This window comes from Heptranchias perlo, chromosome 27 (assembly GCF_035084215.1).
Source record: "Heptranchias perlo isolate sHepPer1 chromosome 27, sHepPer1.hap1, whole genome shotgun sequence".
Lineage (NCBI taxonomy): Eukaryota > Metazoa > Chordata > Chondrichthyes > Hexanchiformes > Hexanchidae > Heptranchias > Heptranchias perlo.
Window position 1 is genome coordinate 5,175,909 of NC_090351.1, and position 144,179 is coordinate 5,320,087.

The 144,179-nt window shown below is 47.0% G+C and overlaps 4 protein-coding genes across 5 annotated transcripts in view; 2 read left to right on the top strand and 2 right to left on the bottom strand.

Moving 5' to 3' along the window:
- The window catches only part of LOC137344356 (adiponectin receptor protein 1-like), a 33,683-nt gene extending 22,060 nt beyond the window's left edge, over nucleotides 1–11,623 (top strand). The window contains exons 4-8 of the mRNA XM_068007241.1: nucleotides 1–122; nucleotides 2,609–2,795; nucleotides 3,516–3,703; nucleotides 4,293–4,486; nucleotides 10,698–11,623. The exon at nucleotides 1–122 is cut by the window's left edge and continues 50 nt beyond it. Of these exons, the coding sequence (XP_067863342.1) occupies nucleotides 1–122; nucleotides 2,609–2,795; nucleotides 3,516–3,703; nucleotides 4,293–4,486; nucleotides 10,698–10,826 (820 nt within the window). The 3' untranslated portion in view covers nucleotides 10,827–11,623. The remainder of the gene's footprint in view (nucleotides 123–2,608; nucleotides 2,796–3,515; nucleotides 3,704–4,292; nucleotides 4,487–10,697) is intronic.
- Nucleotides 11,624–19,645: 8,022 nt separating this feature from the next.
- On the top strand, nucleotides 19,646–82,629 carry klhl12 (kelch-like family member 12). 2 transcript variants are annotated; one of them, XM_068007242.1, is made up of 13 exons: nucleotides 19,646–19,782; nucleotides 23,432–23,610; nucleotides 27,862–28,096; nucleotides 33,734–33,887; nucleotides 38,736–38,953; nucleotides 40,375–40,524; nucleotides 46,540–46,654; nucleotides 59,996–60,102; nucleotides 61,989–62,184; nucleotides 71,764–71,922; nucleotides 74,031–74,129; nucleotides 77,224–77,410; nucleotides 81,728–82,629. In XM_068007242.1, the coding sequence occupies exons 3-13, from the start codon at nucleotides 27,914–27,916 to the stop codon at nucleotides 81,852–81,854; spliced, it is 1,695 nt and encodes a 564-aa protein (XP_067863343.1). In that variant the 5' UTR covers nucleotides 19,646–19,782; nucleotides 23,432–23,610; nucleotides 27,862–27,913; the 3' UTR covers nucleotides 81,855–82,629. The 2 variants fall into 2 exon arrangements, with proteins under 2 accessions (XP_067863343.1, XP_067863344.1); XM_068007243.1 differs by lacking the exon at nucleotides 19,646–19,782 and adding an exon at nucleotides 19,842–19,931.
- Nucleotides 82,630–83,418: 789 nt separating this feature from the next.
- Nucleotides 83,419–114,401, bottom strand: LOC137344358 (apoptosis regulator BAX-like). The gene is made up of 4 exons (XM_068007244.1): nucleotides 114,111–114,401; nucleotides 91,922–92,043; nucleotides 88,383–88,607; nucleotides 83,419–85,766 (listed from the first exon to the last, which is right to left on the bottom strand). The coding sequence occupies exons 1-4, from the start codon at nucleotides 114,205–114,207 to the stop codon at nucleotides 85,749–85,751; spliced, it is 462 nt and encodes a 153-aa protein (XP_067863345.1). The 5' UTR covers nucleotides 114,208–114,401; the 3' UTR covers nucleotides 83,419–85,748.
- Nucleotides 114,402–128,704: 14,303 nt separating this feature from the next.
- Nucleotides 128,705–144,179, bottom strand: part of LOC137344667 (bcl-2-like protein 15) — a 15,730-nt gene continuing 255 nt past the window's right edge. The window contains exons 1-4 of the mRNA XM_068007789.1: nucleotides 144,135–144,179; nucleotides 135,730–135,854; nucleotides 133,220–133,435; nucleotides 128,705–130,762 (exon numbers count right to left, since the gene is read on the bottom strand). The exon at nucleotides 144,135–144,179 is cut by the window's right edge and continues 255 nt beyond it. Of these exons, the coding sequence (XP_067863890.1) occupies nucleotides 130,742–130,762; nucleotides 133,220–133,435; nucleotides 135,730–135,854; nucleotides 144,135–144,179 (407 nt within the window). The 3' untranslated portion in view covers nucleotides 128,705–130,741. The remainder of the gene's footprint in view (nucleotides 130,763–133,219; nucleotides 133,436–135,729; nucleotides 135,855–144,134) is intronic.

A 144,179-nucleotide genomic window follows, 5' to 3' on the forward strand; every position in this document is an offset into this window, starting at 1 on the left:
GCTGAAGGACAATGACTATCTGCTGTATGGTCACAGGCCGCCTATGCCGTCTTTCCGAGCCTGCTTCAAGAGCATCTTTAGGATCCACACAGAGACCGGGAACATTTGGACACACCTACTGGGTAAGGCAAAGAAGGAATTCACAATTGGATCATTACTCCCTCTTTGATATTACCTCTCCTGACCTCTCAGTCTGTCCATAAGCAGCAACTATATCTTTAAACCAGACTTCACACTGTTATAGACAAGAAGACTTCTGTGCCCTCTAGTTGGAGAGGACAGCTGAGGGGATGGGGGAGATGAGAAGCCCAGTGGAGGGAGGAGAGGGCTACCGAGGGGATGGGGGTTGGTGGTGTGTGGGGGAGGGTTTTTTAAAATTCGTTCATGGGATGTGGGTGTCGCTGGCAAGGCCAGCATTTATTGCCCATCCCTTATTGCCCTTGAGAAGGTGGTGGTGAGCTGCCTTCTTGAACCGCTGCAGTCCGTGTAGTGAAGGTTCTCCCACAGTGTTGTTAGGAAGGGAGTTCCAGGATTTTGAGCCAGCGACGATGAAGGAACGGCGATATATTTCCAAGTCAGAATGGTGTGTGACTTGGAGGGGAACGTGCAGGTGGTGTTGTTCCCATGTGCCTGCTGCCCTTGTCCTTCTAGGTGGTAGAGGTCGCGGGTTTGGGAGGTGCTGTCGAAGAAGCCTTGGCGAGTTGCTGCAGTGCATCCTGTGGATGGTACACACTGCAGCCACAGTGCGCCGGTGGTGAAGGGAGTGAATGTTTAGGGTGGTGGATGGGGTGCCAATCAAGTGGGCTGCTTTGTCCTGGATGGTGTAGAGCTTCTTGAGTGTTGTTGGAGCTGCACTCATCCAGGCAAGTGGAGAGTATTCCATCACACTCCTGACTTATGCCTTGTAGATGGTGGAAAGGCTTTGGGGAGTCAGGAGGTGAGTCACTCGCTGCAGAATACCCAGCCTCTGACCTGCCCTTGTAGCCACAGCATTTATGTGGCTGGTCCAGTTTGGTTTCTGGTCAACGGTGACCCCCCCAGGATGTTTATGGTGGGGGATTCGGCGATGGTAATGCCGTTGAATGTCATGGGGAGATGGTTAGACTCTCTCTTGTTGGAGATGATTATTGCCTGGCACTTGTCTGGCGCGAATGTTACTTGCCACTTATGAGCCCAAGCCTGGATGTTGTCCAGGTCTTGCTGCATGCGGGCTCGGACTGCTTCATTATCTGAGGGGTTGTGATGGTATGTGGGAAAGGGGTTCTCTGGGTGATGGAGTGTGGGGGAGGGGTTCTCTGGGCGCTGGTGTGCGGGTGAGGGGTTCTCTGGGCGCTGGTGTGCGGGGGAGGGGCTCTCTGGGCGGTGGTGTGCGGGGGAGGGGTTCCCTGGGCAGTGGTGTGCGGGGGAGGGGTTCTCTGGGCGGTGGTGTGCGGGGGAGGGGTTCTCTGGGCGGTGGTGTGCGGGGGAGGGGTTCTCTGGGCGGTGGTGTGCGGGGGAGGGGTTCTCTGGGCGCCGGTGTGCGGGGGAGGGGTTCTCTGGGCAGTGGTGTGCGGGGGAGGGGTTCTCTGGGCGGTGGTGTGCGGGGGAGGGGTTCTCTGGGCGGTGGTGTGGTTCCCTGGGCAGTGGTGTGCGGGGGAGGGGTTCTCTGGGCAGTGGTGTGCGGGGGAGGGGTTCTCTGGGCGGTGGTGTGCGGGGGAGGGGTTCCCTGGGCGGTGATGTGCGGGGGAGGGGTTCTCTGGGCGGTGGTGTGCGGGGGAGGGGTTCTCTGGGCGGTGGTGTGGTTCCCTGGGCAGTGGTGTGCGGGGGAGGGGTTCCCTGGGCGGTGATGTGCGGGGGAGGGGTTCTCTGGGCGGTGGTGTGGTTCCCTGGGCAGTGGTGTGCGGGGGAGGGGTTCTCTGGGCGGTGGTGTGCGGGGGAGGGGTTCCCTGGGCGGTGGTGTGCGGGGGAGGGGTTCCCTGGGCGGTGGTGTGCGGGGGAGGGGTTCCCTGGGCGGTGGTGTGCGGGGGAGGGGTTCTCTGGGCGGTGGTGTGCGGGGGAGGGGTTCCCTGGGCGGTGGTGTGCGGGGGAGGGGTTCCCTGGGCGGTGGTGTGCGGGGGAGGGGTTCTCTGGGCGGTGGTGTGCGGGGGAGGGGTTCTCTGGGCGCTGGTGTGCGGGGGAGGGGTTCTCTGGGCGGTGGTGTGCGGGGGAGGGGTTCTCTGGGCGGTGGTGTGCGGGGGAGGGGTTCTCTGGGCGGTGGTGTGCGGGGGAGGGGTTCTCTGGGCGGTGGTGTGCGGGGGAGGGGTTCTCTGGGCGGTGGTGTGCGGGGGAGGGGTTCTCTGGGCGGTGGTGTGCGGGGGAGGGGTTCTCTGGGCGGTGGTGTGCGGGGGAGGGGTTCTCTGGGCGGTGGTGTGCGGGGGAGGGGTTCTCTGGGCGGTGGTGTGCGGGGGAGGGGTTCTCTGGGCGGTGGTGTGCGGGGGAGGGGTTCTCTGGGCGGTGGTGTGCGGGGGAGGGGTTCTCTGGGCGGTGGTGTGCGGGGGAGGGGTTCTCTGGGCGGTGGTGTGCGGGGGAGGGGTTCTCTGGGCGGTTGTACCTGTCAATGAATCCTTCTCTAACTGAAGCTGTTTCACAGGTTTCGTCTTCTTCCTGGGTCTGGGAATCCTGACCCTGCTGAGACCGAATGTGTACTTCATGGCCCCCCTGCAGGAGAAGGTGGTTTTCGGCATGTTCTTCCTGGGAGCTGTACTCTGCCTCAGCTTCTCTTGGCTCTTCCACACGGTGTACTGCCATTCCGAGAAAGTCTCCAGAACATTCTCCAAGTGAGTACTGGGGACCCAGACCCTGCACGGGAGAGGCGGTGAGGACTGTATCGGGTAGTAACACCCGCAGTCCCTGAGTCTCCCACTCTAAAACGGTGCTTCTTGGGCAGGGGGTGAGTGTGCCGGTCGGGTCATCGCTCAGGAGAATCTACATCGTGTCACCAGCCCGGAGAGGCAGTGAGAGGTGATTGGGGGGGGCGCGGAGGTTCCCCGGGATGTGAGTGATGACTGATGGATTGGGAATGCATCGAGGTTCATGGGTGGATCAGCACAACACTGGGGGCAGGGCCTATAGCCACTGGGCCAATGGCTGAGCTGAGCGCACCGTCCTACACACTGATGTATCCTGCTATGTTCTATTACATGTGGTATATGTCTGTTCCCCACACACTGATGTATCCTACTATGTTCTATTACATGTGGTATATGTCTGTTCCCCACACACTGATGTATCCTACTATGTTCTATTACATGTGGTATATGTCTGTTCCCCACACACTGATGTATCCTACTATGTTCTATTACATGTGGTATATGTCTGTTCCCTACACACTGATGTATCCTACTATGTTCTATTACATGTGGTATATGTCTGTTCCCCACACACTGATGTATCCTACTATGTTCTATTACATGTGGTATATGTCTGTTCCCTACACACTGATGTATCTCTGCTATTACGTGTGCTCTGCCTCTCATGCGTTTGTTCTTTGTTTCCAGATTAGACTATTCCGGGATCGCCTTGCTTATCATGGGCAGCTTCGTGCCCTGGTTGTATTACTCCTTCTACTGCTCCCCCCAGCCCCGGCTCATCTACCTCGCTATCGTTTGTGTTCTGGGAATATCGGCCATCATTGTTGCTCAGTGGGACCGATTCGCGACACCCAAACATCGGCTAACGAGAGCAGGTGAGGGTCCTATCCCAGCATGAACTGGACTACAAATGTGATAGGTGATTGCAAAAGGAACCACGCATTCCTTATATAAAACCGGACACTATTTGCCAAATTCTTCATTTCTCCCAGTATTTTGTCATCTGGCATCTCTCCACGTGTTACTGTGCATCTGATGCTGACTCTTGACAGAGGTGCACACTCAGTGTGTGTGTGTTTGCAGGGTAGTGTGCACAGTCATCTTGTACACACTGGTTTGCAGAATCTGTGTAGTGTGCACTGTCATTGACTGCACAGTACATTAAACACACAACGTAATGTACAGTCATTTTGTATATAGTGCATAGTCAGTGCAGTGTGTACAGTCCCTGTGTAATTGCAGTGCAAAGTCTGTGTGTGCCGTGTACAAAATCCATGTGTGTTTGCAGTGTACAAGGTCCATTTGTGTTTGCAGTATGCACAGTCAATGTGCGTTTGTAGTGGGCATAGCCTAGTGTGCACAGTCTTTAGTGTGCAGAGTGTGTGTGTGTGGTATGCACAGTGTAGTTCACATCAATGTGTGCCACGTATTGTGTATTCACTCCTTTTCCATTTGTTCCTACAGGAGTATTTCTGGGACTTGGCCTGAGTGGTATTGTCCCCACTCTACATTTCACCATCGCTGAAGGTTTTGTAAAAGCGACGACAGTTGGACAGATGGGCTGGTTTTACCTGATGGCTGCAATGTACATCACCGGGGCCGGGTTATACGCTGCCCGCATTCCAGAACGTTTCTTCCCCGGCAAATGTGATATCTGGGTAATGTACAGCTCAACTCTTCAGCCAATTATTACCCTCTATCACTGGAGCTGACATATCCCAGTCGCACCGACCTGTCCCAGTCCCATTGACATATCCCAGTCGCACCGACCTGTCCCAGTCCCATTGACATATCCCAGTCGTACCGACCTGTCCCATTGACATATCCCAGTCGTACCGACCTGTCCCATTGACATATCCCAGTCGCACCGACCTGTCCCAGTCCCATTGACATATCCCAGTCGTACCGACCTGTCCCATTGACATATCCCAGTCACACCGACCTGTCCCATTGACATATCCCAGTCACACCGACCTGTCCCATTGACATATCCCAGTCACACCGACCTGTCCCAGTCCCATTGACATATCCCAGTCGTACCGACCTGTCCCAGTCCCATTGACATATCCCAGTCACACCGACCTGTCCCATTGACATATCCCAGTCGTTCCGACCTGTCCCTGTCCCATTGACATATCCCAGTCGTTCCGACCTGTCCCTGTCCCATTGACATATCCCAGTCGCACCGACCTGTCCCAGTCCCATTAACATATCCCAGTCGCACCGACCTGTCCCAGTCCCATTGACATATCCCAGTCGTTCCGACCTGTCCCTGTCCCAGTCCCATTGATATATCTCAGTCGCACCGACCTGTCCCAGTCCCATTGACATATCCCAGTCGCACCGACCTGTCCCAGTCCCATTGACATATCCCAGTCACACCGACCTGTCCCAGTCCCATTGACATATCCCAGTCACACCGACCTGTCCCAGTCCCTGTCCCTGTCCCATTAACATATCCCAGTCACACCGACCTGTCCCTGTCCCATTGACATATCCCAGTCGTACCGACCTGTCCCAGTCCCTGTCCCATTAACATATCCCAGTCACACCGACCTGTCCCTGTCCCATTGACATATCCCAGTCGCACCGACCTGTCCCTGTCCCATTGACATATCCCAGTCACACCGACCTGTCCCAGTCCCATTAACATATCCCAGTCACACCGACCTGTCCCAGTCCCAGTCCCATTGACATATCCCAGTCATACCGACCTGTCCCAGTCCCAGTCCCATTGACATATCCCAGTCGCACCGACCTGTCCCAGTCCCATTGACATATCCCAGTCCCATTGACATATCCCAGTCGCACCGACCTGTCCCAGTCCCATTGACATATCCCAGTCACACCGACCTGTCCCAGTCCCAGTCCCATTGACATATCCCAGTCACACCGACCTGTCCCAGTCCCATTGACATATCCCAGTCACACCGACCTGTCCCAGTCCCATTGACATATCCCAGTCACACCGACCTGTCCCAGTCCCAGTCCCATTGACATATCCCAGTCACACCGACCTGTCCCAGTCCCAGTCCCATTAACATATCCCAGTCACACCGACCTGTCCCAGTCCCATTGACATATCCCAGTCGCACCGACCTGTCCCAGTCCCATTGACATATCCCAGTCGTACCGACCTGTCCCAGTCCCATTGACATATCCCAGTCGTACCGACCTGTCCCTGTCCCATTGACATATCCCAGTCGCACCGACCTGTCCCTGTCCCATTGACATATCCCAGTCGTACCGACCTGTCCCAGTCCCTGTCCCATTAACATATCCCAGTCACACCGACCTGTCCCTGTCCCATTGACATATCCCAGTCGCACCGACCTGTCCCAGTCCCAGTCCCATTGACATATCCCAGTCGTACCGACCTGTCCCAGTCCCAGTCCCAGTCCCATTGACATATCCCAGTCGCACCGACCTGTCCCAGTCCCAGTCCCATTGACATATCCCAGTCGTACCGACCTGTCCCAGTCCCAGTCCCAGTCCCATTGACATATCCCAGTCGCACCGACCTGTCCCTGTCCCATTAACATATCCCAGTCACACCGACCTGTCCCTGTCCCATTGACATATCCCAGTCACACCGACCTGTCCCAGTCCCATTAACATATCCCAGTCACCCCGACCTGTCCCTGTCCCAGTCCCATTGATATATCCCAGTCGCACCGACCTGTCCCCTGCCATTAACCTGTTCCAGACGCACCAACTTGTCCCTGTCCCAGTCCCATTGACATGTCCTACTCACACTGACACATCCTGAGGCTGATCAAGTTCACCCCAGGTGAGAGGTGGGTTAAAAGCCTAGTTTCTGTGTTGACATTGGTACTGTGTGGCTGTAGGTATCGTGTTACCAAGACTTCTCTATAAATACATTTGCCTGGTATCGCGGAGCTTTCAGGTTCTGGGATGGTCTCAGAGGCTGCTGATGGTGTATCTGTGATGCAGTATTAAAGGAGAAGGAAAGTCTAGCGAGTACTTGATGTTCAAAATACCCACTATTGTCTATTCCAAAAAATTGAAGCTTTGGATGGAGTCTGCTGGTTGAGTATTGTCTGGGGTCAGGGTTCAAGGCCCCTATGACATCACAGGCCCAATTACAATCAATGGAGCTGCTTTATGATGAATGGAGATTCACCCATCTGTGACATGACGGGAGTGACCGAGAGCTAAAGGGACCCGACATAGTGGGTTTCCTCAGTTAGTTTTCGATCTATTTTTCCCCGTTCAATGCTACTCTTTATATCTGTGGCCAATTTTCTCTCCCCTTTCCTCCCTTCTATGTCAGGAAGGCGGCGACTCCTTTCTGGGTAGTGATCCCATGGCCACCAGCCAGAACCTTAGGAACACAGAAACAGGAGTAGGCCATTCAGCCCCTCGTGCTTGCTCCGCCATTTGATAAGATCATGGCTGATCTGTGATTTAACTCCATATACCTGCCTTTGGCCCATATCCCTTAATACCTTTGGTTGCCAAAAAGCTATCTATCTCAGATTTATATTTAGCAATTGAGCTATTATCAATTGCCATTTGCAGAAGAGAGTTCCAAACTTCTACCACCCTTTGTGTGTAGAAATGTTTTCTAATCTCACTCCTGAAAGGTCTGGCTCTAATTTTTAGACTGTGCCCCCTACTCCTAGAATCCCCAACCAGCGGAAATAGTCTCTCTCTATCCACCCTATCCATTCCCCTTAATATCTTATAAACTTCGATCAGATCACCTCTTAACCTTCTAAACTCGAGAGAATACAACTCCAATTTGTGTAATCTCTCCTCGTAACAATATTGGTAGGAGTGACCACCGCACAGTCCTCGTGGAGACGCAGTCCCGTCTTCGCACTGAGGCGAACATCCAACGTGTCGTGTGGCACTATCACCGTGCTAAATGGGATAGATTCAGAACAGATCTAGCAGCTCAAAACTGGGCATCCATGAGGCACTGTGGGCCATCAGCAGCAGCAGAATTGTATTCCTGCACAATCTGTAACCTCATGGCCCGGCATATTCCTCACTCTACCATTACCAAGCCAGGGGATCAACCCTGGTTCAATGAGGAGTGTAGAATAGCATGCCAGGAGCAGCACCAGGCGTACCTAAAAATGAGATGCCAACCTGGTGAAGCTACAACTCAGGACTACATGCATGCTAAACAGCAGAAGCAGCATGCTATAGACAGAGCTAAGCGATTCCAAAACCAACGGATCAGATCAAAGCTCTGCAGTCCTGCCACATCCAGTCGTGAATGGTGGTGGACAATTAAACAACTAACGGGAGGAGGAGGCTCTGCAAACATCCCCATCCTCAATGATGGTGGAGTCCAGCATGTGAGTGCAAAAGACAAGGCTGAAGCGTTTGCAACCACCTTCAGCCAGATGTGCCAAGTGGATGATCCATCTTGGCCTCCTCCCGATATCCCCACCATCACAGAAGCCAGTCTTCAGCCAATTCGATTCACTCCACGTGATATCAAGAAACGGCTTGTGCTCCAGAACTAGCTGCGCCTCTAGCCAAGCTGTTCCAGTACAGCTACAACACTGGCATCTACCCGACAATGTGGAAAATTGACCAGGTCTGTCCTGTCCACAAAAAGCAGGACAAATCCAAAACGGCCAATTACCACCCCATCAGTCTACTCTCAATCATCAGCAAAGTGATGGAAGGTGTCGTCGACAGTGCTATCAAGCGGCACTTACTCACCAATAACCTGCTCACCGATGCTCAGTTTGGGTTCCGCCAGGAACACTCGGGTCCAGACCTCATTACAGCCTTGGTCCAAACATGGACGAAAGAGCTGAATTCCAGAGGTGAGGTGAGAGTGACTGCCCTTGACATCAAGGCAGCATTTGACCGAGTGTGGCACCAAGGAGCCCTAGTAAAATTGAAGTCAATGGGAATCAGGGGGAAAACTCTCCAGTGGCTGGAGTCATACCTAGCACAAAGGAAGATGGTAGTGGTTGTTGGAGGCCAATCATCTCAGCCCCAGGACATTGCTGCAGGAGTTCCTCAGGGCAGTGTCCTAGGCCCAACCATTTTCAGCTGCTTCACCAATGACCTTCCCTCCATCATAAGGTCAGAAATGGGGATGTTCGCTGATGATTGCACAGTGTTCAGTTCCATTCGCAACCCCTCAAATAATGAAGCAGTCCGAGCCCGCGTGCAGCAAGACCTGGACAACATCCAGGCTTGGGCTCATAAGTGGCAAGTAACATTCGCGCCAGACAAGTGCCAGGCAATGACTATCTCCAACAAGAGAGAGTCTAACCACCTCCCCTTGACATTCAATGGCATTACCATCGCCGAATCCCCCACCATCAACATCCTCGGGGTCACCATTGACCAGAAACTTAACTGGACCAGCCATATTAATACTGTGGCTACAAGAGCAGGTCAGAGACTGGGTATTCTGTGGCGAGTGACTCACCTCATGTCTCCCCAAAGCCTTTCCACCATCTACAAGGCACAAGTCAGGAGTGTGATGGAATACTCTCCACTTGCCTGGATGAGTGCAGCTCCAACAACACTCAAGAAGCTCAACACCATCCAGGACAAAGCAGCCCACTTGATTGGCACCCCATCCACCACCCTAAACATTCACTCCCTTCACCACCGGCGCACAGTGGCTGCAGTGTGTACCATCCACAGGATGCACTGCAGCAACTCGCCAAGGCTTCTTTGACAGCACCTCCCAAACCCGCGACCTCTACCACCTAGAAAGAGAAGAGCAGCAGGAACATGGGAACAACACCACCTGCACGTTCCCCTCCAAGTCACACACCATCCCGACTTGGAAATATATCGCCGTTCCTTCATCGTCGCTGGGTCAAAATCCTGGAACTCCCTTCCTAACAGCACTGTGGGAGAACCTTCACCACACGGACTGCAGCGGTTCAAGAAGGCGGCTCACCACCACCTTCTCAAGGGCAATTAGGGATGTGCAATAAACGCTGGCCTTGCCAGTGACGCCAACATCCCATGAACGAATAAAAAAAAAGGCTGTTCAGCTTTATGGGGCATATGGCTGAATCCAATCCTGCCTTGCATCATCCCTATGTGCATCATTCCAGCAGAGGTTGCTGGATAATGATCAGGAGTGGGAACCCTAGCTAATTTGATCCTTCCCAAGACCTGGGATGTTAAAGTCAATTGTAATGTCGATCCGTCACCTCCGCACAGACCAGGAATCAAACCGTGGAATTCCCTGGTTGCCATGGCTCAGCTACTCGCTGGATAATCACACCGGGCCAATTGGAGAGCCCTACACCATGTTTTTAAGCAATATATTTTTTTTTAGCCGTGGCTCAGTGGCAGCACTCTTGCCTCTGAGTCAGAAGATTGTGGGTTCAAGCCCCACTCCAGAGACCTGAGCACAAAATCCAGGCTGACGTTCCAGTACAGTACTAAGGGAGTGCTGCACTGTCGGAGGTGCCATCTTTCAGGTGAGACATTAAACCGAGGCCCCATCTGCCCTCTCAGGTGGACGTAAAAGATCCCATGACATTATTTTGAAGAAGAGCAGGAGAGTTCTGTCTGTGTCCTGGCCAATATTTATCCCTCAACCAACATCAATAATAAACAGATTATCCGGTCGGTATCACAACATTGTGGGATCTTGCTGTGCGCAAATTGGCTGCCGTGTTTCCTACATTGCAACAGTGAGTGCACTTCAAAAGTATTTCATTCGCTGTGAAGCACTTTGGGACGTTCTGAGGTCATGAAAGGCGCTATATTGATGCAAGTTCATTCTTTTCTTTCTATATTGTTTTGAATAGTCAGCCTTGAACACTAAGTATAGCTGCTCGGCTTTCCTTCCCCTGGCTGAAGCTGGGTGTCACTAACCAATGCTTTTCTTTTCTCTTTGCCCAGTTCCAGTCACACCAGCTGTTTCACGTCCTGGTGGTAGTTGCGGCCTTTGTCCACTTCCACGGCGTTTCCAACCTGCAGGAATTCCGCTACGGGCTTGAGGGAGGGTGCACGGACGATTCGCTGCTCTGAAACCCTGGACCGTTGCAGAGAGTTCTCTATCGACGAGACCTAAAGTGCATTGAATCTTTTCTTTCTTCATTTTCTTTTCCAAAAACAAAAAAAAAACATTCCCTTCTCGCCCTCCTTCCCCATAGAAACAAAAAAAAAACTGGGCAGCCGCTTTTGTCAGTGAACACTTGAAATGGGCGAGGGGGGTAGGGGGCTGAGAGAGGCCGGGCGAATGTTAGCGAGACCCCCCGCCCCAGTCACAGCGCTTCTGTTGGAGAGTCCCCCAAAGAGGGGGCGACGCTAGGGACGTCGGGAGCTCCTGTCGGCCAGGTCTTCCACCCGAAGATTAAATTCAGCCTAGCGGCACCGTTGCCGGTTGGTGCTTCAGCCCATGCGAGGCACCTGGCCCCGGCTGTGGGCAGAGTAAGCCTTGGCACTATTCTAATAATGGGTCGCGTCCAGCGAACGCAGGCTTTACTGAGCACTTTCAGATCATGGTAATTTAACTCTTTCCGCTCAGCTGTTCTCCTTCAGAAGCCGAAATGTGTTAGCGAGGACTGTGATTGTAAGTGTGGGGGGAATAAAACCTAGCAGTATGGTAGCTCTGACGTGTGGGCACTTTATAGTCAGTGATGTACGTGGCACACAGTATTTATTTTCAGGGGTTTTCTGATTGCCTATATAGACATGTACATTTCTTCATGGGCATTGTAAGTTAAATCTTGGGGGGGGGCAGTACCGTTGTATGTAGGCAGTGCTGGAACTGAGGCACTGATGTAGATGAGTGATCTGTACCCTGCAATAAAAAGGTTGGTCTAGGTCTGACTGAACATTTCTTGCTTTGTTTGCGATCATGATTATTTCGAGATCCTCACTGACTTGTGCTCTCCTAAGGTGGGGTGGCACCGTACTCGTGTTGTACCTGAGTGGGGGATGTTCGATCCAGAGATAAAAGTACCCGAGCCCGGACAACTCTTATCTCGTAAACTGCAAATAGCAGCCCTATCTTCCCACATTCACTCCCTCCACCACCGGCGCACTGTGGCTGCAGTGTGTACTATCTATAGGATGCACTGCAGCAACTCGCCAAGGCTTCTTCGACAGCACCTCCCAAACCCGCGACTTCTACCACCTAGAAGGACAAGGGTAGCAAGCGCATGGGAACACCACCACCTCCAAGTCACACACCATCCCGATTTGGAAATATATCACCGTTCCTTCATCGTCGTTCGGTCAAAATCCTGGAACTCCCGACCGAACAGGGGTGTGGGAGAACCTTCACCGCACGGACTGTAGCTTGACGGCTCAAGAAGGCGGCTCACCACCACTTTCTCAAGGGACAACTAGGGATGGGCAATAAATGCTGGACTTGCCAGCCACACCCACATCCTGAGAATGAATTTTTAAAACACCACTGCCACTCCCTGTGCTGGAACTCCCAGCACTGCTCCCTCAGAGGCAGATCTTTAGTGCAGAGATAACCAACAGCTGCTGGGGTGCAGCTGGAGGCCTACACGTCAGATGATGGGAAATCCCTGACATTGGCACCCACAGCTCTCCGCAATCAGCAGGCTCAGATGTTCAAACATCTGCCCTTGACACAGTTGGCTCTGGCCCAACATTTATTGTCACCTACTCACACCATCCCTAATCTGTTTGGTTCCCAAATGAACAATGCTGGTGGTTCAGTACCAATAAGCACAGTAGTAAACGGCATTTATTTTTGGTTAGCTGGTTGTCAACACACACACGGAAAACCATCACCATTCTTAAGAATCTCCTAACCAAGCTAGAGGGACAGCTTCCGTTCACCTGACGTGGAGACGTACACTTTCCCCAAAGAGGCATGCCCCACAACAAATTCTCAGACCACCTAGGCATAACTTGGCAAGAGCCAAGGCTTGTGGCCCCTAAATGTGCACAAGGTAGAGCTGGTGGTGGGCAAATTATTGGAATCGATTCTGAGGGACAGCATAAATCATCATTTAGAAAGGCACAGGTTAATCAAGGACAGTCAGCATGGATTTGTTAAGGGAAGGTCATGTCTGACTAACTTGATTGAATTTTTTGTGCAGGTAACAAGGAGGTTTGATGAGGGTAACGCCTTTGATGTAGTGTACATGGATTTTAGCAAGGCTTTTGACAAGTTCCCACATGGCAAAAAAGTAAAAGTCCATGGGATCCAAGGAAATGTGTTTAGTTGGATCTAAAATTGGCTCAATGGCAGGAAGCAAATGGTAATGGTTGACGGGTGTTTTTGCGACTGGAAGGCTGTTTCCAGTGGGGTTCCGCAAGGCTCAGTACTGGGTCCCTTGTTTTTTGTGGTATACATTAATGATTTGGACTTGAATGTGGGGGGCTTGATCAAGAAGTTTGCAGATGATACAAAAATTGGCCGTGTGGTTGATAGTGAGGAGGAAAGCTGTAGACTGCAGGAAGATATCAATGGACTGGTCAGGTGGGCAGAAAAGTGGCAAATGGAATTCAATGCAGTGTGAGGTAATGCATTTGGGGAAGGCAAACGGGACAAGGCAGTACACAATAAATGGGAGGATACTGAGAGGTGTAAAGGAACCTTGGAGTGCATGTCCACAGATCCCTGAAGGTAGCAGGATAGGTAGATAAAGTGGTTAAAAAGGCATATAGGATACTTTCCTTTATTAGCCAAGGCATTGAATATAAGAGCAGGGAGGTTATGCTAGAACTGTATAAAAGATTGGTTAGGCCACAGCTTGAGTTCTGCGTCCAGTTCTGGTCACCACATTACAGAAAAGATGTAATTGCGTTAGAGAGGGTACAGAGGAGATTTACGAGGATGTTGCCAGGACCGGAGAATTTTAGCTATGAGAAAAGATTGGATAGGCTGGGGTTGTTTTATTTGGAACAAAGGAGGCTGAGGGGAGATTTAATTGAGGTAAATAAAATAATGATGGGACTAGATAGAGTGGATAGGGAGGAAAGGGTGGGAGCGGCAGAAACCCTCAACTCATTTAAAAAGTACTTGGATGAGCAATTGAAATGCTGTAACCTACAGGGCTACGGACCAAGAGCTGGAAAGTGGGATTAAGCTGGATAGGTCTTTTTCGGCTGGCACGGACACGTTGGGCCGAATGGCCTCCTTCTGTGTCGTAACTTTCTATGATTCTATGAGCTGGAGTTTAACCAGTTCAAACTGCACAGCTTACTAGTACAATGCACTGGTAAACTTCTAGCTAGGAGGGTTAACTGGAGCTGAGTTTGATGAATCCAGGCTCCGAGTGACAGGTTTACTGCTCCAGGTCCTACTAATGAGCCTAGTTGGCTGGTCAATCATCACCAACACTGACTCCTGCTGGTTCAGGAATTCGATCACCGAGTCTGCCACAGAGGATCGACTGGTTTCCAATCTGACGTCTCCAGGCAAACCATCTCAGAGCCAAGGAGAATAGTTACTAGTTGGTGTTAGACAACTGCCAGTCATGGTTATGAGCTCTCACTCGAAGGGCAGCTGGTACCAGAAACTCCTCAAGGGTGATATGGCGAGCAGCACAACTCACCATTAGATGCGTGATTGCGTTGCCAATGTCCTGTTGTCCACAGGAAGGACGTGCACTAAACCCCACCTCTATTTGGTGGAATCACCATTGGACGTGGAGCATCAGCAGCAACTGTTTGCATCTCTGGAACTCAGTCAAGATTCGCACCAGCCCTCCATATACATGTGATTGTATGAACCATGTGTATGTTACTGTTAAACCATTTATCTTTCATATGATGTGATCTCTGCCTCAGCCTAGAACCGGTCCAGCTCCCTTTTGAAGACGTACAGAGAGTCAGCATCCACCACACCAGCCGGCAATGTATTCCAGAGGGTCACTACTCTCTGGGAAAAGAAGAACCTCCTAACATCCAGTTTATTCCCACTCTTACATAATTTAAGTCCAACAACAACTTGCATTATAGAGCGCCTTTAATGTAGTAAAACATTCCAAGGTGCTTCACAGGAGCGATTATCAAACAAAATCTGACACTGAGCCACATAAGGAGATATTAGAACAGGTGACCAAAAGCTTGGTCAAAGAGATAGGTAATAAAGAGCATCTTAAAGGAGGATAGAGAGGTAGAGAGGCGGAGAAGTTTAGGGAGGGAATTCCAGAGCTTAGGGCCTAGGCAGCTGAAGGCACAGCTGCCAATGGTGGAGCGATTAAAATTGGGGATACGCAAGAGGAGCTCAGAATTGGAGGAGCTCAGCGATCTCGGAGGGTTGTAGGGCTGGAGGAGGTTACAGACATAGGGAGGTGCTAGGCCATGGTGGGAATTGAAAACAAGGATGAGAATTTTAAAATCGAGGTGTTGCTGGACCATGAGCCAATGTAGGTCAGTGATGGGTGAACGGGACTTGGTGTGAGTTAGGGTATGGGCAGCAGAGTTTTGGATGAGCTCAAGTTTACATAGGTTGCAATGTTGGAAGACGGCCAGGAGAGCATTGGAATAGTCGAGTCTAAAGGTAACAAAGGCATGGATGAAGGCTTCAGCAGCAGATGGGCTGAGACAGGGGTGGAGATGGGCGATGTTACAGAGGTTGAAGTAGGTGGTCTTGACGATGGAGCGGATATGGGGTTGGAAGCTCATCTCAGGGTCAAATAGGACACCAAGGTTGCGAACAGTCTGGTTCAGCCTCGGATAGTGGCCAGGGAGAGGGATGGAGTCCATGGTTAGGGAATGGAGTTTGTAACTGGGACCAAAGACAATGGCTTCAGTTTTCCCAATATTTCGAGGACATTTCTGCTCATCAAATACTGGATGTCGGACAGCAGTGTGACAATTCAGAGGCAGTGGAGGGGTCGAGAGAGGAAACCTGGTCCTCCCCAATCTGTCATACTGGCATTCATAAAGTGCCTTTAGCTTAGTAAACATCAAAAATGGACCCTGAACAGTAATGGGAGGGGAGTAAAGGGAAGTGACCAAAGTCAAAGAGGTAAGTTTTGAGGAGGCTCTTAAAGGAGTGGACAGAAGTAAAAAGATAAAGGGGTTTTGGGAGGAAGTTCCAGAGAGTAGGGCCGAGACTTCCACCAAAGGTGGGGTGGATAGATGAACATCTTGAGATGCTTCACACAAATTACTTTTGACGTGCAGTCACGTCATTGTGTAGGCAAAAGCATGGAAGAGGTCTCACAGGCAGTGGGGAAGGGGTAAAGGTGCAGGTGGGTGATGTGGAGGTGGAAATTGGTGGTCTCGGTGATGGATAGAACATGAGATTTGAAGTTCAACTCAGTTCAACTGTACACCGAGGTTTTGCACTGTCAGGTTCAGCCTGATCAAGGACCCCGGGGAAGAGGATAGAATCGGTAGAGTAATGAGTTTTAGAGGGAATCGATCAGAATAACTGTCAAGTTGGAGAAAGTTCTTCCTGATCCATGACTTGATATCAGATAAGTGGCTGACAGCAAGTGATGGTAATGAAGTTGAGATGGTGGCAGAGAGGTAGAGCTGGGTGTGTTCAGTATTGGTTATGAAAGCTGACCCCATACTTATGGATAATGTTGTCAAGGAGAAACATGAAGAGGAGAAAAAGGAAAGGGCCAGCGATGGAATCTTGGAGTACTCTCAGTGTGATAGTATGGGGCGGGAGAAGCCATAGCAAGAGATGTGCTGATTACATTGGGACAGATAGAAATGGTACATACCAAGGGCAGTGGAGCAGGGTGGAGTGGTCAACCATAATCAAAAGTCACAAAGTGGACAAGGAGGGACTGCACACCAAGGTTTCTGCCACAGAGGAATATCGTTCGTGACTTTGACCAGTGTTGTCTTGGTGATGCGAGTAGGGTAGAAACTGGCCTGAAGGAATTTGAACAGGAAGTGTGGGAAGATGTGGGCACAGGACTGGTTGGCATAAATACAATTGAGGACTTACAAGAGGAAAGAGAGTTTAGGGAGCGGTTAGTGGTTTGAGAGGACAGAGATGTTGAAGGTTGGGCTGTTTGAGATGGAGACAATGATGGCAGTTTTGAAGGGTGGAGGGACAAAGCCTGAGGAAAGGGAACCACTGGTGATATCAGTGATCAGTGGACTAAGGAGAAGAAGTTGCATAGTAAGGAATTGGGCCAGGAGATGGCCCTCATGGAGGAATTGAGTTTGATAAGGGCAGGAGGTGAGGTGGGGAGCTACAGAGTGATAATGGTAAAGGTGGGGTTATGGAATGGCCGAGGGAGGTCAGGGGAGATGAAATAGTCCAAGGCAACTGAGCAGCTTGTCTCAATCTTCAAGATTAAAAAACCCATGAGCTCCTTACCCTTGATGTTACAAAAGATAAAAAAAAAGTAAAGACTTGCATTTATATAGCGCCTTTCATGACCTCAGGACGTCCCAACTTGCTTTAACCAATGAAGTACTTTTGAAGTGTAGTCACTGTTGTAACGTAGGATGGGGAGGTCAAAGGAGACTGCTTGTCATTGAGGAGTTGGGGGTTGTCCTTGCACCTGAGAATAACATGAGTTGTGGGAGGATTTGGCTGTGGGGAGAGAGACACTTTATTGCTTATGGCGTTTCAACCAGATCCGGTGGCAGAAGATTAGGCCAATTATGCACAAGGTCCACTAAAGCCTAAGGTTCTCAGATTCAAGGGGATAGAGGTGAATGTTGGTGATTGGAAAGAACAAGAGCATCAAAGGCAGAGGCAAGCTCAACAGCAGTAACAATGGCCTGATGGGTGTTAGACCAAAGTAGACACATTTGGGGGTATGAGAGGGGTTAAGCTGGAGCCATCTTGTCCTGCATCCATTTCTTCTTTTTGCCACTAATCTATCTCACAGTGTGGCCCTGAATCTTGCCAAAGTCCTTCTGTTGCATGCCTAGGAGCTCCAAACCATATAAGGTCCCATGGCACCATTTCAAAGCAGAGCAAGGAAGTTCTCCTGGTGTCCTGTCCAACATTTATTCCTTAACCATCACTAACAGATTATCTGGTCATTTTCACAGTTGTTTGTGAGACCTTCCTGCGTACAAATTGGCTGCCACATTTCCCTACAGTACATCAGTGATTACACTTCAAAAGTATTTAAATGGCTGTGACGCGCTTTGCAACATCCTGAGATCCTAAGTGGCGCTACATAAGTGTGGGTTCATTCTTTCTTCCAAATGCCTAGGCTTTGGCCTTCCATTTATCTTAATACCTCTGCAGCTTTTTAATTATTCATCCTCTTCTTCACCTCTGGTAGTTGAGGGACAAATTTTGACTGCTCATCAGAACTCTTTTTTGAATAGTGGCATGGAATATTTTACGACCAACTGAACAGAACATGCAACTGGAACTTCAATTCAATGCTTCATCCAAAGGATGGTCCCTCCAACACTGCACAACATTAGTGTCAGTCTAGACTATAATGTTAAACCCTGGTATTGGGCTTGAACATGCAATCTTGTAACTCAGAGGCAACTGTTCTCACCCCACGATCACCATATCAATGGCAAACCTCATAGACACCCACTTAGGAGTCGACATAGACCAATATAACTCCTGACCACCAACCAGCTACCAACCTGGGATAATTTTTTTTAAATAAACCTATCTTGCTTATGAAAGTAGTTTAGCTACACCAGTGGGGCGTTTAATACTGTACATAAGGTATCTCTGGCATTCATGTGCCCAATCTCCACAGAATTGGCAAACTCAAACTAATCAGTTTGACCACTGTACACAGGGCAGCTGAGGGGGGGGGGGGGCGCTAAGGCGAAGAGGAGGCTGAAGCGGGGGCAGGGGGTGCGTGGGAGCCGGAGCCCGGGGACTGACGGGGGGACAGGGCCGGGAGCCCGGGGACTGACGGGGGGACAGGGCCGGGAGCCCGGGGACTGACGGGGGGACAGGGCCGGGAGCCCGGGGACTGACGGGGGGGACAGGGCCGGGAGCCCGGGGACTGACGGGGGGGACAGGGCCGGGAGCCCGGGGACTGACGGGGGGGACAGGGCCGGGAGCCCGGGGACTGACGGGGGGGACAGGGCCGGGAGCCCGGGGACTGGGCCGGGAGCCCGGGGACTGACGGGGGGACAGGGCCGGGAGCCCGGGGACAGGGGACTGACGGACAGGGCCGGGAGCCCGGGGACTGACGGGGGGACAGGGCCGGGAGCCCGGGGACAGGGGACTGACGGACAGGGCCGGGAGCCCGGGGACTGACGGGGGGACAGGGCCGGGGACTGACGGGGGGACAGGGCCGGGAGCCCGGGGACTGACGGGGGGACTGGGCCGGGGGGACTGGGCCGGGGACTGACGGGGGGACTGGGCCGGGAGCCCGGGGACTGACGGGGGGGACAGGGCCGGGAGCCCGGGGACTGACGGGGGGACAGGGCCGGGAGCCCGGGGACTGACGGGGGGACAGGGCCGGGAGCCCGGGGACTGGGCCGGGGACTGACAGGGGGACTGGGCCGGGGGGCCGGGAGCCCGGGGACTGACGGGGGGACGGGCCAGGGGGACGGGGACTGGGCCGGGGACTGACGGGGGGCTGGGGACTGACGGGGGGACAGGGCCGGGAGCCCGGGGACTGACGGGGGGACAGGGCCGGGAGCCCGGGGACTGACGGGGGGACAGGGCCGGGAGCCCGGGGACTGACGGGGGGACAGGGCCGGGAGCCCGGGGACTGACGGGGGGACAGGGCCGGGGGGCCGGGAGCCCGGGGAACAGGGCCGGGAGCCCGGGGACTGACGGGGGGACAGGGCCGGGAGCCCGGGGACTGACGGGGGGACAGGGCCGGGGGGCCGGGAGCCCGGGGACTGACGGGGGGACAGGGCCGGGAGCCCGGGGACTGACGGGGGGCCGGGGACTGACGGGGGGACTGGGCCGGGACAATCCTAAATCTCTGGAAGCAGCAAGAACTGTTGTCATCACGTGACTCGGAGCGCCGCCTCGGACGCGGCTAACTGCGCATGCGTCAGGCCGCCGCCGTGCATTGTGGGATCTGTAGTCCGTTTTCTCGGCCACGGAGCTGGAGCCCGAGAGCCGACGGTAAGAGGCCCGCCTCGGCCTAAGCACCGGGGAGGGAGCCGTGGCCTTATTCCCCCCCCTCCTCCCATCGAGTGGAAGTGACGCAGGGAGGGCCTCCTCCGGCGGAGAAACGCGTCGTTTATACGGAGCAGGTTTCACAATGGCCGATGGTGAGGCCAGGCCCCGGGGTAAACAGCACCGCACAACCAGCGGTAGCTGGGGCCCCGCATCACCGGGGGAAAGGGGAATAAATATGGGGAAATAAACTGAAGGGATAGACAGCGGGGAGGGGAATAAACTAGGAAAAGGGAGAAATAAATCAGGGAGGGGGAATAGACCAAGGAGGGGGTTGAGTAAATGAGGGAGGTGGGAGAGAGGGGAAAATAATCGGGGGGGGGGAGAGAGGGGGAAATAAATTAGGGATCCGGGAGGGTGGGGGGAAATAAACTTGGAAAGGGAATAAATGGGGGGGATAAACTGAGGAGGGAAGAATGGAACAGAAGCAGGGAATAATAGAGCAAGGAGGGAAAATAAACAAAGCACATAACGGGGGGAAAGGAGCAGACACTTATGGAGCAAGAGTTAGGAGGGGGAAGTAAGAGTTTGGGTGAAAAGGTTTTGAAATGGAGATGTCGATGGCTTGGGGAGGGGGTTCCAGGGAGTTGGGCCCAAGCGGTTGACTGCTAAAAGGCCAGAGTCAGACCACACAACTGCTCACAATTTCTGTGTCGTCTTTAATGGAGAAAACACCCCAAGGAGTTTCACAGAAGGGAAACAGCTGCCGAGCGGGAGTAGAAGAGTCAGGACAGAAAATCATAATGTTTGGGGGAAAGGTTCTGAAGAAGATTTTAAAGAGAGAGGGAGTAAGATTTAGGGAGGGAGTTCCAGAGAGTGGTCCTGAACCCGCTGAAGGCTCTGATGCCGCTGGCGAGGGGGGAGTTAGGACAGAGGGCTGGAGAAGGTTGCAGAGGGAGGGTAGGATAAGGACTTGGAGGGATTTTAATCCTGGTTACGTGCACGTAACGGGGGAGTTAAACCTGCAGACTATTTCATGTGATTACAGACCCTTGGCCCACAACGTGCCATCAAATGATAAAATGGTGGGAGAGCTGGGCTTGTTGCACAAACATTGATGGTACTTGGGCAGCACAGGATTACATAGAATGTACAGCACAGAAATAGGCTATTCAGCCCAACAAGTCCATGCCAGTATTTATGCCCACATGAGCCTACTCCATCTAAACCTATCAGCATATCCTTCAATTCCTTTCTCCCTCATGTGTTTATTTAGCTTCCCCTTAAATGCATCTTTGCTAGTTGCCTCAACTGCTCCTTGTGGTAGCGAGTTCTATTCTAACCACTCTCTGGGTAAAGAAGTTTTTCCTGAATTGGATTTATTAGTGACTATTTTGATACACTTGTGGGATAGTGCCTATTGAATGAGTGCCTGTTTCAAGGTTTTACGTGGCTTGTCCACGTTGCAATATCCAGCTTCACCACAGCCAAGTTGGGCCGGCCGTTAGTGAATCGCAGGTACTTAAGGTGGGGAGGAGGGGTTGATCTGTGATTGGGAAAACAGACGTTACCGACAGGTTCACCGGGCATCGAATCCACCATAACGGAGAGACGTGACTGAGCTAGTGTCGTTTGGTTAGCGGCAATGCTTGCTGATTACCCATGATCATCATCTGATGGTTGCGCTTTATTACTAACTATCACACATCAGACAACGCACAATAACATAACATTACGGAGAGTCGGATTAGCGGCTCTTTAGTTGACCCATCAACTTTGTCATTTCAACGTCCATATTAGCGGCTCTTGTTTCGGGGACCCCCCGCGGGGTTGCTTCTATCCTGGTTTCCATACCCACTGAACTGGGGATTGATTGGTATCTCGGCTCTCCTCTTGGAACGCCTTCCTTGAGGTTCTGTGGCGCTCTCTTAGACATCACCGGCTGAGAACTGCTTCTGGTCTTCGGAATCGACTGACAGTCCATTCCAGTCCAGTCTTCCGTGATTTGGTTTAGAGCTGGGCACTTGTAGATCTTGCTGGGTTGCCATCCTCCATCTCGATAGAGGCTTGTGATGCTGGGACTGCAGGAGTCAGTCTAGCGGTGCAGCTTTTGTATTTTACGCCTTGGTTGGCTGCTACCAATCAGCAGGGAGGTTTTTTGCCCGGTACCAAACCCATCCAGCCGTGAGCGAGCTCACATATTTTTGTTTTCAAAGGATCCCTTCCTGAGGGAGTGTGATCTCCGTCAGATCACCCTTTGTGCATTCTTTGAGCAGTCACAACAGCCACGTATCGTAAGGAGGCTGGCGGGAACACGACTCACTGTGACCGAGAACACACAAGACAATCACAGTTACAGTAAGACGAAGACTTCACCAAATGAGTGCTAGTTGGGTCGTGATTTAACAGCAGAGCTGCACGACTACAGTTACCATCCTACTGTAACCGGACTTACTAAAACAAACAGCGGCTGAGGGCAAGTTGTTACCCCCAACTTTTTGTTCCACACCAGGCATCTGCCTGGGCTTTTGCCTGAACAGGTCAAGAGAGAAATCGCTTACCTCCGCGGGTCTACGCAGATCGCCTGTTAAGCAAGTTCTTTGAGCAGCCCATTCAGCCAACGATGTTATGTTTCCAGCAGGACCACGTGAAGGCACGGCTCACTGTGACCGAGAACTTACAAAACTGTCACAGCTACAGAGACCAGAGGGCAACACTCCGAGACCACCTATTAAAGCCTTAAGAGAGTCATAGTTATTCCTCTTATATTTATGGCCCCTAGTTCTGGTCTCTCCCGCAAGTGGAAACATCTTCTCTACATCCACCCTATCAAATCCTTTCATAATCTTAAAGACCTCTATCAGGTCACCCCTCAGTCTTCTCTTTTCTAGAGAAAAGAGCCCCAGCCTGCTCAATCTTTCCTGATAGGTATAACTTCACAGTTCTGGTATCATAGTAAATCTTTTTTGCACCTTCTCCTATGCCTCTATATCCTTTTTATAATATGGAGACTAGAACTGTGCACAGGACTCCAAGTGTGGTCTAACCAAGGTTATATACAAGTTTAAAATAACTTCTCTGCTTTTCATTTCTATCCCTCTAGCAATGAACCTCATTGCTTTTTATGGCGTTGCTACTTTTAGTGATTTGTGTATCTGTACCCCCAGATCCCTCTGCTCCTCTATGGGATGTGTTAAAAGGCCAGACAAAGCTGAACGAGACAGCATAGGCAACCTTCAAAAATGTGCACGTACTCTAGAGAGGAAGAAGTAGTTAATGAAAGAAAAACTGGGCCCCACTAATCGAGTTTGCACAGGCTATTTGACCACTCCGTGGCCAAGTCTATACAGGAATAATGCACAACTGTTTGCCTGCGCCCCATTTAAAATGAATGTTTGCACAATGCATAGCTGAATTTCTGATACAGGCTCCTGGTTGGTGAGGCTCCCTGCTAGTAGTGTGAAGTTGGAATATTTCCCCCTCCCCTGTAGAGTGGGAGCCAACAACAGGCTTGTCAGTTTGCCTTGAATTACGTTGCAAATATTGATGCAGTAAATTATATTCCGTGGGACTCCAGACGTGCAGATGTAGTGGAAATATACTTTCTGGTAAATGTATGAGTTTTACAGTATTGATCCTTTTATTAATATTCCAGGTGGTATGACTGGGTATGGCTGAAGGCGACTAAAATGACAGGCGTCCCGTGAAGTTAGCCTCACTTGGTTCTGGGAGAACGGAAAGGCTTGGAATAATTGTACGGAGCTGGCAGCTGGTAGACTGGAGCTCCCCCATGGCTTATCGCATGCTCTAGTAACCCTGGTTTAGCAAGCAAATGTAAGAATAAACCCTTGTGATGTAAGGACGAATATGAGTCCAATTCCTTTAAGTGTTTCTGTGAACATTTGCAAATCACATTATCAAACCTGCCTTTGCAATTCAGACTGTTTTCAGTGATAAGACTGTAGGCTGATTCGGTGCTGTTCAGCATTGCAAGGGTGCCCTCCGAGTTCACACTGCACTGTTTAATACTGCAGCACCACAGACAGCAAGATCTGAGATCCTGCCATTCTGTTTAATGCACTAACATTTATCTAATCTAGATTTGCCAGGCAGCAGAAGAGACCCATCTATCGTTCCTGGACTTAAGTCGATTACAAACCTCATTAAAACTATTGGACTGAATAGGCCTTCGGTCCATGCACAGAATTGGAGCGATATGCCTAATCTGTCACTCCTGTACAAATGTGAGAGTGGAGCCGAATCAAAAGATGGCAATTAAGCCACGTTTGTGCCAGGAAGGTGCTGGTTACAGCAGTCCCACCTCAGCGTTCTGTTTTAATCCAGAAAGGGTAGTGTAAACTACCCTTAACCAAAGCTTCATACATGACAGCACCCACCTAGTGCTGCGAGAAATATGCCACATTTATGCAAAATTGATGCGCTGTGTATGTTCTTGGAGATGTTTTCCAGAGCATGTTAAATCCATGTTCTCCGGACAGGGCCTGAATGTTTTAATTGGTTAACCCTGGGATCAGTACGTCGGCTCGTGATTACCTTAACTGCTGCTGCCTAAAAATCAGATGTGCCTGAAATATCCCCTCAGCTGGTCCTTCTGGTGGGGAGCCCCCAGATAGTTGGTCTCCAGCAGGCTGTTTCTGACTGGCTTTGGCAGGAGTTATTGAAACAAATTGTTGTACATTCTTGCTCGGGAAGTATTACAGATTTCAATTATTTTACATCCACATGATTGTTGCCATTTAGAGAAGTCCTAAAATTCAGAAGCAATTTTTAGAAAAAATATTTTTTTCCCCCTCTAACTTTGGTTTAAATGATATAACTTTCATGGAGTTACTTCAGCTTCCTGACTAGTCAGCATTGACTTTTTCCCTTTTATACAAATTCCATACAGTTCTTTGTTTGTTTGCTGCCTAACAATAGAAATGTTTTTCTAAGAGAAGCAAAAATGTTGTTAAAATTGAAAAACTTATCTGCAGAACCATCAGTAACTCGATTTCAAAAAGAATTTTGTGGGTGAGGTTTTATGAGACATTTCAATGTGATAAAGCACTATGTAAATAAAATGATTGAGAAAAGGCAGCCAGTTCCATTGTATTCTGTAGGGATGGTGGAGGAATGATTGTGACTTTTATACATAACAAGCGCAATAGGCGAAGAGGCATCTTGAAATGAAAATATGGGAGAAAGAAAGAACTTGCATTTAAATAGCACCTTTCATGAACTCAGGAAGTCCCAAAGTGCTTCGCAGCCAATGAAGTACTTTTGAAATGTAGTCACTGTTGTAATGTAGGGAACATGGCAGTCAATTTGCACAGATCCCACAAACAGCAATGAGATAAATGACCAGATAATCTGTTTTAGTGATGTTGGTTGAGGGACAAATATTGGCCAGCACACAGGGAGAACTCCCGTGCTTTTCTTCGAATAGTGCCACAGGATCTTTTACGTCCATTTGAGAGGACAGATGGGGCCTCAGTTTAATGTCTCATCCGAAAGGTGGCACCTCCGACGGTGCAGCACTCCCTCAGTACTGCACTGAAGTACCACCCTAAATTATGGGGTTTGAATGCACGACCTTCTGACTCAGGTGAGAGTGCTACCACTGAGCCATGGCTAACACCTTAGAGTCTTGGATAGGGAGGTGGTGAGGGACTGGGTGATCTTATGACTTGGTGCTTGGGTTAGAATTTTGATGACAATGGACAGAGGTGCAAAGGGGGTTTTGTTGTAGAAGGGAAGCCAGCAGACAGAACTGCTAGCTTGCATAGGTTTGTGTTAGGAATATAGGAACAGGAGTAGGCCATTCAGCCCCTTGAGCCTGTTCCGTCATTCGATGAGATCATGGCTGATCTGTATCCTAACTTCATTCACCTGCCTTGGTTCCATATCCCTTAATACTCTTGGCTAGCAAAAATCTTTCAATCTCAGATTTAAAATTATTAATTGAGCTAGCATCCTTTCTACGATGTGGTGCCCAGAACTGTACATAGTACTGTAGATGTGGTCTAACCAGGGCTTTGAATAGCTGTAGCAAAACTTCCTCCACTTTACATTCTAGCCCTCTAGATATAAAGGCTAATATTCCAATAGCCTTTTTGATTATTTTTTGTACAATTTAGTGATCTGTGTACACGGACCCCTAAATCTCTTTGGACTTCCACTGTTCCTAGATTTTCACCATTTAAAAAATACTCAGATCTATCCTTTTTTGGTCCAAAATGGATGACCCCACACTTACCTGTGTTGAAATCCATCTGCCACAGTTTTGCCCACTTATTTAATCTATCAATGTCTCTTTGTAATTTTATACTCCTGAGCCGTCAATCTTTGTGCCACCGGCAAACTTGGATATATGGCTCTCTATTGTGTTAACTAAATCATTAATAAATATAGTGAATAGTTGAGGCCCCAGCACAGATCCTTGAGGGACACCACTAGTCACTTCCTTTCAATTCGAGTACATACCCATTATCCCTACTCTCTGTCTTCTACCGCCTAGCCAGTCTCCTAACCAGGTCAATAATTTGCCTTCAATTCCATGAGCTTTAATTTTAGTCTGTTATGTGAAACCTTATCGAATGCCTTCTGGAAGTCCATATAAACTACATCCATAGACATTCCCCTGCCTACTACTTTAGTTACTTCCTCAAAAAATTCAATTATGTTCGTTAGACACGACCTACCCTTTACAAATCCATGTTGGCTCTCTCCAATCAGCTCGAATTTCTCTCAATGCTCACATTCTGTCCTTAATTATAGATTCCAATAACTTCCCCACAACAGATGTTAGACTAACAGGTCCATAACTTCCTGGTTTCTCTCTCACATCTTTCTTAAATAATGGAGTTAAATTTGCAATTTTCCAATCTAAGGGGCAATTCTTGAATCGAGAGCTTTGGAAGATTATGGCTAAAGCATCTGCAATTTCCTCACCTAATTCCTTTAGGTAGAAACCATCAGGTCCTGGGGATCTTCCTTTTTATATTCCCTTTTTGCAGCTCTTACTATCGTTTTTGTCTTCCTTTGCTGTTCTTTATATCTCTTCTAATCCCCTGGATCTACACTATTCTTTGCACTTTTGTATGCTCTTTCCTTTTGTTTTATGTTATATCTCACCTCTTTCGTCGACCATGGCTGTTTTATTTTGTAAGCAGAGCTCTTGCCCCTTAGCTCCTGGACCTGTATTAAGCTGAATTCTTTTTTGAACACCTCCCACTGTATATCTCTAGTTTTATCCGATAACAGTTTTGACCAGTTTGCTGTCATTAGTCTCTGTCTCATCCTGTTAAAGTTAGCCGTACCAAAATCTAGAATCTTACTAACTGTTATGTTTCTCCTTTTCAAACCTAATATTGAATTTGGTCATATAATGATCACTCTTAGATCAATGTTCCCTCACTGTTAGATTATTAACTAAGTCTAGCTCATTACTTATTACTAAATTTAATATGGCCTGCCCTCTTGTTACATCTTATCATCAAAAATAAAATCTGTGTCATAGAAACAAAATATATTTTAGCTGATATAAAAGAAAATGTACATATTCTATTTCTGATTCATATGTGAAAATAAACTTAATCTGAAATGTAAAAACTTGAAGAATGTGATTCTGATTTGAAGTGCAGCAGCTTTTAAGAAGGGCAGTGGGTGCTGTGGGTAGGGTTGCCTGCAGCCAATGAGTAGAATTGAATGCAGGTGAGGGGAGCGCCTTGGGATACCCGATGAATAGTCACAAACGGTCGGTGTGACGCAGTATCTTGGGAATGGAAAGAGGTTTGAGGTCAAAGGGTTGGCACAATGAAAAGAGTTGCAGTCAAACAATGTTAGCCTGATGGACAGGAATAACAGCGGAGAGCTGAGGTGAGGGGTAGGTATTCTGGACACATGTCGGCTGTCTCTTAGTTGGTGTCAGATGTACATGTGTTATATATTTTCTTCCATCAAAGGTGGTTTAAAAATATATATTAATCTTATGGCCTCATAAGTTTTGCATAGAAAGTATTACATTTTGGAGGTCGCATTCTCCTAGTCTTTTAATAATGTATTGTTGGTCTGATTTTAATCCAGCTGTAGGTGACTAGATCTCTTTTCACTGGCTTTACAAGTGGAAAGGCTCAACATGGCTCCTCGGGATATAATGACCAACTCACACGCCAAGTCCATTCTTAACACCATGAACTCTCTGAGGAAGAGTAACACCCTGTGCGATGTCACATTGCGAGTTGACAGCAAGGACTTTCCTGCTCATCGTATTGTGCTGGCAGCGTGCAGCGATTACTTCTGTGCCATGTTCACCAGTGAGGTAAGCTGGCAGGTTGCTGCTGCTGGATTTCTTTCTGTAAAAATCAGTCAGGAAACATGTTCACTGTCTCCTCACAGCAGTGCTAGATGTTTGTCAGTTTATTGGTTATGGCTCCTGAACTTAGGGCTGTTTATTCAGCATTAGCAATTAGACCCTAGGAAGAGAGTCACTCTCGGCCTGTCCATAACTTTTTCTTCCCCAAGCGAGAGAAGGCTAGGTGGACAGTCAACTTGTACTGCTACTAGTGACTGGCTTACAGCACAGAACCATCAGAATTCAGAAGGAGGCCATTTGGCCCATTGTTCCTGTGCTGGAGGAATCCAAAACTAATCCCACTGCCCTGCTCTCCCCCTGTAGCTCTGTATCTTCTGCCACTTCAAACATTTATCCAATTTTCCCTTAAAAAGTCTGACAGTCTCTGTTTCAACTACTCCCTGTGGCAAAACATTCCATGTTCCAACAGCTCTCTAACGAAAGTTTCCTGACATTGTCACTCTCCTTGATGATTTTAAAAGAGTGATCTGTTGCACTGACTCCCTAACCAGAGGAAATTGTCTTAGTCATCGTAACAATACCTTGTTAATTTTAAAAACCTGTATTAAATCTCCTTTTAACCTTCTCTGCCCCAGTGGAAATAGTCCCAGTTTCTCAAGTCTCTCTTCATTTTTAAAAAAGCTAATTCTCGGGATGTGGGCATTGCTGGCAAAGCTGGCATTTATTGTCCATCCCTAATTGCCTGTGAGTAGCGGCCTGAACCGCTGCAGTCTGTGTGGTGAAGGTTCTCCCACAGTGCTGTTAGGTAGGGAGTTCCAGGATTTTGACCCATAGTTTCCCATTCCTGGGGTCATCCTTGTGAATCTATGCTGTATGCTTTCCATGGCTTTAATGCCCATTCTATAATGGGGCAGCCAAAAGTGGATGCAGTAGCCGAACTGTCATCTAACCACTGTTTTACTTTACTTTTGTACTCTATGCTCCTATTTATAAAAACCCAAAATGGTGTTGGCCTTTTGTATGGCTTTATCCACCTCCACTTGCATTTTCAGGGCATTATGTATTTGAATGCCAAGGTGTCTCTGGTCATCCACACCTTTCAAAGCCTTTCCATTAAGTGTATGCTCCCATTCCTTGTTTTTCTCCCTAAAATGTATTACCTCATGCATATCCATAATAAATTGCGTCTGCCACCTGTCTGCCCATTCCACTATCTTGTCTGTCTACTCCTGAGGTCTTTGACAGCTGTTTGCCAAACTCCTACTTTTGTGTTGTTAGCAGATTTTGATAGTGTGTTTTTTATGCTGAAGTCCAGATATTTATATTAGAGAACTAAAGTGGACCTGGCACTGACCCCCGAGGTAAAGCATTTCCAACCCTTCTCCAATTTGAGCACTCATAGGAACAGGAGTAGGCCATTCAGCCCCTTGAGCTTGTTCCATCATTCAGTTAGATCATGGCTGATCTGTACCTCAACCCCATTTACCCACTGTTGCTCCTCGATACCCTTACCCAACAAAAATCTAACAATCTCAGTCTTGAAAATTTCAATTGACCCCCCCAGCCTCAACAGCCTTTTGGGGGAGAGTGAGTTCCAGATTTCCACTACCCTTGTGTGACAAAGTGCTTCCTGATTTCACTCCTGAATGGCCTAGCTCTAATCTTAAGTGGAAATCTGGAACTCTCTCTCTCTCAAAAGCTGCTGATGCTAGGTCAATTGAAAATTTCAAAACTGAGATTGATAGGTTTTTGTTAGGCAAGGGTATTAAAAGAGATGGAACCAAGGCAGGTAGATGGAGTTAAGATACACATCAGCCATGATCTAATTGAATGGCCTATCGTGTTCCTAATTTTAAGATTGCACCCCCTTTTTCTGGATTGCCCCACCAGAGGAAATAAGGTTCAGATAACTATGGTATCCAGGTATAAATATTAAGATGTTTCCATATTCTGATGTTAGGACGTGTAGTAAAGAAAGGGTGTAATTTAGCATTTTCATGATCTTGTAACTCAAGTTGTCTGCTCCGCACTAAACAAGTTATTTTTATTTGGGAAACTATAGTGAAGGGATGGGGCCTGCAGGAAATAGCAATTAGTTGATGACCAGCTTGTGTTTAAGAGCCTAAAGATCCCTCCGAGGAGGGAAAGATTGAAGGGTGTATGTAGACAACCACAAGTTTGAGCTCCTTGGTTTGAACGAGTGGGAGACTGTATGATGAGACTCTGTTTCAATGGGTAAGGAGGAACTCCCATCTGATTTTTGTACAGTATCCCCATGTTATATCTCAGAGGGGTAGAGATTAGTTACTCTTGGCCAGGAGACAGTGCCTCTCATAATAGGAGAATCACAATTGTCTGTCACTGAAATATCTCACTGAACTACTCTTGGGGATGTGCCCTCTCTGCAGGCCCTTGCAGTGAGAACTTTTCCTCCTGGTTGAGAAACAAAGTTTGCTTCCTGTTGAAAAACATTCTAAATTTGAGGCTATGCCTCAAAACGCTTTAATTAATGGTTCCAATTTAAGTTCTGTGTCTAATTATAGCCCTGTTATTACCCAGTTTAAAAACCAGTTACTAGTAGCAAAGTGTATTTAACCCTTTCCCTTGCTGATTTGCTGAATCCATCTCCGTGGGATTGCAATACACGTTTCCACACGCGGTGAGCCAGCTGCAGAGACAGGTGCATATATTTTCCTGACCCAGTTCTTTTTTGTTTCTCCAGGAAAACACCTCAGGGTTCTTCAGCCGCTGGTTAGAATTTGTTTTTCTGAGTGGCACTCTACCCTGTAATAATTTCTGCTGCTTCCTCATAATCTTCACTATAGTCAGTACTGTTTGCCAGGAGGGGACCGGGTAAAATGTATTCATCCTTTTGCGAGTGTACCTTTGGCTGCAGGCTCCTATTATGTGCCTAACTGAAAGGGACAGGAGACTTTGTGAGACGTGATGGCAGGTGCTAAGTGACCCTGTTCATTTAATGGTTCCCAGAGATAAAGCTTTGACAATGTAAAACTTCTCTGAAAATCAGCCTGGCACATGGTTGCTGTATATGCTAAACCATGTTTAAACATGGAAAACTACACTTAACTGAAGCAGATGATGATGTAGAGTACAGTAACGTAATGGATCTGTAACTGGACTAGTAAGCCAGAAGTGTGGACTAGTAATCCAGGGAACGCAAGCTCAAATCCCACCGGTTTGAGAATTTGAATTCAGTTTCAAACGAATTTAGAAGTAAAAAAGCCGGTATCAGTAAAAGTGACTGTGAAGCTGTCAGATTGTCGTAAAAACCCAACTGGTTCATTTGTGTCCTTTCGGGAAGGAAGCCTGCTGTCCTTACTCGGTCTGGTCTATATGTGACTCCAGTCCCACATTGTGGTTGACTCTTAACTGCCCTCTGAAGTGACCGAGCAGGCCACGCAGGTGTTTCAAAATCGCTGCCAGCGTTTCAAGGAAAAGGCCCATCACCACCTTCTCAGGGCAACTAGGGATGGGCAATAAATGCAGCTTAGCCAGTGACGTCTACATCTCAAGAATGAATTTTAAAAAAAGTTCCAGGATGAATCCATCTCCATGGGATTGCAATACATGTCTCCACAAGCAATGAGCCAGGTGTAGAGACAGGTGCATTTGATTTCCTGACCCAGTTCTTTTTGTTTCTCCAGGACAAATACTCTGGGTTCTTCAGCTGCATGTTAGAATATGTTTTTCTGAGCTGTACTCCACCCTGCAATGAAAATTTCTGCTGCTTCCTCATAGCCCTCACGTAGTCATTATTGTTTACCAGGAGGGGATTGGGAAAAATCTATTCATCCTTTCACGAGTGTGTCTGTAGCAAGTGCTAAGTGACCCTGTTCAGTTCACGGTTCCCAGAGGTAAAGATTTGACAATGTCTAGTATCATTGTTCTCGGCTGGGCGCATCAGCCTCGTGGTGTACTTCATTAATGTTCATGAGCATTTGTATGTAGGTGTGTCAGTGTGGGGATCATCTGGAGAGTGTCCCCACAGGGTGGGGCGAGTGTGTGGGGATTGAATGTCGCAGGGTGGGTGTGAGAATGAGGATTATTTGTTGCAGGACGGGTGTGAGTGTGTGGGGATTGTGTGGAGCAGAGAGGGGGGAGAGTGTGTGGGGATTGTGTGGAGCAGGGTGGGGGGAGAGTGTGGAGCAGAGAGGGGGAGAGTGTGTGGGGATTGTGTGGAGCAGGGTGGGGGGAGAGTGTGGGGATTGTGTGTCGCAGGGTGGAGGGAGAGTGTGTGGGGATTGTGTGGAGCAGGGTGGGGGGAGAGTGTGTGGGGATTGTGTGGAGCAGGGTGGGGGGAGAGTGTGGAGCAGGGTGGGGGGAGAGTGTGGAGCAGGGTGGGGGGAGAGTGTGGGGATTGTGTGTCGCAGGGTGGGGGGAGAGTGTGGGGATTGTGTGGAGCAGGGTGGGGGGAGAGTGTGGGGATTGTGTGGAGCAGAGAGGGGGGAGAGTGTGGGGATTGTGTGTCACAGGGTGGGGGGAGAGTGTGGGGATTGTGTGTCACAGGGTGGGGGGAGAGGGTGGGGATTGTGTGTCGCAGGGTGGGGGAGAGAGGGTGCGGATTGTGTGGAGCAGGGTGGGGGGAGAGAGGGTGGGGATTGTGTGGAGCAGGGTGGGGGGAGAGTGTGGGGATTGTGTGTCGCAGGGTGGGGGGAGAGTGTGGGGATTGTGTGGAGCAGGGTGGGGGGAGAGGGTGGGGATTTTGTGGAGCAGGGTGGGGGGAGAGAGGGTGGGGATTGTGTGTCACAGGGTGGGGGGAGAGGGTGGGGATTTTGTGGAGCAGGGTGGGGGGAGAGAGGGTGGGGATTGTGTGGAGCAGAGAGGGGGGAGAGTGTGGGGATTGTGTGTCACAGGGTGGGGGGAGAGGGTGGGGATTGTGTGTCACAGGGTGGGGGGAGAGGGTGGGGATTGTGTGTCACAGGGTGGGGAGAGAGGGTGGGGATTGTGTGTCACAGGGTAGGGGGAGAGTGTGGGGATTGTGTGGAGCAGAGAGGGGGGAGAGTGTGGGGATTGTGTGGAGCAGAGAGGGGGGAGAGTGTGGGGATTGTGTGTCACAGGGTGGGGGGAGAGGGTGGGGATTGTGTGGAGCAGGGTGGGGGGAGAGAGGGTGGGGATTGTGTGTCACAGGGTGGGGGGAGAGTGTGGGGATTGTGTGGAGCAGGGTGGGGGGAGAGTGTGGGGATTGTGTGGAGCAGGGTCGGGGGAGAGGGTGGGGATTGTGTGTCACAGGGTGGGGAGAGAGGGTGGGGATTGTGTGTCACAGGGTGGGGGGAGAGGGTTCGGATTGTGTGTCACAGGGTGGGGGGAGAGGGTGGGGATTGTGTGGAGCAGGGTCGGGGGAGAGAGTGGGGATTGTGTGGAGCAGGGTGGGGGGTGAGAGTGTGGGGATTGTGTGGAGCAGGGTCGGGGGAGAGAGTGGGGATTGTGTGGAGCAGGGTGGGGGGTGAGAGTGTGGGGATTGTGTGGAGCAGGGTGGGGGGTGAGAGTGTGGGGATTGTGTGGAGCAGGGTGGGGGTGAGTGTGCGGACTGTGTGTCGAAACGATTGGATAAAATAGTGGGAGCAGGAAATGTTTGTACTTTGTTCCTGGAGATTGTTTGATCTGCTGTTTCTTCCCTTGCAGCTTTCGGAGAAAGGTAAACCTGACGTTGATATCCAGGGTCTGACTGCCTCCACCATGGAGATCCTACTGGATTTTGTGTATACAGAAACAGTCCATGTCACTGTGGAGAATGTTCAGGAGCTGCTCCCCGCTGCCTGTCTCCTCCAGCTGAAAGGTGAGCTCTCCTCTCAGTCTCACTGTTCTTGGAACAGTCCGGAGCTGAGGATGTCATTGGGCCAAACATTCCTTGAACAATAACGACGAGTTCACGATGCACGCCGTTATTAATGTGCAAATCGGCCTGCAAGTTCAGGTGAAGAAGAGATATACCAGAACCAATCTCCAGAACTTGCTTGTCGATTTACACTGCTCCACCGTTTACTTCACACAAACGGCAACTCGCCCTTAGCACCCCGTTATTTTTAACAACTTGCTGGATTTGCACATTAATTGCCCATTAAACTCGCTGCATTAGTTTGGGGCTGATAATTAACAGCATAAGTATCCTTTTAATGTGATTGGCATTGCTTTATCAATAATCAGTCTCTCCGGCCCAGAAAGAACAATTTAAACTGTTGAGTCTCATTCCTGCATGTAGTAAATTGTTGTTAGAGATTTTAAAAATGTTAAATTTTAAACTTTCAAATCTTTTTCTTACTTTTCCTTTTTTGTTTCTTTTTTTCTCTCTTAATCCAGTCTTTCTTTTCCTCGCTTTATTTCTCTTTCTGTACCTGATTTGATCTTAATTCACCTTCCTTCTCTGTCGTTTCTCTGTTTATTTCTCAATCCTTAAATCTCATTGTTTAAGGAGATAGACTGTTTGTCCCGTCGTTCACCAAGGTCCAAGATGCCCCGTTGCCCTCGCTGTGCCATTATCAGCTCACACTTCCAGCAAGTTACGCTGCAAATTATATTCGAGCTGAAGGATGCAGGTAAAAGTCTAACTAACGGCATATGCCGTGCGATGCCCTGCTTCAGCGAGATTTGGACCTTTTTTTATTTTGGAAAGTAAAGTGTGAGTTCAAATGCCTTTAAAATCATTCTGGTCTCATGATAGTTGATGGTTAGTTAAGATATGGAGTTGAGGTACAGATCAGCCATGATCTAATTAAATAGCGGAGCAGGTTCAAGGGCTGAATAGCCTACTCCTGTTGCTATGATATGTGTTTAATCCCATGATGTTAAGACATCATTGCCTGGCCCTGAGTAATCGGTATTTATTTATGCCCCTTTATATCCAATGGAAGCAGTGTTGTAAAATAACCCAGTTCGTTGGTGCTGAATTTAACCTGTGGGGCAGATTCAACCACAATTGGACATATACTGTTCCACAAAAGTTACAAACGTAAGACTTTTTAAACCCAGAGCCCAGGTGACGGAGCAGTATGAGTACTGCCTTTAATGAACCCAATAGCCCTTCACCATCCATCTCCCTACTCTTTGGATATATGAGGGTCATGACTTCCCTGCATGCTTGACAATCCTCACATTTCTATAGAAATCTTTGTACTTACTCTGGTCGTCACCTGTCCTGTTTCCCACTGGATAATCAGGCTTTTGTCCGGAAGTTTCTAAAGTGGAAATCAAAAGTCTTTCTCTTTTGTTGAACATAGCCCATTTTCCCATTTATTTCTTGGTTTTTTTATGATCCGGAAGCATCTGTCCTTAAGATTATTTAGCAATTTTCATCAGCACAAAGAACTCGAACCACCCTCCCTTTCTTGCCCTGCTGCTATTTTGCTTTGTGCCTGGTTTTGACCTTGGCAAAAGGTAGCAAGCCTCGTACTCTGATCTCTCACCACCGAAATTTGGGACAGAGCTTTCAGCCTTGCTCGCTCAGAACAATGTAGGAAATGATTCCTATTGTGCAAAGATCCAAGGCAAATCGGTAACTAATCAATACACAGGCAAACGGGTGGTTTGAGTGCGTTCTGTACTGCTACCCATTTTGCAGTAGAAGAAGCCCTGATACATTCTGAGGCTGCTCCATTCTACAGCTGCTTCCTTAGTGGGTATGGAGTAATCCTGACATATTTAGCAATCATTGGTATCTAGGTGTAATTGCAGAATGCAATTGGCAAATTTGTCTTAACAGTTGGTGTAAAAGCCTTTCCCTTAAGTTTGTACTGCTTTGGTCTGCTGCTACAGCATGTGGAGGATGCAAAATGACGATAGATAGATTACATACGTAGCAAGGTCTCCTTCATTCTTTGAATCATTTGCATCATCCCAGACCACAATCCTACCCATCCATCCACACAGATCAGTTTTTCTTCACGTCAAAATGAACTGGCACAATGGAACGGTGCAGGTCCTGAGACCACGTTGTGCCAACTTTCTGCAAAGTCATAATGGCATTTTCACGAGTATGGTCCCCCTGACGCTGTTAAGCTAGTGCAGTACTGAGAGTGTGCTGCTTTGTTAGAGGTGCAGTCCTTTGAATGAGAGGTTAAAGGGAAGCCCTGTCTGCCTGTTCAGGTGCGTACAAAAGATTCCATGGCACTTCTTTGAAGACGAGCAGGCAGTTCTCCCAGTGTCGTGGCCAATATTCCTCCCTCAACTAACACCACCACAAAACAGATTAACTGGTCAGTCAGCTCATTGCTGTTTGTGGGACCATTCTGTGCACCAATTGGCAGCTGCAATTCCCAAAAAAGCAGTGACTACACTGTTTTGAAGTGCTGTCTGCAATAGATAGTCTTTTGGACTGGGCTTCATCAGTCACTCCCGTAAGTGAACCCTGTGTTCCCTATAACAGGAGTACTCCTTTACTGCTTAATATCTAGCCAAATGATGGTGTGATCCAATGATCATAATAATAGACCCCTCATTGTGTGTACTGGATACTATGATCTCGCATGCGATGCCCCACGCATTTTTCTGTATTTATAGAAGTTAGACTGAAACTCACTTTAGTGAGACCAGGTCAAATGTAAACTAACAAACTGGTTTATTTTATATAGAATGTGTGAATGAACAGAATACAGTTCTCCAATGAGACGTGTCAATTTCCCACTACCCCGATACCATAAAATAACAGACCACACATCTCTGCCATCGTTTTGGATGGAAACTCATTTACAAGTTAACTGTTCCTAAGCTAACTGGTACTAACTTTAGGTTACACGCAATATGGGTTCCCTCTGCCCTACTGGAACCTTATGTATGTTTCTATGGGTGGTGAGGATTGATCTGCTGAGCTGCCATTCAAAGTTACCGCATTGAATGAAAAGCTTCCCCCATGGTGTGGAAAGTTGAAAAACCTGAATATCTATTCAGCTAAGCCCCCTGCTTGGCATAATAAATGAAAACCATTCTATCATATTGGCAGGAGATATCTAGGACCAGGCCTTAATAGCCTTCAGTGTCTCACAGCTAATCTAACATGCAACAGTAAATAAACAGCTGACTATAATGGCTGAATCTATCTTCATAGCAGTGCCATCAAAACATAAATTAGAACATAATTCATTCCAGGCCACATAGGTAAAAGTACCAACATGTTACAATTGTTTTGGGACATTCTGAAGTCGTGAAAAGTGTTGTATAAATTTCTTCTTTCTTTCTATACTGCAGCAGTACGTAGAGGATTCATGGCATTGGAAGAGTACCACACATACAAATCACCCCCACGTAGAAATCCTGCCCAATATTGAGCACATTTCCACAGTGAAAGCAGCACCAGCCAGTCACACACGACATTAGCACAGCCTCTGTTATGGAATTCCTTGAATATCCTGTTACACCCATTCATTACTGGCCAGCTGGAAGTGGTTTTTAAAGTAAATTTAAGTTAAAGTCTCGACACTCCACCTAAAGAGACCGTACAGTGGATGAGTATGAGACAATATGTGTTAGCTGTGATGCGGCCCTGTCTTGTTGAGTTTAAATTACATTGCATAGGAACAGCCCCTCAGGCCTTTTCCACCATTCATTTAGATCATGGGTGATCTGTATCTTAATTCCATCTACCCACCTTGGTTCTGTAACCCTTATTATCCATACCTAACAAAAATCTATCAATCTCAGTTTTGAAATTTTCAATTGACTCATCAGCTTTTTGAGGGAGAGCATTCCAGATTTCCACTACCCTTTGTGTGAAGAAGTGCTTCCTGACATCACCCCTGAAAGGCCTAGCTCTAATTTTAAGATTATGCTTCTGTAATAGTCTCGGCTGCCAATGACATTGAATCAGCTCCATTTGTACCGGGCAGGGGATGGGAAGAGACTCCACAACACCAGACTGAGAACTTCTAGATGTTCAGTTGTTTGAAAATCACAACTTTCACTTCTGCCTGGGTCTTCCCCTGTGGTGTGAAAACTACTCGCCAAAACTGCATTGCTACGCTACAAAGGTTGAGTATTTACCCCTATCTCTGGCCTGTGAAGTGCCACAAATGGCAACTGTTTTCCTTGCTGCTCCAGCATTACTGCTTGTGGGGCACTCAAAAAACAGCTTTCCACATAGAGAGAAAGAGAGAAAGTGTCTTTCGTGACTCAGGACGACCCAAAGGGCTTCACAGCCAATGAAGTATTTTTGAAATACAGTCATTCTTGTAGTGTAGGAAACACAGCAGCCAATTTGTGCACAGCAAGGTCCCACATTCAGCAATTAGATAAAGGACCAATTAAGCAGTCTTAGCGATGTTGGTTAAGGGATAGATTTTGGCCAGGACACTGGGAGAGCTCCAGATGTTCTGGGATCTTATATATCCACCCGAGAAGATGGGCAGGATCTTAGTTTAACGTCTCACCAGAAAGATGGCACCTCCGACAGTGCAGCACTCCATTGGAATGTCTGCTTAGATTATGTGCTGAAGTCTCTGGAGTGGGACTTGAACCCACAACCTTCTGACTTTGAGGCGAGAATGCTACCAACTGAGCCAAGGCTGACACCGGGGGTGCTGTTTCTCTAGAGGTGATCATTTACCTGCTGCGGGTGCTGTCGATGATGTAAAATAGAAGCGCTAAACACATGGCCATTTCTGCGTGCAGACAATGTATTGTGTGTATTTTTCACTAGGTGTGAAGCAGGCTTGCTGTGAATTCTTGGAGAGCCAGTTAGACCCATCCAACTGCTTGGGAATCCAGGAGTTTGCAGAGACTCACAGTTGTGTGGATCTGATGCAAGCAGCAGAAGTTTTCAGCCAGAAGAACTTTCCGGAAGTTGTCCAACACGAGGAATTCATGCTGCTTAACAAGGAGGAAGTGGAAAAACTTATTAGGTGTGATGAAATTCAGGTGAGGCCTCAGCCACGTATGGAGAATGTACAAAGGCCATTTGTTACATCAAACATCCCATGATAAGGATGGGCAGGTGACATTTGGGATTGCAGATGCTACTTTTCAGGAGATTCTTTCTCTTGTAAAGTGCTTAGAGGATACAGTATGATACAATAATTATGCTCAAGGAATAAAGTCATTTAACATTTGCCAGGGTGTTCTAGCACTTCGAGGAATACAGGTTACTTTATCACTGAGTCAAGGGTCATGATCCATAATACATGATGTCACCGAGGTCAGAGAGAAGAGGTAAATTGAGAAGTAGTAAATAGGTCACGCCAAGCTTGAAGTCAGAGATTAAAGAGAGTGATTATAAGAATGGAACAGAAAGAGTAGGTAACAGAAAATGGAGAGATTTGTTTAAAGAACCCTGCAACTACTCTGGGACACCGTCCTAGAACTTAGCTGGTGATTGGTTCTCCTGCTTGGGGATCCTGAACCCAACCAGATCATCTCTGCCCTGCCCTGGCTGGCTAACTCAGCACAAACTCTTCCGAGTGCAGGTCTTGGCCAATAGAAGTTACTGAGGCCAACAGCCTGAGGGAGCTGAGTAAATCTCGGCACAGATAAACCAGATTGCTTCACTAGTGTCATTCCAACTACGTATGTCTTAATGCAGCTGTGTGTACAGTATTTTCCTTCAAAAATTAATAGAAACAGACATGAAAAATAGTGTTCAAAATTAATTAGATTTCCTCATAGCTGGGATTTAAAAAAAGACACCCCTCCCCCACCCCTTCAGATATACACGACATGGAATGGGTTAACCTGACCGCGAAGCAGTTCTTTCCGGCTATTTGTGGACGTAGCAATGTGTCACAGATACCAATGAGTCAGGAACCCAGTGTCCATCTTTAGATTCATGACACTATAGACAATCTATAATATATTAAATTTGCTATGTAAGTCATTCATTTCTTATTTGGGCATCAATATACCGTGAGAGACCTCAGCTGCAGACTTCTACCACTAGAAGCTGCAGGTCCCCATACCTATACCTACAGCATCACTGATGCACTCAGAGGAAAATTAACTTTGTACCGAATTTCTGTAGGGAAAACTATAGGAGATCCACCAGTAAAATTAAAATAATGCCCAAAATTACTATTGATTGCTGTATGGATTAAACAAAAAACTTCACTTCAATTTCATACAGTATGGGATGCACAAATGCAGTAATCAGGATATTCGAATATTTCTGTGTTGTGTTCTTGGGCACTAAGAGAAAAGTAACTGCAGCCCCAATTGTGATCTAATTGGTGTGGGCGATATGACTCACATTATCTGAGTTGGTAGTTGATATGTGTGGAGTAATAGAGCAAGTGCCCTATGGTACAGTGAATGGCTGTCTGATTTCTGATCAGCTGCTGCTGTTCTAGGTGGACTCGGAGGAACCTGTGTTTGAAGCTGTGTTAAACTGGGTAAAACACTCTAAGAAGGAACGAGAGCTATTTCTACCAGATCTGCTGCAGTATGTCCGGATGCCACTGCTCACTCCGAGATACATCACAGATGTAATTGATGCTGAGGTTTGTACTAATTGCAAATAGACTGCTACCACTTGTATCTCAAACGTTCCATGAGGCAACTACATGCTTTTTTTTTGGTTATAAACATAATTCCTGTCATTAACAACTATCCTCCTTGCTCCATTAATTTATTCATTTGTTTCTGTGTCCCCTGCTCCATTAGTTTATTGATATGCCGGTGTGCCCGCTGCTCCATTAATTGATTGATTCAGCGTGCCTTCTCCTGTGTTAATTCATTAGTGTGCCTGCTGGTCAATGAATTTATTAATTCACTCCACTTAATTTGCTGGTGCCTGCTGCTGTATTGATTAATTAATTGTTGCCCATTGCTGTATTAATTTGCTGCTGTCTGCTGCTGCATAAATGTATCAATTCACCGGTGCCTGCTTACTTGTGCTGCAGTGCTCGTTGGTATCCATTTGTTGTCAGTGAGCCTTGATCCATGTGGTTTGTGTTGGTTTCTATGGGTTCACTTTTCCTCTTGCGACTGTATGACATAAAAATAATTATTTTGTTCCAATTTAACTTCAGTTTATTCCATTATTTTTTAATCTCCCCGTTAGCACAGATGTTTCTGTTATCTGCTATTTCAGGGCCTATTGTTAAGTGTTTGGGAACATCAAGATAAAATATCTCAAGCCTGTACAACTCTTGACACCTTGTGTGTGACGTCATGGGCAATCAACTAGTAATATCATGGTGTGGTACAGCACAGAAGGAGGCCATTTGGCCCATCATGCCTGTGCCGGCTCTTTGAAAGAGCTATCCAATTAGTCTCACTCCCCTGCTCTTTCGCCATAGCCTTGTAAATTTTTTCCCTTCAAGTATTTATCCAATTCCCTTTTGAAAATTACTATTGAATCTGTTTCCACCACCCTTTCAGGCAGTGCATTCCAGATCATCATAACTCGCTGTATAAAAAAATGTTTCCTCAAGTCGCCTCTGGTTCTTTTGCCAATCACCTTAAATCTGTGTCCTCTGGTTATCGACCCTTCGGCCACTGGGAACAGTTTTTCTTTATTTACTCTTATCAAAACCATTCATGATTTTGAACACTGGTATCAAATCTTCTCTTAACCTACTCTGCTCTAAGAGAATAACACCAGCTTTTCCAGTCTCTCCACATAACTGAAGTCCCTCATCCCTGGTACCGTTCTAATAAATTTCTTCTGCACCCTCTCTAAGGCCTTGACATACTTCCTAAAGTGTGGTGCCCAGAATTAAACATAATACTCCAGCTGAGGCCTAATCAGTGTTTTATAAAAGTTTAGCATAACTTCCTTGCTCTTGTACTCTATGCCTCTATTAATAAAGCCCAGGTTCCCATATGCTTTTTTAACAACCTTCCTAACTTATCTTGCCACCTTCAAAGATTTGTGTACGTACACCCCAAGGTGTCTCTGTTCCTGCACTCCCTTTAAAATTGTACCATTTAGTTTATATTGCCTCCCTTCGCTCTTCCTACCAAAATGTATCACTTCACACTTCTCTGCGTTAAATTTCATCTGCCACATGTCTGCCCATTTCACCAGCCTGTCTATGTCCTCTTGAAGTCTGTTACTATCCTCCACATTGTTTACTACATTTCTGAGTTTCATGTCATTTGCAAACTTTGAAATTATACCCTCTATACCCAAGTCCAGTTCATTAATATATATCAAAAAGAAGTGGTCCTAATACTGATCCCTGGAGAACACCACTGTGTACTTCCCTCCAGTCTGAAAAACAACCGTTCACCACTATTCTCTGCTTCCTGTCCCTTAGCCAATTTTGTATCCATGCTGCCACTGTCCCTTTAATCCCTTTAATTTTGCTAACAAGTCTAATATAATATATTAAAAGTCTTGCACATGGTGTGCACTTCTTGTACAGTTTCTGTGATAGCTATCAGTTAACAGTAGGTGTACTGCTTGGGTTTTGCTTCTAACCTATAAGACATAATAGCTGTGTATTCTTACCATTGTACATACCTTTCAGTCTTCCTGCCCACTTCTCACTGCAAGGCTCCTTGGACCTTCCCGTCTGCTTACCTTTGCCGTCACCCCCACCCTGGTCCTACTCGATATTTGCCCCGCTACCCTTGCTGTCTTGCCCAGACTTGCTCACAGGGGCCTTGGGTGAGGATGGGAATGAAGGAGAAGGTGAACAGATGGGGGTGAGGAGGAGGTTAATGGTAATTGAGGAGCTAACTGTAGGAAGGCAGATGGGTGGGTTGGGGGAAGGGCAATTTGGTGACGGGTGGGGGGTGAGATAGGTGGGTGAGAGATGGGGAGTGTGATTAGGGACACAGGTGAGCAGATTGGGCTGAGAGTAGAGGAGATGGCAGAGCAAGGGGTGAGACAATGATTGGAAGTTGACAGGGAGGAAAGAAAGAGGACAATATTGTGTGGGGGCGTCAGAGAAAGAATAAGAGACACAAAAGAACAGGACATAGAAAAACTGTAAAAGACGACAAATAAAAAGAGAAACCACATGACACTGGCACAACCAGAAGAAACACAAGGATGTCAGAAGGTTGAGACACCGAGTGTATGCTTTGTTTTACTGTTAACAATGTAATCACTTATATTTTTTTAAAAATCACCTATTGCATCAATTAGTGTTCTTAAAAACAAGTCCTTCCCTTATCAACCGAACCCACCAGACTTCTAACTTCCGACATACTGTGAGCAATGCCACAGGAGATTCAGTAGGACTATGATTAATTCCTTAAACATAGGGCCTCTTTTTTTTTCTCACCTTTTATCTCACCAACTCCAGAAATTATCTGGGTTGGTTAACTCTCTGGAGGTTTGATATAGTTTGTCCAATAACTGTTTGAGGGTACTCATCACCCCACTTGTTTTTCCTATCTGAGTCTGTCTGGAGCTTTCAAAGAGATGAGAGCTTTTCTAAATTCTTCAGAGGCTCCAGATAGACTTTTGATTCTTTGAAAGCTCCAGATGAACTCACTGATTTTTTAAAAAATCAGGCTGATAAATACCCTCCAACAGTTAGTGAGGCCTCAAGAATTTAAATCAGTGTTTGTTAAATTCGAAAAGAGCTGCCAGTCGAACACATATTTGAACAAATCACATAGCATGTCTGTATTTGAATTGAATGGCTCGACCCCTCCCCTGGACTGGAATAATGATTACAACAAAATGAGCTGGAACATTCTTCAGTGAGTGAAGCTGATTTTTAAACTCCATGCGTTCAATGTCACAAGCAAATAAGCCAATACCAAGCGAAGTTAGAGAAAAGTGTTTCACTTTTGCCACAAGAAGTTGTACAGTCCTGGGAAGGAATGTGTTTAAGTAGGAGATGGCGAGATGAGCCTTGATTTAAAGTCATTGAAGGTGCAGGGAGTAGAAAGAGCTTGTAGGATGACATGCTATCATGCATTGGCAGTAAGACACTAGTCATGTAGGCATACACTGTGTCACACAGCTGATGCATTTTGGATTTATCACATCTTAGTGGGGTTCAAGTCCGTACACAAAGTATTAGAGAGCTTGTCGATCAAGTCATGTGCCTGAGACATAAGCCCCGATTTTAACTGAACCCACCTGGTGGGACCGGGGCAGGTTCGGGTCAGACACCCGTTTTACACCCTGCCTGATTTTACGCTCCGTTAACTTCACGGGTGGGTTAGGTTAAAATCGGGGCTATGAACAAACCAAATTTAGAGACTGAAGACTGAGGTGCTGAGTTTCTGCCGTAAGGGTGGGCGAAAGAGAAGTCCCATCAGGGAGAAAGGTGTTTGGTTGGTCAAATACCAGTTAAATAAGCCCCAGTCCTTGAGATACTGAAGTGTATAGCTCAGGCCAACAGAACCTTAGGTGCACAGTCTTAGAAGATGGGTGTGGATGTGCAGTGTCGAGTTACAGGGTGTGACTGCGGTCTACAGATTGGGGAACTGACGAACAACGAAAGTACGTTCCATTCCATCAGGAGTCTTTTGGTCAGCTAGGTATCTGACGTGTGCGGAAACCTGTCACTATGTATGAGTCTCCCAACCAACCATACTGTGAAATCTGTGCCTGGAGAATTACTGTTTGCTCAATACATAGTAAGATAGAAGAAATAACTTTCACTTATAAAGCAGCTGTTACATCCTCAAGACGTTCCAGGGAGAAATGGGAGAGGGACTGAGTGGGGGGGAAGGACCACAGATATTACTTGGAGAATAACAGGACTAAGTCTAAAATTCACAAGCTTTGAGCAAAATTAGTGATTAGTGAAAACTTTCTTAACGCCACAGGATTGTAAACAGGACGATCAACTCGTGATTTGGAGTCTAATCACGTCATGCCTTTTAAAAGGAACCTGGATCGGTATTTATTAAGAAGGGGGAATTGAGGGTTATATAGAGACAAAAACACTATAGTGTTTCTTAAAGTAGGAAATTAATTGCTGGTGGTGGGAGGGCGGGGACATGAATAAAAGGAGCCCATGATATAATATAATGATCATAGATGGACTCTGGGAGGAGCGGATTTGATGGGCCAAAAGGCGTTTTCATGCTCTGAAGTTTCTTGCGCTAAATGAATGGGACACTACTGGGCACAGGTAGCTTGGAACAAGTGGAGAGTTTGGGCTTCAGAATCGCTTCTCGATGTGGGATAGAGAGGCAGTTGAGTGGCTGTACACCAAACCTGCAATATCGATGGCTAGCACACTGAGGCACTTGAATCTTGAGAAAAGGAATTTCTATATGGTTGTGTCCTTTCAAAAGGAGCCATCAATTGGTTAGTATGACCTCTTGGGATTTTTTTGATTGAATGACCTGCTTCCTCTGGTATGTGGAGATGGGGTTCCAGTTGAATGACCTGCTTCTCCTGGAATGTGGAGTCTCATGGAACACCCAGCTCTACCTGACCGCCATCCCTCCGTTGCCTCTGATTTGTCATGCTGCTTTTCCGACATCCAGTATTGGATGAGCAGAAATTTCCTCAACTAAATATTAGGAAGCCATTGTCTTCGGTCCCTGCCACAAACTCCATTCCCTAACTGCCAACTCCATCCCTCTTCCTGGCCACTGTCTGAGACTGAACTAGACCATTTGCAAACTTGGCGTCCTATTTGACCCTGAGCTGAGTTTCCGACCCCATATCCTCTCCATCAGCAAGACCTCCTACTTCAACCTCCGTAACACTGCCCGTTTCCGCCCCTGCCTCAGCTCATCTGCTGCTGAAACCCTCATCCATGCCTTTGTTACCTCTAGACTCGATAATTCCAATGATCTCCTGGCCGGCCTCCCATCTTCCACCTTCCACAAACTTGAGCTCAACCAAAACTCTGCTGCCTATATCCTGATTTGTACCAAGTCCTGTTCTCCCATCACCCATGTGTTTGCTGACCTACATTGGCTCTCATTCTGGCAACGCTGCGATTTTAAAATTTTCAGCCTTGTTTTCAAATCTCTCCATGGCCTCACCCCTCCCTATCTCTGTAACCTCCTTCAGCCCTACAACCCTTCGAGATCTCTGCACTCCTCCAGTTCTGGCCTCTTGCGTATCCCCGATTTTCTTTGCTTCATCATTGGCGGCTCTGTCTTCAGCTGCCTAGGCCCTAAGCTCTGGAATTCCCTCCCGGCCTCTCGACTCTCTCTCCTCCTTTAAGATGCTCCTTAATACCTGCTTCTTTGACCAAACTTTTGGTCACCTGTCCTAATGTCTCCTTATGTACCTCGGTGTAAAATTTTGTTTGACTACACTCCTGTGAAGCACCTTGAGATGTTTTCCTATATAAAGGTGCTATATAAATGCAAATTGTTGTTTAGGGTTCAGTTGAATGACCTGCCTCACCTAGTGTTTCAGTTGAAGAATCAGTATTATCCCTAGAAATGAATAATCTGCCTTTTTTCCAGTACTGGTCTCAATTGGGTCAGGATTGGATTTTTCACATTAATTTGGTTTGTGCTCATCCCAGGTTTGCATTGCGGGTTGGTGGGGTCGAAGCCTTGCATAACCCACCATATAAAAGTGGAAATGTACTGTTGTTGTTGGCTGAGTGTTATCGCTGTTTCTCTAGCCCCTGATTCGATGCAGCCTTCAATGCCGAGATCTGGTAGATGAAGCCAAGAAATTTCACCTGAGACCAGAAATTCGTACACAGATGCAGGGCCCCAGGACCAGGCCAAGATTGGGTGAGTGTCGGTGAAAAGATAGGCACTTCTGCCATTTAGTGTTCATGTTGCAATCCATTTCATGTCTGCAGATCATTCTAGGAAGTGAGGGACAGTATGGATGACCTATACCTTCATTTGTACTCCATTAAACAGTGTGACACCTGTCTCAGACTGTTTTACGTGGAGGGTCCAACTATCTTAAGCTCACTCCTGTCTGATAAGGACTGTGTGGTTCACATTGCCCTTTTACCCGCAAGACGTGGTTCCAATTCAGTCCAGTCTGATGAGGTGACTGTCTCATCTCTTTTGGCTGTGAATGTCCTAAATCAAATGACTCTAGTTGCAACCCAGTTCCTAGTGGATGTAGCTGCCACTCAAACCTGCCTAAAATTCAGTACTCAACCCTAAATTGACAAGTGAGGCCTCAAGGGGGTTTGGCATGGAAAATAGAAATATCACATAGGTGCTTGCTTTGAGGTTGGGATTAATGCGTGATGTTGGGACAATGTAGAGGAAGCTTTACGCGATATCTAATTCATGCTGTACCTAAACAGTACTTGATCATGACGGGTGCAAAATATGGAAAGATATTCCATTCTTCTCTAGTCGTCACTGAGATCAGTCAAAACTACTGTGGCAGGGTGTTAACAAATGTTTTGACTTTGGCTGCACTGTCTGTTTACTTGTCTATAGAAGTAATAGTCTTGCATTTAGTGCACGTCCCCAGTCCTTTGTTTCTCAAAGGCGTCAGGACAGAAAATCATGGTTGGATGAAATAACCAGTTTTTGTTTATCATGTAGATTGGTTCACATTTAGTGGGATATTTGAGTCAATCAAAAACATTTCAGGTAGGAAAAGCTACCAATCAATAATGAACTTGCATCACAAAACAGTCCGTCAAATCGCCTGAGCTTTTTTCAGACTGCTTTCTGCTAAAATTCTCCTTCCTCTTTACATTATATTGCTTAAAAATAGAACTTATATAATAAACACACACAAAACTACACAATTCTTAAATAAATCACTAAACTTAAAAAATAAATCATTTTATGATGGTAGAAACGCCTGCAAGAAACTTCTCCACTGAGGTCTGTTTTTCGTCTCTCTGACTTGGGGCTTGCTATTCACCTCTTTAATCTGGGGTTCTGAGACTAATCTGAGCATCACCTATTACTGGTGTAAATGAGAACAGTCAGCTCAGCACAGACTGGGCATTGTACCCAGGAGCTTCACAGTCATGGCCTGGCTGCTCACTAGGTAAGTTTGCTGAGCCACTAGGGAAGGCCACCTGAGGCTTGAGTTCTGCTTCTGGCCCAGAGTTGGAAATTTCACCTGGGCCTTGTGTGCTAGAAAATTCCAGTTGCTCCAGTTGGCAAATTCTGAGTGTGAGAGAGATGCATCATAGGAGTTGGTAGAAAGTAAACATCAAAAATAGAAATGTTACATTTTTTATTGTCTTGGCATTAAATAAAAATTGAGTGAAAATGTGTGTGTGTGTGTGTGTGTGTGTCGCGCGCGTGTGTTTTTTGCGTTAAAGCACTTTGATGCTTAGCTAAGGTGAGTCAGGCCATGAGCAGGGTGAATGCTCATCTGTTCAAGGTGCTTGAAGACTGTACAGTGGGGCTAAAGTTCCTTGACTCAGCGCCATACACAAATGACAGCTGCAGCAAGAACTACAACTCCACCTGGCAAGTAAGGAGGTTAAATATCTTGTGGAGAGTGGAGTTGAAGGTTAAACAAAAAGATGTATTTGTATATTAAACAAATACTGCAAATTCAGTGTGGGAAGTGGAGCAAAAAATTTATCATGTAAATAGCAAAAAATAAGGGTTGTCTTATGAGGAGAAGTTGAGTAGAATGGGCCTATACTGTCTGGAGTTTAGAAGTATGAGAGGTGATCTCATTGAAACATATAAGATTCTGAGGGGGCTTGACACGGTAGATGCTGAGAGGTTGTTTCCCCTGGCTGGAGAGTCTAGAACTAGAGGACATAGTATCAGGATAAGGGGTCTGCCATTTAAGACTGAGATAAGGAGGAATTTCAGAGGGTTGTGAATCTTTGGAATTCTCTACCCCAGAGGGCTGTGGCTGCTGAGTCGTTGAGTATATTCAAGGCTCAGATAGATAGAGTTTTGGACTGTAGGGGAATCATGGGATATGGGGAACAGGCAGGAAAGTGGAGTTGAGGTCAAAGATCAGCCAGGATCTGATTGAATGGTGGAGCAGGCTCGAGGAGTAGTGTGGCCTACTCCTGCTCCTATTTCTTATGTTCTTATAAGAGGCTTTGGGAAGGAAAGAACAGTTGCATCTTCAGCAAGTTTGCAAAGTTGTGCAAATGGTATTATAAATGTTATATTTGTGAGAGCTATATCTTTCAGTTTCAATAAAGTGTGATGTATTGCTTCAGTAAATTTAATGTATTACAGCAATGGGAAAACCAGTTACGTGACCACTATAAAGATGAGAGCAGATCAGGGCCTATCTGAGCAGTGCCATGGCAGATCTACTGGTTTATATTATTTATCAATAATATGTTTGTTGCTGAGGTTTGGGACTGCCTTGTAATGGCCTTATTCAGTTAAGGTTCAGATCTCTTGCCTACATCACAGTTGTTGGGAGTGAGCGTTTAGCTTAGTGGTAGAATCCCTGTCTCTGAGCCAGAAGGTGTGGGGTTCAAACCCCGCTCCAGACAGTACTGGTGAGTAAAGATCGGAGCCAATTTTGGGTTAATGTCTAGCCGGATGCTCTTGGGTGTGGGTGCCCCCCCCCCCCCACCTCATTGTATGGGTTCTGGGATCCCATAAAACCCTCCCGCCATATAGGACTAACCACCATGGCTGCTGTAAAGATGATTACAGCCATGGAAGGAGACAGAGTAGGAATAATGGGCAGGTACTCAAATTGGCAGGATGTGACTAGTGGTAACCCACAGGAATCTGTGTTGGGGCCTCAACTATTCACTGTAATTTATTAATGAGTTAGATGACAGGATAGAGAGCCACTTATCCAAGTTTGCCGATGACACAAAGATAAGCAGCGTAGATGGAAGTACAAAATTACAGAGAGATATTAATAGATTGTGAATGGGCAAAACTGTGGCAAATGGATTTCAATGTAGGCAAATGTGAGGTCATCCACTTTGGACCTAAAAAGGATAGATCAGAGTACCTTTAAATGGTGAAAAGCTCAAAACAGTGGAAGGGGTCCATGTCATGTCATGGACAGGTACAGAAAATAATCAAAAAGGCTAATGGAATGCAGCCCTTTATATCGAGAGGACTAGAATACAAGGGGGTAGAAGTTATGCTACAGCTATACAAAACCCTGGTTAGACCACACCTGGAGTACTGTGTTCAGTTCTGGGCACCACACCTTAGGAAGGATATATTGGCCTTGGAGGGAGTGCAGTGCAGATTTACTAGAATGATAACTGGACTCCAAGGGTTAAATTACGAGGTGCGATTACACAAACTAGAACTGGAATTTAGAAGATTAAGGGGTGATTTGATTGACGTTTTCAAGATATTAAGGGGAACTGATAGGGTAGATAGAGAGAAACTATTTCCGCTGGTTGGGGAGTCCAGGACTGGGGACATAGCCTAAAAATTAGAACCAGGACTTTCAGGAGTGAAGTTAGGAAACACTTCTACATGCAAAGGGTGGTAGAAGTTTGGAACTCTGTCCTGCAAACGGCATTTGATGCTAGCTCAATTGTTAATTTTAAATCTGAGATTGATAGATTTTTGTTAACCAAAAGTATTAAGGGATATGGGACTAAGGATGTTATTTATATGGACTTCCAGAAGGCATTTGATAAGGTCCCACATAAGAGACTGTTAGCTAAGATGGAAGCCCATGGAATCGAGGGAAAAGTACGGACTTGGTTAGGAAGTTGGCTGAGCGAAAGGCGACAGAGAGCAGGGATAATCGGTAGGTACTCTCATTGGCAGGATGTGACTAGTGGAGTCCCGCAGGGATCTGTCTTGGGGCCTCAATTATTCACAATATTTATTAACGACTTAGATGAAGGCATAGAAAGTCTCATATCTAAGTTTGCCGATGACACAAAGATTGGTGGCATTGTAAGCAGTGTAGATGAAAACATAAAATTACAAAGGTATATTGATAGATTAGGTGAATGGGCAAAACTGTGGCAAATGGAATTCAATGTAGACAAATGTGAGGTCATCCACTTTGGATTAAAAAAGAATAGAACAGGGTACTTTCTAAATGGTTAAAAACAGTGGATGTCCAAAGGGACTTAAGGGTTCAGGTACATAGATCATTGAAGTGTCATGAAAAGATGCAGAAAATAATCAATAAGGCTAATGGAATGCTGGCCTTTATATCTAGAGGACTAGAGTACAAGGGGGCAGAAGTTATGCTGCAGCTATACAAAACCCTGGTTAGACCGCACCTGGAGTACTGTGAGCAGTTCTGGGCACCGCATCTTCGGAAGGACATATTGGCCTTGGAGGGAGTGCAGCGTAGGTTTACTAGAATGATACCCGGACTTCAAGGGTTAAGTTACGAGGAGAGATTACACAAATTGGGGTTGTATTCTCTGGAGTTTAGAAGGTTAAGGGGTGATCTGATCGAAGTTTATAAGATATTAAGGGGAACAGATAGGGTGGATAGAGAGAAACTATTTCCGCTGATTGGGGATTCTCAGAGTAGGGGGCACAGTCTAAAAATTAGAGCCAGACCTTTCAGGAGTGAGATTAGAAAACATTTCTACACACAAAGGGTGGTAGAAGTTTGGAACTCTCTTCTGCAAACGGCAATTGATGCTAGCTCAATTGCTAAATTTAAATCTGAGCTGGATAGCTTTTTGCCAACCAAAGGCATTAAGGGATATGGGCCAACAGCAGGTATATGGACTTAGATCACAGATCAGCCATGATCTTATCAAATGGCGGAGCAGGCACGAGGGGCTGAATGGCCTACTCCTGTTCCTATGCTCCTAAGGCGAGTATATGGAATTAGGTTGCAGATCAGCCATGATCTCATTGAATGGCGGAACAGGCTCGAGGGGCTAAATGGCTTACTCCTATGTTCCAATGGAAGGAGCGTTCTCCTCGCGGCTTGTCAGACTGTCCATCAGCCTGCCAATCTTTCCACCACTTCTCTCTCTTGTCCACGGGAAAAGTGTGAAGATACAAAAACAACAACTTCACAGCCGTGAAAATATTTTGAGGGATGGTATCGTCTACTCGGTGGAAGCGTTGAGACAGATATTTTGTAGTGTTAAAGGATATTGATATAGAAAATGAGCTTGGATTGCCTGTAGGAAGTGTGTCCCTGTTTCGAGTGTTTTGCGGAGACATTCACTGGAACAGAACTGAAAGAGCCCCTCAGCACTGGGAACTCTCCTGGTGCTATCTGTTCTACTAAATCATAAATAAATTAGAGGTACTGTTTACTCTTTATGGTCTGCTCTGTGACAAAAATAGAATTTGTTGTCTGTGATTTCTCACTTATGTATTTTCACTTAGTCCAGAGCAATTTGAAAACATCAGACTGAAAATGGAGATCACACTATTCCCCTCTCCTTCAACACCTGTTGTTATCACCCCCTCCTCAAAAGATCCACCCTCAACACTTCCTTCCTCATCTATCCTATCTCTAATCTTCCTTTCCTCTCAAAGGTCCTTGAACACCATGGATGAGATAAGGGTAAAATTGAAATTTAAAAAAAAAACTTACACTAATTACATAGACAACAAAGGAGAGAGTGACAAAAGGGAATACGAAGAGGAAAGTGGTCAAAAAAACAATTGGGAAAGCAAGGAGAAACTATAAAATTAGATTATCAAAGAAATAGTAAAGTATTCTACAAACACATAAATAACAAAAGAAAAATCAGGATAGCGATAGGGCCACTAAGGGATGCACAAGATAAACTCACAGGTGATGACAGCGAAATGGCAGAAACATTAAATAGTTACTTTGCCTCAGTATTTGCCAGGGAGAATAACAAGGTGGGTATGATTCGAAGAAGAGATCAAAAACTATATAAAGACATTTAAGATAGAAAGGTGGGAGATATTTGATAAACTAATCAAACTTAGAGAGGATAAAACCCTTCATCTGGATGGATTGCATGCGCATATATTAAAAGAAGTTAGGGAAGAGATAGCAGAGGCACTGTTACATATACATAAAAATTCAATAGGAAAGGGAATAGTGCCAGAGGACTGGTGGACAGCTAATGTGATTCCAGTATTTAAAAAATGAGATAGAACAAGTCCATGGAACTTTAGACCAGTTAACTTAATGTCGGTGGTAGGAAAGATAATGGAATCCTTACTCAAAGATGTAATAGATAAACATCTAGAAACTGAAAATATAATAAAGTAGTGAGCACGGATTTCAAAAGGGAAGGTCATGCTTGACCAACCTTATTGAATTCTTTGAAGAAGTAACAGAAAGGGTAGACAAGGGTAATGCAGTAAGTTTAATATATTTGGAATTTCAAAAGGCCTTTGATAAAGTACCACATAGTAGACTCATGACTAAGGTCAGAGCATGTGGAGTCAGGGGACAAGTAGCAGAATTGATAGCAAGCTGGCTACAAAACAGAAAACAGAGAGGAGGATTTAAAGGTAACTACTCAGACTGGCAAAAGGTGCTGGAACCACTGTTGTTCACAATTTACATTAATGATTTAGACTCAGGAATTGGAAGTACAATTTCAAAATTTGGGGGATGTAGGGACGAATGTGACAAAATGTAGTAAGACATTAATAAACTTGCAGAGTGGGCATGTAAATGGCAAATGAATTTCAATATAGATAAGTGTGAGGTGGTGCATTTTGGTAGTAAGAATAAGGAGGCCACATACTGCTTGAATAATAAGTCTGAAATGGGGTAGAGGAGCAAAGGGCTCTAGGGGTACAGAATCACAAATCGCTAAAAGTAGCGACGCAGGTTAATAAGGCCATTTTAAAACAAAAAGCAAACCAATTACAGGGGTTCACTTCTAGAGGGCCATAATCGAAAAGCAGAGAAGTTGTGTTAAACTTGTATAAAACCTTGGTTAGACCACACTTGGAGTACCGTACACAGTTCTGGTCTCTATATTATAGAAAGGATATCGAGGCATGGGAGAGGGTGCAAAAAAGATTCACAAGGATGACACTAGAACTGAGATTATATCTATCAGGAAAGGCTGAACAGGCTAGGTCTCTTTTCTCTAGAAAAGAGAAGGCTGAGGGGTGACCTGATAGAGGTCTTTAAGATAATGAAAGGGTTTGATAGGATAGATGTAGAGAAAATGTCTCCACTTGTGGGAGTGTCCAAAACTAGAGGTCATGAACATAAGATAGTCACTAATAAATCCCAATAGGGAATTCAGGAGAAACTTCTTTACCCAAAGAGTGGTAAGAATGTGGAATGCGCTACCACAAGGAGTAGTTGAGGCAAATAGCATGGATGCATTTAAAGGGAAGCTAGATAAGCACATGAGGGAGAAAGGAAGAGAAGGATATGTGGATAGGATTAGATGAAGAGGGGTGGAAAGGGGCTCGTGTGGAACATAAATGCCAGCATAGACATGTTGGGCCGGATGGCCTGTTTCTGTGATGTAACTCAATGTAACGCATCATCGCCTCCCAGCTCTGTGCTCATCTCTCCTGTAACTCCATTTGAATCCTTCCAGTCAGCTTCCACCCTTCACACAGTATTGAATGATATTCTCTGTGACTGACCGTGGTGCATTATCATTCCTCAACCATTCCATTGGCATCCAACATTGTCATCCTCTTCCAACACTTCTTCTCCATTGTCCAGTTCCATTAGTACTGGCCTCACTTGATTTCACTCCTACCAACTGAATGTAGCCAAAGCATCTCCAGCTTCTCTTTCCACCCCTGCATGGTCACCTCCAGCATCCCCCAAGGATCTGTCTTGGCCCCTTGCTCTTCATCACCTACATGTTGTCCCTTGGTAACATCATCTGCAGACAAGAGGTCAGCTTCCACATTTATGCAGATGACGTCCAGCTCTCACGCACTACCTTTCTCGACTGGCTCCATACTGCCCAGTCTTGGATGACAACCTTCAGTTCAACATTGGGAAGACTGAAACCATTAATTTTGGCCCCTGTCACAAACTCTGCTCCCTTCCACTGATTACAATCCCCACCTGGCCACTTTCTTTGTCTAAATCAGGACTGTTCATGACCTCAGCATCCTGTTTAACCCTGTGCTGAGCTTCAGACCCCATGTTTTGTCCATTGTAAAGACTGTATACTTTAACCTTAGCAACATTGTCCACCTCCACCCCATCCCCCACCAGAGCTCTTCGACTACTGAAACCCTTCTACATGCCTTTATCACCTCCAAATTCAACTATTCCAATGCTCCTTGCTTTCTTCCTCCTTGCTTTCTTCCTCCTATCCTCCTCTCTCCATAAACTCCAGCTTGTCCAAAACTCTCCTGCATGTATCCTGTCCCACTTGCCCTTTATCTCTGTCCTTGCTGACCTACATTGGTTCCCTGTCTCCCAGCGTCTCAGATTTTAAAATTCCTCATCTTCATCTTTAAATCCTTCCACGACCTTGCCCCTCCACAACCTCCTCCAGTTCTAAATCCCCTTTGCCTCTCAACAATCTGTTTCTCCAACTCTGACCTGTTGTATCTCCCCCCTACCACCACCACTTGGCAGCACATTCTTCAGCCCTTGGTTCCTACTCTCTGGAATTCTCTCCCTAAACCCCTCCAAAGTACCTTTGAAACCCATCTCTTCAAGATTTCGGTCACTCCCTTGGCTCTGTGTTCATTTTCCATACGCCTATGTATGAGGTCCTTTGGACGTTCTTCATATAAATAGTTGTTGATGTGGGATGTTCCTTATTATTAAACGTGATAATCCACTTGTCTTTGTGTTTACAGCTTGTAAATGTAATCAGCTGTCTGTCATACAGAGTCTGTATTCTGCTTTCACTGAATGAGATGTAGTGGGATGAAACATACTATGCAATAGCAAGTTTACAATGAGCAGGGGGATTGTTTGCTCTGCAGAATGCTATTTCCCAGATATTACAACCCATGTCAAGTCATTTTAAATTAACAGTCAGGAAATTGTGCGCAAGGAGCACCTAAATTTCTGAGGGGTGCTTTCAGCAGGCGAGTGTGAAAATGACCCCTAGCTGATTAGTTTCAGATCATGGGGAGCGCAGGCTCCCGTATGGAAGTTGCCTTTTCCAGTTTCCACATGCGAGACAAATATTGGGAGGAATGCCGAATCTAAACTCCCTCCTCACAAGGCTAGATTACTCCAGGTGAATGCTGCTATTGGATCTTTACTAATGGGCTCAGTGTGAGGATATTGATTTGACAGAATACGCTTCAGACACACTTTGATGTCTTCTCCTGTTGTTAGTTCTATATAATGTACGCATTTAGACTGATATTACACTTGGATTCCAATTCTCCCAACAGTTCTTTGAATTATAAATGTTCTGTTGGTTCCATGGATCTCTCTCGTTCTACATCATAGTATTGAAGCTTAGAATTTTACTTTTCTCACTGTTACACTTTGGGCCTTCTACCTTTCTTGCTCTAGATTCCAAACTTTAGATCACTCACTTAGGTGAGTACCAGCTCCCTATTCCTATTGCCTTCGTTAGCCTTGATGATTAGGTAAGCTTTCAGTAATGCAAACCCACGATAACAGAATAATCTTCTTGTTAATTTCTTTTAATTATCCAATGTCTACAAAGAATCTCTTCCCCCATTTTTGATAAGCAATAGAGTATTTCAACTTCAGGCCTTGTTTTAAGTTTTGAGCAAATTTATTTTACTGAACATGAACAAACGAATAGTACATGTTATATACTGTATGAGATGTGTGCTTGGTGTTACAAACCCCTCCCCATGCTGGCAACCTGCAGGATCTCATTGGTATTCCAAAATTCCAACATCTCGCCCCTCTTCGCAATACCACAGGAAGATTTGCTTGTAATAATTTAAAAATAGAACAGCTGCACCCATATTCTGATTTGCATGTTGTATTTGTATCGCACCCCAATATTCTGGTGTATAACCAAATTTCTCGCACCTGATTAGCTGATGTACAGATCCCCTCTCCTGCCCCCAGGGACTGCTTGCTCCTTAGTATTCCAAGACCCTGCCTCCCACCTCTCCCTGCCCTCTGCTACTGCCATAGCCCAGGATTCCTTCCCCATTACTATCAGACCCTGGGATTTTCCCTGCTGGTACATGCATGCCCCAGGAACTCGTACCCTCACCACCACTCCAAGACCACAGTGTCCCCCTTCCCTCAGTGTTACCACTGTTCACTGAGCCACCCATCTGAGATCCTCCCATCCTTCCCCTAGTTCTGACACACCCAGTACCCCTCTCTCAGTGTTCAAGACCCTAGCCACAGGAGATCTGTCTGTCTCTCTGTCTCTCTGTCTTCATCAACTGATCATGAGCAATATTATGGGCAATTTCCTCATATATTAAATTTCTTATGACTGTGTGCACCCTGTCCTCCCTTCCCTCTCCAAAGTCCTTGAACGTGTTGTTGCCTCCCAAATCCATGCCCATCGTTCCCGCAACTCCATGTTTGAATCCCTCCAATCAGGTTTCCACCCCTGCCACAGTACTGAAACGGCCCTTATCAAAGTCACAAATGACATCCTATGTGACTGTGACCGTGGTAAGCTATCCCTCCTCATCCTTCTCCACCTGTCTGCAGCCTTTGACACGGTTAACCACACATCCTCCCCCAATGCCTCTCCTCCGTTGTCCATCTGGGTGGGACTACACTCGCCTGGTTCCATTATTATCTATCCAGTCATAGCCAGAGAATCGCCTGCAATGGCTTCTCTTCCTGCTCCCGCACCATTATCTCTGGAGTCCCCCAAGGATCTATCCTTGGCCCCCTCCTATTTCTCACCTACATGCTGCCCCTTGGCTACATTATCCGAAAACACGTCAGATTCCACATGCATGCTGACGACACCCAGCTCTACCTCACCACCACCTCTCTTGACCCCTCCACTGTCTCATTTGTCGCACTGCTTGTCCGACCTGGATGAGTAAAAATTTCCTCCAACTAAATATTGGGAAGACCGAAGCCATCGTCTTTGATCCCCGCCGCAAACTCTGTTCCCTAGCCACCGACTCCTGGTCACTGTCTGAGGCTGAACCAGACCGTTCGCAACCTATTTGACCTTGAGATAAGCATCCAACCACATATCTGCTCCATCACCAAGACTGCCTACTTCCACCTCAGTAACATCACCCGTCTCCGCCCCTGCCTCAGCTCATCTGCTGCTGAAAGCCTCATCCATGTCTTTGTTACCTATAGATTCGACTATTCTAATGCCATCCTGCCTGGCCTCCTATCTTCCACCCTCCATAAAATTGAGCTCAACTAAAACTCTGCTGCCCGTATCCTGACTCGCACCACTCCCGTTCTCCCATCACCCCTGTGCTCGTTGACCTACATTGGCTCCTGGTCTAGGAACGCCTCGATTCTAAAATTCTCAGCCTTGTTTTCAAATCCCTCCATGGCCTCGCCACTCCCTACCTCTGTAACCTCCTCCAGCCCTACAACCCTCCGAGATCTCTGCGCTCCTCCAATTCTTGCCTCTTGCCCATCCCCGATTTTAATCGCACCACCATTGGTGACCGTGCCTCCAGCTGCCTAGGCCCTAAGCTCTGGAATTCCCTCCTTAAACCTCTCTCCCTCTCTCTCCTCCTTTAAGACGCTCCTTAAAACCTACCTCTTTGACCAAGCTTTTGGTCATCTCTCCTAATATTTCCTTATGTGGCTTGGTGTCAAATTTAGTCTGATAACGCTCCTGTGAAGCACCTTGGGACGTTTTACTACGTTAAAGGCGCTATATAAATGCAAGTTGTTGTTGCTGTTGGATATCCTTTGCTGAACTTTATTACTTCCTGTGTTGTGATTTATGTCCTACATTGTGACACTTGGTAATGCCTAAAAGTGATGTGAACTTACGTTACTTTTAATGGGCTGCACTGTCGTGCCTTCTTTCCGATACTTGTCCTTCAGCACTCTTGCTCCAGATGGCGCTGTCTTTCTTTCTTCTACAGCTGCCCCGAGCCTGTTTTCTCTGTACAGCCAGAGTTCAACATATTTTTAAAGCAACAATTGTGTAAATGATTTGATACATTTATGAAGTTTATTGTGCTCAGTTTTTACATTTTGGTGCCTTAAATGTAGCAAAGTTCAAGGCATCTTATTTTAAAACAAGCCACCTGTAAATGGTTTTAATACATTATGAAGTGCGGTGCCTTAAATGTACTCAGGGTTTTGCATTTTTTTGCATTTTGATAGATAAATAAATAGCTCGCTGCCGTTGTGATTGTTGACTATGTGAAGTGCATAAAAGAACTTGGAGCTGTACAGGAGCCTTTAAATTCATTTTCCCCTCATCTGAACAAGATGCTTTCTGACAACCACTCTTCCCTTCCCCACACCTGTCTCTTAATCTGTCAACTCTTCCCATTCCGTGCACTTCCTATTGTCACACTTTCCATGTCACACTGTTAATGCAACATCCCATTGCTATAAAAGAAAAAAAAATCCTGCATGTAGTGCATGTCCTTCACGCTTAAAGTATGAAAAGAGAAAGAAAGCCAGCTATTTCCTGCTGGGTTTTTTGACCTTAGTAACCTGGCCTATCCCTAAAGTGCAGATGCTAGCGATTTACTACAACCAATTGCCAATCTGTAGAAACTTCCCTCAGCAATTAGCCAATTGGCCTCAGGCTGTGTCTATTTAGGACACTTCCCCACCTGAGCAACGGTCTTAGAGCCAGGCCAAGTTAATGACAGCTCCATCCTAACACAGCTAAAGACCACAAGACCTCACTTCAGAGTCCAGACTAATCATGAACAATGCCACAGGAGATCAGTTTTTTTTAACAATTTGACATTAGGGATTTATAGTTTGGTCCCATGAGAGAGGGGAAGCAAATGCTTTTTGTAACAAAATATAGATGTTACTAAAATAAAAATATCAATCCGATTTTGCTGCTAAACATGGTGAGTTCCGTATATATAGTATAGTTCTGCAGAGAAGATCATCTATCCTTCAGGAAGAGATGGGAGCAGGCATCTTCTGTCTTACTAGCTCTGTCCTTGTGTTTTCGAATCTCCTCATTTCCCCCCCCCCCAAAAAAAATGTTTATGATCATTTTGAAATGGTTTCCTACATTTTAACAGTGATTACATTTCATAAGTATTTCATTGGCGCTTTGGGATGTCCTGAGGTCATGAAAGGTGCTATAGGAATGCAAGTCTTTTTTCTATTCATGGTGGTGAGGTAAGTGCTGACTTTGCAGATTCTGACTGTAGCCTAACTTATTCCTGTAGGAGCCAATGAAGTGTTGTTAGTGATAGGAGGGTTTGGAAGCCAGCAGTCCCCTATCGACATCGTGGAGAAGTACAATCCCAAGTCTCAGGAGTGGAGTTTCCTGCCTGTGAGTAGTCTTATCAACCTATGGCTGCTTCCATCCCAGAATCAGCTGTGAACTATTTTCCCTTGTATGACAAGGATTCGGTTTACATCACCAGGAATGTGTTGGGAAGGCTATAGGGTAAACACATCTACTGCTGATCCTCGTCCAATGCTGTTATGAGCTCATCATGAAAACTTTACAGGAGTAATCCCAAAATAATACATTTTAATAACTGTGCTGTTGATTGTCGTAAAAATCCAACTGGTTCATTAATGTCCTTTAGAGAAGGAAACCTGCTGTCCTTACCCAGCCTGGCCTATATCATGACTCCAGTAAACGTGGTTGACTCGTAACTGCCCTCTGAAGTGGCTTGGCCAAGCCACTCAGTTGTATCAAACCGCGCAAGAAGGCGGCCCATCACCGCACTCTCAGGGCAACTGGGGCTGAGCAATAAATGCTGGCCATGCCAACGACGCCCACATCCCAAAAATTAATCACGTATAAAAAAAATGTCAGCACAAGATGGCAGGAGGGCTTGTTTCCCTTAAGTGTTAGCCGTGGCTCAGTTGGGAGTACTGTCTCCTCTGAGTCAGAAGGTTGTAGGTTCAATTCCTACTCCAGAGACTTGAGCACAAAATCTAGGCAGACGCTTCAGGGCAGTACTGAGAGAGAGAACTGCACTGTCGGAGGTGCCGTCTTTCAGTTGAGACGTTAAACTGAAGCCCCATCTGCCCCCTCGGCTGGATATAAAAGATCCCATGGCACTATTCAAAGAAAAGCAGGGGAGTTCTCCCCTGTGTCCCGGCCAGTATTTATCCCTCACTATCAACATCACTAAAACAGATCACCTAGTCATTTATTTCATTGCTGTTTGTGGGACCTTGCTGCTGCATTTCCTACATTACAACAGTGACTACACTTCAAAAGTACTTCATTGGCTGTAAAGCGCTTTGGGACATCATGAGGTTGCGAAAGGCATGATATAGATGCAAGTTCTTTCTTTATGTCACGATGCTGGACTTTAACATCTGGAATTTCGGTTCAAATTCAGCTCAGATTGGTGGTATGAAAGTCTCCTCAGTCTGCTGGCGTGTAAGGGTCCTGTGTGGAATGAGTCTCAATCCAGTTCCAAGTGGGCATGTGCCTAAATTGGTGCTACTTGGCAATCTCCCTCAGAGAGGTGCTGATGTGGGCAATGGGCAATCTCCCTCAGAGAGGTGCTGATGTGGGCAATGGACAATCTCCCTCAGAGAGGTGCTGATGTGGGCAATGGGGAAAAAATGTCTTACTGGTGCCAATGGGAGTGCTGTTCTGAGGTTGGGGCAGAGTAGATGATAGCTTTACTCTGTATCTGGCTGTGCCATATCTGACTTAGGTGTGCTTGACGCTGATACCGGGTGACTGAAATGGGAAGAGTTCCATTCTCCACCCCTAAAATTCCTCCCCTTGATGTGTACAAAAAAAGTGTAAGCCAGTGAATTTTTATACCCCTTAGTTCACGACTGTCTATATTGCTGTCTTGTTCTCAGCCAACAGTACAAACAGAAAAAATATCCTTCCCCATTCAAGCCATAGTCTGTGCTTTGTGGTTTGCAATCCCCTCCCCTGGTCGCTGACTTTTTGAGTAGCTGAAATTCAAATCGGTCACATTTTCTGACCACACAAAATCTTTACATCTAAAGAGCAAGAAAAAACCTGGAGATGCTGGAAATCTGAAACAAACATGAAAAATGCTGGAAAAAAAACTAGCTGGTCAGCCAGCATCTGTGGAGATTGTGTTCTGAAGATGGGTTCTAGCCGGAAATGTCTGACCGTCCGTTCTTTCCACAAATACTGACCGACCTACTTACTGTCAGTTTCCAGTGATTTCTCTTCCTGCTTTACCTCACCCACTCCTTTTCCCACAGAGCATCACACGGAAACGCAGGTACGTGGCCACGGTGTCACTGAACGATCGGATTTACGTGATCGGAGGATATGACGGGCGCTCCCGACTCAGCTCGGTAGAATGCCTTGACTACACGTCTGATGAAGATGGCGTCTGGTACTCCGTGGCCCCGATGAACGTGCGCCGAGGCCTGGCTGGAGCCACGACACTCGGAGGTGAGGGGGCTGCTTCGTTGTTGCCGTGGAAACGTGTTACAATTGGCAATGATTCGCAAACTTCAGCCTCAATTAAAAGGCCTACAGCACTTGCGTGCGAGGTGACTGGGATCGAAGGGTCCACAATAACTGTGCGCACAATTTGGGGGGGAAGGGTTGGTGACAAGGATTAGCTGGAAGGTTAAAGGTCTATGATGGGATAAACCCCACCTGAGCTAGGTAGAAATTTGGCTCTGCTCCGGATGGTGAAACCAATGGGATAAATGAGATTCGATAAAATAGAGTGAGAAATGGAAAATAAATCATGCCTTTGAGGTTCTGGGGGGCTGATGACCTGCTAGCACCGAGTGCTAACGTGGATGGGAAGTCCATCTGTACTGACTGCTTCCTGTACTATACTGTATTCTCATGTCATCCGCTATACTGGAGCGGCATGGGCAACGGTTTCGAGCACCAGGCCATCTTAGTACAACTAAGAGAAAAAGAAGAGGCTGTTAAAGGGCTGTTACCTCAGATTCTTTCCTTGTCCTTATTGTCAAAGGTTACTCCCGTAAGTGAGCTCTTGTTACCAGTAAAATGGACGGTGCCTCTACCTGCACAACATCTAGGTAATTGTAGCGAGCCCAGGAATCGAGCAGGGATCTTATCACTGTAGTCTCTGACTGGATTAATCAAGTGCCCTTGCAGGATTTTCTTGACTTTGGTAAATCATAGAATCATTGAAAGTTACGGCACAGAAGGAGGCCGTTCGGCCCATCGTGTCTGTGCCGGCTGAAAAAGAGCTATCCAGCTTAATCCCACTTTCCAGCACTTGGCCCGTAGCCCTGTAGGTTACAGCATTTCAGGTGCTCATCCAAGTACTTTTTAAATGAGTTGAGGGTTTCTGCCTCTACTGCCCTTTCAGGCAGTGAGTTCCAGACCCCCACCACCCTCGGTGAAAACATTTCTCCTCAGCTCCCCTCTAATCCTTCTACCAATTACTTAAAATCTATGCCCCCTCGTCACTGACCCCTCTGCTAAGGGAAATTGGTCCTCCCTATCCACTCTATCTAGTCCAGTCATAATTTTATACACCTCAATTAAATCTCCCCTCAGCCTCGTTTGTTCCAAAGAAAACAACCCCAGCCTATCCAATCTTTCCTCATAGCTAAAATTTTCCAGCCCTGGCAACATCCTTGTAAATCTCCTCTGTACCCTCTCTAGTGCAATCACATCTTTCTTGCAATGTGGTGACCAGAACTGTACACAGTACTCAAGCTGTGGCCTAACCAGTGTTTTATACAGTTCTTGCATAACCTCCCTGCTCTTTTATTAGCCGAGGCATAGAATAAAGGAAAGTATCCCGTATGCAGCCTTAACCACTTTACCCACCTATCGTGCTACCTTCAGGGATCTGTGGACATGCACCCCTAGGTCCCTCTGTTCCTCTACACCTCTCAGTATCCTCCCATTTATTGTGTACTCCCTCGCCTTGTTTGCCCTCCCCAAATGCATTATCTCACACTTCTCTGGATTGAATTCCATTTGCCACTTTTCTGCCCACCTGACCAGTCCATTGATATCTTCCTGCAGTCTACAGCTTTCCTCCTCATGATCAACTACACAGCCAGTTTTTGTATCATCTGCAAACTTCTTGATCATGCCCCCTACAGTCAAGTCCAAATCGTTAATATATACCACAAAAAGTAAGGGACCTTGTACTGAGCCTTGGAAACAACCTTCTAGTCGCAAAAACACCCATCGACCATTACCCTTTGCTTCCTGCCACTGAGCCAATTTTGGATCCAACTTGCCACTTTCCGTTGGATCCCATGGGCTTTTACTTTTTTGACCAGTCTGCCATGTGGGACCTTTTCAAAAGCCTTGCTAAAATCCATGTACACTACATCAAACACGTTACCCTCATCGACCCTCCTTGTTACCTCCTCAAAAAATTCAATCAAGTTAGTCAGACATGACCTTAACAAATCCATGCTGACTGTCCTTGATTAACCCATGCTTTTCTAAATGACGATTTATGCTGTCTCTCAGAATCGATTCCAATAATTTGCCCACCACCGAGGTTAGACTGACTGGCCTGTAATTACTAGGTCTATCCTTTTCTCCCTTTTTAAACAACAGTACAACGTTAGCAGTTCTCCAATCCTCCGGCACCACGCCTGTAGCCAGGGAGGATTGGAAAATGATGGTCAGAGCCTCCGCTATTTCCTCCCTTGCTTCTCTTAACAGCCTGGGATACATTTCATCTGGGCTTGGCGATTTATCTACTTTCAAAGATGCTAAACCCCATAATACTTCCTCTCTCACTATGTTTATCCCATCCAGTATTTCACACTACTCCTCCTGAACTATAATCTCTGCATCACCCCCCTTTTTTTGTGAAGACAAACTCAAAGTATTCATTACGAACCGTACCCACCTCTTCCGCCTCCACACATAGGTTACCTTTTTGGTTTCTAATAGGCCCTACTTTTCCCTTAGTTATTCTCTTGCTCTTTATGTATTTATGTTTTCCTTGATTTTACTTGCCAGTATTTTTTTATGCCCTCTCTTTGCTTTCCTAATGTCCTTTTTAATTTCACCCTTGCACTTTTTATACTGCTCTAGGCTTTCTGCAGTATTGAGCTCTCGGTATCTGACATAAGCTTCCCTTTTTTGCTGTATCTTACCCTGTATGCTCCTTGTCATCCAGGGGTTCTAGATTTGGCAATGGTGCAATAAACACTCTCATCAGACTGGGGCTTAGGTTATGAACTGCCAGACAGATTTATTAACAATAAACAGATAAGTAAACAGTTGCAAACACAAACAGTGAATTGACAGTAATATACCGACTTAACTATTTCTCCTCATAATGTAGAAAATAACAAAGGTTGCGTGTCCTGCGCCAAAGTCAATGTAAAACTGGACCTAACAAATGATTCTCTGATCATAAGCTTATGTGGGGGGCTCTCGCGCGCTCGCTGAAAGCTGGCCTCGGACTCCCTAAGAAATACTTTCTAGATCCTTTTGAAGATTGACCGGAACAAAAGAAAGTAAAACTGCATCTCTCAAACTTAAATAGAGCTCCTGTTCAAACATAAAATACTTTAAAAACACACAAGATAATTTTGAATTGAATGGCCTGGTCCCTTCCTGGGTTCAAATTAATCAGTTTCAAACACTTTGGACAAACCATGAGATGTTCATTCATCTAAGAACAATGGGAGCTTCAGACTTTTGTATATAAGACCCTCCCCGATATACTAACAGACACTTCCTGTGATGTACATCAGCCAGACTAGATATTTCTGTACTTGAACTTGGTTTTAATTCCATGCACGCCATAGAAAAAAAGAAAGAAGCAAATAACATGATAAAGACAAGGATGCTTCCTGTTTGTCAGAGACTAAGAGTAGCTTTTTGTCTGAATGGGTGTGTCACATAGATCATAAAGCAGTGCAGAGAGTCCAGATCCAAGTGTGGATTCTGCCTCTCCATATAGCTTATCAGAATATCTAAAAATCAGCAGCTGATCTCCTGCATGACTAGAGTCTATAATTAAGGATAGAGTGACTGAGCACCTTGAAAATTTTCAGCTGATGAGAGAGAGCCAGCTTGGATTTGTAAAGGGTAGGTCATGCCTGATGAACCTGATTGAATTCTTTGAAAAGGTGACTAAAGTAGTGGACAAGGGAGTGTCTATGGATGTTGTTTATATGGACTTTCAGAAGGCATTCAATAAGAGACTGTTAGCTAAAGTTGAAGCTCATGGAATTGAGAAAAATTATTGACCTGATTAGGAAATTGGCTGAGCGGCAGGAGACAGAGAGTAGGGATAATGGACAGGTACTCAAATTGGCAGGATGTGTGACTAGTGGTGTCCCACAGGGATCTGTGTTGGGGCCTCAACTATTCACTTTTTATTAACAACTTAGAAGACGGGATAGTGAGCCACATATCCAAGTTTGCCGATGACACAAAGATAGACAGCATTATAAGCAGTGTAGATGGAAGCATAAAATTACAGAGATATTACTAGATTAAGTGAATGGGCAAAACTTTCAATGTAGGCAAGTGTGAGGTCATCAACTTTGGATCTAAAAAGGATCGATCAGAGTACTTTCTAAATGGTGAATAGCTCAAAACAGTAGAGGTCCATGTACATATATCATTAAAATGTTATGGAAAGGTACAGAAAATAATCTTTATATCTAGATGACTAGAATGTAAGGGGGTAGAAGTTATGCTACAGCTATACAAAAGTCTGGTTAGACCACACCTGGAGTACTGTGTTTAGTTCTGGGCACCGCACCTTAGGAAGGATATATTGGCCTTGGAGGGAGTGCAGTGTAGATTTACTAGAATGATACCTGGATTCCAAGGGTTAAATTACAAGGAGAGATTACACAAACTATGGTTGAATTCCCTGGAATTTAGAAGATTAAGGGGTGATTTGATCGAAGTTTTCAAGATATTAAGGGGAACTGATACGGTGGATAGAGAGAAACTATTTCCGCTGGTTGGGGAGTCTAGGACTAGGGGACATAGCCTAAAAATTAGAGCCAGGACTTTCAGGAATGAAGTTAGGAAACACTTCTGCAAGCAAAGGGTGGTAGAAGTTTGGAACTCTCTCCTGCAAACGGCAGTTGATTCTAGCTCAATTGTTAATTTTAAATCTGAGGTTGATAGATTTTGTTAACCAAAAGTATTAAGAGATATGGGGCTAAGGCAGATATATGGCGTTAGGTCACAGATCAGCCAGAAGTCTTCCACAGGCATGTAAACAGGTAGCAAGAGGAGGGGTGGGGCCGATTGGAACCATAAAGGAGATCTACTCATGGAGGCAGAGGGGATGGCCGAGGTACTAAATGAGTACTTTGCATCTGTCTTTACCAAGGAAGGAGATGCTGCCAGAGTCTCAGTAAAGGAAGATATAGTTGAGATACTGGATGGGCTAAAAATTGATAAAGAAGAGGTACTAGAAAGGCTAGCTGTATCCTAGGTTGCTGAGGGAAGTAAGGGTGGAAATTGCAGAGGTACTGGCCATAATCTTCCAAACATCCGTAGATATGGGGGTGGACATGGATACAGAATTGGTTAAGTGACGGGAAACAGAGAGTAGTGGTGAACGGTTGTTTTTTGGACTGGAGGGAGATGTACAGTGGTGTTCCCCAGGGGTTGGTGCTGGGACCACTGCTATTCTTGATATATATTAATGACGTGAACTTGGGTGTACAGGGCACAATTTCAAAATTTGCAGATGAAACAAAACTTGGAAGGGTAGTAAACAGTGAGGAGGATAGTGATAGACTTCACGAGGATATAGACAGGCTGGTGGTATGCGCGGACACGTGACAGATGAAATTTAACGCAGAAAAATGCGAGGTGATACATTTCGGTAGGAAGAACGAGGCGAGACAATATAAACTAGAGGGTACGATTCCAAAAGGGGTACAGGAACAGAGAGATCTGGGGGTATATGTGCACAAATCGTTGAAGGTAGCAGGGCAGGTTGAGAAAGCAGTTAAAAAAGCATACGGGATCCTGGGCTTTATAAATAGAGGCATAGAGTACAAAAGCAAGGAAGTCATGATGAACCTTTATAAAACACTGGTTCGACCACAACTGGAATATTGTGTCCAGTTCTGGCACCGCACTTTAGGAAAGACGTGAAGGCCTTAGAGAGGGTGCAGAAGAGATTTACTAGAATGATTCCAGGCTTTAGTTATGTGGATAGACTGGAGAAGCTGGGGTTGTTCTCCTTGGAACAGAGAAGATTGAGAGGAGATTTGATAGAGGTATTCAAAATCATGAAATGTCTAGACAGAGTAGATAGGGAGAAACTGTTCCCATTGGCGGAAGGGTCAAGAATCAGAGGACGTAGATTTAAGGTGATTGGCAAAAGAACCAAAGGTGACATGAGGAAAAACTTTTTTACACAGCGAGTGATTAGGATCTGGAATGAACTGCCCAAGGGGCTGGTGGAGGCAGATTCAATCATGGCCCTCAAAAGGGAACTGGATAAGTACTTGAAAGGAAAAAAAATGTGCAGGGCTACGGGGATAGGGCGGGGGAGTGGGACTAGCTGGATTGCTCTTGCATACAGCCGGTATGGACTTGATGGGCCGAATGGCCACCTTCCGTGCTGTAACCTTTCTACGATTCTGTCTCATTGAATGGCGGAACAGGCTCGAGAGCTAAATGGCCTACTCCTGTTCCTGTGTTCCTATGCATGAGACTAACATCAACCTTGTTTTCCAACCTAACGATAGCCAATTCAGTTGGGTCAAGGTCACTCCTGGAGAAGCAATGAATGGAATATGATGCATCTTAAAGCAGGTGCCCAGCACATTACATTACAGGGAGCAGGAGAGCATTGGACAGCAAACGACAGGACGGAATTATCAACGTGTAGCAGAGACCAAATATAAGGGATCCTGAGACAATTGACACAGATCCTTCACATCTAGCAGTGAAAGAAGATTGTTTTAAAAGGTGTGGTGCAAGAAGACAAGAAGGGTGCTATTGACAAAGTTTTAAGGTCTCATCATACCTTAATGATAAGAATAGGTAGCAGTGATAAAAATGCATCAGGACCACTCAAAATGCAGCTGGGCTGGGAAAGGTAGGATACCAGGTGGACAAGATGCGGTCCTCCCCCACGACTGTCTTCTCTAGACTGCAGAGATATGATTATTTATTTTTATGACTTTAGATAGACTATGTGAATATGAATTAAAAATTGGTGGCAGTTAGTTGTATTTTCAAAAGAGTTCCTTTGAGTCTGTGTCAGCAAAATGGTCAATACACAAAACTTCCCCCATCCATTCACACTTTCAATGAGAGACAAGCTATCTTTCTTTAAGATATTAGAAGAGACTGGAGTTCAGCTGTCTGTGAGCAGGCAGGCAAGTTTTTTAGATCTGCAAATTAGCCAGGATGCAGAAGCTTTGGCCGAAGTACTAATCCCATTATATGCGGTCAAAGCATTAATAGATATTGGGAGGCCTTGGGGAGGTGTGAGGATGCACAATTGTATTTTTGATGTGGAATTGCCAGTGATGGACTGGGGTGGAAAGCTTGTGATTTAAAATAAAACTGTTGGACTATAACCTGGTGTTGTGCAAGTCCTTACAATTGTATTTTTGCATTTGATTGATATTCACAGTTTTTTGGACCAAAAGATATAAGGTAGATTTTTCATCTTCAGCTCAGTTTTCATCTCAATTTCAGTTTCTGGAATTGACATTTGGACATTAAAAACATCACATCGGGAAGTCTACGAAAGTAGATGTTTCCACCAAACGACTTGCAGACTATCAGACTGTGTAAGAGAGAAGATATTTTAACCTATTTGACTTGTGGACTGATTTTGTCCTTGTTGTTTTTGAAATTTTTGTACTGTCAGATTGCTGTGTATTTCTGCTTCTGTGTAATTATCTTCCTTGTAACTAAATCTGATTTGTTTTAGCCTGAAAGTTACGGTCTGATATTGCAGAGTTCATTGCCTTATGGTGTAGACAGGAGATTGCACTGGGCATCCCACTTGCTCTCTGTTACATTATGCCATGATTGCTGGTCTCTGTGACAAGCTATCTTGCAGCACGGATAAAGGGTGAAAGTTTCGATTCATGGGAGACTGGCTATTTATAGGAATGATGTGGAGCGAATGATATAGGAACGATGTTTCACATCGTTCACCTGACGAAGGAGGAAGCCTCCGAAAGCTTGTGAATTTAAAATAAAATTGCTGGACTATAACTTGGTGTTGTAAAATCGTTTACAATATTTATAGGAACAGTCCTTTGGCTATCAGCATTAAGTAATTGTTGGAGAAACCGCAAACCTTAACTCTAACCAGGCCCCTGGTATTCTTCCCCTGTCACTTCAATAAGATTGTCACAACCATTTGTGCACCATGTAGAAATTTGATACCTCACTTTGAAATAAAAGGTTAAAATGGAGAATAGCGGGCAAGCATAATTAATGAACTTGAATCATCTACAAGGAGTGAATACAGAACCCCGAGGACTGTATTGGTAATACTGGCAGAATTCAATTGCAGCAACGACCAGTCTTCCATTGGTCTGAATCAGAGGACCCTGATTTCATTCAGCGTGCTTTCTGAAGCCTATGGTTCTATTGATAAACTCCTGTAACGCAGCAACATCTGCACACTGTTAATACATGTATTAATCCCCATTGCCTGAACCTCAGCAGAGCATTTCACATATGTTATTGTTATCAATTATGTAAATGATAATGGGTGTTGAAGGTTATTATTGAACCAGTAGTGGGTCCTGTTTTAGAACCCATTGTTAACATTTGCACTATATTAGTAAGAAGTACTGAATTCTTCCTCAGCCTTTAATGGTGGTTTCTCCATTAAAAGTACTTCTGGATGATACTTCATTCTTCTTAGTGTATAGAACAAAATTTGATAACACCAGGATTTTGGTCATGCTTGTCTTTCAGGAAATATTTGTCACAGTTTCTGAATCTGTAAATATGTGCAAGAACAGTTTGTCAAAGCAAATGGAAGCAGAAACCAATGAAAGGTCACATATGAAACATTGACCTGTTTTTCAGAGGCTGACCGATCTGTTGTTCAATTCCAGTATTTTTTTCTTTCTGTCCTTGTCACAGTGTGCCCACCAGAGTTCAGCATTGAGCATGTTAAGCTAGTAAGGATTGGATATCGTGTCAAAAGCAGAGGTTTCATCCTATGCCAAATAGGAAATGATTTCTGCATTATGTGATGAGATTTTTTTATGCAACAAGTTGTAATGATCTGGATTGCACGGCCTGAAAGGGTGATGGAAGCAGATTCAATAATAACTTTCAAAAGGGAATTGGATAAATACTTGAAGCAGAACAATTTGCAGGGTTATGGGGAAAGAGGAGGGGAGGGGGTCTGATTGGATAGCTCTTTCAAAGAGCCAGCACAGGCATGATGGGCCGAATGGCCTCCTTCTATGCTGTATCATTCTATGATTACAAAGGAAATAGTTGCTAACCATAAGGCCAGTAAATTACGTGGAACATAGTTTTAGCTGAGTTGTATTTGTTTGCTGGACTGGATATCTCCTCCAGTCCCCGCTCGGTCTCGCCTCCCACCGGCTCGGTCTCTCCTCCAGTCCCCGCTCGGTCTCTCCTCCAGTCCCCGCTCGGTCTCTCCTCCAGTCCCCGCTCGGTCTCTCCTCCCACCGGCTCGGTCTCGCCTCCCACCGGCTCGGTCTCGCCTCCCACCGGCTCGGTCTCGCCTCCCACCGGCTCGGTCTCGCCTCCCACCGGCTCGGTCTCGCCTCCCACCGGCTCGGTCTCGCCTCCCACCGGCTCGGTCTTGCACTCCTCCCTCTCACCCCCCTCCCCAGCTCTGTCTGGCCCCCCTTACTCCCCATCTCTTCCCCTCTTCATTCCCCCTGCCTCTAATCTTGCTTGACCTGCACACTGCTCTTGGTCTTGACTCTCTGTGTGTTACACTGTGGGAGATTGATGAGTGTTGTAGAATCTTTAATCTTTACTCTGTACAGAGGGTCAGTGCATCCTCTCTCTGTTGCTAACCCTGCTGTCTGTCTGTTGTGTTTCTGTTTTCAGATATGATCTACGTGGCAGGTGGATTTGATGGGAGCAGACGACACACCAGTATGGAGCGGTACGACCCAAATATTGATCAGTGGAGTATGCTGGGGGACATGCAGACTGCACGGGAGGGGGCTGGCCTCGTTGTGGCCAATGGAGTCATCTACTGCCTTGGTAGGTGGATGTTCTTCGCTCTACTTCCCTTGAAGGGTTTGCGTTAATCAGGTCTATTCTCTGCACAGAGTACATTGCTTATTAAAGATATTGGAACAAAATTGTTTATCCAAGTGACATCAGCCGTATGTGAGCCTTGATGCTGAATGTCGGCATGCTATTCAACCACTGATGCCCTCGCCCAACTGCCATACACAGGGGTTGTGGGAACCCTGGTTGAATTTATTATCTTCATTTGTTTTGGTTGGACCAGGGGCACTGAGGCTAATTATTGCAATCCTGCAGCTGCCCTGACAGACCAGCAAACCCAGCACAGACTGAGGACTGAACCCAGCACAGGCTGAGACCAGCGAACCCAGCACAGGCCGGGGACTGAACGCAGCACAGGCCGGGGACTGAACCCAGCACAGGCTGAGACCAGCGCAGGCCGGGGACTGAACCCAGCGCAGGCTGAGACCAGCGAACCCAGCACAGGCCGGGGACTGAACGCAGCACAGGCTGAGACCAGCGAACCCAGCGCAGGCCGGGGACTGAACCCAGCGCAGGCTGAGACCAGCGAACCCAGCGCAGGCCGGGGACTGAACCCAGCGCAGGCTGAGACCAGCGAACCCAGCACAGGCCGGGGACTGAACGCAGCACAGGCTGAGACCAGCAAACCCAGCGCAGGCCGGGGACTGAACCCAGCACAGGCTGAGACCAGCGAACCCAGCGCAGGCCGGGGACTGAACCCAGCACAGGCTGAGACCAGCGAACCCAGCACAGGCCGGGGACTGAACGCAGCACAGGCTGAGACCAGCGAACCCAGCACAGGCCGGGGACTGAACGCAGCACCTGCCTGTCCTTTCTGGCTCACCTACTCACTGGATAAACTTGCTGAGACATGGGTGGGAACCCCAGCTCATGCTTTTCTCCTACGGTTGTAGTTTTATTATCACCAGATCATTATGGATGAGGAAGGCTATTTGGCCCATCTAATTCATCCGTCCAGGGAGATTCTAACATCCCCCCCATTGCAGGATCCAATTGTTGCTTAAATGATTCCAGGATTTTGCCCTCCACTCTATCTGGAAGGTTATTCCTCCCATTAAGCACTCCGAGTGATTCTATTTTTCCTTCCTACATGTAGCACTTTACACTAAATTTCATCTGCCATTGTTCTGTCCATTTACAAATCTTGTCCAACTCATTCTCTAATTTCTGAGCTGCCTTCTCTGATTCCACTGTCCTTCCTGGTTTGGTATCATCAGAAAATTAGTTTTTGAATCCCAATTAAAGAAAGACTGACTTGAATTTCTATAGCGCCTTTCACAACTTCAGAACGTCCCAAAGCGCTTTACAGCCAATGAAGTAATTTTGAAATGTAGTCCCTGTTGTAATGTAGGAAACATGGCAGCCAATTTGCGCACAACAAGGTCCCACAAACAGTAATGAGATAATGATCAGTTAATATGTTTTCGGGTGTGGGTTGAGGGGAAAATATTGGCCAGGACACCGGGGAGAACTCCCCTGCTCTTCAAAATAGTGCCACGGGATCTTTTATGTCAACCTGAGAGGACAGATGGGGCCTCGGTTTAACGTCTCATTCGAAAGACGCATCTCCAACATTGCAGCACTCCCTCAGCACTGCACTGGAGTGTTAGCCTGGATTATGTGCTGAAGGCTCTGGAGTAGGACTTGAACCCACAACCTTCTGACTCAGAGGCGAGAGTGCTACCACTAAGCCAAGGCTTTACACCTTAATGTAAATTATGTAAATTAGAAACATTAGTGGTCCCAGCACTGAGCCCTGAGGCCCCCCACTCACTCCTCCGCCCCCCCCCCATCACCCTGATATAACTTCTCAAACTGTTAACATGTTTCCTACCCTTCATCTCTTCATCTACTTCCTTGTTCATTCCCAGGGTTAACCTTGAATCCCCACAGCTTTGAGTTCGATTAATAGCCTTTCATGTGGAACTTTAGTAAACGTCTTTTGAAAATCAAGGTACAACACACCATGGGGGCTTACCACAGTCCACTTAAGATGTCACTTCAAAGAAGTCAAGTAGCTCAGTATGCAGACTGCAACCTTATCACTGGGTGTTACAATCCTCTTGATTTTGTTCCAGGTGGCTATGATGGGATTAATATCCTGAGCTCTGTGGAGAGGTATGACCCACACACTGGACACTGGACGCACGTCACGCCAATGGCTACCAAGCGCTCAGGTTAGTCAGAATGTGATGCCTGACTGCAGGTATGCTCCTTCCTCAGGTGAACGATGTGGAAAATCATTTTCCACATCGTTCACCTGAGGAAGGAGGAAGCCTCCGAAAGCTTGTGAGTTTAAAATAAAATTGCTGGACTATAACTTGGTGTTGTAAAATTGTTTACAATTGACTGCAGGTAGACTGAGCTCAAGGACTTGGTGTAACTATGGGTAACTGTTTAAAAATGACAGCCTGCGTTGGCCCCTCGAAGGTCTCTGACAGATATCTCCCATTCTGTCCTTTCCTTCAGAGTGCAGTTAGAGGTCAACGATTGAGTTGCAAAGATACGGTCCTTTTTGAAAGTTTTGTACAGTGGTAACTTGCAGGGCTGTCCCTGTGCACATTAATGTGCATAAAGTTTCTCGGGTTTTTCTCCTCTTCTGTCCCAAACGCTTTGACTTGTGCTGTAGGTACAGTTTCACAGGCAGTAGCGACCCTCTGCCATTCTCCATACGTGAGCCTCGAGAATCGGCTGGCTATTAGACTGCAGAGGGCATCGCTGCTGATCTCTTCTAGTTTACCTGCACACTTTCGAGGAGAGGTCACTGAGACCATAAGAGATAAGAGCAGGAGTAGGCCATTCGGCCCCTCGAGCCTGCTCCGCCATTTAATGAGATCATGGCTGATCTGATTTTTTTTTACCTCGGCTCCACTTTCCCGCCCTTTCCCCATATCCTTTGATTCCCTTGCTGATCAAAAATTTGTCTTAACTCAGCCTTGAATGTGTTCAATGACTCAGTCTCCACAGCTTTTTGGGGTAAAGAATTCCAAAGATTCACGACCCTCTAGGAGAAGAAATTCCTCCTCATTTCTGTCTTAAACGGGCGACACCTTATTCTGAGACTATGCCCCCTAGTTTTAGATTCGTCCATGAGGGGTAACATCCTCTCAGCATCTACCCTATCGAGTCCCCTCAGAATCTTGTATGTTTCAATAAGATCTCCTCTCATTCTTCTAAACTCCAATGAGTATAAACCCAACCTGTTCAATCTTTCCTCATAAGACAACCCTTCCATACCCAGAATCAACCTAGTGAACCTTCTCTGAACTGCCTCCAATGCAAGTATGTCCTTCCTTAAATAAGGGCACCAGAACTGTACACAATACTCCAGGTTTGGTTTCACCAGCACCCTGTACAGTTGTAGCATGACTTCCCTGCTTTTAAACTCCATCCCCCTGGAAATAAAGGCCAATATTCTGTTTGCCTTCCGGATTACCTGCTGCACCTGTATGTTGACTTTTTGTGTTTCATGTACGAGGACAGCCAGATCCCTCTGTACTGCAGCATTTTGTAGTAAATAGTTGGGGGGGGGGAGCTCAGTCTGATTAATCACTTACTAATCAGAAGCGGGTGGACAAATTTCTCTTTCCCACACTGCTGTTTTTATGGTTTCTCTGTAAGATTGTTAGGTTAATCTCACTTTGACCCTGGTCAAGACTGCCCAAGGCCATCTCATTAAAGGACTCTTGCATCTGGTAGGATTCACCTCATTTCACCTCAAAGAATAGTGTATGTCAACCTATTGCAGCCCCACTAGTCTTGCCAAATAGCAGTTTCCAAATCTGTATTATCTCTTAGCACAGCTGGAAGTGTGATTATTGACCATTTATTGAACGTCCCCAATCAGGTAACCAGGCTAAAGGTAAGGGCATTCAAGGGCTATATCAAAGCAAGTTACTCTAACGTTGTGTAGATCGGTGGTGATGCTGCATTTAGCGTGAATTTTGAACATTCTACTTTCAAAAGGAATGGATCCATTTGATAGGATTTAGGGAGGAGCTACTTAGGTCTGTGACTTATGAAGAAAGATTTGCCGATCAAGTGATTTTTCAATACAAAGAAAACAAACTTGCATTTACATACTACTTTTCACTTCCTCCAAACATCACTAAGCACTTCGTGACCAATGAATTACTTTTTGAAGTGCAGTTACTGTCACATAGGCAAAGCTGGCAGCCAATTTGTACACAGCAAGGTCTCACAAAGAATTAATCTGCTTGGATGGTGTTGGTTGAAGGATAGATGTTGGCCTGGACATTGGGAGAGCTTCCTGGCCCTCTTCAAAAAGCCCCATGGAATCTTTTCCAGCCTTCTGAAAGGCAGACGGGGCATCGATCTAACGTCTCAACTGAAAGACAATGCAGCAGTCCCTCAGTACTGCCTAGACTATGTGAAAGAAAGACTGACTTACATTCATATAGCACCTTTCACCTCACTATGTCCCAAATCGCATTACAGCCAATGAAGTAGTTTTTGAAGTATAGTCACTGTTGTAATGTAGGAAATGTGGCAGCCAATTTGCACACAGCAAGATCCCACAAACAGCAGTGCGATAATGACCAGATAGTCTGTTTGGTGATGTTGGTTGAGGTTACGTGCTCAAGCCCTGAAGTGAGACTTGAACCCACAACCTTCTGACTCAGAGGCTAACGCTGAGCTAAACTGACAGTAGAGATTGAAAAGACATTCCATGTTTTTTGAAACTGAGTGGAGTGGATAATGTGAATACAAATAGGTTACGTAACTAAAGAGCAAACGGACAAGAGTTGAAGTGAGGTTATCCCCTCTCCCTACAGTAGTAAAGAGATACAGACTCACAGCTAAAACAGCTAATGCTGTGTCAGTTAACACAGTGAATGAATATCTGGTTAGCAATGAAGCTAACCCGGGTCAGTCCAGATAGAGAGGATTAAATGGGCCATGATGATTCCTTACTGCTGGGACGACACAAATGTTATATCGAGGAAGGCAGCCAACTGAGGATGAACGGTATAAATAGACACTACTTTTGTTGATTAACCTTTGGGAGGAGCAGGGAGAAACTTTGCAGAACTTTTCTTCAGGAGATGAAATGGGTTGGAGAGTGGGTTGTACATGGTCTGTGGAACGGTCTTCTGGGCTGGTGATCTTTTCTCAATATCCTGATTTCTTATATTGTGAGTTGAATTATTTTACTGTTAAGTGGAGCTGCACTGAGCCTTTCACCATTAAACAGAACCGAAGTGGGATGTGTTTGAACGTAATTTACATCTTCTCTCCGCTCTTACACAGGAGCTGGGGTGGCACTGCTGAACGATCATATTTACGTGGTTGGTGGCTTTGATGGGACTGCCCACCTTGCCTCGGTAGAAGCCTATAACATTCGCACAGACTCGTGGGTAACGATAGCTAACATGACAACGCCTCGGTGCTACGTGGGAGCAGCAGTGCTTCGTGGGAGGTTATATGCCATCGCTGGGTACGTCAGACTGCAAGCAAGGCATTGCATCTTTTATATAGTCCGCTTTATTTACAAGTCACCAGTTCATGCCCAGTGTCCTGCAGGGTGTAATTAATACATTGAATAAATGTACTGAATTGCACTGAATAGCTTAAAATGAGGACATTAGCCGAGGTTTTCTCACTTCTGTGCTCGTCAGCACATGGTTTACCGTCCATTCAAAGTAACAGGCAGAAAATGACAGCCGGTGAGCACAGAAGTGAAAAATTGTTGGCCTTTGTATCAACCTATGAGTACATCTGCGCACCTCCAATTCTGGCTTCTTGTGCATCCCCACTCCCTTTGCCCCACCATTGGCAGATGTGCCATAGTGTTCAAATCCCTCCATGACCTCACCCCTCCCTATCTCTGTAACCTCCTCAGCCCAGTAACCCTCTGAGAACTCCACGTTCCTCTCATTGTGGCTTCTTGTCTATTCCCTCCTTCCTTCACACCATCATTGGCAGCCGTTCCTTCAGCTGTCTAGAACCTACGCTCTGGAATTCCCTCCCTAAATCTCTCTTCCTTTTGATCAAGCTTTTGGTCACCTGTCCTTATGTCTCCTCCTTTGGCTCGGTGTCAGTTTTTGTCTGATAACGCTCTTGTGAAGCGCCTTGGGACGTTTTACTACTTTAAAGGTGCTATATGAAGGCAAGTGTTGCTGTTGTTGGAAATGCTGCCAGTTTTGAGGATGTGCCGTGGGTTGGCTTAACCTCTCACGTTACTTCCCCAACTCCAGGGAAGAGCCTGACTGCTTCTGCCTGCCACCTGCTGAGAATCTAGCCGAGGTTGGAAGCTCACATAGGGAATCGGGTGTAGTTCTTTGTTTTACTATTCCAACATTCATAGGCTGTTAAAAGTCAATTTCAGCCCATTATAAACTGCACATTATCAGCAATCATCAGAATGGATAGACTACAAATGTAAGGCATTTAATGAGGCAAATGCATTTAATGAGGTAATAAATGTTTATTACTTCATTAAATGCATATGCTGAGTGCTTTTCCATTTCTCGTAGTTTTTCCTAACCAAAGGAAAACTCCAAATTAAACCTCTATTTAATACACAGAATGCTTCTGCAATTTCTGTTTCCTGGTACTAACCAGCTAACGCCTATACATTCCTGTTTACACTGTGAGTTATAACTCACTGTCTTACTCATTGGGACTTGGAGTTGAGCACAACTGAAGTACCAATCGGACTGCGGCAGTATTTCTGTCGAGCCACTTGCAAAGCCGGTAATGACGGACGTCACGAGCCGAAAGCGGTTAAACCTGCTAACGCTGCTCTGTGTTCACATGCCGCTAGAGGCTGTGATTAACCTAGTTAAAGATGCAGGAAAATCAGCGTACTCACACGGCCTTGCACTGAGTCAGCTCTTAAAAGACAGCCCATCTGCATTTTACAAAGATATCATTACAGCCTGTGTTAAGGTTATTGTCTGGGAGTGCACCCTGCTGTCTGTTTGAGACTTGTTGCCCGCTCCAGTAGACATCTCCATCATCTCATGGAACAGGCTGGTAATTGAAACCACAAGAGGCAAATCACATCACATATCTGGAAGCATCATTGGTTAGCGTTGGTAGTTTTTACCCTCTAATGTGGAGAAAATGTATTTCAGTTTTATCCCTGAGATAGGGGTTGTCATATATACATGATATACTACAAAATAATGAACATTTTGAAGCTAAGTACTAAATAACAAAGCATTCAAACATTGCGGTATCTGACTGGAACATGTACTGAAAGGAGAATCATAACAATTTGCTTTGCATTTTTCCAAAAAATCTTGTGCAGTTATAAGAAACTAAGACATAACACGACCTTGTAAATTCTGGGTAATTATTCTGCATGACATTTTTCACTGATATTTGCTTCAGTATCACTGAAGGGCTACCATTTGAAGAATCGCATGATGTCAGGAATGTTTTTATTTAAGACCTAAAACTTACTGTCTTTGCGCACACATTTTATAAAACGCTGCATCATTGTCAAAATGCCATTGATACAGCAGAGCACTAACAGTCTATGTTTAACACTGCAGTACCAAACTACTCTTCACTGTTACAGTTACCGGTGCTCGGCTAGTTCCGGTTACCGGTGATTGGCTAGTTACAGTAGCAGCAGCCAACTCCTGTATTCATTTCAAAGATCAGTGTGACTTGTCATGAACTGTAAATACACCTGACACTTGCACGTAATTTAAATGTTTGCATTCTGTGGAAAGTAAATTACAATCATACCGTGATAGGTTAAATGTCAGCAAGTTTAGTTAATATCAGCGATCCTGTTGTAGCACATTGACCCAATCATTCACAATATACTGGTACTAGGTTTCTGGAGCCGGTCAATTCTTCCTTCCCATGTGAAGATGAGCATTGTCACAGAACTGATGGGTTTGACATTCTGGTAACTACCTGGTATATATTTTTTTAAATAACACTGCTTCACCTTTGGGCTGCTTTTGACCTGTGGTTTGATTACAGATTGTACCGTGTAAAATACAGTTATTACCTTATTTCAATATTTGGTGTTTAACCAAGCTAATCTAGTACAGAAATCATCGTATGATGGAGTGAACAGCCACTTCACAATGCAGAGCGTCATTGGTCTTCGGCCCACACCACAAACTCCATTCCCCTCCCCATGGTCAAGGTTCACAACTTGGTGTCCTATTCGACCCTGAGCTGAGCTTCTGCCCCATATCCCCTTCTTCACAAAGACCATCTACTTCCACCTCCAAAACATAGTTTGCTTCTGCCTGTGACATCCTATGTGACTGTGACCATGGTGCTCTATCCCTCCTCATCTTTCTTGACCTGTCCGTAACCTTTGACACGGTTGACAACATGGTTGACCACACCATCCTCCTCCAACGCCGCTCCTCCGTTGTCCAGCTGGGTGGGACTGCACTCGCCTGATTCCACTCTTACCCATCCAGTCATAGCCAGAGAATCACCTGCAATGGCTTCTCTTCCCACTCCCGCACTGTTATCTCTGGAGTCCCCCAAGGTGGCCCCTTCCTATTTCTCAGCGACATCATCCGAAAACACGACATCAGGTTCTACATGTACGTTGACAACACCAAGCACTACCTCACCACCACCTCTCTCGACCCCTCCACTGCCTCTGTGTTGTCAAACTGCTTGTCCGACATCCAGTATTGAATGAGCTGAAATTTCCTCCAATTAAACATTGGGAAGACTGAAGCCATTGTCTTTGGTCCCTGCCACAAACTCCGTTCCCTAGCCATCAATTCCATCCCTGACTCTGGCCACTGCCTCAGGCTGAACCAGACCGTTCGCAATCCAGGCATCCTATTTGACCCTGAGCTAAGCTTCCGATCCCATATCCTCTCCATCATCATGACTGTCTACTTCCACCTCCGTAATATCACCTGTCCCTGTATCGGCCCATCTGCTGCTGAAACCCTCATCTATGCCTTTGTAACCTCCAGACTAGACTGTTACATTACTCTCTTGGCCAGCCTCCCATCCTCTGGAAACTTCAGATCATCCAAAACTCTGCTGCCTCTATCCTATCCTGCACCAAGTCCCATTCACCCATCACCTGTCCTTACTGACCTAAATTGTCTCCCAGTCAAAATATCAGAATTAAAATGCGTATCGTTGTGTTTCAATCCCTTTGTGACCTTGGCCCTCCCTATCTCTGAAACCTCTCCCAGCCCTACAAGCCGCGCCCCCCCCCCCACCTCCCGAATTCTCTCTTCCTCTGATTCTTGTGCATCCTCGATTTCCTTTGCCCCACTATTGGCAGCTGAGCCTTCGGCTGGCTAGGCCCTATGCTCTCGAATTCTCTCCATAAACCCCTTCACCTATCCTCTCTCTCTTCTCCCTTTAGGACCCTCTTAAAACCCACCTCATTGAGCAAGCTTTTGGTCACCCCGTCTAATATCTCCTTTAGTATGGTGTTTTTTTTTCAATATACCTCCATGGGACTTGTTTTCTACATTAAAGGAGCTGTATAAATGCAGGTTGCTGCTGACCACCGGTCCAAGACACCAGCATCGCAGTCTGCTAGCTTCTGACGGCAGCAGTTCCTGGTTTGGCTGTTCACCAATCGGCTACTCAGGGAAAGTACTTAACTCTGAGTCTGGGCTACCCTGCCGTCCCAGCTGGAGGAGAGTGGCCATGTGGGAAGTACTGAAACTCAAGCCAGTCTCTCTGCAATATTTGAGTGTCCCCACAGCAGGTTCCAGCTGTAGGATGAAATTCCCTTGACAGAAAAGTCTTGTTTGGAAATGGATCTCTCAGCTCTCTGGTTTATTATTGGCAGATACGATGGAAATTCTTTGCTGAGCAGTATTGAGTGCTACGACCCCATCATTGACAGCTGGGATGTGGTAACTTCAATGGGAACTCAACGCTGTGATGCCGGAGTGTGTGTGCTTCGGGAGAAGTGAAGAACTAACAGTGAGCGAGAGAAGCAGCCGAGAACGGAGCCTGGAATGAGACCCAAGAGTCTCGGGAATGCTTCATCTTCGCCTTCAGGTGTGGTGTCCGTGTCTTTTTTTTAGTGCAATATTTGGACCTAAATGTAAATCATTTAGTAAATGAGCAGCAATTTGCACAGAAACAGTTGAAGTTCTGAAGACGAGATCCTGGATTAAATGAAAGACATTTGGAAAACTTTGAGACAGGAGATGGATGTGAGAATTTTTTCTTGGTTTGAATTCCAGATCGGTCCCCAATAAAGGGGATAGAGAGAGAGCAGTGTGGACAGGGATGTCCTGTGTTTACTGCTTGTACAAATGTGAAGTGACTGTTCGATGTACCACACATCATCCTGCCACTACCAATCACTGGTCAAACTGAACTTTTCAAAGGACTGAACATTAAAGTGTTGTGATTGGGCTCATCCAGCGTATTAGTACCAGAACACTGGAGGCCAGTATGCTTTAATGTGTTATGCTCAATTAAGCATCTTGACTTGATCCTGTTATTAGTGACAGACCAATAACTAACTACCTAATGTTGTGCAGCTCAAAATGCTTTCTGCAAACACCAGCCAAGACTAGCAGCATCAAATCTTTAACTAATTCTAATGGAAGCATTGTTTTTACTGTATTACTGATTCAGCTGTGGGGAAGCACTGTCCAGTGTGCCTGTTTCCAGCACTGCGTACTGATAAAGCAAACTAATGTGACTGTCACTAATAAAATACCCTTTCTGCCACAAGTTGTCTTAACAGCAATTTGTACCTGAGAAAAAAATAGTATGGTAAAATGGTATTTGAAGGAATTTAATGTTAACACAACTACTTCATTTTTTGCTATAATAAAGATGTTGTTGGTACAAAATGTACATTTTCTTTCATTCTCTTTGGCTTGCTATGGCTAGATCTCTGGTGCCAGCATGTTACCTCCCCTCACACTACCTAGCCACTTGCTCAATGTCCCTCTGCTGACAGTGCGAGAGGACGAACTCTGCGCACGGTTCTGTGACGGCCGACAACGTTCTGTAAATTTCTCCTTCCTGGTTCCAGTCCTCGATGTACTGCTGCCTAGGCTCCCACCGGACAGATGCTGCAGTCTCGGAGAGGGATAGAGAGAACCACAAAACACAGTCCCTGTAACAAAGCCCATGTGAGTGCAAGGTGAAGATGTCTGCCCCGGGGTTGCTATGCAGTCCTTGCACTCAGGGAAAGAATTTTACGTAGAATGTACAGCACAGAAACACGCCATTTGTCCCAACTGGTCTATGTCTGTGTTTATGCTCCACATGAGCCTCCTCCCTTCCCATTTCCTCTCACCCTATATTCATTTCTCCTTCATGTGTTTATCTAGCTTCCCCTTAACTGCATCTGTGCTATTCACCTCAACTACTCCTTGTGGCATTCTAACTACAATTTTGAATTGAGGAAAAAGAATAGAACTTTATACTTGAATTGTGAAAATTGATTGGAATTTGAAGAGAAAAGGAACTGGTTTTCTGATATTTAAATCATTTAGGCACCAGGACTACAAGTAACAATCCAGTCACATTTTATTACTGCCAGCAGTGTTCAGCCCACACACACAATTCTTTAAAAATGACAATGCAATAAAAATGTTTCATCCTCAATGATTGACTATTAAGTAGAAATGGTTTCCAGCATGATTGCATTGTCCTCTAATGTGCCACAACACTGTATAATTAACACTGCTAACTGACAACAAGCCAATGCATCTTCACATTTATACATTGAATAAAGAAACATGACCGGGTAGGAAGTGTGACAAGAACAATGTCGAAACTAAAAGCTGTGCACAGAAAGCTGAGCTGGCAGCAGACTGCAGGTTTCCTCATCTTAACCTAGCTCCCTCAAATAGCAATTCATCATTTAAAGAAAAAGCCTAAAAAAATTCTCCAGTTATACTGAGTGTTTATCACAAGAAATATAGATTTTGTTTCTGTAGATTTTATTATTTACCACTTTCTCACATCTCTTTGCCATCCCAAACTACTTTGGAGTAGTGACTTCTGTAGGCAAATTTGGCAGCCATTTTGTACACACCAAAATTGCATAAACTGAATGACCAGTAGTTTCAGTATCTACTGAGGGGGGAATATTGGCCAAGACAGAACAGGCAAAACTCAAGTACTTCTGAGTGTGGGCCTAGATTATGGGCTCAAACCCACAATCTTCTCCCTCAGAGTGCTACCAGTTGAGCAAAGCTGACAGTTGGAGAATACCAGAACTTTGTTACCTATTGATTGTCTGAACCCTGAGATTACATCAGTTTTAAATTTATTTTGAAGTTCAATGTATTTAGTGAACTATCTTTCCAATTTTTACTCTTGCAGTTTTTTCATTTGAAGATGGGATGTGATTTAGTTCATTCATTCTCAGGATGTAGGCATTGCTGGCAAGGTTGGCATTTATGGCCCCTCTCTAGAAACTGAGGTTCGCTAGGCCACTTCATAGGTAACCACAATCCGACAGCTTTATGATCACTTTTACTGACACTAGCTTTTAATTTCCAGAATTTTTAAACTGAATTCAAATTTTCACAGTCACGATTACCTCATGCTCTCTGTATTACTAGTCCAGTAACAAACCAGTGTGGTACCGTATCCCATGATGTGGGGCCCGAGTGAATCTGTGATGTGGGCCTGAGTATATCTGGAGTGAGTCTGTGATGTGGGGCCTGAGTATCTGAAGATATATCCAGGCCCCACATCACTGAGGTACATTGATACCTGTAATATTAATGTTAAATTCCCCGTGCCTTAACATATACGAAAGCACAGTCACATTGTGGCCTCCCTTTCCTCCCCGAGATAGTGGGACTGTTGCTCTAAGTTTCTGATTTACATGGCAAGTGAGATTGGTTTATAAAAACCCAAGCTTGACCTCATTATTTCCATCATTTCTTTCACACTTGGACGCTGTGACTTTCACTCCTGGGCCATGCTCACTGTTTTCTTTCTGGTCTTGCTTACATACAGCAAGTGCATTACTGTCCCCCTAAGGGAAAGGCCCTGGGCCTTTCAACCATGATATTCAATTTTTTTAAAAAAGGTTTGACTTTGGCACTGGTTAGTGATGAGCCAAAACCAAATTGCTTGTGGGATTTCCCAAAACCTGCCACCTGGTGGAAACCAGAAGCTTGATGACCAATTCTTACCATAAACAAAATCTGATACATTGACATCAGCTAGCTCTCAGTATTTTGTAAAAAAAATTAATTCAGAACTTCAGCTAATTTTAAGAATTTGTTGCGACATTCCCCGAACTTGAGATAAAAAAAGCAAATGAAACCCATTCTCTACCACTGCCCAATCCAGTCCACCGGTTCAAACACCAAGTGTGCTAAGCTGTCCATTCAGTGGCTCCATGTGAATAGAAACTGAAGGCCAGCTGCTCCCACTTCCCCCAGTCACTTATTGACGGTTCAGTAGCTGCAGTTTAGCAGACGCTGTGACTTTCAATCCTGGGCCATGCTCACTGTTTTCTTTCTGGTCTTGCTTACGTACAGCAAGTGCATTACTGTCCCCCTAAGGGAAAGGCAGCAACACACTTCCAAAATGGGCAATGTTATCACAATCTCCATTGGACTACCTACCCCCTGCCCCCCCTCAATCATTGCTCAAAGCAAGGGGTCTTAGAAGGGGGTTGTTGTCTAATTGATTGGCAACCATCTTACTCTCAAGGGAGACTGATGTACTGGAGGGGGCAGTGGCACTTGGGATGTAGAATGTTCTTCAGCTCATTGTTAAATTGTATTTGAAATGTATTTTAATGTGGTATTTTCACCAGTCTTGGACTTTCCACCATCCATTACAGAAGGTGTGGGCACAGGCGTCTTGGCATTTTAGCTCTTGATATTTTCCTAAAAAGAAACAAACTGATTAAAGACACAGGCCACATAAGATTCCAGTCAAGTTTTCTAGTTTAATCTTGGATAGTCTCATATCTGTTTCTATTCTGTTCCTCCCGCTACTGGAACAGGATTCAGTCCCCTTTCCCTCTAATTATGGGATAGGAATGAAATGTTTGGTACTTGTTTAACATGCACGCTGTCAGTCAGTTATGTTGGGTGTGTTTCAAGCACTTCTGTAACCCTCCCACGAGAGCTTCAGTCTCTCCATCGCCAAGTCTCTTGCCCAGCCCCAGGTGTGTTTCACACTTTCTGTCTCCAGCCCCAGGTGTGTTTCAGACCCTCTGTCTCCAGCCCCATCTCCCAGGTGTCCTGAAGCCCTGCTGACTCTAATCCTTCAGTGAGTTATTTCAGATTGCAAATTACTAATTAGTCACAACGCCTGAATCTAGTTTGCTGTTTTCTGCTTATGTCACACAACCTACAGGACTGTAGAAATTTACAGCAGAGGGGAGCAATGTAAAACTAATCTCACTGCTCTCTCCCCATGGCCCTGTATCAATCCCAAACTAATCCCACTGCCCGCTGTCTCCCCATAGCCCTGTATCAATCCCAAATTTTTAAAAAATTCATTCATTCATTGCAAGGTCAGCATTAATTGCCCTAGAGAAGGTGGTGGTGAGCTGCCTTGAACCACTGCAGTCCGTGTGGTGAAGATCTCCCACAGTGCTGTTAGGTAGGGAGTTCCAGGATTTTGACCCAGCAACGATGAAGGAACGGTGATATATTTCCAAGAAAGGATGGTGGGTGACTTGAGTGGAACGTGCAGGTGGTGTTGTTCCCATGTGCCTGCTGCCCTTGTCCTTCTAGGTGGTTGAGGTCACGGGTTTGAGAGGTCCTGGAGATGGTACACACTTCTCTACTTCTCTCCCCTCTTTTTCTGAAGTCACTGCCTCTTGCTGGGGTACATTCTATAACTGCTGCCTGCCTTCAGATACCTCATCCAAACGACCAGTTAGCATCAACAGGCTATTCAACCATGGGACCATCATTGGTGAGCTGAACCCATCGGTCCAGGAGTGGATATAAATCAGGAATGAGCACCTTGACTGACTTATTTTTTGTCCTCTGCCCTAGCCTAGGGGCCCTAAATCCAATTGTAGCAACTTTATCGCCATCTCAGATTACCCAACGTAGCATAGACTGGGGCTGCCTCGTTTATATGGCTGTTACAAGTTGCTTATACTAAGCAACACATCCCGTAGAATTTGTCCCTGTTTAAAAGCAAGTACATATTGGCTGGTTCTGTAACCGATGGCTGCTGAGCCTTAGATTCCACCCGATGATAGCAGCCATGTCCTAGGACAACCTCAGGTTGTTCCAAAGCACTTCACAGCCAATTAATTACTTTTGAAATCCATTTACTGTTGTAGTGTAGGGAAATGCAGCAGCTAATGTGCCCACAGCAAAATCACACAAACATGAGATAATGACTAGATAATTTGTTTCTAGGTGTTGGTTGAGCGATAAATGTTGGCCAGAACACCAGGAGAACGCCCGTTTTTATTCAAATTGTGCCAATGGATCTTTAACGTCTACCCACCATCCCGACTTGGAAATATATCGCCGTTCCTTCATTGTCACTGGGTCAAAATCCTGGAACTCCCTTCCTAACAGCTGTAGGATTATCATTTTTAATCCAAGATTTTATTCGCCAGGGGAAAACCCCAGTTTTGGGAAAATGGCTGCGAAAAGGACTCTGTTTAAAACACAGTTCCCAGACAAGCTTTTGAACTAAAACCCACGCAATAGAGACAGTGCCTCACATCACCACCGTCTCCAAGTTGGCTAAGGAGACGACAAAATCCCCTGGTTGATATAATTAAGTCAGTCAATCGGTCGGGACAACAGAACCCATCTAAAAACAGTTCACACCTCATATAGTCAACAGTTCCCAGTGTCCTCCAATACCAGTTAGATGAGAGGCGGGAGAATAATACACATTCAAACAAAACTTTCTCTCCAGGGACCAATCGTAGCATTTTGCACCGTCTGACGAGATTAGCCAGAAAAACAGTATAACTGTTGCAGCCTTAGGAAGGAGAGGTTCGAACAGGAGGAAGTCGAACAGTGGAGGTCAAAGGGACACCAGTCACACAACTCGACAACAGTGAACGACCCTCACACGATCGGAAACACCCTACACAGCACTGTGGGAGAACCTTCACCACACGGACTGAGGCGGCTCACCACCACCTTCTCGAGGGCAATTAGGGATGGGCAATAAATGCTGGCATCGCCACCGACGCCCACATCCCATGAACGAAAAAAAGACCCGAGAGGGCCTTGACTTAATGGCTCCTCTGAAAGACGGCTCCTCTGACAGTGCAGCACTCCCTCAGTACTACACTGAAGTGCCAGCTTATACTAAATGCTCAAGTCTTTGGACTGGGCTTGAACCACTGACCCAAGGCTGACACCTACGTTGATTTGTGATAAGCTAAAAGGGTGACGCACAGAAGGGGGAAATACCGTTGTGTAGAAATAGTTTACAAAATTCCCTCCCTTTAAAAAATAACCCCCCCCCCACGCTCAGCCTCATTGTCTGAGGTCGGACATTATACTTACCCAGCCTCCTGAATTTTGAACCCAGCCCAGCAGCCTTGAATTGATGAAGTCTGCCATGGCAACCTTGACTTTAGGAAGCAGATCAGGCACTTCCTTAGTGATCTGTATCCCCAGAGCAACAGCGATTTTCAGGAGGTTCATTTCAGGACCGAGCTGTTGCAGATGTGTCTGCAGTTTAGGATTGTGACTCAGTTGAGTCACCATGCCAGTAAACGTTTCGCAACCCTTGAGAGAACATCAAAAATTGCTTTTAAAAAGTTATCAAAACAAATAGCGAATATCAGCAAAGCTAAATCCATCCTGGATAAGGAGAGATAGTCTCGAGTCATTTCTTGATAATCTTTACCCAGCTGGTCTATTTCTGAAAGGCAGACTTGCCTTGGTCTTAATTAAGCTCCAGTTTTTTTGGGTGCTTTTTTCTGTGCACTTAGAATCATAGAATGGTCACAGCTCAGAAGGCGGCATTTGGCCCATTGAGCCTGTGCCGGGTCTTTATAAGAGCAATCCAGTTAGTCCCATTCCCCCGCTCTTTCCTCGAAGCCCTGCAAATTTTTTCCCTTCAAGTATTTATCCCATTCCTTTTTGAAAGCCACGATTGAATCTGCTTCCACCACCCTTTCAGGTAGTGCATTCCAGATCCTAGCTACTCACTGCGTAAAAAAGTTTATCCTCATGTTGGATTTGGTTCTTTTGCCAATCACCTTAAATCTGTGTCCTCTGGTTCTTGACCCTTCCGCCAATGGGGACAGTTTCTCTTTATTTACTTTATCTAAACCCTTCATGATTTTGAACACTTCTATCAAATCTCCTCTCAACATTCTCTGCTCTAAGAAGAACAACCCCAGATTCTCCAGTCTATCCACGTAACTGAAGTCCCTCATCCCTGGAACCATTCTAGTAAATCTTTTGTGCACCCTCTCTAAGGCCTAAAGTGCGGTGCCCAGAATTGGACACAATACTTCAGTTGTGGTCGAACCAGTGTTTTATAAAGGTTCATCATAACTTTCTTGCTTTTGTCCTCTATGCCTCTATTTATAAAGCCCAGGATCCCGTATGCTTTTTAAAAAAATCGCTTTCTCAACCAGCCCTGCCACCTTCACAGATTTGTGCACATACACCCCCAGATCTCTCTGTTCCTGCACCCCATTTAGAATTGTACCATTTAGTTTATATTGCCTCTCCTCGTTCTTCCTTCGCACTTCTCTGCATTAAATTTAATCTGCCACATGTCCACCAGCCTGTCTACGTCCTCTTGAAGTCTATCACTATCCTCCTCACTGTTTGCTACACTTCCAAGTTTTGTATCATCTGCAAATTTGGAAATTGTGCCCTGTACATCCAAGTCTTAGTCATTAATATATATCAAGAAAAGCAGTGGTCCCAGCACCGACCCCTGGGGAACACCACTGTACACCTCCCTCCAGTCCAAAAAGCAACCGTTCATCACTAGTCTCTGTTTCCTGTCACTTAGCCGATTTTGTATCCATGCTGCCACTGCCCCTTTTGTGCCATGGGCTTATGGTGCTTATTCTGCCCATTTTTTCCCCCCCCATAGTGCTGACTTGTTTTTTTGCTTTCCCATCAAAAATATTTTAAATTTGGAGCAAATACTTGACTGGAGGAGCTGAGAGAGAATCGGAATGTCCTTCAGAATAGATGTATAGAGGGAGGGAAAGGTGTGAGAGAGAGAGAACACAGAGCTAGACTGAGACTACATTCTGGGAATGGGGCCTGAGTGGTAAGTAAGCATCATTTGGCTGTGGATGACTAACACTTGGGTTTTACTCTATTGCCTGAACTGAATTTTTGCTAATTTAAGATATTCTTGTAATGTTATGAATACAACATTTTTTTGACAACATTGAGGTGAGCAGAGATGAGGCCAGACTTGTTGCCATAGTAATTTGAAATGTTAATTAGTAAACAAAGGGAAGATCATGGTGGACAATCTCAAGCATTTCATACCATGACGATGGAAGGGTTCCCAGGAGTGGCCAGTGTCAAGACTACTAATTTATGCAAGTTTCTGGTCATTCTGAAATGCTGGAAAGACTTCAGACTTTTTAGTTTAATTGAACAATGAAGGAAATGTCATTTCCCCACAGTTCTAAGGATGGATCAAATTTAGAACAGCTTAGCAGGCCAACCTCCCCCCACCCCCGTCCCAAACCTTAAGGATGGGTTCAGAAGACACTCTCAGAAACCACAATGGTGGCGTGAATGCAAGTAACAGATAGAGTGAGTTAGCTTGGAGATAGCTAGCTTTTACCTAGAATATCAGTAGAGTTACAGTGTTGTTGCATCAGGAAGTGCTGGATTTCACTGAAAACTGTATTCTGTTCATGTATTTTATGTAAAATAAACCAGTTGGTTGGTTTGCAGTCCTGTCTTGTCTGGCCGACAGCGTTTATCAGTCCGCCTTTTATAAAGACCGGAGAATGCACTTGGCGGGACGCGTCAGATTATAGTAGCCAACATACACAGCACAGCTTCTTTGCTACGATCCCTGGGTCATGCTAACATTGAACTAGATATTGGGCACTAAAAGTGCACTCCGAGCCATAGGGGACAGGAGGTCCCCTGACACGAGTGACTGGTGACACTGAACATAGGAGAATATCTGCCCTAAAAACCTGAAAATCTTCAACAATGAGAGGGGTTAATGTTCCACAGTTTTGCCCCACTATGTGGAAGGGGCGCAGCGTCCCCGCGAAAGGGCCGGGAGCTGGAAGGGGCGCAGCGTCCCCGCGAAAGGGCCGGGAGCTGGAAGGGGCGCAGCGTCCCCGCGAAAGGGCCGGGAGCTGGAAGGGGCGCAGCGTCCCCGCGAAAGGGCCGGGAGCTGGAAGGGGCGCAGCGTCCCCGCGAAAGGGCCGGGAGCTGGAAGGGGCGCAGCGTCCCCGCGAAAGGGCCGGGAGCTGGATGGTGTACCCTGTGATCTAAATTGGGGCGGTGGGGGTTTGGTTGTGGTTGAGGTTAACTTTCGGGTAAGTGTCTGTTGAAAATCCAAACGGTATTGTTTTTTAAAAATTAAAATCTATTAATTGTGAAGTATAAAAGTACTTAAAGTACACCATAATCTATCATTTTTAATGTATAAATTCAATTTCTCTGGTAGAATACGTCAATTTTGTGTCTTCAACATTTGGATTTCCCCTTCAGGTTTTCGTGTTATGTTTTTTTTAATCTCTCCAACGAGTGAAGTGATGTTGGGCAAGTCGGCCATTTTAGGAGTTACACAAGCTTTGCGATCTGCTTACACACACAGCAGGTTTATAATTGGGCCCTGCGTGAGGTGTTAGTTTTATTGAAGCTGTTGGTCAGTTTCTGTGAGTTGGTCTGTATGATTTATTCATGTGGAAAGGAAGGGAAAGCCAAGCCTTAGTTAACGCTGGTGAGCTGGAATCAGACCACCCCACCAGCCAGCAACCAAGCTACTGTCGAGCTGTGATCAAACTGCAGTAATGGCTGCTTGCTCCTGTGTGCGCAAAACACATCAAAACTTGCTGCATCTCCCAAGGTTCTAAAGATGCCCTACATACCTGATCCATTACCAGCTGATTTATCTGTGGCTTAAGTTCCTTCAAGTGTGGCTGAATCATTTCATTGTACTCATCCCCAAGCTTCCGCAGACATCGAGCTACCTCAAGGATTGCCTCATCCTCTGCAACGCAAAAGCACAAAATGTGTTATAAATGAACCAGGAACACGATGAAATCCTCTCTTCAGTTCGGTCCCAAAATGATGGATTTCTGGCCCAATAGAATCAATTCCTACGGAAGCCTCTTTGGAAATGGAATACGGCATTTTATTGCAACAAGTTGGTCCGTTGTCTTCTGTCCTAGGGGAAGGAACTAACTTAAGTCTCACACACTTGAACCACTTACTCGGGAAGAGTAGCTGAGGGGGTTTCCTGTTGTCTGCCTCACAGTTTTTAATCTTGAGAGTATCTTCTAGGTGGGCTGCAACCAAGGCTATAGAGCCTCACCTACCCTTGTAATTGGCTCCCATTGGTCGCAAGTACCCCCACTGGACATCAATCAAATATTGAGCGCTTACCGGGACCCGAACCCAACTCAATGAGCCAGTGGTCACTCCGCCCAGACGTGAGTATCCCATGGGATGGCAATCCAGTGTTTAGAGACCATATTCTAGTCTCCACTCGCTGGGGATTGAACCCTCCACCTGCTGAGTCTCTGTCACTGAGCCAAAGGCAAGAGGTATAGAGTATAAAAGTCAAGATGTAATGGTGAATCCATATAAAACCAAGTAAAACCACAGCTCAAACACTGCGTGCAGTTTTGGGCTCCACACCACAGGGAGGATACAGTGCAGATTCACTAGGATGAGGAAATATGAAGAAAAACTTCAAAAATTGAGGTTGTTTTCATTATGAAGGAATGGGATCAGTAGATAGAAACAGACTGTTCCAGTGATTGAGCGGGTCTAGATCAATTGGGATATAGATATTAATGTAAGAGATTTAGGACGAAGAGTAGGAGAAACTGTTTTACACAGAGGGTCGTGAAGGCGTGGAATGCACTCGTGGAGTTAGTGATTGAAGCAGAGACCACATCAACATTTAAGGGTAGGTTAGATAGGTGGTTGAAGGAAAGGGAGAAAAAGGGATATGGGAACAGGGCGGGCACGCGGGGGTTGAATTCTGTGGGGGTTCATACGACTGCCTGCAGTAAGATCTGGGGAAACGCTGGAGAAACGGCATAAAACGGCCTGTACACCAGGGATCAATCTGGTCTCTCTTGACTCTACCTTGTCTAACACAAGTACTTCTTTTTATGGCACGCTGTCCAAGAGTGAACACCACGTTCTCTAAAGGTTGGGAATGGTGAGAAAACGTCATTCAGCTGCTTTAACTATGGGGGGGGCGGGGGGAGAAAGAGTGATTCATATTCAATGTAAATTTTTTTAAACCATTGCACTTTTGGGAGGGGAGCAGAAAGAATTCTCTTGTACAAAGATTACCAAATGGTCCCAAGGAAAACAGATACCTGCCTCAGTGAAGCACTCCCTCAGCACTGATCTCAGCTGCTGCCCTAATTGTCAGCACAGTGGGGATTTAGGTCTTGTCCAAGAGTGTGCACAGCAACTGTATACATGGGGAGCATTGTGCACGGGTATACACAGTAACTGTATACATGGGGAGCATTGTACATGGGTATAATTGTATACATGGGGAGTATTAGAATCATCGAATCTTACAGCACAGAAGGAAGTCATTCGGCCCGTCGTGATTGTACTGGCTCTTTGAAAGCTGTCCAATTTGGATCCACACCCCAATTATTTTAAAATCTATGACCTGTGGTTACCGACCCACTAGCTAGGGGAAACAGTTTCTCCTTACTTGCTCTATCAAAACCCTTCATAATTTTGAATACCTCTGTTAGGTCTCCCCTTAACCTTCTATGCTCTTGAGAACAATCCCAGCTTCTCCAATCTCTCCACATAACTGAAGTCCCTCATCCCTGGTACCATCCATGTTTACATGGAGAGCATTATACACGTTTATACACAGTAGTTATATACATGGTGTTGGCCAGGGGCTGCAGAAAATAACCTGAGACATCAGCTGCTGACACAGGCAAAAGCAACTTTTGAACTGAAGTAACCCGAGTTCAGTCGCTGGCCTGAGCTGGCTGGAACCGGTTTGAATTAGCTAAGTTTTGTGAAAGACAAAGGAGATGTGATAAGACACAAGTCCTTATTTAGAAAAGGAGTAATGAGGTAATGCTACCAAAGTCCTTGGGACAGAGCCAATGAGGAGAAGACATAGGCTGGCGAGCAAGCCTAAACCAACGGGAGAGAGAGAGAGAACGAACACAGCTTGGAGAGATAAGATTCGGAATAAGAATGAAGAATCTGGGGCGTGGAGCCAGAGCGAAGACTCCAGAGACCAACCATCGCGGAAGAGATGTAGAGACGACGTCAAAAGAGAGAACGGAAAGCCTGGCCAGCGTCAGCTCTCCTTTTCGGGTATTATCCTTTATATTTTGTGACCACTCGGAGTGTCAGAGAAACCTAGTGGGTGTGAGTTTAGATCCTAGTTTGGGTATAAAACTGTATAACCTGGTGCAAACTGCATGTCTATATCTAACCAGACGTATAAGCTATATGTATATGATCTAATGGCGTGAATAAAGCGAATTGAGAGTTAAGAGATAATTGACTCTTCTCTTTGTACTAAGCCAGTAACCGTAACCGGTGACCTCCGGTCAACAATGGGGAGCATAGGTTGATATGGTTAGATGAGGGGTGGGAGGAAGCTCGTGTGCAGCATAAACACCAGCATGGATCTGTTGGGCCAAATGGCCTGTTTCTATGTAATTCTATGTAATCCTGGTAAACCTTCTTTGTACCCTCTCCAAGGCCTTGACATTCTTCCTAAGTGTGGTGCCCAGAATTGTACACAATACTCCAGCTGAGGCCTAACCAGTGATTTGTAAAGATTTAGCATGACTTCCTTGTTTTTGCATTCAATGCCCCTATTTACAAAGCCAAGTATCCCATACACTTTCTTAATAGCCTTATCAACTTGCCCTGCCATCTTCAAAGATTTGTGATTATGCACCCCCAGGTACCTCTGCTCTTGCACCCCCTCAAAATAGTACCATTTAGATTAAACGGCCTCTCCATGTGGTTCCTCCCAAAGTGCATCACTTCACATATCTGCCATCTGTCCTGCCCATTTCATTAGTCTGTCTATGTCCTCTTGAAGTCTGCGACTATCCTGCTCACTATTTGCTACATTGCCAAGTTTTGTATCATCAGCAAACTTTGAAATTGTACTCCCTATACCCAAGTCCAGATCATTTATATATAAGAAAAACAATGGTCCTAATACTGATCCCTGGGGGACCCCACTGCATACTTCTCTCCAGTCAGAACTACATCCATTCACTACTCTCTGCCTCCTATCCCTTAGCCAATTACGTACCCAAGTTACTTTAATCCACATGCTTCTGTTTTCCTAACAAGTCTATTATGTGATACTTTATCAAATGCCCTTTGAAAGTCCATATATACACCATCTACTGCACTACCCTCATCAACCCTCTCTGATACTTCATCAAAGAACTCAATCAGGTTAGTCAGACAAAATTTGCCTTTAACAAATCCGTGCTGGCTGTTCCTTATTAACCCATGCTTTTCCAAGTGAGAACTAATTATACACGGGTATACACAGTAATTGTATATATGGGGAGCATTATACTCAAGTATACACAGTAATTGTATACTTGGTAATGGAATACATGGGGAGTAACTGTATACACGGGTAGACACAGTAATTGTAAACACAGTAATGGTATACACGGTAACTGCATACACGCACGGAATATACACGAGGGCCTGTGCACCGTCCTGCGTGTGGTGCGTCTGCACACTGTCCCTGTAGTCAATCATGAATTATATTAAGCACATTGTTTGCTCATTTTGTCCTAACAAGATGATTTTTAAAAACACTTTTTTTTTTACTATTCCAAAATTAATTCTGAGTATTGATACCACATCATATTCAAATGCCTCAAATAGGAATTTCTGTTTCCAACTATCTCTGCATAAGGCTGTGATGCCTAAATCAAGCTCTTTTCCATAAAATGCTGCCGCGTAAACCTTGTGTCTTTCCCACAAAGACGTGTTACTCAAGATGATCTTTCCATCACTATGCACGGCTATCTCAGTCTCAGTCCAGTCCTCTCCCTTGTATCTTTCCCATTCCACCTTCTGAGTCCCTTGTAATTGCCGGCTCCAGATTAATATACAACGGTAAGTCATTCTGGTTCATGTGTGAACAGGTGGATCTGCCAGTAAGTGGAAAGCCAGACTCTGGATGCCCAGACTGCAATCTTCAAAATAATTGCCAGGCAACCAAACCCAAAACCAGACAGCCCATTTTGAAAGCGGGCGGGTCGGCCCCTTGACTGGGGAATAGATCCATTGACCTGATTCACTAAAAGGGATCCTGGAGATTTTAAGATCTTAACTAAGCTTGTCTTTTCCCATTCCAGAAATAGAATCCCAGAAGCTGACAGATTGAAGGGAAACGTCAGGGTGAGTAAGAGGAATATAGCCTCTCGCAGGGCTGTCAGCAGCAGCGAGAGACAAGGAGTATATGCCCTTTAAAGTGCTGGGTGCTTGGGCCAAGGTGCAGAGCGCTGTGCTGTTTTCCACATCATTCATGCACAGTCCCAATGCCCATAAGGCTGAAAGCAGTGCTGTCACCATTGGAAGAGCCCTTGGGTGAGCTGCTCAGTTACAAGCCATAATCCTGAGGCATCCTCTCGCAGAAAAGTATAAATAATGGATAAGAGAGGCAAGCAAATGGCCCGCGGTAGTATTACTGCATCCTCTCTCTTCTGCCCCCATTCCCACACCAGAGCTTGAGCACAGAGGTTGGTAAAAACAGAGCGTGAACATCTAACAGAGTGAGGACATTCAACTGGGAATATGGTGAGTGTGGGAATTAGGTGCAGAGAGGGAAGGAGGTGCTCAGTGACTTAAACCAAGGGACTATAAACTAATTATCAACTTTTAAAACTTAAATACAAAAATATATAAAATTTTAAAATAAGAGTAAGGCTGAGGGGAGCATTAAGCAAGCCGAGCGAGGAATCAAGAAAAAGTCAAAAAGTGACAGCACAAGTCAAGGAGGAACGCCGAGGATGAGTCAGCCAGTATTTAGTTCATTGGTTCGTGTTTTTAGTGCTTATTGTTCTTAGTGGTTGGTTAGATAAATGGTAAACTGCCTTGCAGCTAAACAAACTGTTTAAATAACTGTTAGTTAACATGGCAGGACAGCCGGGGCCCGTCACATGCACATCCTGTGCCATGTGGAACTCCAGAACACTTTGTGCGTCCTGGAAAACCACATGTGCAGGAAGTGCCGCCAACTGCTCGAGCTGGAGCTTAGAGGGGTGGCTGGCGTCATTACAGTGCATGAGTTTTATGGAAAGTACGTTTCAGGAGGTGGTCACCCTGCAATTACAGAGAGTTCAGGCGGAGAGGGAGTGGGCGATCGCCAGACACACTACCCGGAACAGGCAGACATTGCAGGAATCCCCTGGGAGAGTGGAACTCACAAACCAGGATTCAGTGCTGAATACCAGTGAGGGTGTTGACACCTCGGGGGAGTGCAGTCAGGAGCAAATCTACGGCACCATGGGAGACTCGGCTGCACAGGGGGGCAAAAGAAATGCAGTTGTTATCGGGATTTGATAGTCGGGGGATAGACAGGTGTTTCTGCAATCGCTGACGTGAGTCCTGCATGGTGTGTTGTGCTTTACCCTGGCACCAGGAAGGCATCACAGAGGGTGCAGAACATTTTTGGGGGGTGGTGGGGGGGGAAAAAGGGGAACAGCCAGAAATTGTGGTCCATGTGAGAACCAATGACATAGGAAGGGAAAGGGTGAGGTCCTGCAGTCAGAGTTTCAGGAGCTGGGGAGAAAGTTAAAGCAGGACCTTTAAGGTAGTAATCTCTGGATTACGCCCAGTGCCATGCGCTAGAGAGTATAGGAAAAGTAGGATAAGACAGGTGAATGCATGGCTGGAAAAATGGTACAGGAGGGAGGACTTCAGATTCCTGGGGCATTGGGACCAGTTCTGGGGCAGGAGGGATCTGTTCAAGATGGACGGATTGCACCTCAACAGAGCTGGGAGCAATGTCCTCACGGGGAGATTAACTAGTACTGTGGGGAGGGTTTAATCTAATTAAGGGAGGGGCACCAGGATGAAACATTAGAGAGGAGCAACCAGGTACACAGAGGACTGGGCGGGACCGATAACACCAGGGTAAAGAAGAGTTCAGAAATAGGCGGGATCAGACAAGGGGCAAATGTGAGGCAGTCTAAGATGAGTTTAGAATGCATGTGTGTAAATGCACGGAGTGCAGTAAATAAGGTTGGTGAGCTGCGGGCTAAAGTCACCACATGGGATATAATAGCAATAACCGTGATCTGGCTCAAAGGGGAGGATTTGGTACTTAATATTCCTGGCTACAAGGTATTTGGGAAGGATAATGAAGGAAAGAAAGGAATGGTGGGGGGTGGGGCAGTGTGATGGCGGTATTGATCAAAGAAACTATTATAGCACTGGAAAGGGACGATGTAGTTGAGCGGAAAAAGACAGAATCTAATTGGTTAGAATTAAGGAACAATAGAGGAGCTATTATGCTACTGGGTGTATACTGTAGGCCACCAAATAGTGGGAAGGAGGTGGAGGAGCAAATTTGCATGAAAATTACAGAAAGATGCAAGAATTATAGAGTAGTGATAATGGGGGACTTCAATTATCCCAATATAGCCTGGGACAGTAACCATGTAAAGCACAAAGAGGGAGAGAACTTTCTGGAACAGTGCATTTCGAGCCCAACGAGGAAGGAAACAGTGCTGGATCTAGTTCTGGGGAATGAAGTAGAGCAGGTGGAGCATGTTTCAGTGGGGAAGCATTTGGGGAACAGTGATCATAATATTAGATTTAGAATAGTTATGGAAAAAGACAAGGAACAATCAAATGTGAAAATGTTTACCTGGAGGAGGGCAAATATCAGTGAGTCAAAAAGGGAACTTGCCCAGGTGGATTGGAATCAAAAATTGGTACACAAAACAGTAATTGAACAATGGGAGGTCTTCATGGAGGAGTTGACAAATGTAAGGAATCTTACAACACCAGGTTATAGTCCAACTGTTTTATTTGAAAATCACAAGCTTTCGGAGGCTTTCTCCTCCGTCAGGTGAGCGAGTGTGGGATTCCATGGAAGGTTACCGCATTTATATTCAGAGAACAATACCTGGTGATTACAGATAATCTTTCCAACTGCCCGTTGTCAAGGCAATCAGTGTTCAGACAGAGTGATGTTACCTACAGGACCACCGAATACACAAACGGCCAGAACAAAAGACAGAGAGAGAGAGAGAGAGAGAGAGAGTGAGAGACATCCAAAAGGAAGAGAAAGACAGAGAATGACCCGTTGTGTTAAAAACAGATAACTTTTTTTCGCTGGTGGGGTGACGTGTAGCGTGACATGAACCCAAGATCCCGGTTAAGGCCGTCCTCATGAGTGCGGAACATGGCTATCAATTTCTGTTAGACGATTTTGCGTTGTCGTGTGTCTCGAAGGCCACCTTGGAGAACGCTGACCCGAAGATCAGTGGCTGAATGTCCTTGACTTTTTTTTGTTATTCGTTCACGGGATGTGGGCGTCGCTGGCAAGGCCGGCATTTATTGCCCATCCCTAATTGCCCTTGAGAAGGTGGTGGTGAGCCGCCTTCTTGAACCGCTGCAGTCCGTGTGGTGACGGTTCTCCCACAGTGCTGTTAGGAAGGGAGTTCCAGGATTTTGACCCAGCGACAATGAAGGAACGGCGATATATTTCCAAGTCGGGATGGTGTGTGACTTGGAGGGGAACATGCAGGTGGTGTTGTTCCCATGCGCCTGCTGCCCTTGTCCTTCTAGGTGGTAGAGGTCGCGGGTTTGGGAGGTACTGTCGAAGAAGCCTTGGCGAGTTGCTGCAGTGCATCCTGTGGATGGTGCACACTGCAGCCACAGTGCGCCGGTGGTGAAGGGAGTGAATGTTTCGGGTGGTGGATGGGGTGCCAATCAAGCGGGCTTCTTTATCTTGGATGGTGTCGAGCTTCTTGAGTGTTGTTGGAGCTGCACTCATCCAGGCAAGTGGAGAGTATTCCATCACACTCCTGACTTGTGCCTTGTAGATGGTGGAAAGGCTTTGGGGAGTCAGGAGGTGAGTCACTCGCCGCAGAATACCCAGCCTCTGACCTGCTCTCGTAGCCACAGTATTTATGTGGCTGGTCCAGTTAAGTTTCTGGTCAATGGTGACCCCCAGGATGTTGATGGTGGGGGATTCGGCGATGGTAATGCCGTTGAATGTCAAGGGGAGGTGGTTAGACTCTCTCTTGTTGGAGATGGTCATTGCCTGGCACTTATCTGGCACGAATGTTACTTGCCACTTATCAGCCCAAGCCTGGATGTTGTCCAGGTCTTGCTGCATGCGGGCTCGGACTGCTTCATTATCTGAGGGGTTGCGAATGGAACTGAACACTGTGCAGTCATCAGCGAACATCCCCATTTCTGACCTTATGATGGAGGGAAGGTCATTGATGAAGCAGCTGAAGATGGTTGGGCCTAGGACACTGCCCTGAGGAACTCCTGCAGCAATGCCCTGGGGCTGAGATGCTTGGCCTCCAACAACCACTACCATCTTCCTTTGTGCTAGGTATGACTCCAGCCACTGGAGAGTTTTCCCCCTGATTCCCATTGACTTCAATTTTACTAGGGCTCCTTGGTGCCACACTCGGTCAAATGCTGCCTTGATGTCAAGGGCAGTCACTCTCACCTCGCCTCTGGAATTCAGCTCTTTTGTCCATGTTTGGACCAAGGCTGTGATGAGGTCTGGAGCAGAGTGGTCCTGGCGGAACCCAAACTGAGCATCGGTGAGCAGGTTATTGGTGAGTAAGTGCCGCTTGATAGCACTGTCGACGACACCTTCCATCACTTTGCTGATGATTGAGAGTAGACTGATGGGGCGGTAATTGGCCGGATTGGATTTGTCCTGCTTTTTGTGGACAGGACATACCTGGGCAATTTTCCACATTGTCGGGTGGATGCCAGTGTTGTAGCTGTACTGGAACAGCTTGGCTAGAGGCGCAGCTAGTTCTGGAGCACAAGTCTTCCGCACTACAGCTGGGATGTTGTCGGGGCCCATAGCCTTTGCTGTATCCAGTGCACTCAGCCGTTTCTTGATATCACGTGGAGTGAATCGAATTGGCCGAAGACTGGCTTCCGTGATGGTGGGGATATCGGGAGGAGGCTGAGATGGATTATCCACTCGGCACTTCTGGCTGAAGATGGTTGCAAACGCTTCAGCCTTGTCTTTTGCACTCACGTGCTGGACTCCGCCATCATTGAGGATGGGGATGTTTGCAGAGCCTCCTCCTCCCGTTAGTTGTTTAATTGTCCACCACCATTCACGACTGGATGTGGCAGGACTGCAGAGCTTTGATCTGATCCGTTGGTTGTGGAATCGCTTAGCTCTGTCTATAGCATGTTGCTTCCGCTGTTTAGCCTGCATGTAGTCCGGAGTTGTACCTTCACCAGGTTGGCACCTCATTTTTAGGTACGCCTGGTGCTGCTCCTGGCATGCTCTTCTACACTCCTCATTGAACCAGGGTTGATCCCCTGGCTTGTTGGTAATGGTAGAGTGAGGAATATGCCAGGCCATGAGGTTACAGATTGTGCTGGAATACAATTCTGCTGCTGCTGATGGCCCACAGCACCTCATGGATGCCCAGTTTTGAGCTGCTGGATCTGTTCTGAATCTATCCCATTTAGCACGGTGGTAGTGCCACACAACACGTTGGATGGTGTCCTCAGTGCGAAGACGGGATTTCATCTCCACGAGGACTGTGCGGTGGTCACTCCTACCAATACTGTCATGGGCAGATGCATTTGCGACAGGTAGATTGGTGAGGACGAGGTCAAGTAAGTTTTTCCCTCGTGTTGGTTCGCTCACCACCTGCCGCAGGCCCAGTCTGGCAGCTATGTCCTTCAGGACTCGGCCAGCTCGGTCAGTAGTGGTGCTACCGAGCCACTCTTGGTGATGGACATTGAAGTCCCCCACCCAGAGTACATTTTGTGCCCTTGCTACCCTCAGTGCTTCCTCCAAGTGGTGTTCAACATGGAGGAGGACTGATTCATCAGCTGAGGGAGGACGGTAGGTGGTAATCAGCAGGAGGTTTCCTTGCCCATGTTTGACCTGATGCCATGAGATTTCATGGGGTCCAGAGTCAATGTTGAGGACTCCCAGGGCCACTCCCTCCTGACTGTATATCACTGTACCGCCACCTCTGGTGGGTCTGTCCTGCCGGTGGGACAGGACATACCCAGGGATGGTGATGGAAGAGTCTGGGATGTTGGCTGAAAGATATGATTCTGTGAGTATGGCTATGTCAGGCTGTTGCTTGACTAGTCTGTGGGACAGCTCTCCCAATTTTGGCACAAGTCCCCAGATGTTAGTAAGGAGGACCTTGCAGGGTCGACTGGGCTTGGTGTTTTGCCGTTGTCGTGTCCGGTGCCTAGTGGTCCGATGCCGGGTGGTCCGTCCGGTTTTATTCTTATTATGACTTTTCGTAGCGAGATTTTACAACTGAGTGGCTTGCTAGGCCATTTCAGAGGGCAATTAAGAATCAACCACATTGCTGTGGGTCTGGAGTCATATATAGGCCAGACCGGGTAAGGGCGGCAGGCTTCCTTCCCTGAAGGACATTAGTGAACCAGATGGGTTTTTACGACAATCCGGTAGTTTCATGGCCATCATTACTGATACTAGTATTTTAATTCCAGATTTTTATTTAATTAATTGAATTTAATTAATTAATTGAATTTAAATTTGCCAGCTGCCGTGGCGGGATTTGAACTCATGACTCTGGACTCTGCTGAAGTGTTCCCCGACTGGGAGGGAACCCTCCTGTCTGGCGATTGTTGCGCGGTGTCCGTTCATCCGTTGTCGCAGTGTCTGCATGGTCTCGCCGATGTACCATGCTCCAGGGCATCCGGAAGGAAAACCCCTACTCTCATCATCGACACAGATACCACCATCACACGAGAGGACACCACCCACCAGGTGCACGGTTCATACTCCTGTGACTCGGCCAACGTTGTCTACCTCATACATTGCAGGAAAGGATGCCCCAGAGCATGGTACATTGGCGAGACCATGCAGACACTGCGACAACGGATGAACGGACACCGCGCAACAATCGCCAAACAGGAGGGTTCCCTCCCAGTCGGGGAACACTTCAGCAGTCAAGGACATTCAGCCACTGATCTTCGGGTAAGCGTTCTCCAAGGCGGCCTTCGAGACACACGACAACGCAAAATCGAACAGAAATTGATAGCCATGTTCCGCACCCATGAGGACGGCCTCAACCGGGATCTTGGGTTCATGTCACGCTACACGTAACCCCACCAGCGAACAAACGTTCTCCGTCCGTCCGTGTATTCGGTGGTCCTGTAGGTAACATCACTCTGTCTGAACACTTTGATTGCCTTGACAACGGGCAGTTGGAAAGATTATCTGTAATCACCAGATATTGTTCTCTGAATATAAATGCGGTAACCTTCCATGGAATCCCACACTCGCTCACCTGACGAAGGAGAAAGCCTCCGAAAGCTTGTGATTTTCAAATAAAATAGTTGGACTATAACCTGGTGTTGTAAGATTCCTTACATTTGTCAACCCCAGTCCATCACCGGCATCTCCACATCATGGAGCAGTTGGTTCAGGTACAGAGTATTCACATCCCTACGAGGGGGAAAGGAAGGGCATCCAAAACTAGAGCTCCCTGTATGACTAAAGATATAGAGATTAAAATGAAACAGAAAAAGGAGGCTTATGATAAATGTAAGGTTCATAATACAGGAGAGAACCAGGCTGAATACAGAAAGTACAGAGGAGATCTAAAAAAAGGAGTAAGAGGGCAAAGTGATAATATGAGAATAGATTAGCAGCTAACATAAAAGGGAACTCAAAAGTCACTTATAAACATATAAATAGTAAAATGGTAATCAAAGGAAGGGTGGGACCAATTAGGGGCAAAAAAGGAGACCTTCTTGTGGAGGCAGAGGGCATGGCTGAGGCACTAAATGAATACTTTGCATCCGTCTTCACTAGAGAAGATAATGCTGCCATTGTAGCAGTAAAGGGGGAGGTAGTAGTCATATTGGATAAGATAAAAATAGATAAAGAGGAGGTACTTAAAGATTGGCAGTACTCAAAGTAGAAAAGTCACCCAGTCCAGATGGAATGTATCCTAGGTTACTGAGGGAAGAAAGGGTGGAAAGTGCAGAGGCTCTGGCCACAATCTTCCAATCCTCCTTAGATATGGGGATGGTGCTGGAGGACTGGAGGATTGCAAATGTTACAACGCTATTCAAAAAAGGGTGAGGAATGAACCCGGCAATTACAGGCCAGTCAGCCTAATGTTAGTGGTGAGGGAGGGAACTTTGAGACAATAATCTGGGACAAAATAAATTGGCACTTGGAAAAGTCTGGGCTAATAAATGAAAGCCGGCACGGATTTGTTAAAGGAAAATCATATTTGACTAACTTGATTGAGTCCTTTGATGAAGTAATAGAGAGGGTTGATGAGGGTAGTGCGATTGATATTGTGTATATGGACTTTCAAAAGACATTTGATAAAGTACCACATAATAGACTTATTAGCAAAATTAAAGTCCATGGGATTAAAGGGACAGTAGCTGCGTGGATACAAAATTGGCTGCAGGACAGAAAGCAGAGAGTAGTGGTGAACAATTGTTTTTAGACTGGAGGGAAATATAAATGGTGTTCCCCAGGGATCAGTATTAGGACCACTGCTCTTTTTAAATATATATTAATGACCTGGACATGGATATACAGGATATAATTTCAAAGTTTGCAGATGACACAAAACTCGGAAATGTAGTAAGCAATGTGAAGGATAGTAACAGACTTCAGGAGGACATAGACAGTCTGGTGAAATGGGCTGACACACGGCAGATGAAATTTAATGCAGAGAAGTGTGAAGTGATTCATTTTGGTAGGAAGAATGAGGAGAGAAAATATAAACTAAATGGTACAATTTTAAAGGGGGTGCAGGAACAGAGAGACCTGAGGGTGCACATACACAAATCTTTGAAGGTGGCAGGACAAATTGAGAAGGCTGATTAAAAAGCATACGGGATGCTGGGCTTTATAAATAGAGGCATAGGGCTCGATATTAGCAGGGCAGCGGGTTCTCAGCAGGGGGGGGGGGGGGTCGACTGGGCGCGTGAAATCAGTGTGCTCCGCACGGAATCGCAGGCTAATTGGAGCCACGGAATCGCAGGCTAATTGGAGCCACTTACCTTGGTTTCCGGGTTTCCCCGCTGGTAAGCTGCGCAACGGGCGGACTGCGCATGCGCAGCAAGGTCTGTCAGCTGGAGGAGCCCTATTTAAAGGGGCAGTCCTCCACTGACTGATGCTGCAACAAATAGCAAAAATTACAGCATGGAGCAGCCCAGGGGGAATGCTGCTCCCAGGTTTAATGATGCCTCACTCCAGGTATCATTGGATGGGGTGAGGAGGAGGGGGAGGACAGAGATCCTCCCCCCGGCGGGCGGGAGGAAGCGGCCTGCCTCTGCCATCAAGGCCTGGCTCGAGGTGGCAGAGGAGGTCACCTGCACCACCAACATATCGCCCACCTGCATACAGTGCAGGAGGCGCTTCAATGACCTAAGTAGGTCAGCCAAAGTGAGTACACTTACTCATTCCCCTACACTCCGTCTGCCACATCACCGCCCCCACCCCACATCTCCTTCTGCACTGCCAACACTACTCTGTCACATCACCCCTCACACCCACTCAAAGCTCATCCTCATCTTACCTACACTTACTCACCTCACCAGTACTCATCCCGCCACTACCACTCAACCCAATCCTCATACAATCACATGGCTCTATCTCATACTCACCCTCTCATGCATCTCTTTCACAGTCAGCCTCACTCAACCTGCCACTACCTGTGCTGCAGCCACAGGGCATGCATCACACATGTGCAGTAGGAAGCGTAAGGCAAACGTGTCGTGAGCATGAAGGGGATGCACAAGGGTGTTTGAGGGTTTGTCATGGTTTTTACTTATATTTAATTTCTGATCAACTCACATTACATATTATATTGTCACCACTACTGCCACATCTTTGCGAATCTTGTCTGGTTTGTGCAATAATGCCCTTTCCTGAGGATCACTATGAAGACCCACAACTGATGCCACCATTGTGTCACTGCAGAGTGGGTGTAGGTGTATTTGAAGGGCTCTTGTGCAGACGACAGAGACGTCGACGATGTCCCCGGTGGTACCCTGGAAGGATGCGGAGGAGAAGTTGTTGAGGGCACTGGTGACTTTGACAGTGACAGGTAAGATGATGGTGCTCGGGCCAGCCGGGAGCAGCTCGGCATGAAGGAGGCTGCAGATGTCCACGACTACATGTCGAGTGACTCTGAGCCTCCGTGTGCACTGCTGCTCAGAGAGGTCCAGGAAGTTGAGCCTCGGTCTGTGGACCCTGTGGCGAGGGTAGTGCCCTCTGCAATGCATCTCTCTCTGCGGTTGCCCTCCCTCCTGCTGTGCAGGTGGATGTGTCACAGCACTGTGTTGTGGAGCTCCACGTGTCAGAGGTGGACGGCGTGGCCGGTGATGCTGTTCGTCCTCCGAGGAGGTCATGACTGCAGCTACGGCGGCCCCCATCCGGAAGATGTACATCTGAGGGGGTCCGCAAGGTAGGTACATGTGTCTGGACACCGGGGTAAGTGTGCAAGTTGCTGAATTTTATTGTTAGGAGGAGGGTGGTGGAGGCCAAACTTTGTCCCAAGTGACAGAGTGGCCTCCTGCAATGAGTGAGGGTCTCCCCCCACCACCTGTCAAATGGACTTTTGCAGCTGCCACAGGCCGATGGCTGCAACACGTCCATTTGAACTGGGAGTGTTTCCCCCAGTACGGAAAACAGTCTCAGTTCATTTCAAAATCCCATCCCTCCTAAAATATCAGTCAATCAGGTCTGTAAACAACCTGAAGTACCTGTTTAACTACTTTAAGTGGCACCCTGCCGGCTTTAATTACCGGCAGGAGTCCACGCGGGGGCTGCACGCGCATATCAGCGAGTCACTAGGGAACCCGGAAGTGGGCGGGTTGTAGCCGGGCTCCCGCCCCGCCCCGGGAACCCCCGATTTTCACAGCCGCCCCGCCACGAACGCACTCAATCGCGGGTGTGAAAAATCGAGCCCATAGAGTACAAAAGCAAGGAAGTTATGCTAATCCTCTAGAAAACACTGGTTAGGCCTCAGCTGGAATATTGTGTCCAATTCTGGGCACCACATTTTAGGAAGGATGTCAAGGCCTTAGAGAGGGTGCCCTTGACATCAAAGCAGCATTTGACAGAGTGTGGTACCAAGGAGCCCTAGTAAAATTGAAGTCAATGTGAATCAAGGGGAAAACTCTCCAGTGGCTGGTGTCATGCCTAGCACAAAGGAAGATGGTTCTGGTTGTTGGAGGCCAAATCATCTCAGCCCCAGGACATTGCTGCAGGAGTTCCTCAAGTCTTCAGCTGCTTCATCAATGACCCTCCGTCCATAAGGTCAGAAATGGGGATGTTCGCTGATGATTGCACAGTGTTCAGTTCCATTCGCAACCCATCAGATAATGAAGCAATCCTTGCCCGCATGCAGCAAGACCTGGACAACATCCAGGCTTGGGCAGATAAGTGGCAAGTTAAATTTGCACCAGACAAGGGCCAGGCAATGACCATAGGAACAGGAGTAGGCCATTCAGCCCCTCGTGCCTGCTCCATCATTTGATAAGATCTGTGATCTAGCTCCATATACCTGCCTTTGGCCCATATCCCTTAATACCTTTGGTTGCCAAAAAGCTATCCATCTCAGATTTAAATTTAGCAATTGAGCTAGTATCAATTGCCGTTTGTGGAAGAGAGTTCCAAACTTCTACCACCCTTTGTGTGTAGAAATGCTTTCTAATCTCACTCCTGAAAGGTCTGGCTCTAATTTTTAGACTGTGCCCCCTACTCTTAGAATCCCCAATCAGCAGAAATAGTTTCTCTCTATCCACCCTATCTGTTCCCCTCAATATCTTATAAACTTCGATCAGATCACCCCTTAACCTTAGAAAGTCGAGAGAATACAACCCCAATTTGTGTAATCTCTCCTCGTAACTTAACCCTTGAAGTCCGGGTATCATTCTAGTAAACCTACGCTGCACTCCCTCCAAGGCCAATATGTCCTTCCAAAGGTGCGGTGCCCGGAACTGCTCACAGTACTCCAGGTGCGGTCTAACCAGGGTTTTGTATAGCTGCAGCATAACTTCTGCCCCCTTGTACTCCAGTCCTCTAGATATAAAGGCCAGCATTCCATTAGCCTTATTGATTATTTTCTGCACCTGCTCATGACACTTCAATGATCTATGTACCTGAGCCCCTAAGTCCCTTTGGACATCCAGTTTTTAACTTTTTACCATCTCCAACAAGAGAGAGTCTAACCATCTCCCCTTGACATTCAACGGCATTACCATCACCAAATCTCCCACCATCAACATCCTGGGGGTCACCATTGACCAGAAACTTAACTGGACCAGCCACATAAATACTGTGGCTACTAGAGCAGGTCAGAGGCTGGGTATTCTGCGGCGAGTGATTCACCTCCTGACTCCCCAAAGCCTTTCCACCATCTACAAGGCACAAGTCAGGAGTGTGATGGAATACTCTCCACTTGCCTGGATGAATGCAGCTCCAACAACACTCAAGAAGCTTGATATCATCCAGGACGAAGCAGCCCGCTTGATTGGCACCCTATCCACCACCCGAAACATTCACTCCCTTCACCACCGGCACACCGTGGCTGCAGTGTGTACCATCCACAGGATGCACTGCCACTCGCCAAGGCTTCATCGACAGCACCTCCCAAACCCGCGACCTCTACCACCTAGAAGGACAAGAGCAGGCGGCACATGGGAACAACACCACCTGCACGTTCCCCTCCAAGTCACACACCATCCCGCCTCGGAAATATATCACAGTTCCTTCATCATCACTGGGTCAAAATCCTGGAACTCTGTACCCAACAGCACTGTGGGAGAACCTTCACCACACGGACTGCAGCGGTTCAACAATGCGGCTCACCACCACCTTCTCAAGGGCAATTAGGGCAATAAATGCTGGCTTTGCCTGTGACGCCCACATCCCATGAACGAATCAAAGAAAAGATTTACTAGAATCGTACCAGGGATGAGGGATTTCAGAGAGACTGGAGAAGCTGGCATCGCTGGCGAAGCCGGCATTTATTGCCCATCCCTAATTGCCCTTGAGAAGGTGGTGGTGAGCCGCCTTCTTGAACCTTTGCAATCTGTGTGGTGAAGGTTCTCCCACAGTGCTGTTAGGTGGGGAGTTCCAGGATTTTGACCCAGCGACGATGAAGGAAGGGCAATATATTTCCAAGTCGGGATGGTGTGTGACTTGGAGGGGAACGTGCAGGTGGTGTTGTTCCCATGTGCCTGCTGCTCTTGTCCTTCTAGGTGGTAGAGGTCGCGGGTTTGGGAGGTGCTGTCGAAGAAGCCTTGGCGACTTGCTGCAGTGCATCCTGTAGATGGTGCACACTGCAGCCACAGTGCGCCGGTGGTGAATGTTTAGGATGGTGGATAGGGTGCCAATCAAGCAAGTGGAGAGTATTCCATCACACTCCTGACTTGTGCCCTGTAAATAGTGGAAAGGCTTTGGGGAGTCAGGAGGTGAGTCACTCGCCACAGAATACCCAGCCTCTGACCTGCTCTCGTAGCCACAGTATTTATGTGGCTGGTCCAGTCAGGTTTCTGGTCAATGGTGACCCCCAGGATGTTGATGGTGGGGGATTCAGCGATGGTAATGCCGTTGAATGTCAAGGGGAGGTGGTTCGACTCTCTTGTTGGAGATGGTCATTGCCTGGCACGAATGTTACTTGCCACTTATCAGTCCACACCTGGATGTTGTCCAGGTCTTGCTGCATGCGGGCACGGACTGCTTCATTATCTGAGGGGTTGCGAATGCAACTGAACACTGTGCAATCATCAGCGAACATCCCCATTTCTGACCTTATGATGGAGGGAAGGTCATTGATGAAGCAGCTGAAGATGGTTGGGCCTAGGACACTGCCCTGAGGAACTCCTGCAGCAATGTCATATGGCTGAGATGATTGACCTCCAACAACCACTACTATCTTCCTTTGTGCTAGGTATGACTCCAGCCACTGGAGAGCTTTCCCCCTGATTCTCACTGACTTCAATTTTACTAGGGCTCCTTGGTGCCACACTTGGTCAAATGCTGCCTTGATGTCAAGGTAGTCACTCTTACCTCACCTCTGGAATTCAGCTCTTTTGTCCATGTTTGGACCAAGGCTATAATGAGGTCTGGAGCCGTGTGGTACTGGTGGAACCCAGACGGAGCATCGGTGGGCAGGTTATTGGTGGGTAGATGCCAGCCTTGTAACTCCACTGGAAGAGTTTGCCTAGAGGCGCAGCTAGTTCTGGAGAACAAGTCTTAAGCACTACAGCCGGGTGTTGTCGGGGTCCATAGCCTTTGCTGTATCCAGTGCACTCAGCCGTTTCTTGATATCACGTGGAGTGAATCAAATTGTCTGAAGACTGGCTTCTGTGACGGTGGGGATTTCTGCAAAATGCTGTCTTTGCATTTTAAATTCACAATTGTCTATGGGGTTGTTAAATCCTTCCCTTCACCCAGAACTGTGAACTGGTTTGAAATGAGCCTGAGCCTACTGGATGTTTACAATGGTTAGTTATCAGAATGGATAATGTATTGTAAATGGTGAACAGTATGTGCATACATACACAAGTGTGCGTATGGTAGAGTGTGTGTATAATCAGTCCAATGTATATATAGTGTGTTCGTGCATACAGTACATATAGAATTGTAGTGTGTATATACACACACACCGTAAACCGTGTGAATGTATACAAGATAGATCAATGTGTGTACACAAGTTAAAATCTTCCCTTTTATCAGAGCTGCCAGTGAGGAAGCTTTTAAAGGGCTGCAGTTCCAATAAAAGTGGAAGTTGCAGTGATTAGAGTAAAGTGGGCTGATTGACCACAATGGCATATCAGAGACACATGGAATTATAGAATGGTTACAGCACAGGTGACCATTCGGTCTGTCGAGTCCACGCTGGCTCTCTAAGAGCAATCCAATTAGTCCCACTCCCCTGCCCTATCCCCGTAGCCCTACAAATTTTTTCCCTTCAAGTATTTATCCAATTCCCTTTTGAAGGCCATGATTGAATCTGCCTCCACCACCCCCTCAGGCCGTTCATTCCAGATTATAACCACTCGATGTGTAAAAACAGTTTTTCTCCATGTCCCCTTTGGATCTTAAATCGATGTCCTCTGGTTCTTGACCCTCCGCCAATGGGAAAAGTTTCTCTCTATCTACTCTGTCTAGACCCCTCATGATTTTGAGCACCTCCAACAAAACTCCTCTCAACCTTCCCTGCTCTAAGGAGAACAGCCCCAGCTTCTCAGTCTATCCACGTAACTGAAGTCCTTCATCCCTGGAGGACACAAGAGCAACATTGCTCCTTTTGATGCAGAGTTGGAGGACCAAAGGAGGGAGGTCCTATTTGGGATTGAAGACCACCCTCAAGCAAAAATGCAGATGCCAACTCCATGGAGGGAGGTTGTCAATCAAAACAACAGAGTCACCCAGGCCCCTCGCACCTGGCTGCAAAGGAAGAAGCGATGAGCTGGGAGTATCGCACAGTAAAGGTAACTGTGCTGCTCCATATTGCTCATGGGACCCATCAAGCATGGGAGGTACTATATGACTGTACACAGTCTTTTTGCAGATACTCTTTCATTATGCTGCAACACAGTTTCTCTTGAAGGTGGAGGTAGCAGCTGAGGGAGGAAACAGATGGCGGTGTACAGGCCGAAGTTCTCCTCTGCTGCGAGGGATTTCTAAGAACTCACAATCTTCTGACTTAGCAGTGCGAGTGCTACTACCGAGTCAAACTGGCATGTGATTCAAATAAAATGAAACATGCCGGTATGGTGCCTCATGATTGGGCCTCAAATTGTCCCTCATAATTGAGCGCTCAGCAAATCAGGAGCGCAGCCTTACATGCCTCATCATATGAGCTCAGACCACCGAAAGTGCTGCAAAATTTACCCGATATACAGTGTGTGAACATAGAACAGTGTCAACCAGGGCTCAGTGGTTAGCACTCGCGTCTCTGAGTCAGAAAGTCACGGGTTGAAGTCCCACTCCAGGGACTTGACCACAAAATCTAGGCTGACACTCCAGTGCAGTACTGAGGGAGTGCTGCACTGTTGGAGGTGCCGTCTTTACTAACTCAGATGGGCGTAAAAGATCCCATGACACTACTCGAAGAGCTGGGGAGTTCTCCTGGCCGATATTTATCCCTCAATCAACACCTAAACACAGATTATCTGGTTATTATCTCACTGCTGTTTATGGGACCTTGCTGTGTGCAAATTGACTGCCACATTTCCTACATTACAACAGTGATTACACTTCAAAAGTACTTCATTGTCTGGAAAGCACTTTGGGAAGTCCTGAAGTCTTGAAAGGCACCATATAAATGCAAGTCTTACATATATATATATATATATATATATATATATGTGTATGTGTATAGATGTAGTACAGTGTGCACATTATATAATGTGGACATATATACTAGTGTGTAGTATACATGTAGAATATTATATACACTTACCAAGCCTTTATAATAAGTCACACACGTATCTAAAATTGCAAGCTGTCTCAGTCCTAAAAATAAAAACAGCTCCATGTTTCAATGGGTTTGTGATCTATCTCACTCGGTCTGGCCATGAATCTCACTCCTGACAATTCCTGGAGGTTGGCAGCCCTGATGTACTGCTCCACATCCAGGCACATCTCTAAAATAATACATTAAGTCTGACAAATTGCCCATCAGGTTACAGAATAAGCAGACACCTCTCAACAGGTAACGGGGGACACTGGTTTCCATGTACTCGGATTTGTAACAAAGACCTGCAGCCCTGGTAGAGACACAAAGTCCGGGGCCTTGTGTTAACAGCTGAACGCTCTGAGTGACCAGTCCCCGGGGGGGGGGGTTTGGAGACGCTCCCCGTGCCAGGGTTTGGAGACGCTCCCCGTGCCAGGGTTTGGAGACGCTCCCCGTGCCAGGGTTTGGAGACGCTCCCCGTGCCAGGGTTTGGAGACGCTCCCCGTGCCAGGGTTTGGAGACGCTCCCCGTGCCAGGGTTTGGAGACGCTCCCCGTGCCAGGGTTTGGAGACGCTCCCCGTGCCAGGGTTTGGAGACGCTCCCCGTGCCAGGGTTTGGAGACGCTCCCCGTGCCAGGGTTTGGAGACGCTCCCCGTGCCAGGGTTTGGAGACGCTCCCCGTGCCAGGGTTTGGAGACGCTCCCCGTGCCAGGGTTTGGAGACGCTCCCCGTGCCAGGGTTTGGAGACGCTCCCCGTGCCAGGGTTTGGAGACGCTCCCCGTGCCAGGGTTTGGAGACGCTCCCCGTGCCAGGGTTTGGAGACGCTCCCCGTGCCAGGGTTTGGAGACGCTCCCCGTGCCAGGGTTTGGAGACGCTCCCCGTGCCAGGGTTTGGAGACGCTCCCCGTGCCAGGGTTTGGAGACGCTCCCCGTGCCAGGGTTTGGAGACGCTCCCCGTGCCAGGGTTTGGAGACGCTCCCCGTGCCAGGGTTTGGAGACGCTCCCCGTGCCAGGGTTTGGAGACGCTCCCCGTGCCAGGGTTTGGAGACGCTCCCCGTGCCAGGGTTTGGAGACGCTCCCCGTGCCAGGGTTTGGAGACGCTCCCCGTGCCAGGGTTTGGAGACGCTCCCCGTGCCAGGGTTTGGAGACGCTCCCCGTGCCAGGGTTTGGAGACGCTCCCCGTGCCAGGGTTTGGAGACGCTCCCCGTGCCAGGGTTTGGAGACGCTCCCTGGCCCCGGGTCACTAAAAGGGACTGCGGCCTCCGGCAAAGCCGAAACTCGCGGGAGGGCGCCGGGCGAGAGTTTTATACAGACGGCGGACCGATAGCCCCTACCCCGGGGCCCGCCCTCTCTCTCTCTCTCTCTCTCCCCGGGTTCGGGCCCAAGCTCTCTGCCCGCCTCTACCTGAGATGCCGTCGGTCTCCAGCGATCCCTGTGAATCGTCCGACTCCTCGAAGAGCCGCTCCACGATGGCCTCGGTCTGCTGCTTCAGGTCGCGCATGGTGGAGGCCGGAGCCGGAGCCGGGGCCTCGCGTCGCCTCCCGGGAACCGCAACCTGCACCTCACTCGCCGGCCTCTCCCAACACAACTGAAACCTTCGCCGCTTTCCCGGAACTCGTCGTGAGGCTGCACCCCGGCCGGGGCTGTCGCCACCCGGGCCCGCCTCCCGCCCCCCGCCCACTCAGGCGGCCCGGGGGGCGGGGTCTGGGGTCTCCGCCCACTCAGGCGGCCCGGGGGGCGGGGTCTGGGGTCTCCGCCCACTCAGGCGGCCCGGGGGCGGGGTCTGGGGTCTCCGCCCACTCAGGCGGCCCGGGGGGCGGGGTCTGGGGTCTCCGCCCACTCAGGCGGCCCGGGGGGCGGGGTCTGGGGTCTCCGCCCACTCAGGCGGCCCGGGGGGCGGGGTCTGGGGTCTCCGCCCACTCAGGCGGCCCGGGGGGCGGGGTCTGGGGTCTCCGCCCACTCAGGCGGCCCGGGGGGCGGGGTCTGGGGTCTCCGCCCACTCAGGCGGCCCGGGGGGCGGGGTCTGGGGTCTCCGCCCACTCAGGCGGCCCGGGGGGGCGGGGTCTGGGGGTCTCCGCCCACTCAGGCGGCCCGGGGGCGGGGTCTGGGGTCTCCGCCCACTCAGGCGGCCCAGGGGTGGGGTCTGGGGTCTCCGCCCACTCAGGCGGCCCATTACCCCGGAGGGCAGGGGGCCTGAGGTCTCCACCACCACCCCCCCAGCCCATTACCCCGGGGGGTCTCCCCCTCCCCCAGCCCATTACCGGGGGGCCTGAGGTCTCCACCACCACCCCCCCAGCCCATTACCCCGGGGGGTCTCCCCCTCCCCCAGCCCATTACCAGGGGGCCTGAGGTCTCCACCACCACCCCCCCAGCCCATTACCGGGGGGGCCTGAGGTGTCCGCGCCAGATCGAAGAACAACCAGGTGCCCATTCTAATCCCACCTTCCAGCACCCGGTCCGTAGCCCTGCAGATTATAGCACTTTAGGTGCAGGTCCAGGTACTTTTTAAAAGAGTTGAGGGTCCCTGCCTCTACTACCAATTGGGGCAGTGAATTCCATACACCCACCACCCTCTGGGTAAAAATGTTTTTCCTCATGTCCCCTCTAATCCTTCCGCCAATCAGCTTAAATCTATGTCCTCTAGTTCTTGAACTCTCCGCTAGGGGAAACAGGTACTTCCTGTCTACTCTATCTGGGCCCCTCATAATTTTGTACACCTCAATCAAGTCTCCCCTCAGCCCTCTCTGCTCCAAGGAAAACAACCTCAGCCTATCCAATCTCTCCTCGTCGCTGCAATTTTCAAGGCCTTACCAGCGTTTTATACAGTTCCACCATTACATCCCTGCTTTTGTATTCTATACCTCGGCTAATAACTGAGAGCATTCCGTATGCGTTCTTCACAACCTTATCTACCTGTAATGCCACTTTCAGGGACCTGTGCGCATGCACTCCAAGGTCTCTCACTTCCTCTACCCCTCTCAATATATTCCCATTTACTGTTTGCCCTCCCTAAGTGCATTACCTCACACTTCTCTGGGTTGAACTCCATTTGCCACTTTCTGCCCACTCCACCAACCCATTGATATCTTCTTGGAGTCTACAGCAATCCTCTTCACTATCAACTACACGGCCAATTTTTGTGTCGTCTGCAAATTTGTCAATCATGCCCCCTACATTTAGGTCCAAATCATTAATATGTACCACAAACAGCTAGGGACCCAACACTGAGCCCTGTTGCACACCACTCGAAATGGATTTCCATTCGCAAAGATGTTTACCCTTTGTTTCCTGTTACTGAGCCAATTTTGGATCCAATTCGCCACATTTCTCTGTATCTCATGGGCTTTTACCTTTCTGACCAGTCTGCCATGTGGGACCTTGTCAAATGCCTTATTAAAATCCATGTAGAAAACATCCACTGCCCTACCCTACTGTGCCCTCGATGGCCATGGTTCACCAGGGAGGTGGTATGAAGTTTTGCAATTGGAGGCAGCTCTTCGATTGCATTCCAGGAAGGCATGCCACTCCTTACAGCTGCCAAGGTGACCAGTGCATTGAATGTCTTTGCTCTGGGACATTCCAGGTTGGCACTGGAGATATTTGTCACATTAATCAGCCAGCAGAGTAAGTAATACACACAGCAAGTGATGAATCCCTGTACACTTTATTCTATATAATGTTCCCCTTGGATCTCAGGGAGGTATAGGCCCGAATATTAGGCTTTTTCCTCATTGTCGGATTTCCAAAATGCATGAGGTAATAGATAGTTTCCAAGGTATGTCTGTGAGCCCCTCCTGGCAGGACTGCTCCAAACATGAATCGGAAGGGCTATCACTCACTCAATGTGTAGCTTGTCTGTGCCCATTGTTACTGCATCGTGCGACTGACTGCCAAATACCTAAACTGGCATTAGTTGATGACTCCTCTGCTATCCTAGCACACTGGCAGAAAGCAGATATAACGGTTCCCATGCCACCAATTATTGAGAGCACCATAGATAATCTCAAGTGATGCTTATGGTGCCTAGACAGGCTGGGGTGTCCTCCAGGGTCAGCATCCCAGATTGTAGTGGTTTGCTACATCTTGAACAACATTGGATTGGAAAAAGGAGCTGCAGCAGCTGGAGGCCAAGGAGGAGATGCAGGAGGACACTGACCGGAAGGTAGAGGACGTAGTCCCGTAGGCATTTTGGCTCTTGCCAGAGAAATTTGGGGGTGTGCCTGACGAGAGAAACCTTTGCTTGAGCTAAAACATAACCCTTGCCCCCCCTCTCCACAACATCTTCCCTTTACCCTGCCATAAATGTCAAACACCAGCCAGCACTGTGAGGCCCCAGTTTCGCTCACAGAAACATCCTCCATTTCCTCAGACTTCTCACCATTGAATGTTGTAATCCGTACTTCAAAACTGCTGTGCAGAAAGTCATTTATTATCCAAATCTCCAAGGTGCCTCTGGTGGCTGGTGCCTGTTAACACAGTGCTTCCCCTTTCTAACACTTGGTCAATACTACGCTTAACTACCTATTTTTGTGCTTCTTAGTGGCAGGAGCCAGTGTGGTGGCTGGCAGCTACGTGTCTAGGTTTTTTTTTATTCGTTCACGGGATGTGGGCGTCGCTGGCAAGGCCGGCATTTATTGCCCATCCCTAATTGCCCTCGAGAAGGTGGTGGTGAGCCGCCTTCTTGAACCGCTGCAGTCCGTGTGGTGACGGTTCTCCCACAGTGCTGTTAGGAAGGGAGTTCCAGGATTTTGACCCAGCGACAATGAAGGAACGGCAATATATTTCCAAGTCGGGATGGTGTGTGACTTGGAGGGGAACGTGCAGGTGGTGATGTTCCCATGCGCCTGCTGCCCTTGTCCTTCTAGGTGGTAGAGGTCGCGGGTTTGGGAGGTGCTGTCGAAGAAGCCTTGGCGAGTTGCTGCAGTGCATCCTGTGGATGGTGCACACTGCAGCCACAGTGCGCCGGTGGTGAAGGGCGTGAATGTTTAGGGTGGTGGATGGGGTGCCAATCAAGCGGGCTGCTTTATCTTGGATGGTGTCGAGCTTCTTGAGTGTTGTTGGAGCTGCACTCATCCAGGCAAGTGGAGAGTATTCCATCACACTCCTGACTTGTGCCTTGTAGATGGAGGAAAGGCTTTGGGGAGTCAGGAGGTGGGTCACTCGCCGCAGAATACCCAGCCTCTGACCTGCTCTCGTAGCCACAGTATTTATATGGCTGGTCCAGTTAAGTTTCTGGTCAATGGTGACCCCCAGGATGTTGATGGTGGGGGATTCGGCGATGGTAATGCCGTTGAATGTCAAGGGGAGGTGGTTAGACTCTCTCTTGTTGGAGATGGTCATTGCCTGGCACTTATCTGGCGCGAATGTTACTTGCCACTTATCAGCCCAAGCCTGGATGTTGTCCAGGTCTTGCTGCATGCAGGCTCGGACTGCTTCATTATCTGAGGGGTTGCGAATGGAACTGAACACTGTGCAGTCATCAGCGAACATCCCCATTTCTGACCTTATGATGGAGGGAAGGTCATTGATGAAGCAGCTGAAGATGGTTGGGCCTAGGACACTGCCCTGAGGAACTCCTGCAGCAATGCCCTGGGGCTGAGATGATTGGCCTCCAACAACCACTACCATCTTCCTTTGTGCTAGGTATGACTCCAGCCACTGGAGAGTTTTCCCCCTGATTCCCATTGACTTCAATTTTACTAGGGCTCCTTGGTGCCACACTTGGTCAAATGCTGCCTTGATGTCAAGGGCAGTCACTATCACCTCACCTCTGGAATTCAGCTCTTTTGTCCATGTTTGGACCAAGGCTGTGATGAGGTCTGGAGCCGAGTGGTCCTGGCGGAACCCAAACTGAGCATCGGTGAGCAGGTTATTGTTCTCCGTCAGTATGTATCTGAGGGACCTGCTTTGGGATGCTGCACTTACGCTGGTGTGGAGTGAGCCTGCTTTCTGTTTCCCACAAAGTCCTCAGAGGGTGTCTCAGAAGCATAGGGGAAGTGTTGCCATCAGGAGAGGCAACAACATCATCCCTAGGCAGTTCCAGCTGGCCGCTGCTGGAAGCTCCATGTCACTGTTCCTGTTGATCTGTAGGTGAACAGACCCCACTGCAGCAGTAACACTGCTGAAGCCCTTATTGATTACTCTCATTCAGCCAAGCCAAGACATCCTGTACAATGAGGAAGTAGTATTGCACTCTAAGGCCTGTATGGCAACAGTTTGAACATTCAGGGGATAGGCAGAGATTTGATAACAGCCACTGCCGTGAGAGGCTGTATTACAGATAACCCAGGAGCCCCAAGACTGCATAATTTTAGTGCCTTGAATAAGCACTGTACACATAGGTTAACACTTCCCCCACTGTAACATTGAGACTTTTACCCATTTGCCCTGGAAGGGATTTTAATTTGTATTATGTTTGCTGATACTAATTTTAGCTTATAACGGGTTAATTCCCAGACTTGCAGCTTTTTTTGAACTAACATTAAAAAGCATGTAGTCACTGGACAATGGGTGGTTGAAAATGTTAATTAGCTGTCCTAAGGGGAACTGAGTGAGCTGGTAAACTCTGTACTTTTGCCTATTGTGTCAGCATTGAGACTCTGGGAAGTCATTGAAAACATCCCAGATCAGTTTGTATCCTAATGATAGAGTTTTTATTCATTATACCAGGCAGGAGGCTTAGCTGAATGCCACTCCCCTCACCCTCAAGGGAGGTGCTTCCTGTTTTCCTTCCCCTACTCCCATCTGCTTCTACTCCCACCTGCTCTGTGCATCACCCATTGTGCTTCCTTTCAACTAATTGTATAAATCTCCTGGGGGTTGGATGGCTTTGTGCTGGTTCTTGCCAAACTGAGATGGAATGATGGAGTGAGGGGCTGGGTGACCTGCCCTGGGAAGAGCCAATTTCTGCTTCTTCTGCTGTAGTTGTTGAGACTGAAAGAGGAAACTGTTAGGAGAAGACAGCAGAACAATGGAAGGTTGTGCTGTTCTCAGGAAGCATCCGGCATGGTGCTGTAGTGCTTATGGGAGGATTGGTGTTAGTCAAACCCTACGATGGGGCCTGGCCTCCTGTTTTCCCATCTCCGGCAAGTCTCAGGCCTGAATTCTGCAGGGCCCACTTCCCAAGGGGAGAGTTTGTGCATGAAAGTTTCATCCCCTCCTTTTGTGGCTCCTTCCCTTCTGTTCCGTGATGCCTTCTGAGAAGGAGAAGCAGGGATAGGGAAGTGAGAATGTGCAAGGAATCTACCTACCCATGTGTGAATGTGCAGCATGCAGGTGGTAGCCAGGGAGCATGTCAGAGGCCTCACCTGTCCATGCTGGTGCTGAAGATAGAGCTGATGGGCAGGGGAAGTAGTGCAAAATGAATAGCAGTGCATCAGGTTCAAGCACTATGGAAAGGAGGGCAGAATGTGAAGCAATACTTGGGTGGGAAGAATTGCTACTGGGTATAGAAAAGAAAGAGTGCCTTGTAAGCTGCTACCTTTCCTGACCTGGTGAGGTCATTTAAAAGTTTTTGGTAGTGTGACCATGTCTTGGACACAGCGCTGATGGAACCTATTCTGTCCACCATCTCCTACCAGCCCCTTTTACCTACACTCTTGGGCACCTTACATCCATGGCAGGGAAAGAGCTCAACCTTCCTTTCTTGAGGTTCCTGCAGCAGGAGCTCGATGGAGCCCTGGGGGCCCCATTTCCTTCTGAGCTGTTACCAAACATCACAGGCCAATGACAGTATCAAAGATAAATCGGGTGAGACACCAAAAACAAAGGGACCAAATGTAGCCAGAGGCCAACATTCAGAGAGAGAAAAACACAGGCCAAAATCAGAGAGTCTCAGACAGTCAGGAAGAATGGACAGCGGGAGAAAATGAACAGTGGGGTAGAATGGACAGTGGGGATGAATGGACAGTGGGGATGAATGGACAGTGGGGGGTGAATGGATGGGGGGAATGTGAAGTGGGGGAGAATGGACTGTGGGGGGAGAATGGACAGTGGGGGTGAATGGGCTGTGGGGGTGAATGGTCTGTGGGGGGTGAATGGACTGTGGGGGGTGAATGGACTGTGGGGGGTGAATGGACTGGGGGGAATGGTCAGTGGGGGTGAATGGGCTGTGGGGGTGAATGGACTGTGGGGGGTGAATGGACTGGGGGGAATGGTCAGTGGGGGTGAATGGGCTGTGGGGGTGAATGGACTGGGGGGAATGGTCAGTGGGGGTGAATGGGCTGTGGCGGTGAATGGACTGTGGGGGGGGGAATGGTCAGTGGGGGTGAATGGACAGTGGGGGTGAATGGACTGGGGGGAATGGTCAGTGGGGGTGAATGGACTGTGGGGGTGAATGGACTGGGGGGAATGGTCAGTGGGGGTGAATGGTCAGTGGGGGTGAATGGACTGGGAGGAATGGTCAGTGGGGGTGAATGGTCAGTGGGGGTGAATGGACTGGGAGGAATGGTCAGTGGGGGTGAATGGACTGGGAGGAATGGTCAGTGGGGGTGAATGGACTGTGGGGGTGAATGGACTGGGGGGAATGGTCAGTGGGGGTGAATGGACTGTGGGGGTGAATGGACTGGGAGGAATGGTCAGTGGGGGTGAATGGACTGTGGGGGCGAATGGACTGTGGGGGGTGAATGGACTGTGGGGGTGAATGGACTGGGGGGAATGGACAGTGGGGGTGAATGGACTGGGGGCGAATGGACTGTGGGGGTGAATGGTCAGTGGGGGTGAATGGACTGGGAGGAATGGTCAGTGGGGGAGAACGGACTGGGGGGTGAATGGACTGTGGGGGGTGAATGGACTGTGGGGGGTGAATGGACTGTGGGGGGTGAATGGTCAGTGGGGGTGAATGGACTGTGGGGGGTGAATGGTCAGTGGGGGTGAATGGACTGTGGGGGGTGAATGGTCAGTGGGGGTGAATGGACTGTGGGGGGGGAATGGACAGTGGGGGTGAATGGACTGGGGGGAATGGACAGTGGGGGTGAATGGACTGTGGGGGGTGAATGGACTGTGGGGGGTGAATGGACTGTGGGGGGTGAATGGACTGGGGGGAATGGACAGTGGGGGTGAATGGACTGGGGGGTGAATGGACTGTGGGGGTGAATGGACTGTGGGGGTGAATGGACTGTGGGGGGTGAATGGACTGGGGGGAATGGACAGTGGGGGAGAATGGACTGGGGGGTGAATGGACTGTGGGGGGGTGAATGGGCTGTGGGGGCGAATGGACTGGGGGGAATGGACAGTGGGGGAGAATGGACTGGGGGGTGAATGGACTGTGGGGGGGTGAATGGGCTGTGGGGGCGAATGGACAGTGGGGGTGAATGGGCTGTGGGGGAGAACGGACTGGAGGAGAAAGGGCAGTGGAGCCAAAAGTTGAGCAGTTGTGGCCACAAGAGCTGATGAAGAGAAGGGGTAGGAGTTAGAGATGACGAGGCCAATGGGAAAAACATGAAAATGATTAAAAATATGAAAAAATGCGAAAATATTCAAAAGCTGATTTTCTTCTGACCTGCTCCCAAATTGCTCCCAAATAATACTTAGAGAAAAAACGGGCTGATCCTTTGCTCCCATTCAGCTCACGAATAGCACTGTACACAAACCTCCTCTACGGCTTTTCTGGTGTCTGCAGCAACGTAAATTTTGTGCAAATGAATGTCGGTGGGCTGTACACACAGATTGTCTGTAATCACGATGGGTGGGGATCAGGGGCAAACTGTCCTCATTAAAACCTGGTGCTACTGATTCCTTAGCAGCCGTGTACCAACTATCAACGTCGAGGGGCTGGTACTGTCAACGTAGGTCTTTGTTTTGGGCCTTTTGAATATAGAATGGTTTTGCTGTTTCAGCACCTGTTGCAGAATGCCGTTAGTATTTAACTCTTAGTGATGGAGACCCGTTCAGTGCTGTGGCACCTCCCGTTTGCGATACAGCTTATTTAGAAGCGGTCAAGGGAAAACAATCACTAGCTCCTCAGCAACTACTGAAGTAATTTGCCAGACCCCCTCCTCACCCGTTTCCCTACCACAGAGTAGGAATCCCCCTCCCTCTGACTGTACAACTATTCCAGGCCACCTGGAAAAAAAAGAGAAGCCTCATAATTAAACCAGCACCATCCTCCGATGCCCACACCGTCATTCTTTATACCCACACTTGTATCGCCTCTTCCTCCACCTGCTGCTTGGCACCATGGTGCTGCCCTCTTATCAGCTCTTTCCAAGGTTGCCTGTAACTGTCATCCCAACCATGGGACGACAGCATGTCCTCATTCACAGGAGACAGAACCATTAATGCTTCTGGCACACATACATTAATTTAAAAACTTCAGACAGTCTCCAGGTATTAATCCTGCCCCATTACCTGCAAAAAAACCTTTTGGCTCACCCATGAGGCTTTAACTGTGCCTGCCCCTTTAATGGTGCTGGTGATTTTAAGGCCCAGGATGCACCCAGACTTCCTCTTCTATCTTCATGGCTGCAGCCAAAATCGCACACCCAAGTACACCAACAGGGTTATTTAACTGAGGCCCAAGAGCAAGTTCAGACATTCAGCTCCTCGTCCCAGTGCACTAATTACTCCTGTACAATACCAGGGGAGGAAGGTCGGCCCCAAAAAGTGGGAGGCACAATTTGCAATCGAGGTATGATATAATAAGAAAGAGAATGAGCTCGCATTTATATCGTTCCTTTCACGACCTCAGGATGTCCCAAAGCGCTTTACAGCCAATGAAGTACTTTTGAAATGTAGTCAATGTTGTAATGTAGGAAATATAGCGGCCAATTTGTGCACAGCAAGTCCCACAAACAGCAATGCGATAAATGACCAGACCATTTGTTTTAGTGATGTTGGTTGAGACACAAATGTTGGCCGGGACACTGCATTTATATGGTGCCTTTGACGTAGTAAAGCATCCCAAGATGCTTCGCAGGAACATAAATCAGACAAAAATTGACACTGAGCCAAAGAAGAAGAGATTAGGACAAGTGACCAAAAGCTAAGTCTAAAAGGTAGGTTTTAAGGAGCGTCTTAAAGGAAGAGAGAGAGGCGGAGAGGTTTAGGGAAGGAGTGCCAGAGCTTAGGGCCAGCAGGTTTAAGCCTGCACCGTCAGTGGCAAGGACCCCTGCTCGAGAATTGGACTCGTTACCAACCACTCACGATGGTATATTTGGATTTTCAGAAGGCCTTTGATAAAGTCCCATATAAGAGGTTAGTGTGCAAAATTAAAGCACATGGGATTGGGGGTAATACACTGGCATGGATTGAAAATTGGTTAACAGACAGGGATCAGAGAGTAGGAATAAATGGGTCTTTTTCGGGGTGGCTGGCAGTGACTAGTGGGGTACCGCAGGGATCAGTGCTTGGGCCCCAGCTGTTCACAGTATATATCAATGATTTGGATGAGGGAACTAAATGTAATATTTCCAAGTTTGCTGATGACACAAAACTAGTTGGGATCATGAGTTGTGAGGAGGATGCAAAGAGGCTTCAAGGCGATTTGGACAAGTTGAGTGAGTGGGCAAATACATGGCAGATGAAGTATAATGTGGGTAAATGTGAAGTTATCCACTTCAGAAGGAAAAACAGAAAGGCAGAGTATTATTTAAATGGTGATAGATTGGGAAATATTGATGTACAAATATTGATGTATGGGTGTCCTTGTACACCAGTCACTGAAAGCAAACACGCAGGTGCAGCAGCAGTTAAGAAGGCAAATGGTATGTTGGCCTTCATTGCAAGAGGATTTGAGTACAGGAGCAAGGATGTCTTACTGCAGCTATACAGGGCCTTGGTGAGACCACACCTGGAGTATTGTGTGCAGTTTTGGTCTCCTTACCAAAGAAAGGATATACTTACCATAGAGGGAGTGCAGCGAAGGTTCACCAGACTGATTCCTGGGATGGCAGGACTGTCGTATGAGGAGAGATTGGGTCGACTCGGCCTGTATTCATGAGAGCTTAGAAGAATGAGAGGGGATCTCATTGAAACGTATAAAATTCTGACAGGGCTAGACAGACTGGATGTAGGGAGGATGTTTCCCCTGCCTGGGGGGTCCAGAACGAGGGGTCACAGTCTCAGGATACGGGGTAGGACATTTAGGACTGAGATGAGGAGAAATTTCTTCATGCAGAGGTTGGTGAACCTGTGGAATTCTCTACCACAGTCACTGAATATATTTAAGAAGGAGCTAGATAGATTTCTAGACACAAAAGGCATCAAGGGGTATGGGGAGAGAGCAGGAATATGGTATTGAGATAGAGGATCAGCCATGATCATATTGAATGGCGGAGCAGGCTCGAAGGGCCGAATGGCCTACTCCTGCTCCTATTTTCTATGTTTCCATGCGGCAGCTTGGCAAAGTAACCTGAACCACTTTGGCGCTTACACCAGCTTTCGAGAGATTCTAAGAAGCATGTGAAGACCATGGAGAGGGTGCAGAAAAGATTCACTGAGATGATACCAGGGATGAGAGGCTTTAGATATGGAGAGAGATTAGAGAAGCTGGGGCTCTTTTCATTAGAGCAAAAAAGGTTAAAAGGAAATCTGAGAGGTATTCAAAATTCTGAGGGGCTTTGATAAATTAAATCGGGAAAAAATGTTTCCATTGGTCAGTGAGTAAGTAACGAGAGGACATAAACTAGATCATCACCAAAAGAGCGAAGGGACAGGTCCAGAGAATATTTTTTTTAAACACAGGATTGTTCGGACATGGAACCCCCGACCAGAAACAACGGGGGAGAGCAGAATCCAGAATAGCTTTTAAAAAGGTAGTGGATAAATTTTTGAGAAAGAAATATTGAAAACAGTAGAGGGAAAAGGCAGGGGAATAGGACTGAGTGAATAGTTTTTTCAGAGAGTCGGCACAAGTACGATGGGCTGAATGGCCTCTTGTGCTGTAAAATTCTATGATCCACTGAATATTTTCTGTTTAATGAGGAAAATTTATAGAGAAAGTAGTTACTGTCATGTCCTTTCCTTAGGTTGGATGATGGTCTGAGGTGTCTTGAAATGAGGTCAGGGCAGTTGCTGCAAAGAGCTGTACTCACGATTGGGCCCTTTGACCTCCCAGCTGTCCTCAGCTTCTGTTGCAGCTTCTGTTCCTGTTTGAGTCACTGCATTTCCTGTCACTTTGCAGCTTTCAGATATCACTGTCTTCAGAGCCCAGACTCTGAATGCACACCCTGCTGCTAACTCACTGGGTGGCTGATTGAATTACATACCCCAGTTATCTGGTAGGTCTCTTGAACCTACAATCGAACTCTCATGGTTGAAATTGGTTTAATTGTCCGCCTCTTCCCCAGTAAGTAGTTCCATGGGCCCTAGTACCCACCCCAGTGGCCATTCTCCATTTGTGGGCCTAGACGCTGAGCATTCAACCGCTAGGGGCATCACCACCAACACAATCATAGAATCAAACTGCACAGAAGGAGGCAATTTGGCCCATCATGGCTGCGCTGGCTCTTTGAAAGAGCTATCCAACCAGTGCCACTCCCCTGCCCTTTCCCCATAGCTATGTAAATTTTTTCCCTTCAAGTATTTATCCAATTCTCTTTGGAAAGTTACTATTGAATCCACTTCCGCCATCCTTTCAGGCAGTGCAATCCAGATCATAACAACTCGCTGCATAAAAAAAATTCTCCTCATCTCCCCTCTGCGTCTTTTACCAATTACCCAAAATCTGTGTTCTCTGGTCATCGACCCTCCTGCCAGTGGAAACAGTTTCTCCTTATTTATTCTCGCAAAACCCTTCATAATTTTTAACACCTCTATTAAATCTCCCCTTAATCTTCTCTGTCCTCAGGAGAAAAATCCCAGCTTCTCCAGTCTCTCCACATAACTGAAGTCCCTCATCTCTGGCACCATTCGAGTAAATCGCCTGTGCATCCTCTCTAAGGCCTTGACATCCTTCCTAAAGTGTGGTGCCTAGAATTGGACACAATACTCCAGCTGAGGCCTAACCAGTGACTTATAAAGTTCACTATAACTTCCTTGCTTTTGAACTCTATGCCTCTACTTATAAAGCCAAGGATCCCGTATGCTTTTTTAAATAGCCTTATCAATTTGTCCTGCCAACTTCAAAGATTTGTTTACGTACACCCCCTGGTCTCTCTGTTCCTGCACCCCCATTAAAATTGTACCATTTAGTTTATATTGCCTCTCCTCATTCTTCCTTCCAAAATGTATCACTTCATACTTCTCTGTGTTAGATTTCATCTGCCTTGTATCTGTCCATTTCACCAATCTGTCTGTGTCTTCTTGAAGTCTTTTACTATTCTCCTCACTGTTTACTACATTTCCAAGTTTCGTGTCATCTGCAAACTTTGAAATTATACTCTCTATACCCAAGTCCAGGTCATTAATATATATCAAAAAGAGCAGTGGTCCTAATATTGACCCATGGGGAACTCCAGTCTGAAAAACAACTGTTCGCCACTACTCTCTGCCTTCTGTCCCTTAGCCAATTTTCTATCCACGCTGCCACTGTCCCTTTTAATCCCATGGGTGTCAATTTTGCTAACAAGTCTATTATGTGGCACTTTATCAAATGCCTTTTGAAAGTCCATATACACAACATCAACCACACTACCCTCATCAATCTTCTCCGTTAATTCATCAAAGAACTCAATCAAGTTTGTCAGACATGATTTGCCTTTTTTGAACTGTGGTGTAACACTTGCAAACCTCCAGTCCTCGGGCACCACTCCCATATCCAAGGAGAATTGACAGATTGTGGCCAGATCAATCCTAATTCTGTTCTCACTTGATGCCCACCTACTCACATGTTCCAGCAGGGGTCAATGGACAGTGATCAGGAGCAGGAACCTTGGCAGATTTCCCCACCGACCACCACCACCGCCCCCCCGCCACTTCCCTTGCCCAGAGTGCTGAGCCAGTTGTAATCACCCCCTGCTGCCCTGGTGATTCAGCACTGACTGAGGGAGATCAGCTGAATTTAAAAGCACCGAGATGTGATGTGACGTGTTTTGCAGATTCCATGTCATAGATCAGTAACTAGCCTCTAGTTACGCAGTTCTCAATCAGTGATGGTGAAGGAGGATCTCAAATTTAAAATTCTGATTCTTGTGTTTAAATTTCTCCATGGCCCCATCCCTCTCTACCTCTGTGACCTCCTCCAGCCTTACAATCACCCCCTGAACTCTCCGTTCTTCTGACTTGTGCATCCCTATTCCTTCACCTCACCATTGGTGGCTGTGTCTTCAGCCACCTAGGCCCCACTGTCTGGGATTTCCTCCCTAAGCCCTTCCACCTCTCCTTATGTGATGGGTGGCAATAGGGTTGCCAACCCTCCAGAGTCTCCAGCAATTAAAGATTGATCTCCTGGGCACTGCTTCCAGCAAGTCAGGAGGAAAATCATATGGGACTTAAAAAGTTGTGGGCTTTTTTTCATTTACTTTGAACAATTTTGTTTATTAGTTATAAAAATATTGGAGATGAGAGGAAGAACCTGTTTGACTGACAGTCAAGAATCATCCATTCGGGTAACAAAGAGTCTGTTCACTTTCCATTTGGCGTGGGAAGGCAGGGCGCCACGATACTGGATGATACAGGAGCGTGTGGGCGGGGTGGTTGGAGGCAGGAGGGCCATGTGATGATACCTCCAGAAATATGTCCAACCAGAGTTGGCAACCCTAGTGGCCAAGGGGCTTCTAGTCCCAGTGAGGGCAGGATACGGAAATTAAGATTGGGGTGAGGTGGTAGCAGGGCCCACTGCCCAGTTTTGCCCTGTTCTCTGCCACTATTCCTCCTGAATTCAGGCAGGATCACGGAGGAAAATCCAGCCTGTGGTCTTTACACAGGAAAAGAGGTAAAACAGGAGCATGGTGTCACGTACGAGCAAAGAGCTGTCACTCTTCACAGTGATGGTGGTGAACGTGGCCACACTGTATGGAGGAACTAGTGATTCTTGTACTGTAACAACGGGCTCTGCTGAAAAACATGAATGAAAATGTAAAGCCGGATCTTGTAAAAGAACAGACGCCATCAAAATAGAATAAGTAGATCTCCTGTAGATTTTACAAAGAACATTTTACACCTGAAAACAACGAAAAGTCACAGCAACATTACACAAAAATAAAAATTCACAGACGAACACATCGACCAACAACACTGCCCGTTACAGCTTTAGAAAATCTTTAGGCTGGTCTGTGAGAGGAACATGATATGGTCAGGGGCCTCGAGAAGGAAAGTCTGCAAAGAACTGGGACATTTTATTTGGCACTCAATTACATACCCACCCTTTCATACACACCCACCCTCTCTCACACATAACATCACAGCTTCCCACTTATACCCACCCACTCACACACACCTACCCTCACAACCACCCATTTACACCCACTCACACACACCTACCCTCACAACCACCCATTTACACCCACTCACACACACCAACCCTCACAACCACCCATTTACACCCACTCACACACACCAACCCTCACAACTACCCATTTACACCCACTCACACACACCTACCCTCACAACCACCCATTTACACCCACTCACACACACCTACCCTCACAACCACCCATTTACACCCACTCACACACACCAACCCTCACAACCACCCATTTACACCCACTCACACACACCTACCCTCACAACCACCCATTTACACCCACTCACACACACCAACCCTCACAACCACCCATTTACACCCACTCACACACACCTACCCTCACAACCACCCATTTACACCCACTCACACACACCAACCCTCACAACCACCCATTTACACCCACTCACACACACCAACCCTCACAACCACCCATTTACACCCACTCACACACACCAACCCTCACAACTACCCATTTACACCCACTCACACACACCTACCCTCACAACCACCCATTTACACCCACTCACACACACCTACCCTCACAACCACCCATTTACACCCACTCACACACACCAACCCTCACAACCACCCATTTACACCCACTCACACACACCTACCCTCACAGCTACCCATTTACACCCACTCACACACACCTACCCTCACAACCACCCATTTACACCCACTCACACACACCAACCCTCACAACCACCCATTTACACCCACTCACACACACCAACCCTCACAACCACCCATTTACACCCACTCACACACACCAACCCTCACAACCATCCATTTACACCCACTCACACACACCTACCCTCACAGCTACCCATTTACACCCACTCACACACACCTACCCTCACAACCACCCATTTACACCCACTCACACACACCTACCCTCACAGCTACCCATTTACACCCACTCACACACCTACCCTCACAACCACCCATTTACACCCACTCACACAAACCTACCCTCACAACCACCCATTTACACCCACTCACACACACCTACCCTCACAACCACCCATTTACACCCACTCACACACACCTACCCTCACAACCACCCATTTACACCCACTCACACACACCAACCCTCACAACCACCCATTTACACCCACTCACACACACCTACCCTCACACCCATTCACCCACTCACCCACACACATTCCCACTACACAGACACTCAACCCTCCATCCCCGCCCCCCAGTGTATAATGTGCAGAGTGTTTAGATGACGGTGCACTTATAGTCCATCCTATAGCATTTAACCCCTCGGAGGTGTCCCTGGTTATGAAGGAGTAAATCCATTGAATACGATAATTAGGGATGTGTGTACGACCCCAGATTATTTCAGGCCTAATTGCATGTAAGGGCTGTGGAGAGGGGCAGCCTTCACAGGCAGTGCTGCCACAGACTGGCCGGTGTGGACAGAAACAGTCATTCAAATGTAAAATATTGGTGAGAGTTGTGATCCAAAGGGAGCCCAGAGCAGGTGACCATGGACTGTGGCATCAATCCACACTGGCCTGAGTATTCTCCATCTTCCTGGGAACAGCATTGACTGATGCTCAATTACAAGCTGTGACTTCACATTATTTCTGTGTAACGACCCTGCTTTGTTAACGGCCCTGTTCTCGGCACTGGTAGAAAGTTGCTGGGCGGAGTCAGTATAGGAGTGTATCGAGGCTTCTCACTCAATATGAATGTTTTCCTAAAGAAAAGGAAACAAGATTAAAGAGATGGGACAGTGAGTGCAGCTGCATTCCCATGTATATTTCTTCCCATGTACGCTCCTCCCCATGTACACTTTTCATGTACACTCCTCCTTGTGCACACCCCTTCCCATGCACACTCCTCCCCATGTACAACCTTCCTCATGAATTCTCATGAATACTCTTTCCCATGCACACTGCTTCCCATGTATGCTCCTCCTGTACATGCCTCCTCATGTACACTCTTCATGTACACTCCTCCTCATCTATAATCCTTCCTATGCACACTCCCCCTCATGTGCATGCCCCCTCACATACACATCTTGCCATGTACACCCCTCCCCATGCACACTCCTCATGCACACTCCTCCTCACGTACATCCATTCCTGTGCACACCCCTTCCTGTACACACTCCTTCCTGTGTACTCTCCTCCTGTACACGCCTCATGTACTCCCATGCAAACTCCCCCTCACGTGCACTTCCCTCACATGCATGCCCCTCATGTGCATGCCTCTCACGTGCACTCCCTGCATGTGCACTCCTCCCCATGTGCACTCTTCCTGTGCACTACTTCTCTTGTACACTCCTTCTCATGTGCATTCCTTCTCATGTACCCTCCATGACATGTACACGCCCTCCATAAACACTCCTTCTCACATACACTCATTCCCGTGCACACCCCTTCCCGTGTACACGCCTCCTCCTGTACACTCCTTCTCATGTACACTTCTTCCCGTGTCCACTCCTCCCCAAACACCCTCCTCATTAATACTCCTCATGTATGCTCATATATGCTCCTCCCCATGTACGCACTCCCTCATTTACACTCCCTTCATGTACACTTCCCCTCATCATGTACACCTGACCTCATGTACACTCTTCCTCATATACACTCTTCCTCATGTACACCTGACCTCATGTACACTCCCCCTCAGGTACTGTCCTTCCCACGTGCACTCCACCTCCCCACATGCACTCCTCTCCACGTACACTCCTTCCCCTGTACTCTTTTCCCTGTACACTCAACAAGCATCTTATTTAAAGGCCACGGTCTGTGGCAATTTGTACCCTGCAAACTACAAACACCCTGAATCAGTTGCTGGCAGTAATGACCACAGTGGGGAACGTGTTTATTTATTCCAGAACAGCCAGTAGGTGCTAGCAATTCCTCAGACCATCCGTTCCATCGTGAGGCGGCTCACCACCACCTTCTCAAGGGCAATTAGGGATGGGCAATAAATGCCGGCCTTGCCAGCGACGCCCACATCCCATGAACGAATTTAAAAAAAAGAGCGCAGACTGCATCCAGCCTGCTAGTGAGGGATGAGTGAATCGTTCGGTGGCATGTTGGAAATGGTGGAGACCGGCCGCGACCGGTCGCTGCGACCCCTCCCACTGCATGGCCTCATGTTTTACTGGAAATATTTCCTTCTTTCTGAAACCGTCCCTCCTTCTTTGCTGGGTTTTTCGGGACATATGACGGTGTGAGGGTGAGGTGGGGGGGTTTGTATAAATCTGTCCTGTGATGTGTCATGGGTAGCCGTGGTCTGGTACAGCTTGTTTGATTGCCTCAGGGAACGTTTTCCCAAAGCTCTTCCTGCATCGACCACAGGGTTTTGCCTTTCCCAGGATCAGCATCACTAATGCCTGGGGAGGATGATGCAGGGTCCTTGCACCATCTAATGGACAGGGAGAGCATGGACGGGCCTGAGGGCTTTCTTGGTTCTCATCTTCCTATGACGGGGCGTTCCTTGTCTTGTTGTTTCTTGCCCATGTAAAGTTCTTGAAACAACGTTTATACAAACGAGCCAAGAAAGACGACTGTAATGTTTGGGCATGATTCAAGAATGGAAACAGCGAGAATGCCTTTCATGGCCCTGCACACAGGGAACAAGAAACCGAGGCAGACCAAGGAAGCGCAGGAGAGACAATGTCAAGAGTGACTTGTCACAGAAAGGGATACAGACGACCGAAGCAGCCCGGCTAGTTCAGAACCAACAACAATGCAGTGAATTCATTCGGGCCCATCGTCGCTGCTGAGCTGACTGACGGGAATTTAGTAGTAGTACTGGTATGATGGGGAATGTGAGGTCAGCTCAACAAAGCCATCTCTTGAGTCGGTGCGGACTCCACAGACGGGAGATTGGCCTTCTGAATAATGTAGAGTCACAGTGTGGGGGCGCTTTGATTTACTGAGTTGTGGAAAGCGGAGATGACAGCAGGGGTTGTGATGGTTTTTATCACGGCTGAATTACACCTGAGAGCAGTGGACAAAGTGAGCACTTACCATCCAGAGGTCTGACGGACAACCTCAACAGATCTATTAATGTGTTGAAGATTAAAGATTGTATCATGAGCAGAGTCCACCTGGTGGCTGTCGATGAGCTGGGACATGCCCAGCCCACCCACTAACAAAAGGGAACTCTTTGAACTCTTCCTGGTTTCATCACTTACCCATCCTCCATCACCAGTCAGCCAGCTCCTCAGTTTGCTATTGATGAAGCTGTTCATGACTATCTTAATATCTTCAACTAGACTTGGCATCTTATTAGCAACTTGTCTTCCCAATGAAGCAGTGATCTTCAGCAGGTTCTGCTCAACCGCAAGCTCCTTCCCATTGGTCCACTCTTGGAAGATTTTATTCACCGTATTGGAAAAGAATTCACATGCCTTAGCAGAGAGAGAGAGAGAGAGAGAAGAAAATCAGCTTATAAAAAGTCTCTTAAACAGTGCAGCCAGTACTCTAACCCACCTTTTCCAGCTCCATTCACCTGTACATCCCCTCCACCCTCATCCATGTTTACCCAGCTCCATTCATCCGTACATCCCCTCCACCCTTATCCAGCTCTGTTCACCAGAACCCATGCAATCTTCCTGTGTAAGGGGCCCATCTTGAAATTTTTAAAAAGAAATTCTGCTTCTCTCCCACCGAGGGGGGAAGGGGCGGTGGGCTGGTGGTAGGTCCCACCTCAGTGGAGCCCACCGCCCCTCCCCCCCTCGGTGGGGCCTACCACCAGCCCAACGCCCCTCCCCCCCTCGGTGGGGCCCACCGCCCCTCCCCCGTCGGTGGGACCTACTACCAGCCCACCACCCCTCCCCCTCTTGGTGGGGCCCACCACCGTTCCTCCCTCCCTTGGTGGGGCCCACCACTTTTACCCCACCCCCGGTTCTCCCTCCCCCCCTCTCAGTGGGGCCCGCCACCGTTCCCCCCCACCCCCCGTTCTCCCTCCCCCCCCGTTCTCCCTCCCCTCCCCTCCTCCCTCGGTGGGGCCCACCACCGTTCCCCCCGCCCCGTTCTCCCTCCCTTCTTCTCTCCCTCGTGGGGCCCACCTCCCGTCCACCTGGAGAGCAATCCACCTCACCTCACGCAGTGTACTGGCCTTCAGCCCTACACCAGGTCCCGATTGGGTCAGGGAAGCGTGGGTGCCCAGTGTAGGGAGACCCCGCCCCTAACTACCCCACCCCCACCCCCACCTTGGTGCTTTGTCCTTGTAAGAGGTGAGTTGAGGTTCCGTGTCGGAAAATCCTGGGAACGTTGGGTTCCTGCCCTTTCACGGTGGGTCCTCCAGGCTCCCTCCCGAATTACGGCACTAGTGCAGTGGATTTTTGGGGCCATGCTATCATGTGCAAGCAGAGTGGGTCTGTGTTAAACCGAAACATTCCCCATAATGGCGCATACAGGAGGAGCAGGCAAACATGGCATAAGATATGAACATTTTCTGAATTTAATTCCCATTTCCCCGTGATGTGGAATGCATTGTAATAAATAGGTGGGGTGGGTTTCTGCAGAATACTGCACCGTTCCATACAGTTCCCTGCTTCTTTGTCTCTGAGTTCATTTTGTGAGATTGTGAAATAAATTTGTTTGAACGAGCTGGAATTTGCACCAGTGACTCAGTAACAAGTGTTAAGAAAAATCGAAGGATAGGCTGTAACTGTTTGTGCACATTCACTTTGGGTTTGGTAATGTAGTGGTTATTTTACTAGACTAGTCATCCTGTGGACTTCAGTTCAAATCCAGCCATGGTAGTTTGAGAATTTGAATTCAGTTAAAAAAACACAAATTAGTTCACAAATGTCCTTTAGGGAATGAAACCTGCCTTCCTTATCTGGTCTGACCTATATGTGACTCCAGTCCCACGCCAAAGTGGTTGACTCTTAACTGCCCTCTAAAGTGGCCTAGCAAGCCTCTCAGTTGTATCAAACTGCTACAAAAAAGAATAACAGCACTGTGGGAGAACCTTCACCACACGGACTGCAGTGGTTCAAGAAGACGGCCCACTGCCACCATGTCAAGGGCAACAAGGGATGGGAAATAAATGCCAGCCTTGCCAGCGACACCCATATGTACAGAATGATTTTTTAAAAAATGATCAATTTATAAAGGAGAATAAGGAGCTATTTGGTAGCATTAAAGTTGTGTTTTATCTGTTAGAACCTCCTCTCCCTGCAATCCGCTGTCTTTTCTTCTCACAACCTGACTCCAGTATCAAACTGATTACTTCTCCCCACCCAAGAACCAAACCCACCAGGCCTATATTTGGCAATGACCCCCGCTGAGTTTAAATGAATAGAGTTATCACTGGTGAAATGAGTTTGAATGATCACTGGAACCTTAAACTATCTTTCATTGTCTTATGCGGATTGGTTCAGGTGCCCCATCTGAAACTTAATCTAATTCTCCCAGCCTTGCTGTTCTGTGAATTTTCATTCCCTGAGATCTAGGTTTAGCTCAATCGTAGCATCATGGTCACCCCTTGGCAGCACAGTTTGAGATCCCAAAACATGACAATCTCTAAAAATTAATATCACCCACAATAAAAACCCATTGTTCCCTGATCACGGCCTGTAAGTGACTTCTGATGATAATAGTGGATGAACACTGAACACATTTGTATAACAGGCCTCTGACACTGTTTGAGGGAGAGCATTATCTTGGCTGATGGATGAGGTTGTCCACGTACCTGGTCCACTGCCTCCTGCTCTGCCAGTTTCTGGAAGTCTCTTGTGAAGGGATCCAAATGCTCCTTGTTTATCAGATCTCCGAGCTCCCGCAGACAATGGCCTAATTTGCTGATGGCTTGCTTTTCTAGAATACAGAAGAATTGCTGCATGTTACAAACTGAATTACAGGCCAGGTGTGGAGAAGTGAAGCTTGATATCGACTGTTGCACCAGCAGGACTTCTCAGGTATTTTAATCAACCCTTTGACTGATGAATTCTCTTTGCTTCTTTCGTTGTTTCCTAACCGTTTCTCAATGCTGTCAGAATGTGCAACTTTGAAACAGGATGAGAGCTCGAGTCAAATTTACTGGTTATAGGTCAAGGAATTTAATCTGTTCATTTGGGTACGTTAACGCACACAGCTTGCTGCCTTACCCCTCACACCAACAACAGCCAATCTCCGGAAGCCATCCTACAACTCATCCGCTTCATCCTGGATCACAATGTCTTCACCTTCGATAACCAGTTCTTTACCCAAACACACGGAACAGCCATGGGGACCAAATTCGCACCCCAATACGCCAACATTTTCATGCACAAGTTCGAGCAGGACTTCTTCACTGCACAAGACCTCCAACCAACACTATACACCAGATACATCGACGACATTTTCTTTCTATGGACCCACGGCAAGGAATCACTAAAGAGACTACACGATAACATCAACAAGTTCCATCCCACCATCAAGCTCACCATGGACTACTCCTCAGAATCAGTTTCTTTCTTGGACACACGAATCTCCATCAAAGACGGGCACCTCAGCACCTCACTCTACCGCAAGCCCACGGACAACCTCACGATGCTCCACTTTTCCAGCTTCCACCCTAACCACGTCAAAGAGGCCATCCCCTATGGACAGGCCCTGCGAATACACAGGGTCTGCTCAGACGAGGAGGAACGCGATGGACACCTACAGACGCTGAAAGACGCCCTAGTAAGAACGGGATATGACGCTCGACTCATCGATCGACAGTTCCGACGGGCCACAGCAAAAAATCGCATAGACCTCCTCAGGAGACTAACACGGGACGCAACCAACAGAGTACCCTTTGTCGTCCAGTACTTCCCCGGAGCGGAGAAACTACGCCATGTTCTCCGCAGCCTTCAACATGTCATCAATGAGGACAAACACCTCGCTATGGCCATCCCCACACCTCCACTACTCGCCTTTAAACAGCCACCCAACCTCAAACAGACCATCGTTCGCAGCAAACTACCCAGCTTTCAAGAGAACAGCGTCCACGACGCCACACAACCCTGCCACGGTAACCTCTGCAAGACATGCCAGATCATCGACACAGATACCACCATCACACGAGATGACACCACCCACCAGGTGCATGGTTCATACTCCTGTGACTCGGCCAACGTTGTCTACCTCATACGTTGCAGGAAAGGATGCCCCAGAGCATGGTACATTGGCGAGACCATGCAGACGCTGCGACAACGGATGAACGGACACCGCGCAACAATCGCCAAACAGGAGGGTTCCCTCCCAGTCGGGGAACACTTCAGCAGTCATGGACATTCATCCACCGACCTTCGGGTAAGCGTACTCCAAGGCGGCCTTCGAGACACACGACAACGCAAAATCGTCGAGCAGAAATTGATAGCCAAGTTCCGCACCCATGAGGACGGCCTCAACCGGGACCTTGGGTTCATGTCACGCTACACGTTACCCCACCAGCGAACAAATGTTATCTGTTTTTAATATAATGGGTCATTTGCTGGCTCTCTCTGCCTTCCGGATGTTTCTGCCTCTCTCTCTGTTTTTTTTTCTCTTTTTTTTCTCTGTTTTTTTTCCCTGTTTGTTTTTTTGTTGAATGTGTATTCGGGGGTTCTGCAGATGACACCTCTCTGTCTGAACACGGTGATTGCCTTGGCAACGGGCAGTTGCAGAGGCAGTCTGTAAACACCATGTATTATTCAATATGTATAAATGCGTAGGCTTCAAGGAGATCTTGAAACATTTACCTGACGAAGGAGGAAGCCTCCGAAAGCTTGTGAATTTAAAATAAAATTGCTGGACTATAACTTGGTGTTGTAAAATTGTTTACAACAGCTCAGAAGAGGGCAGGGTTCACAAAGTAAACCTTTCAGGAAGGCCAGGGTTTTGCGACATGGGTGCTACAGTCATACGACCAAGAGAAGAGAGCTCCTGCTGGTAGCTCATCCAACAAGTGGACATCATTACCAATACTTTACCCTGTGGATATGCCCAGTGCTTTACCTGGTGGATATGCCCAGTATTTTACCCAGTACTTTATCCGATGGATATACCCAGTATTTTACCCAGTGGGTATACCCAGTATCTATGACTGACAGTCTGTTAAATGCCTCTATACAACATCTGGGACTGACACAGTCTGTTAAACGCCTCTATACAGTGACTGGGACTGACACAGTCTGTTAAACACCTCTATACAGTGACTGGGACTGACACAGTCTGTTAAAGGCCTCTATACAGTGACTGGGACTGACACAGTCTGTTAAACACCTCTATACAGTGACTGGGACTGACACAGTCTGTTAAACGCCTCTATACAGTGACTGGGACTGACACAGTCTGTTAAACGCCTCTATACAGTGACTGACACTGACACAGTCTGTTAAATGCCTCTCTACAGTGACTGGGACTGACACAGTCTGTTAAACGCCTCTATACAGTGACTGACACTGACACAGTCTGTTAAATGCCTCTATACAGTGACTGGGACTGACACAGTCTGTTAAACGCCTCTATACAGTGACTGGGACTGACACAGTCTGTTAAACGCCTCTATACAGTGACTGACACTGACACAGTCTGTTAAATGCCTCTATACAGTGACTGGGACTGACACAGTCTTTTAAATGCCTCTATACAGTGACTGGGACTGACACAGTCTGTTAAACGCCTCTATACAGTGACTGGGACTGACAGTCTGTTAAACGCCTCTATACAGTGACTGGGACTGACACAGTCTGTTAAACACCTCTATACAGTGACTGGGACTGACACAGTCTGTTAAACGCCTCTCTACAGTGACTGGGACTGACACAGTCTGTTAAATGCCTCTATACAGTGACTGGGACTGACACAGTCTGTTAAACGCCTCTATACAGTGACTGGGACTGACACAGTCTGTTAAACGCCTCTATACAGTGACTGGGACTGACAGTCTGTTAAACGCCTCTATACAGTGACTGGGACTGACACAGTCTGTTAAACGCCTCTATACAGTGACTGGGACTGACAGTCTGTTAAACACCTCTATACAGTGACTGGGACTGACACAGTCTGTTAAACACCTCTATACAGTGACTGGGACTGACAGTCTGTTAAACGCCTCTATACAGTGACTGGGACTGACAGTCTGTTAAACGCCTCTATACAGTGACTGGGACTGACAGTCTGTTAAACACCTCTATACAGTGACTGGGACTGACACAGTCTGTTAAACGCCTCTATACAGTGACTGGGACTGACAGTCTGTTAAACACCTCTATACAGTGACTGGGACTGACACAGTCTGTTAAACGCCTCTATACAGTGACTGGGACTGACAGTCTGTTAAACACCTCTATACAGTGACTGGGACTGACACAGTCTGTTAAACACCTCTATACAGTGACTGGGACTGACACAGTCTGTTAAACGCCTCTATACAGTGACTGGGACTGACACAGTCTGTTAAATGCCTCTATACAGTGACTGGGACTGACACAGTCTGTTAAACGCCTCTATACAGTGACTGGGACTGACACAGTCTGTTAAACACCTCTCTACAGTGACTGGGACTGACACAGTCTGTTAAATGCCTCTATACAGTGACTGGGACTGACACAGTCTGTTAAACACCTCTATACAGTGACTGGGACTGACACAGTCTGTTAAACACCTCTATACAGTGACTGGGACTGACAGTCTGTTAAACGCCTCTATACAGTGACTGGGACTGACACAGTCTGTTAAATGCCTCTATACAGTGACTGGGACTGACACAGTCTGTTAAACACCTCTATACAGTGACTGGGACTGACACAGTCTGTTAAACACCTCTATACAGTGACTGGGACTGACACAGTCTGTTAAACACCTCTATACAGTGACTGGGACTGACAGTCTGTTAAACACCTCTATACAGTGACTGGGACTGACAGTCTGTTAAACGCCTCTATACAGTGACTGACACTGACACAGTCTGTTAAACACCTCTATACAGTGACTGGGACTGACACAGTCTGTTAAACGCCTCTATACAGTGACTGGGACTGACACAGTCTGTTAAACACCTCTATACAGTGACTGGGACTGACACAGTCTGTTAAACGCCTCTATACAGTGACTGGGACTGACAGTCTGTTAAACGCCTCTATACAGTGACTGACACTGACACAGTCTGTTAAACACCTCTATACAGTGACTGGGACTGACACAGTCTGTTAAACGCCTCTATACAGTGACTGGGACTGACACAGTCTGTTAAACGCCTCTATACAGTGACTGGGACTGACACAGTCTGTTAAACACCTCTATACAGTGACTGGGACTGACACAGTCTGTTAAATGCCTCTATACAGTGACTGGGACTGACAGTCTGTTAAACGCCTCTATACAGTGACTGGGACTGACAGTCTGTTAAATGCCTGTATACAGTGACTGGGACTGACAGTCTGTTAAACGCCTCTATACAGTGACTGGGACTGACACAGTCTGTTAAACACCTCTATACAGTGACTGGGACTGACAGTCTGTTAAACGCCTCTATACAGTGACTGGGACTGACACAGTCTGTTAAATGCCTCTATACAGTGATTGGGACTGACACAGTCTGTTAAACACCTCTATACAGTGACTGGGACTGACAGTCTGTTAAACGCCTCTATACAGTGACTGGGACTGACAGTCTGTTAAACGCCTCTATACAGTGACTGGGACTGACACAGTCTGTTAAACACCTCTATACAGTGACTGGGACTGACACAGTCTGTTAAACACCTCTATACAGTGACTGGGACTGACAGTCTGTTAAACACCTCTATACAGTGACTGGGACTGACACAGTCTGTTAAACACCTCTATACAGTGACTGGGACTGACAGTCTGTTAAACGCCTCTATACAGTGACTGACACTGACACAGTCTGTTAAACACCTCTATACAGTGACTGGGACTGACACAGTCTGTTAAACGCCTCTATACAGTGACTGGGACTGACACAGTCTGTTAAACACCTCTATACAGTGACTGGGACTGACACAGTCTGTTAAACGCCTCTATACAGTGACTGGGACTGACAGTCTGTTAAACGCCTCTATACAGTGACTGACACTGACACAGTCTGTTAAACACCTCTATACAGTGACTGGGACTGACACAGTCTGTTAAACGCCTCTATACAGTGACTGGGACTGACACAGTCTGTTAAACACCTCTATACAGTGACTGGGACTGACACAGTCTGTTAAACGCCTCTATACAGTGACTGGGACTGACACAGTCTGTTAAACACCTCTATACAGTGACTGGGACTGACACAGTCTGTTAAATGCCTCTATACAGTGACTGGGACTGACAGTCTGTTAAACGCCTCTATTCGGTATCACTGACCTTTTCTCTTATTGAATGTGAGATAAAGATCTGACAGATCAAAGATCAAGGATCTCGACCATTGTGCACCTTGAGCCAGGTTCATGGGTCTGGCACTGAAAATGGTGCAGGAGAAGGAGGGGCATTTTCTGATAGCACAAATGTCCTGTTAAAGACTCTAGATCTATGCAATATGTTGTGCAGAGCAGGAGCCCCACGGGAAGAACCAAATTATCCCAGACCCTTTGTGCTCAACTTTTTAAGCCATTAGATTTGGAAAACAGTTCTACAGAGATGAGGGAGGAATAATAGCCTAGGGTGAAGCATCAATCTTCAATTTATGGTGACTTATCAGATAAGCTGAAGGTTTAATGAAAGTGTGAACCTGTCGTGGATGCACCAACCTAACTGTAAGGCTACAAATGTAATGACCATTCCATTTACAACTCCAATCACGGTGGGGATGTTGTTACAAAACTAAGGAATTCTTTCCCCTTTCTGTCCCTAAGACCATGTTCCACAAAAGGCCAATAACCCCCAGAACTGACCTGGCAACATTTCAGCCACAGTCAGGTCCAATCACTGTGATACATCTTTTGGGTCTGCCTTAGATATTCCTGTCAGGTTCAGTGGTGCTGGTCACTCCCATAAGTGGTCCATCAGTCTTATGTTCAGGAGTGCGCCCGCACTGTCCAATATTTAATTATATAGTAGCATAACCGGGGAGGGTGTATCAACAGGACCCCCTAACGATTTGAACTGGGTTTGATGTCTTTCTCACGTGCCCTCAAGTGCACTGGTCCAATCTTTCAGTAGGCGGACTGATCACACTTTAGTGAGACGGAGGCTAGACACGAAATGTTCAGACAGCATGTGAACATGCAGAGTAACAATTATAATCACAACTCGTGCACTTGCTCGGCGTTCCCTTATCGTTAGATTATTGACTACTTCAGGCTCATTCATCACTAAATCTAATAAGGCCTGTTCTCTTGTTGGTTCAAGTACATATTGTTCCAGAAAACTGTTCCATATACACTCAAGAAATTTAGGACTCAAGCTGTTCCGCTTCTCCGAGTCTGTGTGAGAATTAAAGTCTCCCATTATAACCGCTCTTTTTTTTGCAACAAGCTTCTCTGATCTCTGTATTTATGCATCCCACTACTTCATCACTATCAGGAGGTCTGGAGACAACTCCCACTAAAGTCTTGCATCCTTTTCTATTCCTCAATTCTACCCAGAGAGTTTCTACTGCCTGCTCACCCTTACTGATATCCCATCTTTCTAATGCTGTAATAGTGTCTTTTATCAATACTGCTACTCTTCCTCCCTTCCCTATTTCCCTGTCCTTTCTAAAGCCCTGATAACCTGGTATATTGATCTTCCAGTCATGGCCTGTTTGTAGTCAGGTCTCTGTGATGGCCATTACACCAGACCGTTTAAGCTGAATTTGCCCTTCACTTCCCTTGTTTTATTCCTTATACTACGTGAATTAGTGTAATGAGCTCTTATTTGGGCAACAGACCCAACCCCTGCCCTTTTGCCCTGATGCTGTTTTTCTCACACATTTTAACGTATCACACTCCTTATTTTTCATCGATCCTGTTGTATTTTTATCAGTTTTTTGTTATTATTGCCTATTTTTTTTCTGAACCTGAAGTATTTATATTATCTTTAACACTATTCATGATCTGGACTTTGCTCTCATCCCTTTTTCTTATCTTTATGCTATTTTCACTTTTATTTTTATTTCTGCCTGAGCCCTCCCCCTTTATTGGTTTCTATAGCCCGAATTATCCTTTCAGCTAGAACCTTGATCCCGGCTCGGTTCAGGTGGAGCCCGTCCCAGTGGTACAGCTCCTTCCCGTCCCAGGGGTACAGCTCCTTCCCGTCCCAGGGGTACAGCTCCTTCCCGTCCCAGCGGTACAGCTCCTTCCCGTCCCAGTGGTACAGCTCCTTCCCGTCCCAGCGGTACAGCTCCTTCCCGTCCCAGCGGTACAGCTCCTTCCCGTCCCAGCGGTACAGCTCCTTCCCGTCCCAGTGGTACAGCTCCTTCCTGTCCCAGTGCTGGTCCTATGAAATTGAATCCCATTTTCCCACACCAATCCTTCAGCCACATGTTTACTCTCCTGATCTGTTTGTCCCTATGCCAATTTGCACGTGGCTACCCTCGAGGTCCTGCTTGTTAAATTCGCACTTAGCTCCTAATACTCCCTCAGCAGGACCTCCTCCCTATTCATTCCTATGTCGTTCGTCCCAACATGGACCACGACAACTGGATCTTCCCCCTCCCTTTCTAGGTTCCGTTCCAGCCGCTTTGAAATATCCCTTACCCTGGCACCAGGTAGGCAATATACCCGTCGGGACCCTCGATCGTGACTGCAGAAGACACTATCTGTGGGCTTGGTCGACACCAGGCTAGCATTGCTCCCAGCTGGCCACCCTGACTGCCTAACACCTGTATTCATTTGTCTTTTGTTTCCTGTGCGCACAGGAAGTTGGGAGGGGGGGTTCTGTCCCTCCAACCTCTCTCCCAACCAGGGATTAGCTCTGGGGTCAATAATAATCAGCACTCAAACTAGTAATAAAGACATTGGTACATCAGCACTCTAACTAGTAATAAAGACATTGGTACATCAGCACTCTAACTAGTAATAAAGATATTGGTATATCAGCACTCTAACTAGTAATAAAGACACTGGGACATCTAAGTTCTAATAATTTTTTCAAAACTCTTTCCCTGGTGATTGTAAATGTTTTAAGTTCTTCCCTCCCTATCTTGTACTTTACCACCTTCAGGCTCCTCTGTGCACTTAAGGCTTCGAAAGCAGCTCTCAG

Bases quoted from the DNA above. Each gene is read 5' to 3' on its own strand.
- klhl12 (XM_068007242.1), top strand. From the start codon at position 27,914: ATGGCTCCTCGGGATATAATGACCAACTCACACGCCAAGTCCATTCTT. The intron at 62,185-71,763 runs GTGAGGGGGCTG...TTCTGTTTTCAG, and splicing joins TGGAGCCACGACACTCGGAG to ATATGATCTACGTGGCAGGT. The intron at 74,130-77,223 runs GTTAGTCAGAAT...GCTCTTACACAG, and splicing joins AATGGCTACCAAGCGCTCAG to GAGCTGGGGTGGCACTGCTG.
- LOC137344358 (XM_068007244.1), bottom strand. From the start codon at position 114,207: ATGCGCGACCTGAAGCAGCAGACCGAGGCCATCGTGGAGCGGCTCTTC. The intron at 92,044-114,110 runs GTAGAGGCGGGC...TTTGCGTTGCAG, and splicing joins GGAGACCGACGGCATCTCAG to AGGATGAGGCAATCCTTGAG. The intron at 88,608-91,921 runs GTATGTAGGGCA...TGTTCTCTCAAG, and splicing joins ATCAGCTGGTAATGGATCAG to GGTTGCGAAACGTTTACTGG.